Below are 144,179 nucleotides of genomic sequence, written 5' to 3'. Positions count from 1 at the left end.
TAGGGGGATGCTAACTGCTTAAGGATGCTTAAGTCATGACATAAAGACATCTGTTGTATCTATTTGTCTAGAAGAACTGTAATTAAGGGAATGCTTCTTATCTTAGTCTTGTTCTTTTCGTTCAATATGTCTGTTCCCTGTGTTTTTAGATGCACAGTGTCAAAATGGGGTTTTCTCCCATTTTCATGTCACCACTTTGCCAATGTTGGCTAATGACAGGTGCTTCTTCACAAGGAAAAATGATTTCTAGATGAACTGGTCAATGGGAAGTCAGAAAGGCTTAGAGGAATTCAAGTCTGGTGACTGCTCTTGCTACACAAAGTTCTTTAAATACTTAAAGCTTGAATATTGCAAAGCAAATAGAAGGAAGGTGGGGATGGGCTGTACAAGTTTACCTGCTTTCTTACCTATTCAAATGACCATTGCCCTTCTAGCAAGGGGAAGAATTCAGTATACCTCACATTTCTAGCTCAAGCCTTTTGTTTGTTGAGTCATTATATCTCAGTCAACAGCTTTCTCCCCACAGCTTTCCAAAAGTAAAGACTGTCCTTGAACTCCAAACCCTGCTAAGGAAACATGGAGCAAATGTCAACGTTTCTGAAGTTATTCACCCTCTGCCAAAGCACACACATGGCTTGGACAGCAGAGCTGTAGCAATGAAATCCACTGAGGTCAACAAATAGAGGCAACACAAAGTCAGTGTATTTTACTAAGTCCTCTGACACAGGTACAGGTGAAAGATCAATAAAAGTTGGCCAGGTTCAGCTCTCTCCTGTGGGAAACATTTGAACAAATCTCGTTAGTCTGGGTTACTAAAGAGCCTTCTAAGTGCATTGGTGAAATGGAACTGGAAAAGTGACAGAACATACATGGGCTTAAATTGCAGACAGACCAATGTTTTAAATAAAGTGTTCCTGGAAGAACTTTTCAGTCTTTTTCTCTGTACCAAGTTCTGAATCCTGCCCCATCCATCCTGTCCTACTTGAAATTTCCACGCAGTGCTTCCTCAGGCATCTCTGTAGCTGGCCTCCAAAGTGCAGTGTTTCTATGTCCAGCACAGCCTTGGGAGAGGAAAGATGGACAAACCTCTCTCTCAGGTGAGAACATCTCTGCCCAGAGTTATTTTTTTGGGCCAAAAGCACCTTAAGGAAAAAGCATGAAGAAAAGCAGCTGGAGAAAGCATGGCTGCTCTTAAAAGAAAGGAGCAAGGAGACATGAAGTGATGGCCATGGATTTGTCATCTGTTGACAGAATTTTCTCACCTGTCAGACAAGTTTCCTACAGGCAGCTTCCTTCCTGCTCTCAGCTCTTTTTAAACTCAGTATCTTTTCCTCAAGCTGTTAAGTCTCTTTCTCTCTCCTTCATGTAACATCCTTGGGATCCTCACAAGTAGTGGACCAACTTGGATATGTGTTACTCAGGCCCTCACACTCCCTCTCCTCTTAGAAGCCTGTTTCAGAGATTGATAAGAAGCAAACCAAGCAGGAATTTCCCCCTCTCCCTACCTTTCTGAAACCAATATATTGCTGAGGTCTGGGCACAAAGACAAGAAATAAATAAAGATATTTAACAGCTAGGCTTTCCTTGTGCTGAAGGATCTCCCTGGAGAGATGCTGGATGCAGGAATCCTTGTTCAGAGCGGAGCACTGCTGCTGGGTGGAATGTGTCAGCTGCTCACCAGGTCCTGGGCAGGCTGGTGAGCTCGGAGGCGGTGCTATGAGCACAGCCATATGCTCAGCGTTAAGCCAGTGAGAAATTCCTCTGAAGTCAAGGGGGTTTTTGCATGTGCTTAAGGGCTTTGCTGGACCGGGGCTTAGGAAGAATGGACTGTGGGTTCGTCGGATGGGATTGGACCAAGAATCTTGCACCCCTTCTCTTGCCAAATTCTGGAGGATGCCTCTGATTCACAAGTGATAGGAGTAAATTGGGTCATTGAAAAGAAGGGAATTCAGCTGACCAGCTGGCCATGGGATCCCTGGTTGGAGGCTGCTGTGAAAAAGAGACTTTCTCTTACAGCCACTTCGGTCCTTGCTGTAGGATTTGTGTGTGTATGTATGTGTAGCTTTTTTTCAATCCAGCTATTCAAACTAAGGTAAAGCATGTGATGGAACAGGATCCCTGCTCGTGTTTTTTTGGCTGTCATTATGGATGAAAACCTATCAAATAATGATTAAGAACAATATTTGCAGAGTCAGCTCTAAGTTCCTTGACTTGCTACAGTTGCAGAGCAACAACATTGCAGTGGGCAAAAGATTAACCACAAAGAGTGTTAAAAAGAAAAGAAAAAAAAAAAACAGGCTGGATTTTTCAGATAAAAAAAAAATACAAACTTGATGATACTTAGAGATTAAAGTGTCTCAGGATGATAAATGTAGCCATAAAAGCCTGTAGGAATAAACTGCAACTCAACTGCTGAGGAACTGTCAGCAGCCTAGAGGACATTGTTTGGCCTTGACTGAGACAGAAGGCTAATAGAAGAAGGGGCATTCATCGTCTTAGATCTGGAACTGAGTCACTCCATGGCTACAGACACATCACTTCTGCCTCTTATTCTCCTCTCCCAGACAAACCAGTAAAATGCAGAGATGGGAAAACTGATTCCAACAGAAAAAGAGCTTCATGCTTCCTGATCCTTTGAGTGCAAGTCATCACATGATACATCTCTATTTCAGTGACACTGCTGTGCTTAGAGAAAAGGCTTGTTGATTGTCTTCTGGGTGCTCTGCAAAACTTTTCTTAATTCCCTGTAAGTCAAACCTTGTTTTCCCTTCCAGAGTTCAGTTAGAGAGAGAGAGATATTAATCCCAACAGCAAGATTTCAGCCAATATCCTAAACCAGGAGGAAGGTCTGGGGTCAAAGCTAGCAAATGATGTTGGAAGAAGTAAGTTCAGAGGCAGTGTGTTCTTTCATGAGCAGATTATGGAGGTTTGGAAACTCTGTCATCGCAGAGGTAGTGAAATACTGCTAGTTTGCTATAGGCAATGTCTAAACTCCACCCCCTCCATTCTCTTGTGAAATGAAAAATACAATCACCAAGGTTTCAAATAACCGATGAAGAAACAGTCCTCCTTTTCCAGTGGTTTTGAACAAAAGGAAAAGGCGAAGTGTTGGCACTGTGAGCAGAAACATAGACCTATGTGAGCTCAGCTTTTGGAGCTGGAAGTCAGCCATGAGAACAGAACTAGCAGAAGTTCAGCAAGCCATTTAACCATGGCACTAGCATTTGTGTGGGACTGACTTTCATCCTTTGGGGACACTGTGGTGCTTAAAGCGACAGGGCTTTAAATGCTAAGTTTTGTTAATTTTCTAGAAACTTTGACAAACTTGCAAACTCAGGTGATGAGAGGGATGGATAGACTTAGAAAGGGGTGAAAATCAGAGATCCAGGTCAAGATTCAGCCTGGCACCTAATTTGAGCTCAGGAAAGTCACTTACCCATGGGACCCGCTGTCTACAGACCAAGTGCCTAACCCAAGCCAATAGTGTGGACTCCTCATAGAACTGTAGGATGGGTATGGTTCAAAGAGACCTCTGAGTTCAAGCTAATGGAGAGGAACAGCTACATCCAGAACCTCCTCTCAACCCTGCTCCTACAGTGGGGCATTTCCCTTGGGGAAATACCACCGTCTTTTAATTCAATTATCCTCTCTGTATTGTTATAATGCCTTCAGTGCAAAGATAGTCTCTTCCTTGGTCTGCTCAGTGCACAGCTCATTTACACCCTGTGTATTTGGTGGCTTTTTGCCATTACTTTTAAAATTTTTACTTCTCCTGCTGGAGATGAGTGCTAGATTTGCTGGACTGCACTATCCTGTAAGTCAGTGCATCACTGGCTCAGTGGTTTGGAAAAGAGAAGGTGCTGTCTCCTAGGAGTCTTGTAGCACACTGTATGGCAGAGTGAATGGCCTGAGTGTCCCAAGCTGCATAAATATTTTCAGGGTAGATTGCAAGGAAAGTAGTTGAGTCTTTATCTGGATAGTGAATAGCAGGTAATTCCATGAACTCTGGGCTTAATTGTTTTTCTGTGTCTAACTAATGTAAATGGGTGTTCAGCATCTCACTGCAGCTCCAAGGGCTCTACAGTTTGTGTTGATACAACCTCCTAGTGCAGACTCAGATCTTCATGCAGTGGATGAGAAAGAGAAACGGATGTTTGCCTCTAAGGCAAGCATCAATACATAGCAAAAGGACACAGTCTCCTTTTAGTCCTAAAAGTATTGTAGAAAAGTCTTGCAGGAAAGGCTTCTATTGCTTTTACCTAGCTCCTGCTTGGCTAGCTGCATGCTGCTCTTCCCAAAGACTTCCCGCATCTTTGGCTGTGGGAAGCACTTCTGACCCCTTTCATTAATCTGCTCTAAAAGGTCAGGACTGTGTTTAAACACCCACCAAGCTGCATGAGCATGAGATAGTTGGTATCCAGCAGGGAGGAGAAGGTTGCCATCAAACATGTTTTGTGGGATCTCTTGGGAAGGAAGGTGTTGTGGGAGCTCGGTTCACTCAGCAGCCTGGAAGGAGAAGGGAGAGGCAGAAGAACACAGATCCTGCCTCATTGTCACCTCTGCTGTGAATGCACAAGGCATAAAGCAATCTTGGACCCCACTGGACTTACCAATAAAGCTCTGTGCTGTGGTGTCCTGCAGTGATTGGGTCTCAGATACCTATTTCCTCCTGGAAATACCTCCATCCTGAATGTCCCATATCCTACTCAGATCTTTCCAGATTTAGCCTATGATACATGTGAGAGCATGGACAAATGGAAATTACTCAGATGCAGAGCTGTAGAAAGCCATTGCCTCTCTGTTTCACACAATAATCCCCTGAAGCCTCACATCAGAGAAAATCCATGTGATTTCTTGCAATGTGGTGTCACATGAAAAGACATCTCCCCCAGTGCTGTTTTGGAAATACAATAGTTGTTTTTGTTTTATCTGCTGTGCCATCGGCCCCCCCAGCTGGGGACTCAAATATGCATTAATTCTGCTTATGACTGCCAGGAGAGTTTATTATGGCCAACAGCAAGAAGCATGTAGGAATCTGCGAGGTGTGTGCATTTCTGCAGAAAATGAGCCTTGGTCCCTGTTTGCTGTCAGCTTTCATTACAGCAGGGGAAACTTCTTGCTGAGGAGGGGATCGTGTAGTAGGCAAACATTGCACAAGAGGGAGAGAGATGCCAGGACTGGCTCAAAGGCTGTTGTAATGGGACAGGGGGGAAAAGAGAAATGCAGAATCTGAAAGGCAAGAGGAAAGATGAGGTGCAAGGTAGTTCTCAGGAGCTTCAAGTGTTAGGCTGACAGGATGGTCAGCTCTTGACTGAGGGCTTAGTAGTTTGCTTTCTGTCTTTCTTTCCTTTTTTAATATCTTTTTTTTTTTAATCTTTTTCTTTTCTTTCCTGCTGAGGGGAGCTCTTTTGTGTTGATTGGCACAAGTTTTGGAAGGATTAAATAAATGCAGCAAATGGAGACTCCCTTTTCCACCTTCGCTGGAGGCAGCTGTCTTTCAGCAGTGAAACCCGTGCATTGCTGAGGAGGTTCATCCTATCACTGCCTGATTGCTTCCCAACAGGAGCAGTGTTGTGGCACATCTCCAGTGATGTTGTCCCCTTGGAGGGCTGTGATCTATGTTGGGACAGTTTAGGTAGAAGAGAACTACACGAGATCTCTAATCCCACTTTCTGCTCAAAGCAGGGCTCATTTCAAAGTTAGGTCAGGTTGCTCATGGCCTTGCTGTGTCCAGTCTTATGTTTTCTTCCTCAAGTGGGCAGGATAACACTAAAATTTTATAAGCTGCTGGGAGAGGCTGGAAATGCCTCAAGTCTGTAAATCCCTAAGGGCAGACCAGGAGTTTGTCTTGCAAGGGTTTGCAGAGTTGTCTCTGTCTTGGTTGCAGACCAGGAGTGGGTGACTTCTCAGAGGCAGTGATTCCATGGAGGGCTGTTACCTTGTTCACCCTGGTTCCTAAAGCAACAAGACTGCCTTGTGTGCGTTTGTCTTTCTTCCCTCATAATACAGAGTCATTAAGGTTGGAAAAGACCTCAAATGTCATTAAGTCCAACTGCTAAACATCCACTGCCATGCTCACCCCCAAGCCACATACCCAAGCACCACACATACATGTCTCTTAAATACCTTCAGGAATGATGATTACCACTTGTCTGGACAGCCTGTTCCAATGCTTGACCATCTCATGTGTACTTTTTCAATTATGAGATGAGAAATTGGCTGAAGAGAAAATGTCTTTTACTTCGTATTTCTGGGGAAAGCTCAGTCTTTTCTAAGACTGCCTACTTGGGTTGGGTGATGACTCACATGGTGCAAAGCCATAGGAACCCAGGATTCATCAGTCATCCTGTCTGCCACATCACCTGCTTAGCTACTCTTTACCTGCTAGCTAAGCTAGCCTGACTCCATCCAGCAGTGCCAAGGACAGGACACTTGCTGGGGCCTGAAAAGTTACAGAGCTGTGTTTCATTTTGCCTTATCAGAACTGGCACAAGGCAGAAAATCTCGATCAAATCCAACAGCACTGTGTCAGACCTAACCCTTTCTCATCCATCAGGTATGTAACCCCTCTCCTTCTGGAAATCTTGGTTGTTGCTCTGAGAAGACTTCAAGAATCTAATGCCCTATCGTAGATGCAAACAGTCAGACAGAGTTTGATGAATCTCATGGAGTGTTTTCCACATCATCCAGTGCAGAAGTTGCAGAAGTTCATGGAGTTGCAGAAGGTGCATTTTCTTTCTCTTTTCTAAACACTGTCTTCAGCAAACTCCTTTTCAGAGTGAGGAATTAATCAGTGGGAACTGCTGGGTTCAGGCACCTGCATTGCTCTGTGGACCAGGCCTTTATTGGAAGGTTGTATTCAGTCTCCCTGTAGTCAGCCCTGGAGGTACAGCTCACACCCCACAGTGCTGGCTCCTTTTCTTTCTTGGTAACTGTATTGCATCTTTGCAGTTTCTTCTCCTGCAGACATGGTTTCAGTCTCCTCTTTGTCCTGACTTGCTGCTGTGGAATGTAAGGCTTTTATTTATTTTTTTTTTCACTCTGTAAAAGAAAAATATGAACCTAAGCACATCATGTCAAGACTTTGAGCTTGCATTTTCTGCCTGGGTCCTTTATAGAAAATAAGAGCAGCACCTTGTTTTTCCACTTCTTTTTACCTTCCCTTTGTCCTCTTTCTCTCAGAGAAGATTTATGCCCTGTTGTGAAAGCACTGCACCTAACGCAGCCAGCTCTCACAGTTTCACTTGCTGTGCAATTCCAGTATGATCTTGCTTCAATGCATACTTGATTCAGGAACAGTGGGGTGTGTTCAGATGGATCAAACATGAGCCAAACTCTTTTTATTTTATTGCAGTTTATTTCTTCAGGAAGAGCCAGAGTTGAGCTAGGAGTTCATTGAGTTTTAAGGTAACACATTTTCTCTCTCAGCAGGAGCAGGCCATTGACATATACGGTTATTTACAGCAGCTCAGCTGAGGGAGAGTAACCCATAAATAGCAACTTCTTATGTTCGCTCACAGGCACATATTCTTAGAGAAGGCAGAAACCTCACGTTCCTGCCTGTTCTCTAACATTCAGCAATAGGGTTTTTGAAGGAAAATGTTTCCCTAGGCAGGATATCCTATAACTCCTGACCACAGGGGTTTCCTCCAGCTTCACCTCCAGCATCTGGTGTTGTCTGTTCTCAAAGACAGGCAGATGGGGTAGATGGACCCCTGATCTTATCTGGGAGGACAGCAATTCCCGTGAGCCAAATGCAACACCGGAGAAATATGTCAGATGCATTCCAGATGGATATCCCTGGAGAGCAGTGCCTTAATTCATAGACCAGGCAAAGAGACTCAAAAAGGAAATGTCTTTCTCCCATTGCAGTGGGGAGCCTCGAGAAAGGAAGGGTAGATCACCCTCTTAGGCTCAGCTCACAGGCTTGGTCTCACATCTTCAGTGATAGAGGTGTCTCTGATCTGGACTGAGTTATCTCTTTCATCTCTTCCTCAGCATATTCCATAGGGATGCCTTCAAACAGTCCTTAAGGGTGTCCTTTTCCCATTACTGTTTAATGCAAAGAAATAATGTAACATCTTCTGTTATGAATGAGCTGTCTTTCCAGTGAACTCTGCCTGTCTTGCATCTTCAAATCAACAATACCAATTTTTGAGGTACACTCTAGTAAGGCCAAATATATGGGCAAAGTTCTCTTATCTCAGGATGTCATATCTTTCCCTTCTTTACAGTGACAGTACTTCATCTTCTCTGGGAAAGAATTATTCTGCTGCCATGTCTCCATTCACCCAATATATTTGTTTCACAGATTTGTGAGATATCCTAGACATCACATCCCCTCTTTCTTTTCTCTAAGTGGTGTATTTGTATGCTTTATAAAAGGTGTAGACACCCAAGACTGGTCATCTGAACAGTTTTCTGGACATCTATTGACAGTGCTTCTTATATTTAAATTAATTACTTGAGAACTTAGTCTCATATCTTTCTTGTAGACACTTCTTAGGCTTCACAGCTGTAAGTAGCAACCCACCCTGAAAATACCCAGACCATCCCCAAGAGCAATCACTGACATGATAAAGTATTACAGTATTTACATAACACTTAAAAGCTCTAGTGATCAGTAAAGCCCCGCTGTGCTAGACCCTGAACCCAGATAGGGAAGAAACCAAACTCTTAATCTCAGCATTTGTTGCTCAAACTGCTGGAGCCAGAGAGAAAGAGGTTTGGAGCAGGACTGTCAAACTCTGCTGCTCTGACAGGAACAGTGCTTGCCCAGGGAACTGTAAGGTTGTAAAATATACAATCTATTTCAAAAGCCCACCTCTGTCCAGTGACAAATGCAGAAAAACTCCCATATGAATGAACTGCTCCCAGGAATCTCCTTGCTGTCTTCCAGAGAATTAAATTGCGATCCTGACAGCTGATGATTGCCATCCATCCCTACAGAAAGGCAAAGCAAAGCATAAGCTCACCTCAGCATTGTGCCGTGGATGAAGAACAGATTTTGCATTGGCAGCGTTGAAAGCTTACAGTGGGAAGGACTGAGGGCTCCTAGGAGTCACATGTTTTGGAGACCCTCTTACTGCTGACTAACCTTGAACATATTTCAGTCCTCTCTCCTGAAAGAAGCATGTTTTTGTGTGTAGTAACAATGCATTTTCCTTCCCACAGTGTATTTACAGATATGTGCTGCTTTCTGGCAGGTTGGTTATGGATGACAGATTGGGAAGGATTTCACGTCGCCTGTGTTTTCTCTGTGGGGTTAGACAGCGTGTGGGTGTGGTGTTAGATTCCCCATCTCTTCACTCAGACCTTGTGTTAGAGGATCAGGAGGATCTCTGACAGGTGCTACAAGACAGTCCTCTAAAGGGGATTCTGTTTGTGTAGTTGTCAGGTCAAATGGTGTTATTTAAGCATATGTACCATGGTGGGTGTTGAAAACAGTTCCTTTAGGTTGTTCACAGCCATGAAACCATTTCAACTGACTTAGTAGCGCTGCAGTCAGGCCATCTGCTCAGCCAAAACTCTTGACTAGGCTACAAACATTTTATGCCTTTTTTAATAGTTTTTCTCTCTGACTAGTCAAGTGCCACGTTGCCCTGTTAATGCCCATTCTCAATGCCTTTGTGGAGGCCTCATTTCTACCTTGACCAGGTGGCCAATCCATTCAGGAGACAACAGATTATCTGCAGCCTTTCCCAACCACACTCTTCACAGCTGGTGAGGATCTGTAAATGCCAGAGATAATATGGAGATAACTGGTGATTTAGTGAGCTGAATCGCTAAAGCTTTGTGCACATCATAATGATTTGTGATGTGTGCCCAGTCCCTGGAAGTTCCACATCCTAACTCCAGCTCCTGTTCTGTCAGATGCAGGTAAATTTTGATTAAGTTAAATTCACAGGCTAAAAAATGACATATCTTTCTAATACTCTGAAAATATAGCAGCTTACTGTTAAATAAGAAGAAAAACTGAGGAAGTTAAGGATGTCTGTCTAGTGCCATTGTACCAGGAATTGACTTTTTGCCCATATGAATTCCCAAAGGAACTGACAATTTGCCCATATAAAAGTACAGAGACGTTTCCTGTCTCTAAACAGACCTTGTCAAAATTAATCAAATAAATACAGAGAATGGGATCCTTGCAGCCACTGAGATTACTAGGACAAGGTGTGAGAGCTTAGAGAAAATGAAGGAAATAATTACTGGCTGGAGGAAATAGCAAAATCAACAGGAAAACCCCTTTTTTTCCCAGCCAGTCCTGATGACAGCCAGGAAAATTTCATTAGTCTTAAGAGCATTGCTTTACCCTTTTATTTCTACCAGAAAGCTGAATTCCCCCTGCTCATGTGTGGTTACATTTCTTTACTGAAACTACACAGTGCTTGTGGTATTTTGCTATTTCCAGTGCTGAGGAGCTCTGCATGGGGAACAGCTTTAGCTGCCAGGCACTGGAAGAGCACACAGCAAAAACCTCATCTTCTGCCTAAATATTGCACACACAACACAGCATTTGGGGCACAGGGCAGTTGTGGAACATGGGGGAAACAGGACAGTGACTGAAAAGGCCACCTGCAGACCAGTCTTTGTCATGGATCAGGAGCTCCTTTCACCACACCAGGGAAATACAAGAATTAGGGACTCCCTTGGCATTCAAGGGATTGATCCTTGTGGACCTCTGTTGGGACTCCAGAAAAAGAACTATCCTGTCAGTCCTCACAGGGAGCTGGAAAGAGAAATGTAATGTTTTTAGATACAAATGTCTTGCAGCCACCAGCAGCCATCCTGCTTCTGCAAGGCTTGGACATCCCAGTTTGGTGCTCCATCCACCCTGTTACACTGTTTTTGATGGTGAGCCAACACTGGATATTACAGAAGACCCAGCCCTTTCCCCCTGTACTACTCAGCATAATAATTCAGGTCCTTGGCACGGGCTCTGCGTGATGCAGGGAGGAAGCTCCTGCTGAATCCCAGCTGATGGGCTGCCCAGCCCTAGGAACGGGAGGATTGATGGTCTCCATAAATGCCTTTGCCATAGCACTGCTGCCTGTGCTGCTGAGTGATCCCTGCCTGTCCCCCCAGGGCCTGATTCTCCCTTTCCTTGCTTGGTGCTGATGCATTTTAGCAGCTGATAGATCACAATTTCTTTACCTCTTGCCCCAAGTGAGACGTATTTCATTCGTGGGGGGTTTCAGTGTGAGGAAGGCTCTGAGACCTAAGCCTCATTCCACAGGGCACTGCTCTGCACCTGGGGTTATTTTTTCCCCCCTTCTGTTCTTTAACTAGTGCCTTTAAGAGGGATAGGAGATGAGCCCAGAATGTATTTATTGAGCCCGGGGGAGGTGCAAGCATCTGTTAAATATTATGAAGATATCATTGATGAGTTGGTTTTACCTAAAGGCTGAAAGAGGTACAATATTTACATGTCTCCTGTGGGATGGTGCAGAGCAGGGGAGAAAATTCTGCTCAGTGATAACTTCCCTTATCCAAGGGTGGTTTGTCACACAGACTCTGTAAAACAGAGTCTTCTGTGTCTTCTGGTTGCATTGGATATGAGGAAAGGCTGTATGCTAGGCTTATCAACATCATTCATGGCAAGATTTCAGTGACTCTTCCTCTCAGATAAAAGATTTGTGTTTGCTTCATCCCTCTTGTGCTTTCTGCAAAGACCTGCCTGCTTGCTACAAGTGTGAGCTCTGAGCTGTTTTCCTAGGGAATTAAAGGCACATTTAGATTTTCTCTTTTTCAGCTGCTTCTTTCCCATCATTATCTTCTTGAGCATGACAGCAAGCCTCACTGACCCTGGCTCTCAGTTATCTGGGCGTAATCCATCATTCCTCTCTGTCCCTGCTCAACCCAAATGATCACCCAGGTTCAGTACAGCTGACCCACATCAGTTCCACAGACCAGCTCCTGGTCAAACCACTGCTCCACTTTTGGAAAGGAGCAGAGAGAGGTCCTGGATCCCAGGCTAAGATATAAGACAAGCTTTTCTTGGGTGAGACCACCATAAAACATTTATGCTTTCAATCCCTCCCCTGAAAGTTAAATAAACAGTAAGTGCAGTCCTGTTGCGACAGGAAAAAATTCCAGCCCTCTGCTCAGAAGGGAAAGTGTTGTCCCCCACTGGGCTTTGATTCCCTTTATGTTTATGTAATGACTGAAGATCCTGACAATAAAGTATGATATCAAAACCAGAGAGAGCTTGGAAAGCAGCAAGAAATTAATGTTTCAAAATGTCCTCTAATATTCCCTAGATGCTTTCAGTCCTTATGGGGGAGGGGGTCCCTGTATCCTATCACACACCTGACATTGCCCCTAGCAAAATTAGTCACAATGGCCCCATGCAGGTTTTGGATTTATTGTCTGCAAATTTGGCTGGTCTGATCACTGGTCTGAACACCTGTGGAGCCTCAGAGTCCAGACTATTAGATTAATCTGTCAGTCACTCTATATAACAGCCTGTCCTCCTCTCCATCCCAGTTCGACACTCCCTTCCCAATTTTGGTGTAGAGCTCCAAGATCCAGTTTCACCGGAATGTAAACAGTGTCTGAATCCCCCAACTTCCCTGCTCCGCTTCCGCTGTGAGTGCACATCGGCTGTATTGGCTGCTTGAAAAGTAATTATCCTCACTTCCCACCTGATAAATTAAAGACCCCCAGGTTCTTTGCTTAATGGTGCAGAGCAATTCAAGAGTGGTTCTTCTGCAGAAGCTGTTAGGAGAATGTCCTAGCAGCCTCACACCCTTCTGGTCCTCATCGTGCTGGGATGACAGCCCATTAATCAGCCTGACCCGGCTTGGAGATGGCAAAGGTCGTGCTGCTTGAAGCCTGATCGGAAAAACAAACCTCACCCCTCTGCAGTGCTTCCTGGCAGGCACCAAGGGGAAGGCTCGCTTGGTTTCACACTTAAGCACCTTAAGTATTTTTCCAAGGCTAGAAGGCAACTGATATGAAGGGCTTGTACTTCAAATAGAGGAGCATGAGTCCCTAGGGCTGTGTCCACATTGCTGTGAAGTGTGGTTTTGGGAGAATGATCCCAGATCAGCCCACTTCACATCTGTTCAGCCACTTCTGGGGGAAGCAGGGATCAGGTCTGATGGAACACATGATGCCCCAGCCTCAGATTTAGTACAACCTTGGAGTATGCTGGCAAATCCACTGCCTGTAGGCACAGATGAAAAGCTTGGTCTCAGGCTCATAACGGTCCTGAAAATTCAGTGTGTCTGTCAGTGGTTTCTGCACAAGAGAGACTGAGCCATATCCACCCAAAAGCCCAGCTGTCAAACCCTCTTTCTGACAGAAGCCAACAGTGGGTGCATGGGCAGGGAAGAGCCATCATAGGTAACTCTGCTGGCATCTGATGGCTTGGAGGTGCTCTGTCTGTGACTGGGCATCCTTGATGGATTGTTTTTCCATTAATCTATCCATTCAGTTATTAAGTCATTGCAAGCTTTTAGTTTTCTCAGTGCCTGGTGTCAGACTTGAACTATTCAATGATGAATTGCGTGAAGGGCTTAGTTTTCTTTGTTATGAGTCTGTCTCCTTTCAGCTTTACATTATGAGGGCCAAGCTACAATCATCTCCTATTAATCTTCCTTGTTTAGACCTCTGTAATGCCCTTTTGTATTTCTGGATGTGTGTGCTTGTCCTACTTTTGATGGTATTCTTGATTATAGGCTGTACTGCTAATGAAACTGGAATAGTTTATTGCAGGGAATTAAAACCCATGAATCTAGGAAATATAAATTAGATGATCTGCCTGTGAAAACATCTCCATCCTGGCAGGTGGTGAAGTTCACAATTGATAAGCCAATGTAAAGACAAGCCAGGAAAATAATGCATAAATGCAATATATCCTTGTGTTGGCTTAGTACAAGAAAAAGCCCCCCAACATTTCTGGTTGTCTAATATCATGCTTGAGCATTCTGGCCCAAGATAGCAGTCCTGTAGGTATAGGATTGGTTTCATTGCCAAGCAAAGAAGTTACTGCCATTTGGCTCCAGGACAAGAACAGCATTGTGCTATACTTTATTGTTTTCTTATGGACCCTGCAATGGCAGTACACAGTTAATCTCCTGATCCTTTGGTGTGAAGTGGCATGTTCTTTCATGGGTGAGAGAAAAACTGTTTAGCTCTGACACCACTACAGGTGCATCACTCTACAGCATCAACTCTACCTCTGGCAAGGCTTTGTGCATATTTAGCAGTCAGCAGCAGTGATGTTTTCATCTTTGCTACAGGGAACACAAATCAGCATCTTGTGCTTGTGCTGATAGTTTCAATTTACACCTTTCCTTCAGTAGTTTCAGCCTCTTGTTCTTGCTGTATGAATGCTGCTGTATATATAATGCAATACTAATCATGTTTGTATCACAAACCGCTCTGTTGCTGGTTTGTGATATGGAGTTGTTCCATCCACATACACTCCAGTAGTGTAAAGAGAATTTTAAGATAAGACACAGGTGCCACTACTCTGTTTTTTTGGCATATGCAAAATCATGTGCTCAGCCTTTTAGTCCACAAGAGTTTCTAATTTATTCTTCCAACTTATTTTATTTTTCCCCATCTCTTTTTGTAGCAGGGATGCTTCTGTTTGGCTTTGTAGCCATCTTGAAGTTATATGTTTCCTTGTGTACCTGAGTACACAAGTGTTCAGGGGTTGTTAATAATCTCCCAGCTCTAGAGTGTTTGATATAGCAAGGCAAGGTATGAGGATTTGAATGCAACTATCAGCCCTTCCAGCAATCCCAGACATGATTCAAGTTCCCCAAAACCCTGATGGCAGAAACTTCCAATTTTTCTCGAACTTCTTGAACTTTCACATCACACTAGGATTTAAAATTTCCTTCCTTCCTTCCTTCCTTCCTTCCTTCCTTCCTTCCTTCCTTCCTTCCTTCCTTCCTTCCTTCCTTCCTTCCTTCCTTCCTTCCTTCCTTCCTTCCTTCCTTCCTTCCTTCCTTCCTTCCTTCCTTCCTTCCTTCCTTCCTTCCTTCCTTCCTTCCTTCCTTCCTTCCTTCCTTCCTTCCTTCCTTCCTTCCTTCCTTCCTTCCTTCCTTCCTTCCTTCCTTCCTTCCTTCCTTCCTTCCTTCCTTCCTTCCTTCCTTCCTTCCTTCCTTCCTTCCTTCCTTCCTTCCTTCCTTCCTTCCTTCCTTCCTTCCTTCCTTCCTTCCTTCCTTCCTTCCTTCCTTCCTTCCTTCCTTCCTTCCTTCCTTCCTTCCTTCCTTCCTTCCTTCCTTCCTTCCTTCCTTCCTTCCTTCCTTCCTTCCTTCCTTCCTTCCTTCCTTCCTTCCTTCCTTCCTTCCTTCCTTCCTTCCTTCCTTCCTTCCTTCCTGCCTTCCTGCCTTCCTGCCTGCCTTCCATGAAAATGTTTCCTAAATTTCACTTCATTCCTTTAGCTGGAAAGGGGCAGCATGAGACAGGGTAGAACAGGCAGGCACAGAACCAGGAGTCACATATGGGCGCTCTGCACTTACATAATCCAGCACCTACTAGTACCACTAAAACCCAGTACACTTTTCCAGCAGGGAGAGGAAACTCGTGCCTAGCCAGAGCCACCCCTTGGAACATTTCTGCATGAGCCTCTCATCCATTGAACCAGCACAGCTTCTTCCTTCTCATTATTCTCCCATGTAATACATTTAAAAATTCTGTTCCTTGCTTGTTTCTTTCCCCTCTGTTCATTCCCCTGCATGATGGGTGGCAAAGTCCTAAGCTCCAGAGATAATGCTGTGCCAAGGCACTTAGACACGGCTGTATCTGGACACAGAACATTTCTCTCTGATTCTCAGCAGTATTGTCTGAGTATGTCACTGTTTGCATGGAGACAGGACTCCTCAATCCCTTTATGAAACAGGAAAGGGCTTTTTGTCACCCAGGGAAGCTGAGGCAGTATAGGACCTATCCAAATTGCCTTGCACAAAATTACTTTTGTGTAGGTCATTTGGAAAATACTATCAGGAAGGAAGGAAGGAAGGAAGGAAGGAAGGAAGGAAGGAAGGAAGGAAGGAAGGAAGGAAGGAAGGAAGGAAGGAAGGAAGGAAGGAAGGAAGGAAGGAAGGAAGGAAGGAAGGAAGGAAGGAAGGAAGGAAGGAAGGAAGGAAGGAAGGAAGGAAGGAAGGAAGGAAGGAAGGAAGGAAGGAAGGAAGGAAGGAAGGAAGGATTTTATACTTTGATTCTACATAACTGAATTATCACCCTGAATAATTTCTGTGGGTTGCAACCCTAGTGCTTGGGGATCACAATCCTTCTTGACTAGAAAAATGGTGCTTGTTGAACTTCCAGCAGCTTAGAACATGTTCCAGGTGCACAGAGCTTGGACCCTGCTTTGATCCTGCTGTAGAGGCTTGTTTTTCTGCTATGTATCCTGGCGTTGGGATTATCTCAGTAAAGTCTGTTCCCAGCCCTAGGGAATGGCAGTAGGATCTGTTCTGCAGGCCAAGCTCAAGACCCTCTTTCTTCTCTGCCCTCAGCTGAGTTGAGGCCAGGAACAACTTTCCTGAAAGTGTGCTACAAAAATGTGCCCTAGGCCTCCTGATTGTAGGCTGGTCTTTCAGTTGAGTGGGGACAGTAATCTACGGAAATGGCCATGCACCTCCCAGAGAGAGGCATATGAGGCTCTCTGAGGCTTTACTGATGAGCTTTGAGAGTGAGGCTGACCTGAAAGGATTGGAAAAAGAGTTAAGTAGAGGGTCCATGAAAGCAACTGTTGAAATAGATCTTTTGGAGGGAAGGCAAAGCAGAGGCAGTATGTTGGCTAAAGGAAAAGGACTGTGGCAGATGCTTCTCAGCTGGTGGAGCTCTACAAACTCATGTTCTCCTGCTGTAAGTATGGAGAAGAAAAGCCACTGCTAGATATAGTGGCTTCAGCTCTGCTGCCGTGTTCTCAGCCTCCTCACCACAGTGGGATGTTCCTCCGTGCCAGCAGGATCTCTGTCCATAGCTTGGGAACAGGGTGTGGAGTTTTGGAGTTCCTGATGCTGATACTCATCAGTACTGGCACAAAGGGAATTGGGTTGTGACCAACTGAGTCATAGATTATATTCTCTACTTCTGACTCTCCCAGCTGATGGCTCACAGACCACTGGTGATCCATGAGGACTCAGAAGATGGCCTGTGAAACAGCTGAGAAACGAAGGAATACAGCAGGCCCAGGGATGCCTTCTAGCACAGCCAACATCCTGATCCTGTCCTGGGAAAAAAGCAGAAGAAACTTCAGACGCACTGGAACCTGCTGAACACAAGGGCCAGCAGTGAAGGGGTCAAGGAACCTTTCTTTGTGGAGAGCATTGGCACCATCTGAGTGCAAGGGAGAAGCAAGAGGGATGTGGCGAAGTGCCTGCCAACAACTGAGGGAGCCAGAGGGAGATTCCTGAGAAGTACAGAAAATATTTTGAAAATGGGGACCCAACCAGCATGGCAAATGCAGCATGACCCTTCCTAACACAGCATGGGGAAAACAAAGAGCATCCCAGCTGCTTGGATACTTGACACCAGGATCACACTCAGCAGCTCTGTTCTCTGGTGCTGCTTGGAGTTGACAACTGAGGGTCATTTCCAGCATGGGATTTCATGTGTGAAGCCTATTCAGTGTACAGCAACTGCTGAGACTTTCAGAGGACGTGATTCAACTTAAAGGCCGGGAAATGAACACAAGAAACTGTTGCTAGAAACCGAGCTGAAGCACGTGAAGATAATAAAATGGATGTCCAAACTGAGACCTCTTCTGGGGCTGCAGAGCGCTGACAAGCTGACCTGGATGTGTCACATCTCTCAGCTTCGCAGCTCCTGACACACGGCACCAACTCTCCCATATGTCAGGAGTCACATTCCCCACTGCTGGAATGCAGCCACCTCTGGAGCAGAACCCAGCAGCTGTTTAAAGAATTGACAGAAACAAACCAGGGACGGGATGCAAAGGCACAGCCAAAGTGTAGAGGAAAACAAGGAGGGAAAAATGTCAACCAAGTCCATAGGGTGAGTGTGGTGATCATAATCAAATGATAAAGAGCATGGCAATTTACCAGGCATCAGCAGAGGTAAAGGAACCACCTGGGTGTTTTCTGTTTTCCCAAACCAACACAGCTTACAGTAACACAACTTATCTGGGATCCTTCTTTTACATATGGTGCCCTGCCATAGTCCCTTGTGTTACAGCTGAGACTGCTGATGTAGACTGATTCAGTAGTTTAGCTGATTCTTAGTAATCTGTGAAGCCACGATAAACTAGAAGGAAGCATCTTCCAAAAGCATCTCTTTGTCTTTGGTGGATAAAGAACATGAGATATGTTTTTTCTCCTTGAGCCACTTTCACCATTGGTTCAAGCTGTTAACCTGTTTCTGCTTTTCCAGCCCTGCTCCTCAGACCATTTTGTACACTCAAAGATAAATAATCTAGAAAATAATCTAGACACATCTTCAAACACTGTCAGAAAAGTCAGGAATGGTTAAAAGCATGAGCACCTGTGTGGTTTGGTGGTGTGAGATTTATCTGCTGAGACGTGAATCTTGCAAGGAAGGACCACTTCATGTGAGTCCTGTTCCCCAGCAAACTGCCTAGGCCTCTAGAATTTCACTGGATCATCAAATAATTCAATTGGAAGTGTCCTCAAGGAGTTCTGTGGATCTGCTTGTTGATTCAGGGGCATCAGTGGGGTGTTGGTTTGGCACAGCAGAGCTACTCTTACCTCCTTCTCTTCCAGCCCAGTACTGAGTATTCATCTGAGCTAGTCAAGAGTATCTGGACTGGCAGTTACCTCCAGGCTCCAGCTTAAAAGCAATTAATTAGAACAAGCCACCAGCTGAATCCACCAGGGAGACTGCTGTGCAGAGACATCCGGGCTTTGTGTGGTGGCACCAATCTGAGCAGGCTGGCGCTTGAAAGGAGGTGGCACAAGGGAAGAGAAGCGGAAGGTTTTGAGGTAGATAATGGAAGAATGAAGGGACAGGAAGCCCTGAGTTCCCACACTATCATTGCCCCTGCCATTTCCATCCAGAGAAAGCTCTCTGCTCCCCCCACACAGATTGCCCCTTGCCACCATTGTGTTTGGCTATTTGGAAAGCCATCTAAAAGCCTCCCTTCATTGCATTCAGTGTGCAGCCACAGGAACAGCAGCCATCTGGAATCTCTCCAGCTGTCCAGTGAGAGAAAGGGAAAATTATTTAGTAGTAGCAGAGAAGAGGGGGCAAAAAGAAAAAACAAAGAAAAAGAAAAAGCCAGAAATCATTTTTTTGTGGCACATTATGACACACAGATTTGGGAATGAGGGTTGTGAAAGCTTTTTGTTTAGCTTATTCTTTTCTGGTCTGACAGCTGATAAGTCCCACAGCTCAGAAACATCTGACAGGACTGGCTGAAGTAAATTCATCTTTCATCTGCCCATCATGCTCCTGAAGTGGAGAGTGACAGAACTGTTCCTCCTCTGTCTGAACGCAGCTCTCCTTCCTTTTCCCTCTTTCGTGTGCTGTTGTTTGGAGCTTGGGAAAACTGGTTTCCTTCCTGCCCGCAGCCTTCTCCCCAGGTTCAGGGCAGCATCCGTCTGCCCTTGCACCTGCTCCCTACAGCTGCGAGCTGCCTCTGCTGAAGCCATTTGCACCCGACCAAGCAGCAGGCTGCTGGGGCCCCTCTGGCTTTGCCTCGACTCCTTTCCCTGTCATATTTTCCTTGCTGCTCTTGCAATTAGCGCGCTTGTTCGCTGCTCTTCTCGCTAGCACCTTCTGCTTTCCCAGCACGCTCCCCTTCTAAGCCCCTCGAGTCCTTGTGTGCTTGCTGCAGCAGGGCTTCTCCGTGGCAGCTTTAGGAGACAGAGCTTCTCTGCTTTATTCCAAGTCCTGTCCCCAAAACTGCTGAGTATCCATGTCCCGAGGGCAGAGATGTATTCTTTGTGTCCCACTCATTTAAAATGCCTTTAGCATCATCCTTGCCTCTTTATTGGTAGTGGCCCTGCCTGACAAATGACATAGACACTTCTCAGCAGGGAGATACCCCTGATGTCCACCAGCCTGCCTCCACAGTGGCCCAGAGAAAGCAGATCCTCTTCATACTCACCAGTCAGTTATCACAGCTGAACTGGTGAGGAAAAACGTGTATGTTTTGCAAAGTGCCACCTCAGGTTATCACTTGTAGTGGGTGGCACACAATCTGTGGCACCTGTGGGGTTTGTGTGCCGCACCATTTGGGGGGCTACAAGCAGTGCCCTTTCAGGAAAGGTTACATCAAGACAATACACTCCTGGCATACCAGAAATTGCCACAGGCTGGGAAATCTGAGTGTTTGCACAGTGTGTGCTGAGATGACAGCAGTGAAGGACAGCAAGGAGCAGTGTCTGAATTTGGGGGACCTGTGCATCTTTCCATGTGGGATAATAATCCTGTGTCCTCTCTGCTTTGTTAGTGCTCATCCATAGTGCATTTTTTATTGGGGGAGTAAGCAGCAATCTTTCTGAGGCAGGAACTACCATTTTATTTGAGGTCATGTATCATCTAGAATGAGGTGTAGGCTTTTGATAAGGCACTTACTTTCTAGCCTGTTAGTAGGTGACAGAGAAGTGCTAAAGGTTGCAAAGGAAGAGCCCAAACTACTGAATGGAGATGTTTTATTCCAAATGGGGAGCTCTTTCCCATAGACAGGTGAGAAACAAAATAGCAGGAACAATTAAATTTAAAAAAAGAAGCTATGAATTACTTGTACTACAAATGGCATTGTACTCTGACATACATTTTAACAGCAAGGAAAAATATGAATTCTAATAAAAATAAACCACCAACCCAAACAAACCACCCTCCTGACTGCCGGGAAATCTTGCTGTGCTTCCTGCAGCAGAAAATCAATGATCTAATTTCACTTGAACTCGACAGGCTGCATCTCCCAAATAAGGCACACCATTGGACACACTTGAAAATGCAAAGCTGTTTCGGCAAACTCTTCCCTTTCCATCGCAAGGCTGCCATTTTGGTCTCCAGTGGCTTGTTTTCTCATGCATGTGTTTTGTTGAATTAAAACAAGCACCTGTTTCGCAAAATGGGACCTCTAACATTTTATTCACTCATCTCTTGTAATAGGTTGCACATAGTGATTTTTGTCTGCCATGGGTTCCTTTTCTCCCACAGCTCCCTGGCTCATCCCTTCCCAGATTCAAAACAATGTGTCCAAGTTACGTCTGGCCACCAGCTGGGCCCCGAAGTCTGTGCAAGGGGCTTAGCTGAATCCTCCCCATATATCAGGGCTGGTCTCACAATATCTGTTTATGTCCTGTAAATTAGTGCAATGTGGCCCCTAGCCAGGATCCTCACAGTTTTACAAGCAGTTACACAAGTCTTGCCAGGCCAGTTGAGAACCTGGAAGGGATGATAAAAGCTCTCAGCTTAGTGTGCCTGGTGGATCTTTGCAATGCAGCTTGAACAACAGAGGAAAAGAGGGAAAGAAGGAGGAGGAGGCGGGGAGAGAGAGAGTCTCAGCTATTTTGTTGAGTTCCTGGATCTGGTTCAGCACCATTAAGAAAGGGGATATTGAAGAGTGCTTTTCATTCCACCATTTTGCAGTGGGTAATTGCTTTCCACACGGTGCATTGGGTTTTGATGTGAGTCCAGCTGCAGTAATGCAAGCTACGGCAAGGGCTGTTCCAGTGCAAATGTGTTATTTGAGTGTCTCTTTGCTCACACTATGACTAAACAGAAGCAGCTGTGGCCAGAGGGCCATCAGTGCTTTGTATCACACAATCTGGCATTTAATGGAAAGTTTTCGTGTTTTCAGTTGGAAAAAACTTTCTTCCTTCCATTGCTGGAAGTTTTGAAGAAATTAATATTTTGCGTGATGCAGAAGAGTGCCCTGAGAAACAATTGTCCTTTCCAACACAAATACAAGCCTGGCACCATCTCTGCTTCTGGTATGACTTTCACATACTGTGAACTTCAGCATGCCTGGGAGCCACCAATGTATGTCAGCCAGGGACGCCACCTGTATATTTCTGGAGGCCATCAGTTTCAAGAAAATTATGTAAAGCAGGAGTAAGGACAGTTTGGAATAACAAGGCTACATTGCTTAGCCAGGGCATGAAGATGCCATCAGTCCGCAGCCTTATAATCTACAGGGATGAAAATTCCTTATTACTCAGCTATTCAAAATTAGCCTGCAGAAAGCACTGAAGAGGAACAAGATTGCCTTAGCACAAAAGTGCAATAAATGTCTCTTACCCTGCTTCTTTTGGAACCTGAACAATGTTTTAGCCATCAGCAACAACAGGAAGCTCAGGGCTTTGGGTGAGCAGCCCTGACTGACTCCAGGCAGTCAGGCAAGCAGGGCAAAGATACATGTCTGTGGGAGTTGTAAGATTTGGGGTTGGCTCACAAGAAGCAGCAGGCAAATCTTTGGGGAGAACTTTTCTACTGGGCATCTCTTAAAACCTTCCAAAAATTTGTTTTGAGGTTATTTTCAGGCCTTCAGGAACAAGCTCTTATTAATGGGGCCACTTGCAGCCTGGGCCAGTTGACAAAGCAAGCAAACTGGTGAATGAATGGAAACATAAAGATGGGCCATCTAAATAGGGCCATTTTGTATTTATTGCCCTCCTCAGAAAGAAGTGAGGAAACAAGAAAGATCTACTCAATAAAAAACATGGCTCCCCAAAGGTCTTATATTCCTTAATTGCAGCGAGAAGCAAGTGACTTTCTCAGGTTTGGTGCAGGGAGCCTTTGGGAACCACTGGGCTTAAAACTCAGCATCTTGAATCCGACTTTTATTTCCCCGTTGAAATCCTAGACCACACAACTTTCTGATTATAAGTGCATGGGCACATCTATGCATGTGGAGAGGAAGCTCAGCATCACATAGGTGGTCTGCTCTCTTTCTGAGAGGATACACATGCTAACAGAGGTGAAAACCATGAGTCACTCAAGAGAAGAAGGATGCTGGTTCTGACGAGCCCATCAGCTGCCTGTAACTCTCACCGTCTGAACTTTATACCTTTCATTTTCAAATTCAATCTGTTTTTTTTTGACTGGTCTTGATGCTTAAACCATAATTTACCAAAGACTTTCCTTGGTAATTAATTTCACACATTCATTACAGACCATTTGGCTATAAACACATGTGGATTTCCTTTTTAACTCTTCATTTCCTAAGTTTTCAATAGAGAGGTTCCAAAGCTAAACCACAGGAATGGTCTATGTAGCTCACGTTTATTAAATCTACCCCACCGTGTCAAGTGTCTACAGTGCATACAATTATTCATTACTCAACTACAGTTATGAGAGAATTCATTTCACCCAAGGGTAGATTAAGTCTCTAGGTGTTTTGTATCAGAATGGTGATACTTATGTTGCAAAATGAGATGGAAATGCTAAATTCCTAGACTCTACTCAGATCCCAGTACATGCTCTGGAGTTCATGACTTCCAAAGCCACGTTCAGTCAACTACTTCCTTTCCACACATACTGCATAATCCATGTGCATAAGACAACACTAAAAAAACCTGTGCAAGTGCCAAAGGTCAAGCTCCTTTGGATCCTCTGTGGGAAGTAAAGCCAAGGAACAATTAACCCTAAACAGACAGGATGTCTATGTTTAAGAAACAACAGATGGAAATACATACAGTCAGTTTTACCAGCAATGTTTTTATACCTGCAGGTAATGAATGTTTCAGGCTACTCAGGTAAAAATAGACAGGAAAGAGAAGGCAGGGAAGGTTGTTAGTATCTGTCTGTTCATATATAGTATAAAGAATCCAGCAGGCAATTGCTATTGAAGATTAGAGAAAGTCCCAGACTCCAGAAGAAATCCTGTGGTTTGTGCCTGAAGGTGATGGAGGCCTGAGGAGTAAAATACTGAAAGATTCATCATGACACCTCAGTTATCAGATGTGACGGTATGAAGAATTCATCATGTTTTTCAGTCTTTCCATTTTGGACACCTACTCTGTAAAATACAGTGATTGTAAAGCAGCTCCTTACAGTGAATAGAATATCTATCATGAGATGAAAACCACTGTTTTTCCTCATTTATCTTAGTTTTATTTTCTGAGGAAAATGTTGCAGTTGTTCATCAGTTTTATCCTAACTAAAGAAGTTTTCACAGGAGAGCTTTTGTGAGGAACTGCTGAAAGGAAGCCTGCTGTGGTTTGTGAGATCAGAGTGCATGGCAAGTCTAGAGAGATGGCTCCTACCTAAAGAGGAGATTGAGACACAGGAGGGTCTGCCATGGGAGACAACAAAACCAGAATTAGATCAGAAAAATCTCCTTATGGAAGTTCTCCACTGTTACCCAACCCAATCTATCCAGTGAGAACTTTGGGGTTTGGGAACATAGCCTTATCCTATTAAAAGATACTCACCAGCCTGTCTCATGCTCTGAAGCTGATGGAGGGCTCAGGGCCAGCCTCGTGTCTCTGCCCTTCCCTGTACATTGTGCTCAGCCCTCTGGCCATCTCAGGGGCTCTCTGCTGACTCTTCACCTGCTCTAAATTTCTCTCATACTGGGGGCCCATAACTGTCAAAGCATTTCAGGTGGAGGCTTTTGAATAAAGAAATAAGGGAAATGATAACTTTCTGCAATAATTTAAAAGTCCATTGCCTCACTGTCTCCTTGGCTGTTTCTCTTTTCCGTAGAAAGTCACTTAGAGCTGCTAAGGGCTGTGCAAATATTTTCTTATTATTTGCCCCTGAACTGGACTGCCAGAGAGTACTTGTCCATCATTGTTACAGGCTGACATCAGCCCTGCAAAGACCTGAGGATTTCCCAGTGGTTTGATGGTTTTATCTGGGCTGACTCTTGCTGTTTGTATGCTGCATCATAGCTCATTACATCAATAGCAGTGATTCACCAGGGAGGAGACATACCAGGCAGTTTTCTAAAACCTAACCTGTGAATATCATGGGCTGTATTTTGCTTTGCTTTTAGCTGACAGAGGAGACAAGAAAAGGGATATTTTTTCCTCTGTGTCATTGGAGGGAGAGAGATTCATATGGACAACTCGTACTGTGTAGAAGTTAACCTTTCCCCTTAGGCTGGACAAAGTTTTGTGATAGCCTGAAATCATCTTAACAGCTCCTTCTGCCCCCAGCAGCCACAGATCCCTCCCAGCCACATCTCTGAGTCTCTTGGGAGCCTGCCCTTCTCTCAGGAAGTGTCCTGCTGCCTGACAAGCAGATATAAGACAGCATTAAAGAGACAACATGTTCTCAGATAAAATTTTCCAAATATAACAAGTCTATTTTTATTAAATTTGACCAAAGGCCTCCCTGCTTCCTAATCAGAGAGCCTGATTTGCTGACTCCCCCAGACCTAGCTGCCCTGGCTCACTACAGCTGTATCGTGAGATAGAATTACATTTTCATAACAATTCAAATCTTTTCCCAGGTCTCTAAGTATTTTCACAAGAGGGATAAAAATAAGGAAAGTAGTTTAAAGAAAAAAAAAAAAAAGAAAAAGGAAGAAAACCCCTACACATTCTCCTGTAAAATCCAGGCTCCAACCCTGAATTGTGTGTGGTCTTTTTTGTCTTTCCTTTTGGCTTCCCTCAAGACATGGCTTATTGCATTGGTCTGGATGCTGTCCTACCAGCACAGCTTGCTGGCCAAGCCCAGATCCCAACAACAAAGTCACCTTGGCAGGTGCCAAAATAAACGTCAGCCTCCAGCTACCTGCACTGACTGCTGGTGCTTCCATGTGTGTTGTGGGCCACGAGGCTGGAAGGCGTCTTTTCCCTCTGCTCCTCTGATCTTTATCAGCTCTCAGCCCTAGACTTTTTGATTCAGGGGAGCCTTCAGGAGAACTATTTTAAAATAGTTTATTATGAAAAATGTGAAGTTGTCTAGAGAGAACTGGCTGTGAAATGGACAGAGGTTGAAAACTGTGTGTGTGATATGGAAGCTGCGTGTACGCAGCTGTGGTTCATACCTGCAGCTTCAGCTTTGGGTGCAGCTTCAGCTCGAGGGGGTGTGCAATGGAATGTGTCCTCATGTAGACAGTGTGCAGGGTGTGCACCTGTGGGTTAATTCCAGTGGGACTAATTTTTGGTGTCAGGCATATTGCTCACAACTGGAGTAGCTCCTCTGGGAGCCAGTCCAAGGTTTTACGATCACACAATCACTTCCATCGGATTTATAAGGTGCAACTAAAATTAGGAGGCATTCAAATTCATGAGTGATGTAAAAGGGGAAGTTACAGGTCATGCTTAAATTGGTCAGAAAATTACAGGAGTCAAGTAGGGAAGGGGTGCAGTCTGCCCAGTTGCAGGCACAGAAGGGGCAAGGGAAGCAGGGACTGGCAGGCACACAGGAACATTGCTTTGTTCCCCTTCTTTTTATTAGCTGCAGTGGTTGTTTTTCCACATTCCACCATATAAAACAGACTAGGTCTCAGAGACCTGCTTCAAAGTGAGTTGAAAGACTGCTAATGACTTGCTTGGGCTCCAGAGCTTGCTCTGCTCAATATGGCTTGTGCTTTTAGACTGTATGAGTGGACACACCTGACCTGTTCAGGAGCCTTTTCAGCCCTGGATGCATGCCACACACACCCAGCTGTGTCTCTCAATGTGCAATAGAATTATTTTCTATAAAAGATGAATTAAAACATAAAGATGAGTTAAAACAAAGAAATGCATGGGGTCTGGAGGAGCCCAGTACTTTCTCTGCCTGCAGCACAGTGGATCTACGTAAGGTTCCCAGATTTCAATGAGCAAGGACAAAACTAAACTTTGGAGATGACTTCCAAAACATGTACAGATGTTAAAGTACAGAGTATAAATAACTAAAGATAAAACAGAATAAATAACTGTCTAAAAAACCAAAATTCAAAAGGAGGTGGAGGAAGAAGGGAAGAAGTAGTAGTTCTTTCCCCCCAAAGACTTGTGGAACAGCTGACTGAAGTGTCAAAGGATACAGGTTTTGGAAGTTGTATTTCAGCCCTGCAAATGTGTTTCTGTGCCTTTTCCTGGTTCAACACCTGTGATCCATATTTCATCCCCACAGTGCTCATTGGAGGACTTCACTTCCCAAGAGTGGCGAAGGTGACACATTGTGCTCAGGGTCTGTGGGTTCAGGTGTTGATTAAGGCTCACAAGGGGAACAGCCTAATTGTTTCAGATGAGCAACAAAATCCTCAGCTAGTGCTGGGCCCAAGCATCATGCTCTAAAAGCAGGTTCTCAAATGCTGGCACGAGTGGGTGCTGTTGATTATTTGCACTGGGTTCATGGTTTTACTGGTTGTTTTAAGCCTTGCTTCCTAAAGAAGCAAAGTCTGCGCTGCCCAGCTTTTTCTGTTCATGCATGGCTGTGTGTCCTTGCCATTCCCAGGACTTTCTGAGTCCTGGTTTGCCTCCCATCTGGGAGAGAAGCATAGCTACCAACAACGTGACTGTCTTAAAAGCTCTGAGAGACTTGGCAGCTGGACGCCCGGACTCACTGCAGTGCAGGAGGGAGTGTGGGGATGCCTCTTCTCACACCCCACAAAGACACTTTGTTTCATCCACAGGGAAAACTGGGGTGGGAACTTGCACCTTAAGGCACCACAATGAAGAGAAAAAGGACACAAAGTCATCCCAAGTGTCAGTTCATGCAGGACTGCTGTGAGCAGCAAGTTGCAGGAGTTACAAGAATTGGAGGAAAATGGTCAAAAGGGCACTCTCAAAAGGGTGCTCAGCTCAGCGGGTGGATGGAGGGTTTATGTTCCCAGGCCACCAAGATGGTTTGGAAAGTTTTATTGCTGGCCCCTACAAGCCTAGAAGCAAAACTGACAGGATTTATTTTCTTCCTGGAGAGGTGCAAAAGAGCAAAGTCCAGAGGCAGTTAACCTGGAGACGCTTAACTTAAAAAAGATAAATTTGTTGAAAGTCAGTATTTCCCTAAATCAAAGGACTTGAGGGAGGGATTTTTCTTTAAAAAGTAAAAAAAAAACTCCAACATTTTGCCATAATAGTGCAACTATTTGTTTTTAAAAAGTGAAGCTCTTCTTAACCTGATTTTTACCACACATTTTTTCCTCCAGCAAAACAGAAAAAAAAATATTAGTGTTTAAATATGTGTTTTAATTTTCTAAAGTATGAAGGAAGAAATAATTCAATGTTTCATGGCAGGAAACCACAACAATTTTAGGGGCAATCAGCTTTCTCCCTGAAATGAAATATTGGATAGAAACATAATAAAATGATCTATCTTTTTCATATAAGAAAGCCCTGAATTACTTCCTGATCAGAATGAACCTACAGCTTTTCTGGCAGGGAGAAAAACCTACAGTAAGTTTTTGCTAAACACTGCTGGACTTCCCTCCCATCCCACCTTCAGCTCAGATGCTGCATCCTTGTTAAGGAAGTGGAGTCAGCCTGGCAGGTGGATGTGGTTAGCTGCACGTCATGAGCAAACGTGGTGTGTCTCTGGGGAGCAAAAGGAAGGAGAGTTCATTTCTGAGACAAGAGGCAGCTGGCAGGCAAAGTGCAGGAATAGCCACTCTGTCTTCTCCAGGAGCAAGTTCAGGCTCTCTCTTTGCTTGGCTCGTTGGGTTTGTTGTTGTTATTCTTGTCTGAGAGACCAGAAAAGTCCCAGAAGGACACAGAGGAGCTGTGATGAGATGCCAGAGCAAAAAAGCAATGGCATAAAGTCCTGCAGAACGGAGAGGCATTTACAGGGATGTCCAGGTTTTCAGAACTGCACACGAAAGTTCCTGTTTTGGGAGTTGGGTTTTGGGAACCCGGGCTGGCAGCTGTGCCTGCTGCGTGTGCTGGCGGTTTCATTTCTCTACCCAAACATGGGCTTGTCTGCATTTCTGTAGTGAAAGCTGATATTGCAAGAGAGGAAAAAACAAATCAAACGAGGGAAATGTGTTTCATTTGACAATGGGTCTTTAGAGCCTGCATTTTTTAGAGCTAGGCTTTTGGAGTATTTAAAAAAAAAAAAAACCAACAATCCAAGTCTGAGATATGTACAAAATATAGCTCAAATCTGAAGGCTATAACTGTGTGAGAAAAGTCAGATGTTAAACAATCACAGTTTTATTTCTCCCAGCAAGACAGCCTGTGCACCTGTAGCCATTATTGTCTCTACTGTATAAAGTGAAAATGAATATCACATTGTATTGAAAACCCTCATGGAATACAATTACTCAACAGGAACTGTCCTAAATCTATCAGCTGTAACTCTCTTGTAATTTTGTGGGGATAATGCAGAGAAATGTTTCTCCATGCATAGTTTGCCCCTAGCCTTTTCCCCCATTAATATATTTCATCCAGTTTTGCTTACGATGGCTAAATTGCTTGTAAAAGATTAATTACCTATGGGAAGTGTCTGTCTTGGTCTGTAGGAATGACATTATGCTGAACATTAAATGCTGACACTATTAAACTCTGCCGGACATGTTTTGATATAATAACTCGGCAGACCACAAGTGAAATGGGTCCCTCATCAATTCACTACCTCATTGTTTTTCTGTCATCAGGAAACTTTGGGATATAGTCTCAGCTGACAAAGCTCAGAGTTTCATTCATGTAAGCAGAGTAGCTTATTAGAGCTTTTTATTTTCCTGGAAGTTTTCTTGAGTTTCCAGATGCAGAAGGGAATCTTTTTTTTATCAATAGCCTTGACCTGAGATACAGAAGCTGCCATTTTCCAGACAAATATGTGGGCTAGTTGGGAAACTGAGGATCTTCAATTCAACTTTTTAAGACTAAACATATTCTTTTTGTTACGTTTCAAAATTATTATTTTGCCACTTTAGGAAGTAGAAAGTGGTTTTGCTTTGGTGGGTAGAAAGGACAAATGAATTTCTGCATCCTTTTCCCCCTGGAAAGAAAAGCAGAAGAGCTTTTAAAGAACTGAGATATAGCAGTGGTAGAGGAACCTCCTAACAGTGAGAATAATGTTTTTTAAAGCTTAGGAGATTTTGAAATCTGACTTCTTTCTCCAATCATCCAGGTTTTACTTACCTATTGTTTTATGTTTCACTTAGAGGAGTTGTTTTCAGCCTCCTGTTGCTTTGCTGACCTCTCAGCAGTTTCTATGAAGGCTTGAGCCCTGCAGACCAGCTTTAGCCCACTGGGTTTGACTTGTCTCTCTTGCTGCTGATGGTAGCATGCCCATGTGGATCACAGGTTGCCTGATTTACACCTGGGAGCACAGGTTCTACTCCTACACCTGGTCACATGGCTGTGCCTCCAGCAGCAGAATGAGGAAAAGATCATCCAGATGCCCCTGTCTCTGTTAGCAGTGTCACATGTGGTATTTAGCTTTGTCTCTGGGGACTCTCCCCACCATGAAAACAGCATAGTTGCAGCTGAATAACTAAACAAGAGATTTCTTGAAGCAAAGAGGATCTATATAGCCTCATTTGAAATTCTGAATGACCACTGTATAAGTTAGGAAAACCTGCTTTCAAAATCCAAAAAGTTAGTTTCTCCCCCTACAGCTGCATTTCTCATTACTGCTGCCTATTTCCCACTTGTCACCAAGGCACTGGTGACTGCTCTTGTTCCTCCCCTGCTTGCATAATCCCATGCCCCCAAAATTCCCGTCTGCAGCTTGTGTGCAGCATTCACTGCTGACCCCATCCTGGCCCCCTCCTGTGCCATTCTGTCCAGGTTTAGCCCTTGGACCTGGTTGGAGCTCTGGTCCCCAGTGGGAGCAGGTGTGTGTGGGTGTCTCACCACACCAGGGTGGTAGACACTCTCATGTACTGCTGGGCCCTCTATCACCATCTGCTGAGCTATCCTCTGTGTGTGTGAGGGTTTGCAGGCTCCATGGTACTTAAATCCAATCCCTCTGGCCCTCCCCCTGAGGAGATTATGCTTGGATCTCTTGGTTGCAGATGTACTTGTGTAGAGCAAGGAGTCGAGGAGCGGAGAACATGGTGCATCTTTCAAGGATCAGCATTTTCAACTGTAAAGCCTTTTGTTCTGTAATCTGGGATATTTCCTAGCAGTCCACATGGAGAAGAAAAGGGGCATTGTCTGGTGAGTGGCTTCATTACTAATCTCTCCTGGATGCATTTTAATTCATTTTAAAGACTTTGCCTCCTGTCAGACCTTTCGTTTGTTAAAGGGGTTTGTTAAAGAGATTAAGTGCAAGGGGAATATGAACCTCAAAACACTATGTCCCTTCCCCCAACCCCTCCTTCCTTCCCCCCAAGATTAATATTACACTAAAAGGAAGAGAAAAGGTACTTTCTGTGAAACACATTACAAGAGTTTTAGGAAGAGAGGGAAGGAGGAGGAGCAATGGAGCGTGGTGGACTCTTTAACCCATGGAGGAGATGGAAGGTGGCAGTACTGATATGACATTTTTCCAGCTATATTGTTCCCCATCCATGTATCTGTGGAAGCTTTGTGCAAACACAGCTGTTTTTTAGGAATGCCAGCTTAGGGAAACAAACCATCTGCCTCGCTTTGCTTTTATTCCTGTCTTCTATTCATGTGGGAGCTTGGAATAACTTGCCCCACCCCTTAAAAACATATGTACCATAAAAACCTTTAAACTGAAGTCCAGGCCTTTAGCCAGCTGAAGGAATGAGAACTTACTGGTTTCCCACATCGACTTCCTACCCAGGGATCTCAAAGCCCTTTGCACAGCGTGGGAAGTGGCAAAGTCAACAGAATCCCTATGTGGAATTCTGAGTTTAATTTCAAAATTCAAGATCTCAATAGATGTCCTTTGAGATGCACATTTCATGGGTTTACTAGAGAGATTCCTTCAAATAACTCAAGGAAATATTTCAGTCCCTCTTGTCATCCATAAGACCTGAAAGTAATTTATTTATGTCCCTATGAACTCTTAATCTCCCTATGGTTGAATCAGGCTTCAGAAGTTCTTGAAAAGGCTAACAAAATGAAGTACCATGCCACAGCAGGGTGGTGTATCCTGCTCAAGAACATGGCTTTTTTACCTGCATCTCTAAGTGCTCCTCTAACATCCAGTTAGCAAATGCTGCAATGTGAGTATGGAATATAAAATTAATCTTTTATAGAGAATGCTTACAGATGGATCACATCCTCATTGCAGTGTAAGGACAAAGTATTCTTTCTGTTGCCTTCAAAGGGGATTGAGTGAGAACTGGTTGTAGAGGGAAAATAAGATGATTTCAAGAAAGAAGCATGCAAGATGTTGCCCCTAAGCAGAATGATCGTCTGAGTTGCCAGAGGATGGAGGAGCATTGCCTAGAGCAGGTTGGATATTGGGCAAAATCCAACACAACCATGGAGTTGGGAAAGAGACAAGCACCATATTGTAATGGATAAGTGGGACAACTGCCTGTAAGTATGAAGTAATTCTTCCACTCTTATTGCCATTAGTAGGGACCCAATACTGTGTGCAGTTTTGGTTACCGCTTTTCAGGAAAGATGTAAACCAGCTGGAAAGTAACAGGAATGATTGAAGATCAGACTTAGAAAGAAAGATTGAAAGAAGTAGGGTTGTTTAGTCTAGAGAAGAGAAAATGAAGGGATCTATGATAGATGTCTGTGCACACACAAAGTTGCAAAAAAAAAAAAAAAAAAAAAGGAACAAAAGGAACAACCTGCTTTGCAGACAGGGTGAGAGGCAATGGGTTAAAACTGAAGCAAACAATGTTAGCGACTTGGGGCAATGTGTCCATCACATGGGCAGATGTGTCCATCAGAACTTCTGGAAACACAAGCCATAAAATCTGGAATGGCACAGGTATAACCATCCTACACTGGAATGACTTTTTCCAGTGAGTTTTGGAGACTTTGGCAGTCTTGTTTGCTGTGATCCTTTGTATTTTCCACATAGTGAGTCCAGGATGTCTGATTTCCCCAATGCTTTTCTAGCTCTAAAGCTGAACACGTTCCTGAAAAAGCACATGAAATGATTGTGGATTGATTTGGGGTGAAATGGTAACTATTCAAGAAACAAACCAAAACCATAAAAAGCCTGATGAAGAAGAAGTAAAAAGCTTCCCATATATTATATTTTCTTGCTGGATTTTAGGTTTCAGGGACAAATCCATCCTGTCATGGTGCAAGAAAACTCCACACCCTCATAAAACCAATATAATGAGCAGAACATGGTAGCAAATCCTCCTGGTTTTGTTTTAGTTTGGAAGGCATTAAAGAAAAGTGTTGTGCAGAGGGAATGGAAATGTTGCCCGGGTGCCAATTCCACAAGGGCGTGTTCTTCTAGAGCCAGGTATGTCACTCAATGAAAAGCAGTGTTCAGCTCCTGCCATGGTTTGGGGATTAGCCAAAGAGGTTGGAGAGGCTTGGATGGAAGGAGAAAGAAGCCTGGTACTTTTTGCTGCCAACTTTCTGCTTTTTGTCCAGCTTCCCCTACAGAAATGACATCTGAAATGCAAGCTGGCGCCTTTCCCTTATAGAAACCTCAAACCAAATTTAATAGTAGGGGCTTATATTCAAGTGTCCCATAAAGTGTTGTAGAGAATTGTATCATTACTGGAGCATTTTGTGGTGTGGTCCAATCTTTTAACCTGAAATCTTCTCCACCCTAGAATTTTGGACTATCCAAAGTGGACACATTTATTCACTCCTATAGATATTTATTAGTTTCTTTTACTTCACTGCTTTATGTCTTATGAACAGAGCAAGAACCCATTATTCTAGAGAGTGGATAAGCCATGACTACACCCTACAAGGCTCTAGGCTGACATTCAGAGCACTGGAAGGGGGAATGATGGTAAGACAATGGGGAACCCAGACAAAATGTGCCCATGTTACCACCTGCAAGAGAAAGATGGACTCATCACCTTCCTAATTTGGGCTCTGGCAAGCAGAATGTACATGGAACAGGGTGCCTGCTGCTGGACTGGGCTGCAGTTTGATGTAGGTGGCAGTGGTTTTGGCCTACAAAGGGCAATGGATGCACCTATGTGCTGCAGACAGCTTTGCAAATCACAAGACCTGAAGCACTTTCCCTCTCTCTTGACATCCATAGGATCTGAAAGCAATTTTCTTAAACACTGCTCAATCCCTATGGAATCTCACTGCTTTCACCCCTATTATGTGCCACAAGGCTTTCCCACAAGGGTTTAATCTTTTGCTGCCTCAACTGAGAAATCTGTGGAAGCAGAAAGAGCACAAAACAGAATAAAGAAGAAAGAAAACACAGTTGGGAATTTTTCAGCCTTGTTCCAAGATGCCCTGTATCCCTGCAGCTGAGATTCTTCTGAAATTCACTGGTACTAACTAGCATTCATCACTCCAGTCCACAGCAATTTACTGGTGGCGATTTTCCGCTTCCAGCTGGTGACCTCCTGACCTCAGAGGTTAAGATAATTTTCATTCATGCTACTGAACTTGGCATCTGAGTTTTAATGTCACGTTTTTTTGCCTCCCAGCCCCATCTGTTTTCCTGGTAGAGGCTTGGAGCCTGTGCAATTATTTCAGGGGAAAGGGAGAAGTAATTAGCCACCCCCAAAGCACGTCGGCAGTGCATGGCAAGAGGACTCCTGCATGGCCGTGCAAGCCTTGTGCTGTCAGGTGAGTGTTGTGTTGCTGGGAGACAACACTCGTTGGCTAGGCCAGTTGTCTGACATCAGTTATGGGTCACGTAGTGTGGAAGAGAGGGGACCATATACAGATGCTCAGCAGGCACTAAGAAAAAGTTGGAAACATCATCAAAGGGACAATCAGTGGGAAGAAAATGGGATATATTTTGAATTAACTCTTTCAGTATGCTCATTCAACCCAGTTGTTTGGGGAACAGCCAACACCAGAGGAGTTTGGTGGCCAATATTCCATCATTTGGGCTCTGGGATGCAAACGCCAGGGACATTCTGGCACTCAGTGAAATGGGAGTTAGATGACTAAGTATCTTTGCTGACCTACAACTAGGTGTATCCGCTTTCTATACCATGTCAATGTTGTCATAAAGTCCTTTGAAAGTGCTGGGAAAAAGGAACCAAAATTTTTCCATGAACTTTCTGTCACTCATCTTCTCTTCCACCTTACCTTTATTTGCAGTCCTTTTGTGTAAGTTCTTAATTACAGAAGATAAAGTCAGAAAGAAACTTAGGAACTCCCATTAAGAAGTTTATGGCTGAATATATTTCCTTTTATTTATCCAATACCTGATAATGAGGCTGGGGATGGATACTGACTGGAGTGTTACAGCATATATTGTCACCATCACACCAAGAGAATATGAAACTGCTCTTTTGTCACTATTGTCCTCTATTTAATACATTTGTATTTTTTATTAATTGCTGTCATACTCTTTAGAGCCCAGAGTTCCTACTTGGGAATGTCATGGTGTTTCTGGAACCCAGAGCAAAAGTGTTGGTGGTTTTTGGGTTTTTTTTGGGTGTAACAAAACATAAAGAATTTGGGATCTGACAACCTCTTCTCTCTCCTGAGGTGTCCACCACCAGTGAGATCTGTTCACTCCACTTGCCCAGCCACAAGTGGCATTTGAGACCAACACTTTCTGAATTCAGCAGTTACTCATGAAAACAAAAAACTGAGCAACAACAGCAACATTTACTAATTTGTTTTTCACACTAAACAGAAGTTTCCCTTTCTGCATTAAAGTGTGGAATCTCTGAAGCTGTGAATCTGAAATGAAAACCTCCATCTGTGTCTCCGTGTGTTCCCCTGGCCTCTCTACTCTGCTCCAGGGTAGCTGAATATCAGAACAGATCAACACTGGCAAGAGAAATTAGTGCCTCATTTGCCCACAGTGTTAGGATGGGGACCATCCAAACTTTGCCAACACTGATGTTGAATGAAGAATAGAACAAGCAAACAGGCAAACACAAGTCTCTGCTGGGAAAGCAGAGTAAACTGGCCCTGGAGACACCTTCAGAAATTTTCATACTCACCAAAAGTATCCCTGATTTATTAATTGCCCAAAACATTTCCCTCACTGTAGACATGTCTGCTGGCCAAAGCTGAGAACTGAACCAGGGATGATAGGGGCTGCCAGTGGGGATCTTCATATGGTGAAGGAAGAGCCAACCTAGAACTGAGTCTGAGCAGGGTAATGTAGTAAAAGACCCTCACAAACATTTCTGAAAGTGTGGTGGACCCTTCCCCATAAGTTTTTCCCTCTTGTCCTCCTTTTGTTTCCTGCAGGAATCATCTGAATTTCCATTATTTTGAAAATTGCTAGCTTTGGACATGCTTTGTTACTGACTTCCATCTGGTGCTGTCATTTAAGCTGGAGCTAAACGGGTTGTCACACGCTCAGAGATCAGCATAAATGCCCTGGCATCAAAGGTTCACAGCCACAAAGGACCAGGCTGCTTCTGAAAAGACGCGAGGATCAAGTCCATTGCAACGCAAATGTGGCCGATTCCCTCGCTGGTGTTTTGTTTCTGTCTGGGCTTAGAGAGGGGAGGCTGAGGACAAGAAAGGAAATGTTCTGTGGGAAGATGATCTGGCATTTTTTCTCATTCTCCCCACACACGCATTCCAGAGAGTTATACACCAGATAAGCAGCAAACACTGTTTGGCTGGCTAACTGCTACACAAGCATTATGGACCATCTGGGGACTTATAAAGGCTGCAGGATATAAGTAGAGGTTGTGCTGGAAGTAGAGTCTGAGCTGGTATCCTATGTCTAAATACCAACACAGCTGCTTAGAGCAGGAAAGGGGAACCCTCCAAAGGAACAGCGGCAGGGGCTCTTCTTTATGAAGGATATTACTCTTGAGTAATTGAATTGGTTGTGACTCCTCGTTTGAGCCCATGAAATAAGATTCCCTCTAACAGAAGGAGCTGCAGGGGGTACAGCATGGACTCAAAAGGCTATTATTATTATTATTACTATTATTATTACATTGCCATCACTGTCATCGTCATCATTGTGATTATGATCATCATCATCGTTATTATTTTGTTTCTTAAAAACCCTCTGGAAGTTTTTTTTTTCTATTTTAAGATGCATAAGTTCCAGCCCTGGCAAAGAGTCATGGTGCTTCAGAAGAGGGGAGGATTGAAAGACAGCATATTCACACACTCTGAGGGGGAACAGCTTGCTGGATTTCACCACACGCCTGTGTTACAGGAACAGGAATGCTGGGGATACAATTTCTCATGAGCTTTTAACAGGTGAACCAGGCTGAATGTGGGGGAGGAGTCTCCCCTGAAAACAAATACATATCTCAGCTTGTGATATTTTATGAACAAGAGATATATTTGGGGCTCTGGGGTGGAGTGAGCTTGATCTAAAACAAACAGGGTCTTTAGTCACGTCTGAAGACCTTGTTAAAATTCTTTCTGCTTGCAAATCCCTCTGATAGTAGGGAAGCACGCTTACCTCCAATGTGACCCCAGGCTGGGGTTTTGCCAAGGGTGAATTTGCCCCTCAGTGACTGTTTTCTGAATCCTAAGCACATGCTGGCTTTTAAAAGGCCTTTTCCCAAAACACCAGACTCTACTTTGCTCCAGCTGTTCAGCTTCATGCTGCAGCCCAGCCTCCCCCAGTGGCTGGTCTTCTCCCACGTCACTCACCCAAATGCTGCAGCCTAACACCATTTGTAAACTAAGTCAGTGCCTGCAAAGGCTGGCTGAGGGCTCCCCAGTGCCATGGGCTTTGTAAGAACAAGGCACAACAATTCCCTGACTTAAAGAATTTTCACACAATGAAAGAGAGGAAGGGGTCCGGGAATATGCAGGGATGGTCCCAAGATTACTTGAATCACCAAATATTACTCTTCTCCCAGTCTGCTGATTTTTAGCCCATATCTTTTTCCCCTCAGCTAAGAACTGTATTAGAGAGAAGTTATTCAACCTGTTCATGCAAATGACTGGCATCAGAAGAATTAGTGTAAGTTTTGCAAGCAGTCTGCTTTTAAGTTGAACAAGCTGGTTGGTGTCTCGTATACCCTGAAACCACTGGGGTTCAGGTGAAACTACTGAACAACTTTCTGCTTTCTTTTGTTCTTCATGAATGCTGAGTGATTTTTTTTCAACAGAGACATGTCTCAAGTTCCAGGGAAACCCTCAGCCAAGAGGGGATGAAAAAAATAAGTATCAGTCATCCATCATATCATTTCCAAGTAATATTTGAAAAGTAAACATTGCAGGGCATACATCTTTGAGGACAGGTTTCCAAACACCTAATGTGAGAGATCCAGCTATACTCAATGCCAGCTCACTTCAGACATGGTTTTTGCAGAATGGTTTCAGATGGAGTGCAGAATTTGGTCTCCCTGCCACACCAAAATGTTTACGGGTCAGGGCTATTGTAAGTTTTTGGAAAGTACTTCAAAAGGCACTTCAGTTGAAGAAATAATTATTATATAAGTTACAGCTGAGCATTTATAGGATAATTGCCTTTCCAGAAGTGTACCTCTAACACACCCTGGCATTGATGTTTTCAGTTCCAGGGTGAAGACCAAAACTAAATGAGATCAGCAGGAAATCCATATTCATTTCAAATTCATTTAGCTACCCCAGGATACAAAAATAAAGTCTTTTACAGTCAAAGACAGAAGATCATTATAATAAGAAAAATATGGGCTAGATGAAGGTAAGTGATTAGGTATGTTTGAGCAACCATGAGCTTTTCAAGAGGAAATCAGTCCAGATTGTGTCTTTATTTGCAACTTCCACATTCAAATAAAGATTATAATTCTATATATAAATGAATTAAAAAGAGCTTCTGCAACTTATTTGGGTCAAGGACCGTAAATAAAAGAGGAGTCACTCAAAAGGTAGAACAGCTGGGTGCATCATATGAATCAAAAGGAGAATACAAAACCATGTGGGTAAAGATTTTTTCTTCAGTAATTTTCTCAACTGGTCCTTGAATCCATCAAGAGTTGTTCCGTAGGAAGACCAAAAAGGTGGCTCTTCATGGCCTGTTGGAGAGTAGTCCAAAGTTGGCACTGGAGAGCTTCTGCCATTCTCACAAAAAAGCTCCCCTAGGCTCTGTATATTGGTGCTATCCTTGACTCTGGTTCCTTCACCTTAACTCTGAATCCTCTTGCTTACATTTTACTTTCTTCAGCGTTGTTGCAAGTGGAGACATTCAGCACAGAACCCACCAAACAGAGCCACATGGGTCACGATGCAAATAACTGCATCTCCTTAGTGCAGTGGAAGTCAAGAACATGTCCTAACACCTGTAAGAAATACATGATGGGGAGTATGTGTCAGTCCTCTGCACTGGTCTCAAGAAATGCACCGAAGAATTCAAGATTCCAGGGCGTGCAGAAAAGAAGTTCTAGGATGGTGCCAGTTAGTTGCAGCTGCCAGAGAATCGTCAAAATCTTCCGAATTCTTTTTGTTCATTCAGAGCCTTCTCAGAACAAGTCTCATTTATTCCTTTATGTGCTGGGAGGGAGCAAGAACTCTCCTTGGAGATTTTGTTTGGGTGGTGGTCCTTCAACCAAACATGGGGTGTTCCTGATAAGGTAAAGCTCTCCATTGGCAAGCTAATTCTGCTCCAGAGAAAATCACTGCCCTTGTCTGGATGGAAGGATGGAGGATTAAATAATTTATGAGGATGAGGGTGAGAAGGTGATGTAATTGTTGTCATGCAGATGGGGAACGGCTCTTGCCTCCAGATGGACATCCCAGAGAATCAGATAAGCCTTTTAGTGTACTTGCTGGCTCCTCATCCATTTAAATTGCTTTGCATCTGGGTGCTTCTCCCAAGAACTTTGGAGAAGCAAAGTATGGGGATAGGTTAATGCCATAAGTTCAACGAGGTGGAAGATCTACTCCCCACCCATAGCTGGCCCTTGCTCTCAGAAAGAAATGCAAGGACTTAAAATGTTTATTAGGCAGAGGGGAGTGTGGGGGTGGTTTTGCTCGGAGTTAGCAGCACAACAGCTTGGGAGTGTTTCTCAGGCTCTGCTATGCAAACAGGTGGTTGAAATACCCTCTTAGCTCAAGTTGCAGGGGAATCTGTTGTTTTGAGATGGAGGCAAGCTAAATAACAGCTACAAAGACTTCCTTCCTGGCAGCAGATTTCACACATCAGTAGCAGCAGTACCTGCTCTTTCTACTTTCAGACTCAGACAGACCCAGAGAAGTTATTCCTCTATTACCTCAGTTCTGTCTTCAGGCAGAAATCTGGTGAGAAAGAGCAGAGTTTGAAAACAATACAAAGGAAGCTGGCAGGTATGGTTGTGCTCTGGGCCTGGGAGCGTGCACACCATCACACACATCCACCTCAGTACTACACACATGTCCACTACAGGTCCTCCAGGTGTTTTCTCTTGGTCTTGAAATGTTGGAACACAAACAGTATCTCAAGCAATCATCTAGGGATGCTGCCTGATTCCTCTAATCAGCAAGCAAAGTATTATTTGATAGCAGGAGGTCTGAGAAAGCTTGTAGACTCCAAAGTTTAGGGTCAGCAAGTGGCTGCTTACACTGAGCAAGCAAGGCCAAGATGGATTGATAAACAGTCTGTTAAAGTGGAAGCTGACAGTTTTGTGTTCTGTTTTCTGTCCCTGAGAATCACATCAACCTGCTGACATGATGTTTCCTCTCATTTTGAAGTGGGGAGAAGGCTCCTGGGATCCTGGGGCTTCAAAGGTCAAAGCCGTTGTTCTACTGGATGTTGCACTTCCTAATATCTTGATAGGAGCTTAACAACATTATGTTGATTTCCCCCGGACTCACTTTTCTTTTCTTCTAACCTTTCTGCAGCCTTAAAAAGGAAACATAAAAAATTGCTGCTTCTTATGCATGAACAATCACTTTCAAATGCCAGATCTCAGTCCAGAGTCTGCTGGAAAGGAGTCAAGCTCTAAGGAGTCTGTTTTCATATATTTTCTCTAATCAGTCCCCATCACAGATTGGGGTTTGTGGTTTTACAGCTGATGGCAGGTTGCCTGCATATTTCAGGGCTGAAATGCAAAAGTAAGCCAAGCATGAAGACAGTATCAGCTTCACGCTACGTGCCTTTCTAGGGCTATTAGATAAGAGATAATGTTTGTACTGAGCAAACCTGTTACCTCAAGAAAACAAAGTTGCTTTTAAATGTGGCTTGCTTTAACTTTCTTCTTAAATAGCTCTGCAAAGTATGTGATGGATGGAAAGGAATGGATGGGCAGATTATCAGCTCTACACCACTGACCCCAGTGTAGCAGGAACAAGCTGAAAATCTGGTCTTGGGCTGAGCCACTCTGTACACGACCACAGCAAGTGTCATCTGAGGGACTCAGTACCAGCCTGTAGAAAACCAGCCTCCATTTGCTCTTCAGCCAGAAGACCATTTAACAGTGAAACATTTCCTGAGGGTGCTCTTGATGTCAGTCCCAGAGTGTGTGTCAGATACTCTGGGCACTCTGTGCGAGGAGTACACACAGGGTCCTTGTTCCTTGATGGTCCACACTGAGAACACTGTTGCTCCCTCCTGACCCACATGCCTGCTTTCCTTCCCGTGGAAATGGTGGCACTGGAGTTGCAGTGAGGACTGAGGCACACACAAATCTTTCTCCAAACCACATAGTCCAGATTTGTCTGGGCATGCTTTTGCATGCCCCAATTTAATGTAGTCTGAGTACACTTCTACTCTGAACCCCTTTCAGAGAGTCTCTCTCTCTATTCTTTAAGCCATTCACTCCAGACTGCACAGAGACATCAGAAATGCAATACAAGACTTCTTGTTAAGTGTTTGGTTAATTGCAGGTTTTTTTTTTTTACCGCAGTTAGCTTCTGTTTTAGGAGTTGTCCTATTTCACTAAACCACAGGACGTTTCTCTCATCCCAAATCAGCCCAGTTTTATGTGAAAGATTGGATTCTATGTTCTTTTGAGTGTCTCCACACCTGCCCAACAAAGATCACCTGCAAGACTGTAAATATGAAGCCTGTATATCCAGGGGAAAGGTAGTATATGATCAGTCATAAAACTTTCTGCTGAAAGGTGAATTTGATGGACTGGTGTTTGTTGAGGAATCAGAATTTCTGAACTACGTCACTCTTTAAACCTAATTGTATGTGTGCTGCTCCAGTCACAAAGGCCCACCAGAAACCTTTCCTTAAAATTCATTAGGGTAAGGACCCTTTTCTAGGATTTTTTCAGCTGGTTTTGATATGCTCTTATATTAGTATTTATCATTACAAAATTTCAACATAAGTTGAACTTAAAGAACCTTACCCAGTGTACTCTTGTACTGCAAAAAATCCCTCTGCAGAGGAAGATAAACTTTATAGATTAAGACTGACTCATACGAACAAAAGCTCTTGGAAGATAAGTCATTTGGCAAAGCAGGTGATGAGTTAAAACACTCAGCCCTGAGTCTCTCAACCTGGTGTGGGGTGAAGCTGTTGGATGCTAAACATCTGAACTGACACCAACCAAGAATGTGGGCACTGCTTGATCCTGAATTTGGCTTATAATATGAAAAGTGTCTTAAGAGTTTAAACTCTTAAGTTGGCACGTCTCTGTTGTACTAAGCTCTCAGCTCCTCCATCAGAGTTAAGGTGGTTTAAGAATTTAGGGTCTTAAAAGCAGCATGATCTGCTAAACTGCTTTCAAGATTTAGAAGGACTTAATTCTTTATACCAGTTTAATATCTTAAAGTGGCTGAGCCACCTTTGATGGCTTAAAAAGTGATCAGAGTTGAGGCTAGATGACATTAGAGGGACTCTGCTGTGCAGAGGATTGGATCAGACCAGTGTGGTGAGGCCTTCTGGCTTCCCAGTCTGAATCTGCTGTATGTTTTTCAAGGTCATTGCTCAAACAATTCCAAGCAGTTGGCAAATAGAGACTGGGACTGTTTGCCAGTCAAATGTAGTTCAAGTATTCTCTGAGTCAATATCCAACCATTGTGTTACTTATTTATTCTTCTAATCTTCCAAATCCCCCATAAAGCCTATATATTTTTGCTCTGCCCTCCTCTTCTTATTTTCAATGACAGCATGTCTGCCATTTCTGGTGCTCCTTGAAAATCCATGCCAAGTTTTCTTTTGATGCCTGGTTTGTGTCCTACCCCTTTGCTTTCCTGTGGGAGATACTGCCATTTTTTTACTCACCTTTGTACTCTGGGTCTGGTGGTAGTAAAAAAAGTGGTGAGAATGGGGTGGTTAAAGCAGGGTCATCTGAGAGCCTCTTTCAGAGCTTTTATCCCTGTGTCTGTCTGCCAGGTCGTTTGTATGTCCCTCCTGCTGAAATCAGTGTGACAAAAACTGAAATGGGGTGCTCCCGATTCATTTGAACGTGAGATTGTCTCCAGTCATGATTGGCACCAGAAGGGAGGTCGTGCAGTCCTAAACAGAGACTTGGTGGATGGTCTGTTCAGCCCTTTCCTCCTTCTCTACTTGACAGATTCCCAACCAGGCAATGGCTTAAATTTTCAGCTTTTGGCATTCCAGTCTTCCTGTGGCATTGAGTCCTGATGTCCCATGAAAACAAAACATTCTTTTCATTAAAATGGAATTTGTCACTCTTCTGTTCTTCTGTCTGAGCCTTCCCTTATCATAAGAAAAGGAGACACATTGTCTCAAATTTGTCCCCATGTTTAAGTATTATTTTAATTCACCTCTTTTTTTTTGATAGGCAACAGTATTCACTTTCTTTTTGTGTGACTGCTGTGAGATCCAGGTTTTCTCAGCATTTTGAAACTGATGTCTAGATATGGAAATAAGGGCTCCAGGTTAGGTGTCTTATTTTGGAAATTTAGGCCACAACTCTGCTCTGCAGAAAATCTCCTATATATACTGTAATTATATTTATCATGAAACTTAAATTTCAGACAACTTTAGCCCATCTGTCCTAATACTGAGAGAAGATTTATTCTTCAAATAATGCACAGATCTGTGTATGTATTTGCATGCATCAGAATAATGGGGGATTATTTACACCTCAGCCAGCTAAAATTAGATGCCACCTTTCTTTTAGCAAGTCAATGGAAAGCAGTGTTTGGTTTACTTTAGAGAACTCCAGATATGATAAGTTGCTTCCAGAGGTTGCTGAACCTAGGCTAGTAGCCTGATTTTTATTTGTTAGACTGGAGGAGAAGAAACCTATCCTAAAGGCACTCTGGCTCTGGGGAAAAGGTTAAAATGTGACCTTCTGTTGGTCAGTCTGGGATGTCCAGTTCAGCAGGTGTTTTCTGGGGATGGTCCTTAAGGCTGTGTGGAACACCTGAGCACCTCTGCATTGGGCTCTGACATAAAACTTTACCTGGATCAAGAATAAGGAAAAACAAATGGTAAAATACTTTAAACTGTGTCTTTGATACTTGCTTAATTATCACTGGGGATTGTTTATTGGCTCTGGAGAAAAGCAGAATAGGTTCTGGAGATCAGTCAGCTGTGTATCCCTCACTGTCCCCAGCTATGGTCATGGTCTCTGAATCCATTGTCACATGCTTTCCTCTGCCCTGAACACACTGACAAATTGTCGAAATTGCAGCTCTCTAAAGAATAGCCAACCACCGGATCTTCTTTCAGGGAAAACAAAACAAACTCTGCCTTTTTTGTTTTATTATAATCAGAGGCTCCCTTTTTAAACATTCCAGTTTCTAGTCACATGGAACATGAACTGCCTAAGAGAGCTTGAGGAGAGAGGGAGCATAAGAGAAAGGAGGGGAGCTTGGACAAAAGCTTCCTCACTGGGAACAGGAAAGCTCCAGAGCCAGGCAGTGGAACAGGAGTCTTTTGCCTCGAGGTCAGGGATTTGAAAGCTGCAGTGAGTGGCTTTGGGAAGTTGTGCCCTTTAGACTGAGGAGAATACAGGATGGATGACATCTGAACTTACGCTCCAGCTGGGTCCAGGCTCCATGTTGTGGTCCAGTTACCTGCCTTGAGATCCTGGATCACAGTTCTGGGTTTCAGTCATCATCTACATAAAACCTCCCACTTTGCCACTGCTGGGTGGCTTGCCTGCAGAAGTAACACAGATTTTAACAGTACCTGTGATAAGGGAATGGGGAAGAATATACAGGTTTCAGAATAAACTACAGATTTTTTTGAATCTGAAAATTTGCTTTCCTTTGTATTTCCCCAATATAAAGAATCCTTTCTCTTATCCTCAGGCATAGTCAAATTCTGGGGTCAAAACCTGGTTCCACATGAGTCAGATTTTCTGGAATGCCCCTGGAATTTCACACATTCTTAAAGGCTGAGTGAGTTTTGCTACCATGCTGAAGCTGAGGGCTTCCCAAGGATGGTAGGCCCTATCCAAAACTTGATGGACGTGTGTGAGAGGTAAGACTCTGCTAGCTACTGCTCTTTTGTAGCACAATCTTTATAAGAATGAGATCTAATGAAAATACTAGTAAAAAGTCTCTCAGGGAACTGAAAGAACAGGAAAATCTCATTTTGATACTTTTTCCTACTTGAAATCTCTGTCTAATATGTGTGTCTGTATGCTTAAAACCTCCTTTGTTCTATCCTTCACCTTGAGCCTGCTAACCACTTTGTGTACATCAATGCCCTGCAGCTGAAAAATGATTCTCATTTCCTTCAGCAGGGTCCCAAATCCATGCAAGTCACTGTGTGAAGCCAAAGACTTCTACCATGCCAGCACAGGACCTCACTTGAACAATGCCTCAGGTCCCTTCTTTGTGAGCCAAGGAGCTTGTGCTAGCCATATTTAGCAGCTACCAGGAAGGCTTTATGTGTAGTTTTTCTCCTCAGAGGCTCCCATTTGGCTTCTGTGCCTGACAAATGCTTGTGAATCTTCTTCAGGCCTGCAGGCAAGATCCAGCTGTGACCTGTCATGGACGGAGGCGTCACCTGGGGACTCAGTCCCTTCCTTCTGTTCACATATGTGAAAATGCCTTTCCTTCCATGCATGCAGGAAACAACTTTGCTCCAGAGCTGCAGAGGTCACATAGCCAGGACGCCAGGGCAATGATGGTTACTTCCCAGAAGAGTTTTCAGGCTGATGATCTGGAAGACATCTCTGTCACCAGTTTATCTGGCCCTGTGCTTAACATGGGATGTAATATTTTATGTTCACTTGGGCCAGGACCAGGGATGTCATCCCACGGCTCCAAATGATGGCAAATCCACCCTGTCCCTTGGGACGCAGCTCTCCCTGCTCTGCATTACTCTTCTGCACAAAAACGCACGGCTGATTTCCTCTGTGGGTTTTTCTGATTTCCAAGTTGCAGCTCGTGGATTCTCTCATGCCTCTGGCTGCTACATCAAAGATTAATTTTATATCAGAGTTTTTCACTCTGTGGGTCCCCTGATCACTTATTAACCTGTTAGTCCATATGCCATGTCACAAATGGCTCTCCTTTCCTCTCTTGCTGGTAAGCACGTTTGCCAGGCTATAAATCTTTCTGGCAGCTCTTCTTTGAGCTTCCTCCAAGTTTTCTTTTTAAAGTGCCAGCTCCAGAACTGGACACAGGATTTTATTCTCACATGCTTGCCAGAGTTGGGTTTCATAAAATCATTTGTGAATATATCTCCTTCTATTTATTTCTGCCAGTTCTTGATGACAAAAGGAAGAGGGAGAAGGAAAATGGTAATGTATGATATTTCTTTTAACTATGTGATCTTAACATGGAGGAATCTTTCATGGTTTTCTGGGGACCACCCAGATTTTTTTGTAACACCAACCAGCAGTTACTACTCATATTTAGAGACTTAACAGCAGATGTCTAGAAAAAAGCTGGTTTTGAACAGTATCAGCATTAGTGCCATCTGTTTTTCCCAACCTGGCTAAAAGAAAGGCTGACCATGCTGAGCACGGTGGGGTGGAAATCCTCAGGTTGAAAACTCTGCCATGGTTTTAATTTTGGAGCATCTCTTTCATTCCTCAAGGCTTCATCAACATTTCTGCTTGGATGCACCATTCCTTGGTCAGGAAAGCATTTGTCAAGCCTCTGTGCATCAAGTGCCCCTTCCTGCTCCAGGGGTTGCCATGGGGCCACCATGGTGGATTAGCCCAGTGTTCTCTCTAGTCTCTGGGGAGTGAGTCTCTTCACCTACCAGAGTCTTTTAGGAGAGGATGTTAAAAAAGCCCCAGCAAGCTCATAAGGCCAGGCTCGGCTGAGGACAGCAGTCAAGGCTCACACGTGGCAGGGAGGAGACTGTTTGCTTTAGAAGTTTTTTTTTTTTTAAACTTAAAAAGAAAAGAGAATTGGAAACGTTTCCAACAGTCTCCTTTTCTCCCTCTCATATATATACATATCTATATGTATATCTATGTATTTGAAAAACGCAACCCACAACTTTTGGTTTAAATTTGATCTGACAATATCCCTTTAACATGAAACTCCAAAACCGTAATTGATACCCCAGTTGGACATTATCATAGATTATTTCCTGTCTGTGTTTTGACTGTCCTGGTCGAATGGCTTCCAAGCCTAACACAGAGTCAATGAAGAGAAACAACCCTCAGCTACTATTATTCCTGTTACTCATTCTACCAAAATAATAAAAATAATGAAACCACAGCCTGCCTTGAACAGCAAAGATCTCTTAAAAGCCCTTCCTAAGCTGTGCCTTGACGTATCTTGCATATCTTAAGGAAAAAAAAAATAAAGTTGGTAGGTTGGAGGGGGGAATTACCAGAGATGTTCCTTGGCTGGGTTTGTGTCTGCAGTGTTCATGAGTGCAGATGTGGGTGCAGATGTGAGCACCTGGAGCTCCGTGTCCCACCCAGGCTGGCCCCCCAGCACCGTGTGCCTGGCTGTGCACGGGTGGCCGTCCCTGCAGCCCCCTGGTTCTGCTCCTGTGACAGCAGAAATGCTCCTCAGGGGGGCCAGCAGCGACGTGCCAAGCAGAGTTGTGGGCGTCTCCTCCCAGTTCTCAGTGTGGGCAAACATGGTGGGTAATGGCTGGGGTGCAAACCCCAGTGAATGCCAGACAGCCGCAGTGCCAAAACTGAACTAGGTGATATTTTTCATCTAAGGCTTTTTATACCAGGAGAAAAGGAAAAAAAAAAAAAAAAAGAAAGAAAAATCCCCTCCTGATTTAGCGGTACCAAAATGTTTTATGAATTCATGCCTTTTCTCCTGAGCAGTTAATTTAGACAGGGTAAAAGCACCCAATAATAATACCAAAGCCCCTTCCCATCCAATCATTTCATTCCATTAGGTTGGAAAATAAATGCTTTCCATTATTTGCCTTGGAAATAGGTCTTAATTTAAAAATAAATTAGTTAATTTACCTTTCTGTATTTTTACATGTGTTTAAAGATGGCTAACCCTGAATTTAAAATATCATATTAAAATGCCTATTTATTTTCACCCACATTTTGCAAAAATCTTCTTAAAAATTCATTTAAGTGGAAAAGAAAATCTCTACCCCTTCATTTTCTTTGTTTTATCAATCTTAAAAAAAAAAAAGCCACGAAAACAGAGAGGGAGAAGTCAAATACAATCTAAATCTCCTCACCTACGGTAAAGCCTGTCTAGGAGGCTTCCACTGGTATCTCTGAGCAATGTGACTTTCCCCAGCTCCCTTTGCCACCTTTGCTCTTCCAGCCTTGGACCAGTCCCTTCCAGTTTCCTCGGTATAGGTGTCTCAGCTGAACTGCTCAGGAGCTGTACCCAGCTGTTCCCGATCCTGTTTTGGTTCTGAAGACAAGCAGAAGAAATTAGAGAGTCAAGGAACCAAAGGAAGTTTGGAACATGGATAAAAATTGGATCAGTTTTGATTGTTTTACTCCAGTGACTTCATAGACCAGTTCCTGTTTTCAAGGGAGATGCAAACACTGGTGTTTTCCAGTGAGATACTCAGCTCTTTCCTCTCTTCCGTGTCAGACTTGGGTTTCTAAACTACTCTCAGACTATCTTGAGAGTATTGCTTAGATGTGATTCGCTCAGTAAAGAATATCTCTTCAAACTGGGAGAGGAAAACAATGCAAACTGAATGGATGTCTTTTTTTTGTTTCAGTGTGGTCGGACGGAAGCCACAGGAGCTGCCCCATTCTTATACCACTCAGATGCTTGGCTGTGATTTCAAGATCTGGAAAAGCTCAGCAACTAACTTAAACCAGAGCAGCTCTTAATTCAAGGGATCTCGAGGCACACCAAAATACACATTTTTGTACAATTTTGCACATGCCCTGTCAAGCCAAACCCAGAACATTCAGGTGATCAACTCCTAGCAACAGTTTCATAGAGTACTTTCAGCTGCTGTGTGTTAGTTTCTTTGGATTCATCTCCCTCTTTCACAGAGGGTCTTCTTAGGAACCAGGGAACAGTCAACAGGCCTAAAACCAAAAGGCCACATTGACATTTAGTGAAACATCAAGGTAATAATGTTGTAGCTGGTTGAATTGGTCCCCAAGAACTCAAAAGTGGGGAAAAACTCTCAGAGATTGTTGAGCTTGTAATCCCTCATGGGAATGATCAGCAGCAACCAAGCAGGAGGAACCTCAGGACAGTAGAATGAAAGGGAAAAATGCTTTTGAGTCCCATAATCTTAAGGCAGGGAGGAAAGGCAGTTGGGGAAAATTATGTAAAACAAACATCATCACATGAGGTACAATAAGCAGAGGGTTGAAAGAAGGTAAGATGGATAATTAAGCAATAAGACACGACAGGCTGTGTGTTTCTGGGTGATTATTGCATGCCTGCTATGATGTTCTTTAGGAGCAAATTTTTGTTGCACTAGTACTAGAGTCACCCCCCCAGGGGCAGGCTGGCAGGAGAGTCTAATTGCTGTTATTACAAAATTAAATTTGAAATAAAAATAAAAATAATAATGATGATGATGATGATGGGAAGGAAAAGGGGACAACCTCCCTTTGCACAGTGTTGTTTGTTAGAATGTGTGATGGGAAAAGAGATGACATCACCCAGAGCTGATCATCAGAGGAGGGCAGTCACATCTCCGGGAGCTGATCCCTGGCTGCATTCTGATGATGTGCTGGCTTTTGCATGGCTTTGCTTCTTTCTCTCTTTCTCATTCTTTGGCCTAGGCTTTCTGTCTTCAGGTATGCCAGTCTGCCAAAATTAACTTCTTTTTGTGTCAAGGACTTGTATCTTTTATCCCTTTCTGAAAAATCGCAATTTTGCTCCTAGTCTTATTCTATTTCTCAAATCTGGTAAAAAACCCAAACAATCCAAAAACCTCTAACCCCCCCCATTTGAGATGTGGAAAATAATGCATACCCTGCCTGTGGTCCAGGAAGCATGGTATTTCTTTGCTGTTTCCTCTACAAAGTTTCTTTTTTTCCCTTCTACTTTGCCACCTCAATCTCCTCCATATCCACCTCCTTCAGCAAACCTGGATTGAGGCTCAATACTATATCTGCATTGAATGGGAAGGAAGATAATATACATAATATATAAGAAAAGAAGGGCTTATCTTCTTTAATTGTGTAACAGTGGATAATAATAAAACAATTATTCAGACAAATGCTCTTAGTTTACCTGGTGTTTCATTGGCACTGAGCACTGTTTTTATTCTCTGCTTAAATTAATTTGTTTGGGAAACTTCCATGTGAAATATTTTCTGTTTTCATAACAAAATCTCTTATTTCTATGTCTCTAAACAGAATGCTGTCAGAAATCCACATTTATGTCACCTAAAATAAAAAAAAATTAGTAGATTTTTGCAAAGTAAAAGAGATTCTGAGATTTCCATGGGAATGAATTTCCTGTCCTTTGTAGTTCTGATTTATTTAGTTTATTCCCAAGTGAACTGCTGGCCTAACATAGATTTCTGATCAGCTAATACTCAAGAACATCTCATTGCCTTGGATATTTCTATCTGAGCAACTCCATATTTGGAGTTTTGACACACCTTGAATTTTCCCTTAAAGGCAAACATGGTTTGAGCAAAGAAAACAGACTTCTTCAAACAGCCCCTGCTGTCATTCATCCCTGCTGAGACTCCAACATCTGTTGGGAACCTCTATATCTTTATCTGCTGAGTGGTGATATTGGGACTCTGCTCTTGATAGCTGCTGTAAAAACAGGAGACAGCTAAGACTGGATGAGACCGAGGTCAGCAGGAGAAGAAGATGCACAGGGAAATGAAAGGGCATATCCATGTTCACATCAGAAATAGTAGCAAGATCAGGATTGGATTTCAGTCCATCTGAAACTCAACCCAGAACTGTGCCATTAAGGGATATTTTGATTTGTTGTCAGGGAGCATTGGGGAGGACAAATCCAGCTCACAACTCCCCCCAAATCAATCATGTTCATGTCAGTTATATTTATCAAGATGAAAAAATGGTCAATAAAACTATGTTATTGAAAACAAAACTTTTCTCAGTTTAAAATCAAACCAAAACAACAAAACACAAAAAACAATCCCCAACAGCATAACAAACTTTAAAAGTAATTTAAGTTTTATAACTTCATTGCACTTCTTACATTAGGAAATGAGTATTTTTTTCACAAGCCACTCCATATTATCATCATCTTTTCAAAGGGATGAACCTGTGACCTTTAACATCAAAGCCTGGACTCCATCCTTAGCATTAAGAAATGACCTGCAATGCTTGTTATCCTTAGGTGACTCAACCAATGCAATGTATAATTTTATATATATATATATAATTTTATCTATATAAAGACATGCAGACATGCATATATACTGCTATAGAAAGAGAAGAAAATGTATCCCAGGAGGAAAAGAATTAAATTACCCACCAGTAACTGAATGCAAAGCTGCTGATGCAGACATTTTCTTCTAAAGATGTGATCTCTGTCTATGCAGTAAGTACATGCAGAGACTTGCTGTATCTGGATTGACAGCTCTGGCATTATACATTTGTGGGGAAAGGTTTAACAGCATCATGAAATTACTTGGAAAAACTTAATAGATGGAATTGTACCTTCTTAGCCTCCCACATTTTCTAAGATACACTGAAGTGGGAAATTCCACAAGGCTGATAAACAAATTTCTCCCTCATGGACACTGTTAAGCCATCATGTTGAAAGGCTGGGAGTGGAGACTGATACTCCCAATTTGAAGGGAGAAAAGAAAAATATTGAGGTGATTCTTTCCTGTGGCTGTAAAGAAGTTCCCTTGACTCTCTCCACACAGCACAGTCACAAGGAATCAGAAGCAGCAGCCCCAAAAGAAGTAAAAATCAAGAAAGGGGTGGGGTTGTAGAAAGGTTCGCAGCAAGGTAGGACAGATGATTTTGCTTTGAAATGTTTCAGACCTTCTGGATCTGCATAGGTTGCAGCTCACCAGCTGCCTCATCAAGACAGTCCAGCTGGGTGCTGTGCAGGAAGAAGCTTAAAAGCGAGCTGCATGTGAAGATAATGAAATGGATGAGTGGGGAGGCTGTTTCTCACAGATAACCAGAGTGGTAGACACTGGGAATTCGCATATTTATTTCCAAATTCTGTTCTTATTTCCATTGTCTTCTGTTGTAAAATGATGGTCTCACTACATCTCAAAGCAAAGAAACCAAGCTCAAGTATCCCAATCAAGGGATAGGTGAGGCAGAGAGAAAACAGGACTGAGACCAAGCTCAGTTCAGTGAAAAGGTGCTAGGGATGAGCTGCAGTGATTCAGCTGTGTGTGGGATCTGCACAGAGGCAACATTGCTGGAATGGCTGGTGCTATCCCTTGGGCATGGAACCATGGTACCAGCAGGCTCTGGCTGGAAGGCAGGGTAAGACATGGGAAGGCATTCCAAGAGAAGACTTTAGGCTCATCTTTCCCAGAAACCTGGCAAAATAGACCTAAAGTTAGGGAAATCCCTTCTTGGCTTATTAGCCAATAGAGCAGTCTTTCCCTCCAGAATTTTCTTGGGAGAAAATTAATCCAACATCTGTAAATCAACATAATAGTTGATGGCCTGTTTCAATTTCCACCAAAGAAATTGTTCTTGAAATAAATTTTTGCTTTTTTTTTTCTCCTTCACCTCTTCTGGCTTGTCCTGCTGTCACTTGCACCTTGACTGAGATGTTCCCCCTAGCCATTTTTTCCTACTTTAATAAAATTGTTTCATCTGCTTTTCTTTCTTTCTTCACTTCTTGAGGCTGGAAATATACTCATAAAGTTCTTACTGGAGAGAAAAATTATAAAGAGATTCCACCCCAATGTGGTGGAGTTCTAATTGCTAAAAAAGATAACCCAGAGCAGGAAGCATTCAACTCTTGCTGACACCCCACTGCACCTACCCCCAGCCAAATTTTTCTCATGATTTTCAGGTCAACCATGTATTTGAGAGCCTCCATGCAACAAATTATCGTTTTACTCATTCAAGTAAATTTTCTTTGCAAGCTTTCGTGTAGCCTGAAGCCTACAGCTATTTTTGAATCTTTCTATCTTTCTAAGGGCGAGGCAGAGTCAAGTTACCTTGTCATCAAATTCTCATTTTGGCAAGAAGGGTGGTGGGGGTGAAGAAACAGGGACTTTATAGCAATAATCACTAACCAAAACACTTCAGAGTGCCTGAACTTGTTACTTTGTCTGTTCAGTTCTTCGACAATATGTCAAGCAGAAAGAAAACAGCTCAATTTTTCACAAGCCTGGTTGCTTTCTGAAGTTAACAACAGCACAGCAACTTGTTTGAACTAGTAAGTGGAGGGAACATGCTATTAATACCAGAGTCACAGTACCCCGTTCCCCACAACCCACCAGATGTCTGAATTTAAAGTGTCACCTCACGAATCACATAAGTTTCTATTGGCAAAATCTTGGTCTGTGTTCCAAATGCCCTAGAGGCACTGAGCTGTTCTTGCAAGGTCTTTGATATGGTCTGTTAGTAATATGGTTCTAAAAGGCCATGTGTATTTATGAAACATTATTATTAATATAGCTCCCGTTCCCATCATTGTTTTATTATTTTTGCCTTCTTTCTTTCAAGGGCGACTAGATAGTTCTGGAAACTGAAGTACTGTACAAATTCTTTCACCTTTCTATCAGCCCAGTTTGGTATCCTGCCTGCTCCCTTGCTGGTAGGTGGTATGGCATAGCTATGTGCTCACATCAACACTGCAGTTTCTAAAGAAGAGTGATTCTAGGAAGAGTGAGATTCTGAGAAAACTGTGAAGGAAACCAGAATAAACCCATTCCCTCTGGAATCTGGTTGTGTCAAATTTTAAATTTAAAAAAGACTCAAAACCCCTAAATGTTTATGCCAAAACTTTCTTGGTCTTCGTCAAAAAGTCAAAATTCCTGTGGAACGAAGACTCTTTTCAAGAAAATGTACATTTAATTGAAGTGTCAAAGCTTCAGTTTCCCAGTAAAGCCAGTGTTGACTACAGCTGTTGCAAAGCTGAGACTGTTGGGCATCTCCAACTCCTCCTGCCTTGGGATTGTCCTGGGCCACTGGACTTGATACAAGGATCTTGCATGGTGGGGAGAAGAAAGTCAAAAGCTTTGTTCATCTGAGCCATCAGGTAATAAGAAAGAGCTGAGCCTTGGTAGGGAAAGAAGCTGAGAAGGAATTGGAGACTCAGGAGCTTACGGGCAGAGGAGAAATTGGAGGGAGGCAAGATGCCAAAGGGATGAAAAAGGGTTTATGTGGAGGGAGGCAGACCTGAACCCTGCTCTGGGTCTGCGCAAGTTCAGCCCAACATTTTGGGTCACAGTAACCTCCCAAACAGGTCCTTTGTTCCCATGATGAAAAGCTTGCTCTATGACCTGTGCTCTGGTGAAGACGTCCATTGCAGTCCCAGGAGCCTTTCCTTCAAGTCAGCCAAGAGCCCGAGGAAAGGAAAATCCACTGGCTCTGGTTGCAGAGACCTCATGCATACACATACCTCTACATGAGGGTCAGTGCCACTCCCAGGCATGCTGTGCATTTCTTCATTCTTCATGGTTTCTTTTTTCTTTATTTTTTTTTCTTTCTCTCTTTTTTTCTGAGATCTAAAATTAAGGAGTCATGCAGATGGAAAACATCTGCCTGTTCTTTGTGCACAGAAAAAACATAACACATGGCAGGGATGATAAATAATAATAAATAATGATGATGATGAAAGCATTTGGAGAGGCACAACTGTTTGATTTGTCCAGAGCAAGCATCACACGCTCTCTGTCCAGGCTAAGAAAGATAAATAGACCACTGTGGTTTGTAATTTTGCAAATGGCAACACAATTTTGAGGCATTTAGGAAGAGCAGATGCTGAGCATGGCTTGACTTTCCATGGGTTTGCTCATTAGTGCCTAGTCAGAGGCTCCTCAGGTGTGCAAAAGAAGCCTGACCTCTCCTGAATGCAGGTCTATTTATGCATGAGTCACAAATCACTGTCTCTCCTAAAACTAACACAGCTAGGCCAAAGAATGACATAGCCTCCCAATGATGTAATAGTCTATTTTCCACCTTGTTACTTAATACAGGGTTATGAAATCTAATCCAAGGGACAAGTCATATATTTACTTCCCTAAGGTTATCACAAAAAAAGGGTAGCTTTTCACCCAGAAGACATAATTCTTGGTGTCTCTCAAAAATCCATGCAGAAATCAGCTCTAATTGTATGCCTATGGATCTCACCTGAAAATCATAGATTTTCATCAGGGTCCGCCTAAAAACTTCTTCCAGGGTTTGGTTTGTGCCTGGTCATCTCAGACTGGAGGTAATGATGTTGTAAAACCCAGTGAGTGCTATCTGATGGAGAGGGACAAAGAGGATTATGTAATGAGTCGTTGGGTCTCAGGTGAGTTTCCAGACTGCAGGTGTTCTCCTTAATGTCTGCCATCAGGCTGGTGCTCTCCTGCCTTTGTAAGCAGCTAGGCCCAAATGAATCCTGAGTTTGGAAGGATCTGAAGCCGTGACATGTTTGCAGGCAGAAATACAGGCATGGTGGGAAGGAGTACTGTGAACTCCTGGACAAAGGAAGGTCCACATCCATGTGAAGGGAGAAGGTGATTCCTGTACATGTGTGCATGCAGGGCTGAACACTGATAAAGAGAATGTGTCAGGACCATGTGTATTTGGGACTGACTGAACAATGTGACAGGAAAAACTTCACAGGACAGTGACAGTCTGGTGTACCTTCAGACTCCAGCTGTTTATTTGAGGTACCTCTAAGAGCCTAAAATCTCAGCTCCCACCCAGGGGAACCATCCTGTAATATCTATTAGGATGATCCACAAATGGAAATAGCGTTGACAAAGCCCCAGCACTAACACTCACAACAAGCCATGCTGTCTGTGTGTGCCTTTGTGTGCAATTTGCCAGTATGTTTGTGTGAGTGTAAACACAGCATAGCATTTACTTTGTGTGCGTGTGTCTGCTGGAATGATTGAAGCTTAAGATTAAAAAAAAAAAGAAGAAATAATTGCAAAGGAATTAGAGCTGAGCAACCCAAGAATGATGATGCAATGATATTGCAGCAGCAAAAGCAAAATGATCTGCTAAAAATACACCAGAGGGATCTAAATATTTCCATAAACAGATGGAGGTCGGAGCCCAAATGTAAGAGAAAAATGCAAGTAAAGGAAATTGTATTTGACAACCATAAGGGTCTTATAGTTCTTCTGTGTCTTTTATCCCAAAAGGTTTTTTTACAGATGCTCACACTTGGGCAAAAGCGGAGTCTGACCCCACAATGCTTTACTCGTGTGAGTAACCCTAATTTATGTTCGTAGACTCAAAGGGGCCAATGAGGAATACCTTGTATGAATTCTTTTAGAGGAGGCATCTGGTAGTGCTTTATAAGGAAGGCTGCAGAGGAGTTTTTGCTTTAAACCTCTCTTTTATTTATTCTCATAATTTTTTTTCTGTTTCAGAACTTTTACATAGTCAGTTCAAGTTTTCCAAACATAATCCATGCCTGAATGTGAATTTTATTTGGATGCATGAGGAAGAATAGCTTCAGACTGACTGGAAAAATATGCTTTCCTGTGACCAAAAAAGTTCAAGCTTCTTCCTCCCTATTTGTTACCCCTTTATCTAAACAAACGAGGAAAGGCTAAATTTTTTTTTTTTGCTGAGTTGTCCTAAGGGGAGACGGATATGATGATGTTTGGTGAAGTTTCAAAATCAAAAACATCCTAGAAATACTTTCAGTTTGTATGTTGCTGAAATCCTGAATGTGTTCTGCAGGGGTGAAATTCAGCTGCTAGAGTAAGGGTACCAGAGACCTGTATGACAGGGACTCCTTAGAAATCAGAGCCCGTGCTCCAGCCGTACTTTGATCTTGTCCAAGCTCACCCAGTTATGAGAGAGAACCTGGCTTTCTGACCTGGAAAACCAAAACCAGGTGTGATACCAGCTGTAGCATTTTCCTGTGGGTCACCTTGGCTCATGACAGAATTTAGGGAGGATTAAAGAGCATCATCATAACCCCTCTTGTGTCTGGAAATTGCAGTCCCACTACTTGAATGAGGGCTGAGAGGTACACAGACTAGGGAACCTTGACTCTTGAGCTTCTGCATCTCAAGTTCCAAGCAAGGATTAAACCTTGTGAACCCACACCAAGATGCATTCTGAGTGGGGGACAAACAACAACCCATTTGAAAGCTTCTATACAAATTCTTTCTTCTGGACAAAGGAAACTAGTTCTCTTTCAGGAAGTAAGAAATTTATTTGAGTTATTTTTGTTTGTTTTATTTTTAGATCTTCGTCATGTCTAATAATCAGCCTAGACAGAGAAGGGTAAAATGTTGTTTCAAGATGTAATCCACCCCCCCCCCCACCCAAATATGCTGAAATTACTTTGAGAATACTTGGCTTTAAAGTTTCACGTTTCACACTCTTCTTTCTAAACAAGCATCTGTCCAAACCAACATATTTCTAGGAAAATGCATTTCTTTTAAATGAAGCTTTTCAGTAGGAAAATATCTTATTGGAAAAAATGTGTTCTGATCTCTTTTTCAGACAAACAAGAGTGACCATTGCATACTGTGTTAGGAAGGTCAGGCTGTCTCATCCAGCCTTTCCTATGGATGCCTCCAGGCAGCTTAGTGAATATGATTTATTCTTTGGTTTAGTTTAATCCTTGCTTTGTGCACTGCACTATTCTGCCTTGGTACATTGTATGAGTGCCCCAATCTGTAGCAGCTGGAGCAGAAGCAGTGTCAGGTCCCAATCCAAATGACTCTGTCATTCTAACCATGTCATGCCATACACAACACAAAGTAAACCTATCAAATTCCATTTAACCTAATTTAACTGTATTCATCATGATGATGGTGAGAACTAAGCACCTATAATTATACACCCAAAAAGGGAGGTGGAGATTCTTAAATGTGAGGCTTGAGGTCCTGATCACAAGACATTAATGTAAAAAGGACCTCAAGTTCTGTTTTGAAATGATGAAAGATCTGTATAGTGCTCTGTGAAGATAACAGAGAAAACAGGTTTTTTTGTGCCTTCAGACGTTGTCTGATGACAGATAGTAAATTTCTTTTTGGGTAATAGTAGAGCCAAAATCATAGCTTCTTGCCTATTTAACATCTTAAAAAATAACCCCAAAACCAAAAAACCCCAATTAAATAAACAAAAACCAACAAAACCCTGCAACTTACACACTGTACACTTGCCTCATGTTCTGTGCAAAGGCAGGAGAGATTTTTCTTCCAGCACTCTTGACAGTGACAGGAGAGGTCAGACCTCCTGCGTTACCCAAACCAAAACATTCCAAGCCTCTGCTTGATATTTTTACTGTTGTATAGCTTAAAGTAATTTTTGTTTCACCTGTTCTACACTCTGAGTGCCTTGTTTCCATATGGTGATACGCGCCGTGTCTTTGCTTCAGGCGGCACAAACAGCATTAGGAAAGGAGCTTTATGAAAACACGGCAGAAATGAGTTGGTGACGCCCTAAAGATTTGCATTGGGGAAGCCTTGGTTTGCTGCAGACAGCTCCTCTCCCTTTGCTATGTACTGAGGTAAACTCCCAGCCTGGGCTTGGCTCACTCTCCCTTGTGAAGAGTCACTGCTGATGTTGATTTATTTAGCGGTTGAGTGGTAGGTTTTGGAAGAGGCAGGAGGAAGCTCTCCCTTCCTGTTCACACACAGCTGTTCTCCTCTGAGACCCATCTGGATTCACTGGAGGACAACTGGCCTTTGCCAGAACTCTATTGTAGGCAGTGTTTACAGCTGTCCTGCATGGAAGACCGGTGTGTGGTCTGAAGCTATCGATGGAGAAGAGAGACAAGTGCATTCCACAGAATTTATTCCCTCCACAGCTTCCGGAGCTCCGCAGACTCCTTGGTATCAGCTGTCGTGACCCCCTCGGACCCGGGTGAAGCAGAAGATGGGCTGTGCAGGGCTACTGGTGCTCCTTGCAGGAGCTATCGTATTGTGCACAAACTTTATCCCTTGGAAAGGACTTCAAGCCAGCTTTGGCCTTCAGAAGCAGCCAGCTCCTGTGGTATTCAGAACCATAGAAAAAAATTCTCTGGCAGAGGCAAAGCTGCATGTGTACAAGAGCTCACTGTGCCTGGAGAGATAAGGGAAGGGTTACAGGAGCTTCAGGAATTTGCCTTTTTTAAGAAACCTGCCAATAAAAAATAGGCCCTGCAAAGTTTACATCTTTAAAACATAAGGACAAAATAAAAGTATCTTCAAAGCTCCTGGTCTGTGCAGATGAGAAGAGGCCGGGAGAAAGGAATTCACCTGTTGCAATGCTGTGGAGGAGTTCTTCTCTCACACATCCCAGCAGAGAGGGCAGCCCATTCCCTCAGCCCATTCCAGTGGTTATAGATGGGCCTGTTTTCAAAGTTGTTTGCACACAGAATTACCCAGTCTACTAAGAGTGCTTACGAAACATGGAGCCAGCTGCAAAGTGTGGGTGCTATCCTCATACTATTAGTGGTGGCATTGCCACACAGGTGGATTCCAAGAGCATTAAAACCTTTGAGCTGTCCAGGTCAGTGAAGCCAGGCTGCCATTACAGACAGCAGATTGTCCCCAGTAACTTCTGCAGCAAACCAGATCATGCTTGCCCTCACATAGGCTCATGTAGGCAGGTGTGTGTTGCAAGCCAAGTGACCAAATGGCTTATGTTTCCTTGGGATCTTCTGCATAATACTGGGAACATGACACATTGCAATGACCCTGTTGTCTTTCTGATTCAGTCTTTGTCTTCTCTCCATGCATTTATGCTTTTTAAACCAAAGAGAGACTTTTATGATAAAGCCTGAAGATCTGGGGAAAAGATTCTGGTTTCCTGGATTATTGCAGTACCAGGACCTGGGATGACTGTGAAAGTTCATCCCTGCTTTCCCTGAACTTCACCCTACTTTATGTTATTTTCATTAGAGGACTGCAGCGTCCATTACTGGTCCCCTCAGAGAAAGGCATGGGCAAATTCCAGGATAAACTGGTAGATTTATGGAGGCAAGCTCAGGCCTCTGTAGCATGGAATTGCAGTGGAGAACCTTGATCAGCTCTAAGTTTATTTTTAGTTTAAGTCAGTAAATTCCATAATTTGAAGACATCTGAAGCACAATGACAGCATGAACCTAAGTGAGTCTGTATGATGGAACTCAATGGATAGTTCACCAACCAAGACAGAATCCAAAAGAACTTCATTTCTATCTTTCAGGACACCATATGCATGGCTCCTCTGGAGGTTTATCTATCTCCAGTTTAAACCACTCAGTTTCATTCAAGTGTGTCCAGTTCTGCTCTGAGTTACACCCACTGACCTGAGCAGAACCACATGAATGTTAGCAACAAAAAGTGAACAAAGCAGGATTTAACCCTCTTTCTTTTTCTTATACACTTTTCAATACATGTCACAAAAAGTAAAATCTCAGAAATCTGAGATTAAATCTGACATTAAATCTGGAAATATCTGTCCATATTAGACCACATAATTCACCAAATGGAAAGATGGAGATTCTCCAGGATTAATAACATGGAAAAGTACATTATTTGATGTGATAAATATTTGGAAGGCAACTTTATTGTCAGGAGTATAAGGACCCACCCGTTACTTGGAAAATCAGGACAAAGCAACAGAATATCTCACTTTAAGGAAAAACATCAAGGAGAAGAAAGGAAGTTATCCAAGAACTGGGGAAACTTTACCAGGGCCTGCAGGGATTTTAAGTTGCAAGACTGTTTGTTGTTTGAACTGAGTCACACCGATGTAACAGAGAATTTGTCCTTGGCAGCAGAACTGTTAGAATGGAGAGTTAATTCTCCCTTGTGTCAACCCACTGAATCCAGGTCATCATGTCTTAATTAAAGTGTACATGGTATGAAATATCATTGAACGTCAATCCAGTTCCTTAGTGTGCAGAATGCTATGTTTATTTATGGGGTTTGGCAATCACTTTTGGAAAAAAAAATAAAGATACTCCAATATAAAGTTCGTTCATTAATGGGAGGAAAACACCGTCATGCCCTGGATTCTATTCTCAGCTGGTTTGGTGAGATTTCTGCCTAGGGGTCATTTTTTTTCACGCATTAAGGAGGTTCTTTGCTACCTCAGCTGGAGACAATTTGGTCTTACTGGGATGATGATGTGTGCATTGATAACGTCTAAGAAAGAAAAGACACTGCCCTTCTTTCTCATGCAACATCTAGAAGAACCACTTCTCTGGGTATCCACCCAGCCCTGGGGCAGAATTCCAGCTAAACCTGGAATTTCATCACATTCAAAAACACTCCCTGAAGTCTGATGCACAAAGGATGGACAAAGCAGCAAATGCACTAGCTGTATATGTTGAAATATTACATATATCTAAGGAATAACTGCTATAGTGGTCCAGCCAAGGAAAACAGCAGAGCAAGTCAGATTGGTAGAGATGGGATAGATAGAGAAAGTGCCAAAATAAATAAGGTTTGATTATGGCTACATGCTGTCCTCTGCCTCTAATTTTCTCTTGCAGGGAATTTCCTAGAAGAAGGCCAGCATAAATGGTCATGCCTAGCTCAATCGTTCTCTAAAGTTAACCCATTCCTGGTTTGTGGGATTGTGCCCTCAATTGGCTTTCAAACACAATTATATACATCAGCTAAGTTCTGCTGAGGTTTTCAGACAAAAAAACAGTGAAGCTATTTTTCCTTTAGAAAAAATGCAGTGAGTGGAAAGGCCCTTTTACTTGTCCTGTTGATGCTCTGCAATTGGGTTGTTTAAACCCAAGAGGAGTTAACCCTACAGAACACAGAAGTTACTGGAATGACTACAGAGCTCTCTTCCTTATCTGGGTCCCCATCACAACAGTCCAAGAGGGAGATAGCAGCAGAGATCTAGGAAAAATCCAGGTACTTTACCCCACTACCAAAGTGCCTAAAGTGCCTAATTTATTTTTCAGATGCCTTAGCTTGGAATGTTGGTGGGTCTTATGTTTGACTTTTTTTTTTTTGGGGGGGTGTGTGTGTGTTTGTTCTTATTAGTTTGGGTTTTGCTTTTTTTTTTAACTGACAGTAAGAAGATAGAAATTTTACCATGAGAGTTTATTTGAATCAGGTTCATTGCACCTGAGGGTCATAGCTGAAGAAGACAGTTTCCAGGAAAGGGTAAACAGAAGGCCCTTGTGCACTGTACCCTGTTGCAAGAGCCATACTTGCAACTCCTTGTAGGGTGCATTCAAAGGTGCCATGCTTGAGTCACACCAAAAAAAAAATTTCTGGGACCCCTGTAACATTATAACTTCACAGTAGCCTATGAATTTAAAGATAAACTGCAAGGAGAGCAAGCTTAAACTTGTACAGGACAAGAATGTAGTCAGTTAATATACAGTCCATCTTCCCTCTGTCTCTGTCCAACCAAATTAAATACACAAAAAGAGACTGCTCTGTCTCCTAAAGAGCTTTTTCCCCAACAGTCTAAACTGAAATGAGAATAGTAGAAGGGCAGGCTCAGGAATGATTCATTAAGTGCAAAACAAGGGAAAATTCATACCAAATGTTCCTTGTAACTGCCCTGCTGCTTCCAACAGCCTTTCTCGTGTGCTGTAACTGTGGGGTCAAAGCTGGTGTTAAACTTTCACATGAGGTCTATGCACATAAGTGTGGAGACCGTGTGCCTCTAAGATTCTCCCTGCAAACACCTAAATCCTGCTGTGCATTGCTTGGGTAGCCAGCTCCTGTAGTTGCCAGGTCTCCATGCATATTCAGACAAATATCCATGTAGGCAGGTAATAACTAACTAGCTACAACATGCTGAGGGAAGAGCACAAGGCGATCCCCAATGCACCCTGCAAATTCCAGAAATCCCCAGCATAGGGAAAGTACCACAGATTCACACCTGGGAATTTCCATGGTAAATGCTGGATTTAGCTCACAAAGTAAGCTGCACAGCCATTAAAGGTTTTGAGACTCTTGAGGCCTTTAAAATTATGGCCAAGAGAACTGTATCTCAACACCTAAACTGGAAATTGCAGCAGCTGCAAAGCCTGAGCTGAAGAGAACTATGGAAGAATCAGTCTCTAACACCAATGCCTGCTTTTCTATAGAGAAATGCAACTCACATAACAGAAGAGCAAATCCACTAAGCTCATCTTTGAACCCATCTTCCACCAGGAGTGGTGATGGAGGATATCCATGGTGTATGAATTGCCTGCAGCCCCAACCCCTTTGAGTGCAGTCCTACCAGAACTGCTGACACGTCTTCAGAGGGGGAGCTGCTAATAGAGACCTCATGTGACACTGTAGCTGTTTTATGCAAAAATCCATAAAATTATTAAAAGCTTCTGCAGAATCAAAGAAAACTCAAAATGAGAAAGGCCAACAGTTTTTTGGATGAAGCAATGTTGTAGCTTGAATCTTGTTGCCAGGCTTGCCTGCTTCTCTTTTCTCTTTTAATTTGTTCAGACTAGTTTGAAATGAGTCAGCGATGGTGCTTCCTCAGGAGAGCTTTGTGGCTTCCTAGCTCTTGCTGTGAGAAACATCATCCTCATGTTTGGCCAGGTTTTGTTTAACTCAAACCTGTACTCCTCCATTTCCCTGTCTCTCAATAAACACATCGAAAGCCCCACACTTTTTTCTAATGTCTCCAGGTAGCTTCTGGGCTTTTACTACCTTTTCCCATCACTGGGGGTATTTCTACATAGAGACATTTGAACAGGCCTTACTCTTTGGCCAAGCAGTTTGGGCATATGAGATTCTATTTCAAAAATTGTGTACCTGCCTTACTGAACCAGAATATGGGGTAAGAAGCCAAGCTAGGAGGCAGGATATGGTTCTGTTTGAAAGCAATATTGTGTTAATGCATATACACAGCTTTAGAAACGTAGCAGGGCTGTTACAGTGACATCTAAGGTTTCCCTAGACATTCCTGCTCTTTCCACCCTGTAATTTTATATAGCGAGCCAGTAAAATAAATGAACAGCAGACATAGGAATCTGCCTGGAAATACATTGATCCCAGTACAGAGGATCTGGACCCAGCTATAGGTCTTGCTTAGAGGCTGGCCTTCAACTTTTGTTGACTCATCAGCCCTCCTGATTTCATGTTGGCTGAAAATATAGGGTTTTAAAAAAATACATTATTATTTGTAGACCTTTTACAAGTAGTCCATAAGCTGGAAGTGGAGCCTATGGAGGTAGTTTATAGTTTCGCCACTCAGCCTATTTTCTTCTTCTCCTTTTGCATTGAAGAGTTCACAGGGTTTTAAGCTGGCAATTAAAACCACTGCAGCACTTTTATTAGCCCTGCATGCCATCTTGTTCTACCCATGTTATTTACTTATGCTAATTAGTCAGGTATTAAAGAACAAACACAGCAATTAATTAGTGGTCTAACCAGAATTATAAAGAAATAAAGGCTTTTCATGGGTGTCAGATTTGAGTCACTCACAGAAGCTTACAGAGTGAAAAAATGAAGAGAGATGAGTCATGGTCAAAAGAAGCATTTTCAGTCACGCAGTATGGCATCCAGATGTGTGGGAATTGACTACACTTTTAGTTTTCAGGGCACCTTGAGTCTTCTGACAGCATTTATTCTCTCAAAGGGCTGGGTTTGACAGGGAGCAGCAAGCCATGGAGAGACTGTGCTGTTCAGGGAAGCTGGCTTGATGTGGTGACCTCAGGTGTTCAGGTAGCTCATCTTGGACAGAGGAAAAACACCTTGCCCTTGAGGCTGGACTTGCACATGACTTCCTGTGTCAGATTCCCTGGATGAATTTAGATGTGTCTTCTTTACTGGAAATCTGAACTTACAACTTTGGAATTGACTTTGTGCTAGCAAGGCAGTTTATGAAAAGGCAGCTATCCTGTGGTGCCTCATGGCCTGTGGATGTCACATCTGGGGGCCCTGGCAAAAGTAGCCCTGTCCTTCACTTGTTTGTACCATGCAAACACCAGCTTAACCTGTCCCTCTCAAGAATCAGAGCCATTCAAAGTACCTGGCAGTTTTAACGTTTATTGTCCACTGTCTTTGATGGCCATTTGGGAAGAGGATTTCTACTCCATAATTGTTGTGCCACAGAAGGATGGTTAGAATCCATCTTATTATGAAAACATGGAAAGTGTTAGTGAGGGAAGGCAGACAAGTGCAAACTTGCACTGAAAGTGCAAGTATCCATTTCTGTATGCAAAACCCTTACAGTCACCAGCTAACACTTGCAGCTCAATACATGAACAGCTCAGAGGTTATTTGAGGTTCATCAAAATGCTCCTTCTTGGCTTTGTAGTCCATGACTCCACTACAGAAAGATTTCACACCCTCTGGTAACCAATCTAGGCAGATAATGAGTCAACCCTGAGATAACAACCAGTGATGCCCAGGAGTAAAGAGGATTTCAAGGAGAGACTCCTGGTGGCTGCAGACAGCATGAAGATGAATGATGAGAAATCACGCAGCACAGATGCATACAGCTCTGTGAAATGAACATGGTTCAGACTTTGGGGTGTTACGTTTTTTGGCTGCTCCAGCTCAGAGTCTGCAGAACCTCTGGTGAGCATTTGAGCACACTGCTGTCACTCTAAAGCAAAACCATGAGAAGAACCAGAGGAATCTGTCATGTACAAACATCACCAGATATGTAACTGAGTAATGACCTCCCAAACAGCTGAGAGGAGCAGCAGATCTCATATTCACCCAGAGAAAGGTTGCTAGCCCCATCTATTGCTACCATTGCTACTATTGTTATTTTTAATTGTCCCTTCTTGCCAGGGTGCTCTCCAGCCAAATGATGCATCCTAAAGGACAGCATGGCATCCACAGAGCTGCCAGTGAGACAGCAGGAAATGTTTGAGGGGTTCCCTCCTCTTGCTTTTGCTGCACAAGCTGTTTGAGGAGACAGATCAGTCAAGGAACTGAGAAACATCAGAAAAATTAGACTAATTTCAGAACTGAAGCACTCAGCAGAAAAGAGACCAGAAGGAGGAGGCCTCAGACACTTGAGGCTATACCTGAGGATGGCATGAGTCAAGCAAGGGTTGCAATGTGAAGGGCAGATGTGGAGCTGAACTTGCCCATTTTGGGAGCAAACTTCCTCCTAACACAGTCATTGTTACCTACTGACAGCTCCTACAGGGATCACCTCTGGGGCAGTGTGGAGTTCCCATTGCTAATGCAGGGAGCTGAGGGCACTCAGTGTGATGCAGTAAAGAACAAAAATAAAAAGTCGCAGCTCTGTAAGTGATTTCAGATAGTGTGGGCCAAAATAGTACTAGAGAAATAGTACCTCTTAGAATAGTGCAGATGTTCTGAACAATGCTTACATAGAGAGAGAGCTGCTATGACTTCAGCACTAAGAAAGTTTGCAAATTTTCCTGTTTTGACATTGACATGGTTATTAACAGCAAAACAGACATGAATTTAGGGCAGACATGAAACAAGGCCTGAACTGAACATGTAATATTTTTTTTTTAATTTTACTGAGATAGGATTCCAAAGTATCTGATCCCTCTTCCTGAGGCATATTCCTCCCCTTTTACTTCTATTTAGCTTGTTAGCAGAAGAATGGGACTGAATTTGGTCCTTCAGTGGAGACATACCCTGTTCATCTGAGAAGCATGTAGCCCCATTCTGGGAGTGGGACCCAGGCATTCCACATGATCTGTTTGAGATGGGTGAAATAAACTTTATAGAACAGGGAGAACCACAAAAGTTACCATTACTGAAATTTAGTTGAGACACCAAAAATTAATTTTCTTACCATTGGGAAAAGCATCAAAGAAGGCATGGAAAAAGGGAGAAATTAGGATTTTGAGGATTTCCTCCAAAAAGGCAAAATAGCTCTCTTCTCTATGTTGGGCAAAAAAAGTCCCAAATCTGCCTAAGGAAGACAATCTATAGAATTGCAGGTGATTTCTTGATGGCCCTTGATCCAGCCATTAAATAGGTCTGACATTGTTAGTGTATAAGAGCTGGTGTTTTTGCAGCTTGTAGTGGCATGGCTGGAAGCCATATATAGAATTATATAGACAGGATGAAATGTTTCCAAGGGAAAACATGCACAATGAGAATATGCTCTGTTCTTCCCTAAAGCAACAGGCACTGTTGCCAAGCTATGCTCAGTCAAGCTGCTGTATGTACCAGGAAATGGGCTGTCTTCCAATGTAAAGCTATAAAACAAGACAGATAAAAGGGGTTGAAATAAAAATAAAGGGAAAGTGGAAACTTTTTTCCTTGCTTATATTTCTCCCTAGACATGGCTAGCCCTTGGAAGATGCTGCCATTATTATCTTCACCATGGCATCCATGAGCTTTCACCATGCCAGGCTCTGGTGGCCTTGCCCATCTCCTGCAGCTCAGCAGGTTCCACATGCCTGAGCAGCAATTTGCAGGTGGCTCAGAGCAGCATTGCTGAGCCAGTACCCAGTGCCTAGCTAAAAGGGAATGAGAAATTACTCCCCTGGAACAACCCTCTTTTATTCCATGGCCTTTCATCAAGTTCTGAAGGGAAAAAGTGAAGATATTGAAAAGTAGAAGGATCACGTCCCCTCCCCGTGCTTCAGTTTCCCCATTATGTGTCAGGTGCAAATATTTCACCCCAGAGCACTGCATGGATGGAACAGTCACTGTGTGCACAGCTCTGTCATCACCACGGGTTACTAACACATCATTGCACCTATTGCTGTGTCTTCCCTCAGCCTTGACTGAAATCCAGGATGAAGTGAAGGGACACATACACTGCACACAGACATTCACTCCCTTCCTTCAGAGCTTAGGTGTGACAAAAAGCAATTCTTTGCTATTAACTGCAACAGGTCCAGACAGTGAAGCTGTTTTTGCATGGATGATGATGCCATTAACAGGGAGGGAGAATTGATGAGGAAGGACAACATTTCTCTATTACCCCCCCAGTTAAAATTTCCATTTGACAACACCAAAAATAACACATTTTGTCAATGCCAAAACATTATTCTCAAATATTAAATGTAATAATGTAAATATGGAATAGAAAGTATCAATACACATGGTACCTTATGCCCAAATATAAATGTAAGCTGGACAAAAACAAGCTGTGAGTGAGCAAATTGGAAAACTTGGAACAAAGTAAGATTTTCTTGCTGCTGTAGCAGCCTGACATTTTTCAGTCACAAATTTGCTCAGCGTCACATGTTCCCAAGAAACATTTTGCCTTGAAATGTCCCTTTCCAATGGAAAACAGCTTCTGTCACAATTTTTTTTTTCAGCCAGCTTTGACTGTGGCCAGCAAGGGCCCATGGGGATCCTCTGGGGAGAGCTCAGTGCGTTTTCTTGGGAATACAGCATGCCCTCAAAAGATGGTGCTGCAGATTAAGAATAGACAGCATGGGACCCAACATCTCTGCTGAAAAAAATGAGGAGGAGGATGATTTTTTTCCTTTAGCGTTGCTTCAGCACAATGCCAGGATATTCTGAGAACGTGTCAGCACTGCTCTCTAAAACCTGAAGCACAGGCACACATGGGCTCACACTGAGGTCTGACATCTCAAGAACCAGCACAATCCTAGTGGAATTGAGAAGTGTTAACTAGAACAGAAGAGGTTTTGAGCCATGGAATTGGCAAACTGAACGACATGAAGCTCTGGTAAGGGAGATTACTTGAGTTCTGTTTTGTTTAAAGGAAGTGCATACCTGTGTTGCTCTTATCTGTGTTTGGGACTTTCTTGAAGTCCTGTCTCAAGCAGATTTTCTGACATAAGTTAAGGTTGTGCTCCTTAACAGCCTGTCTTAGGGGATGACTAAGAACATATTCTGGATTTTGTCTGTAAAAACTGTAAATTTGACATTTCTGCTCCTTGTCCCTCCCCACTATAGCACTAAGGAGTTTTCTGGAGATGGAGGATAGACAGATTCATGTCACACTTAACCTTTGCCTCTCTGCAGAAGGGTGAGCAGCCAGGATGTGCAGAGCCATGACTCAGAGCGAGGGTAGCCAGTGGAGGGAGATAAAATTGGGGCCATTTCAACAGTAGAAGCAGGAGGCTGTACAAATTCAGTGAAGTCTTTTTTCAGGGGTAAATTATAGGAGGAAATAAGGCCTGCCCCTTTTCAGCAGGACTTCTCTGGTCTGGTCAGTGTCAGGCATGAAGTAGATGAGAAGAAGTGGGGTTGCCTCTCCAAATTGAAGGTGTTTTTAAGAGTCTCTGAGACTTCCAACTTCTTCACCTTTGAAGCAGAGGAAAGAAGGTGATTTGATCAAAGTCTTCCGGTGAAGGTTTCCCTTGGAAATCCAGCTCCAGCTGGCAACAGCCAAGGTGGCCCTGGTTGCCTGATCTGCAGGTGAGGGAAAACTGGGCAAGAATCCATTCCAAATCTGGAACAAATGGCCCTACTATAGTGAGCACAGTGGTGTGTCCTCTCTGAGGCTGGTTGGAAAGTGATAAAAAGCACACAGGAGAAGGTGTAAAGCTGAGGATTCCTGTATGCTGACGGTGCAGGCAGAGAGGCAAGCACAGCAAAATACGTTCATTTGGTGGAGCTGCTGTAGGTTTGGGCATGGGGTTATTGCAAAGATATGATTTACACTTAGAAAATGAGAAATGCACGTGTCTGTGGCTTTCTCACTTGCACCTGTGCTGTGCTACTGTGGAAGGTAGTGTGGTACTCCTTTAACAGGCTTGGAACCCTCCCCCAGCACTTAACATCTCTCATTTTTGAAGCTGCTGGGAGTAGGACAGCAAAGGGCAATCCGAGAAGTGTTTTCTGGGCCAGATGCACACCTGATATTTCTTGCTTGTTCATTTGGCTGTCTAAAGCCCCAGCATGCACTTGTAAATGCAGGCGAGATGCAAGATTGGGCGTGAGGAGCTGAGCTTTGCTCCCTGTGAGTTTGACTTTTAGCCTGATGTCATTATGAAGGTTTATTCAGTTTGTTCAGTTTAATCTGCCAAGCCCCCCCTCCCAAAAATGCCCTCAGACCCTCAAATCTGCCTACTGTTGCAAAATCAGAGCTTGTTATGATACTGAAAGACTACAGAAACAGATGTGAACCCGTTATGAGGGAAGGGTGACGGATGGAATTTCACTTAGGAGTGACTGAATATATGTTAAAAAAAAAAAGAAAAAAGAAAAGAAAATAAGAAGGGCTCTAAGAAAATGCAACCAATAATTAATACAGGGATTGAGCTTGCCTGAGGCTACCTGGAGGCCCAGTGCTTAGGAGAGAGAAAAGAGGATTAGGTACTTGGCTTGTAAGAACAGCACCCATCAGCTCCAGCAGATAAGATAATCGCTACGAGAGCCCTGTGCCTCCTGCCTGGTGGAGTTGGCTGGCGGAGGGACTCGAGTTACCTCCACACACCCACACGGGAGCACAATTAGCGAGGTGCTGCAGGCAGGGCTGCTTTCCTTGGAAAACAGAGCTGAGCCCTGCAGCTGGAGGCCAGAAACTGGGAGGTGAGTGTGTTCCAGCAGGGAAGCTGCTGCCATGGAAGGGTATGGCACTGATATTGCCTCCATGCCTGCTCAGATCAAAGGGGATAAGAGTCTGGGAACAGACTCCTTCCAGTGACATGAAGTAGCGACACGAACTCAGACCAGGGACAGAGTAAATACATGTGTGTGTATATGAGTGTGTGTGTGTTTAACACAGCATATAGGCAAACAAAGACTTTGCCATGGGATGTAGCTACAAGAATATCTAGCCAGGTTAAAGGGAAAACAGAAAGGCTCTGAATTTTCTGTTGAATACAACTTTTTTTTCACAGTAACTGGAATGAATTGTCATGGTTTTGATAGAGATGCTAGATTAATTGATACCTAGTGCAGGCCAATATTGGTTATTAAAGAGCAGAAAAAGACCTAACTTAGGGTCTGGGTTTGTTTCATCCCATGTGGGTAAATTCTAATATTTTACTCCTTTCTGGGGCCCTCCTGGTGCTGCTGAGTGTTTGAACTGGGACATGCCAATAGACCTTAGTTCTGCCATTATCTGTGATCCTATGAAATAATCTACCCTATCTCTAGAGAAGTCTGAACTGCATCATCTAGGGTATGTTATATGTTTCAATAGTCTCTCCCCAGGGAGATACTTCTTGTATTTGTCTGGCTCTGCATCCCCAAGACACATCACTGGTGGGAATTCTTAATCCCACTGACAAAACCTTTCCTTGATGTCATGGTGCTTACTCATTGCTTGGAAACCTGCATATGCTTTGCCCTCCTAATCAATTTTTAGAAGTGGCTTGGTGCCATTTGCCCTCCCTTGATCCTTCCAAAAAAAGCAATTCCTTCCAAGCTGGGCAGTGCTGTCCCCCTTTGTCCAGCAAATTATTTATTTATAATTTTTTTGAGGACACAAAAGTTCTCCATCCAGATCCCCAGAGCTATATATACTTTGTGCGCCTTGTTCTCATATTAGGGCTTGCAAATAAGGAAAACATCTTGCTGTGCTGGATCAAGCATTTCACAGCATCGTGCCCTGGCTCCCAAGACAGTTTGTGTTACTGGCCAGCTGCCTCTGCACATGGGTCCAGTTGCATCAGCCCCTACTGCTCAGAAGTCAATGGGCCAAACTCTGCCCTTACTTGGATCCAGGGACAATCTTAGTGCAGTTGCAAAGGTAAAAACAAAATTAGAATTGTGCCTCCTCTTCTGTCCTCGTTCTCCAGGGAGGAGAGGCAGAAGATTAATGGCAGCTTGCTTTGCCCAGTGTTTTCCATCTGCGCAAAGTTATTCACTTTCTGGGATGGTCAGCCCAGGACTGTTCAGATCATTTTGGCCATGCTGATGCTTCCCAGAAAAGTTTATTTTGCATATGTGTATGCTGAAACACCAGTCTTTTTAAAATGCATGCCCCAAAATGCTGGTGCTACTTGGTCACATGAAATACTGGTGAAGATGGTGAGATTTGAAAGTTTATTTCAGTAAGTTGCTCCTGGAATCAGGAATTTCATAATGAATTTCCATTTTTTATTGGTAGCCCACATAGCTCCAGAGGAAACCTTAAAGGAAAAAATAAATCCCTTGCAGCTCCAACACTAGAAGGCAAGTAAATCTCTTTCTGTCAAATGTATTTCTTCTTGAGGTCCTATAGGCATTCTCAAAGTGAAATAATTTTGGTGTCCAATCTATCTCCTTAGTTAAGAATTTACTAGCATTGCATAAGCTTCCCGTAACAAGGTAACCAGATACCAGTTGACTGGTAAAAATAGCTTTCCTGTGTTAGCCAATCCCTAGTTAACTTTCTTCAGCTGTCTTCAAAGATGATATTTAAATCCATCCATCTTCTGGAGGCATGGAGGATACTGATACAGAGACAGAGGTACATGTCAGCTCATGATAGTTTGTATTAATTACTAGGCTATATGAGTGTTTGAACATAACCCTGGGAGTGATGGAAATCAGCCTCAAGGGAAGCATTTGACATCAGGCTTGTCCTGGGATTCTTGAGAAGAAAAGGAAGATAAGCTGAGATACTGAAGGGAGGCTGTTGGAGGGGCCTCCAAGATCTTGTCTTTGCAATGCCAGTAAGTTGAGAGAAAAAGAAATGCTGTGTGTCATACAGGAACTACATTGCTTTGCAAGGAAAAGGTTGTTCACATAAACCACGTTCTGATCCAGGCCAGGGTAATGTCCCTCGACACAAAAAGTCATGAAAACTGCTTCCTTGTGGATATATGCCCAGCATTTCCCTTGTCATTCCTTACCATGCAACAACCCTCTCTGCTGTATGACTGCTTGCCATCTTTGTGTCCTATAGCCCCTTCATCAACTCCCCTCTTCTTGCTACATCTTAGTAAGTGATCGCACATGTATTTTCAAACTCAGGACCTTTTGGCCAAGCACAATAGAGAATTGCTGGGAACACACTGCACACTGTAGCTTTTCACTTGTCAAGAGAGCATTAGTTGGCCTCTAGCTTCTATAATCTGCCATTGTTAATTGGGGAACATAATCTCTTGGAGGTTATACTGCACTGGTTGAAGGTTGTTGATGGAGTCAGATGATCCACATGGAAGCATAAGCCAAAAGACATCAATTTTGAGACCATTAAGATATCCTTTTAGAAGGCAAGGATACAAGTATTAGGCAAACTTGGGAACTGAAAGACTGAAATAAGGAAAACAATGACTCTGGAAAGTGGTTTGGAACAGTTATTTGAATAAAGGTACCATTTTTCAATGGTCAGAGGAGTAAACCCAGGAGATGTTAGGAAAAAATATCATTGAGGCAGCCTAGGGGAAGGGTATGATCTGCTTAAACTCTAATCTACCACTGCTTACAAGTGTGGCTTTGGCTTTAATTGTCCAGGGCTTAAACAGAGCCGTGGAGAACAGAAAGTATTCCAAGTGACTGAATTGGATGGGCAAAGAATAATACAAACTCTTGAAAAAACTCCTCCATGAGACAAAGTCAGTGTTTTTATCTCAGCATTTTCGGGGTCCTCTGATGTTGTCTCAGATGTTGTTGCAGGCTCAGATCTTTTCATGGTCACCCCTGGCATATCCAGCCAGCACCTTGTTTTCCCAGCACAGTTCCTGACTGTCCTGACCCCTGTTTTCAGATGGGTTTGACTGAGGCAGCAGGAGGTGGGCAAAGCGACTTTTGGAAAGCTCTGCAGGGTGACTCAGCAGCTTGGCTCGGGTTACATGACCCAGAATCCACTTGGCACAAAATCTGCCTCTTCTCACTGCTGCTCTGCTGCTCTGCCTGCTGCAGCACAGCTTGTCCTCACCCTCACTCACCCCGACCCTCACTCTGGGGCTCTGCTTCATCTTCCTTTCTGTAGCCACCTGGACAGTTCTTAACTTGGCCAGGACTTTTCCCTTTCAGCTCCTCCAGGTATCAACGATCCACATAAGTCTGAGCTTTGGTCCTGTCTGAAGACAGTAGATGGAAGGTACTTCTGCCCCACACTGCCATGTTGCCCCTGGCTAGTCACACACTTCCCACCCCCATGCTCCTGTTCTGCATCAGCCCTTTGGAATTCTTTTCATCTCCAACCCTTGCAACTGACTGCTTCTTCCTGTCTGGATCGAAGTTGAAAGCTCCATTTGTTTAATTTGGCTTTTAATTGACCTCATCCAATGCTTGTTGATGTCTCAGCTAATCTGCGTTTCTCCTCTGCTTATCTAGTGCAGTCCTTTGAAGTCCCCAACACGATAAACTGTCCTGTAAGAGAGAATGAAAGATGAATGAGACAAAATTTCCCATATAGCTCTCACTTTGCAGTTAATATTTTAGTAGTCTTTCAACTCTGAGGCAAGAAGGAGAAGGAGGTTTCCAAAGGAATATAAAACAATTTATGTTCGTCGTCACTTAGCTGGAAATTTTTGTGACAACTTCTGCTAGATAGTCACATCATTCACCTCTCCATCTGTCAATAATAGCAGGTAGCACAAGGCTGCTCTGCACAGAGGTATTGCAAAGCCTGCATCTCTCAGCATTTGTGAACTGTTCAGGCATTGTTGGGGAGGATGGAGAAAATATGTTGCTGCCAGTGCTTTTTGCTGTTACCTGTTTTTGTCTGGGGGAGTTAGATATAAAAATGCCACTGAAATGAGAGTTGGGGAGAAAAGATGGGTGAACATTGTGGAAAGCACCTCAGGCTGCCTCTTCACATGATCAAGCAGAATCACAGAATGGGTGAGGTTGGAAAGGACCTCTGGAGATTATCTACTCCAACCTCCTTGGTAAAGCAGGCTCACCTACAGCAGATTACATAAGACCATGTCCAGGTGGGTTTTGAACATTTCCAGAGGAGACTCTGCAGCCTCTGTGGGCAGCTTCTTCTAGTGCTCTTACCTGATGTTAGCTAAGGCATACCCCTTCTCCCTGCCTGTGTCTACAGAGAACAAAATGGGTTTGTCAGACTCCCTTGCTTGCCAGAAGCATGAACTAAAAAGCTAAGCCAGGTCTGACTTCTGATCTGAATTCAATATTTTCAGGTAAATGAATTTCTGAGGTCATGAAGCTGGCTGGGACTTGGGGTCCCACCTTAAGTGCAAGTGTCACCATCTCAAGGCATTTGGTTTGCTCTGAACTCCAGGACTTCTGTTGGAGGCAGCACAAACATAGGTGGAGAGGTTGGATTTAAAAAAGAGGCTCAGCCACCTCAGACTGATGCTAAAAGCAGTGTTTAGGAATCTGAATTAGTACCTGAACTCCACTGAAATCTAACTTGGGCTCCTAAGTAGTAGAATGTGTTCTTGCCTTCCGTGGTAAATGCTTTAAAGCTTCCAATTTTCAAAGTTGGAAAATAGCAAGACAAATACATCCTTAGGGTAATGGATCCAGTCCTCATTGATTTCAGCTTTTGGGGCGTTATAGTTATGAAAGTGTTCTGTGCAAAGTTTGCAAAGAAATAAAAGACTTTGCAGAGGCACAGCAGGGAGCATTACAAATCAAAGGATAAGTTCTGCAAAGCTATTTGCTCATGAGTCACTGCATGAACAGAGTCCAGGACTCAGAGGAAATAAAAGGGTCTTACTAAAAGCAGCATACCATTGAGTGTGTTTGTATATATGTGCAAAGCCCAGTCTTAGCTCCAGAGGCATCACAAAGACTGAAAAAGTCCATGGCAGGAATTTAACTTGGTTCTGTCAGATACAAGCCTGTTGTTTTCATCCTGAGACAGTGAGCTCGACTCTTCACTGCCCAACCCAATTCTGAGTTCAAGAGCTTAACATTTTGAGCTATTCATTGTTAATGTTATTTACTCATAAAAATCACTGTCTGAGAATGCAGAGCAATGCGTTAAAATGTGTAATGCAATGGAAGCTTTGGATCAAACTCAGATCTGTGCCAGGAAAGGAAAAGATCCCATCCTCAGGTACTCTCCAGATGTGCAGAACTAGGCAGTTATAGGTGGAGACATAAACTTTTTAACCTGTTTTTTCTAAATCTTGAAGTTTCTCATGCAAACTTTTAAATAAAATTGCAGCATAAAAATCCATTGCCAAAGGGCACAGTGAAATGTTTCAGCTGAAAAAAAAATATTCTAAGAGCTGGTGAGTCACTTAATGTCCAGTTGAGGACTTAGAAAAATTTAAATGACCATATGGATATCGAAATGTGCTAATCACCTTTGCAGAATTAATATTGGTACCTCTTGTAACAGGTCTTCTCTAAGTGGTCCCCTTTCCAAATTTATTTGCAATGTGGTTCTTGGAAGAAAAAAGATAAAAAAAATCGTGTCTGTCTCCATTCCCTCCTCATAGATACCATCTGGATTGCAGACGAGTCACCCAAATTAAGGTTGGTAGGGAAAAAAAAAAGCCTCTCATTTGTCTTTCTAAACTGATATTTTCACTATTTGCATTTTGCACCAGCTGAAACAAGACCAAATTTTCTGGTAGCGAGTGTTTGTTAACATGACTTCTATTTTATTAAGAGGAAAAAAAATAATCATGGCAGTCATTTAGCTGTAATGGCCAAGATATAAAATGTCAGTTTTATTTATGGCAAGTAGCTGGGTAGAAAATATGTTCTGGCATCACTTGAGATTTCAAGAACTTTGTTTGTCTTTTTCTCTTACTGCATGAAATAATGCCGTATTCTTAACAAACAAACAAATCAAAACAAAGAAAGAAACAGCCCTCCCCAGCAAGAGGGATCATGTTCTTCTCCCCAGACAATGACCTTCAGAGTGAGGGGACTTGCTAGAGATGCAAGGACACAAAAATCAAATCATATGCAACAGGGACTTAAACCCATGCTTTCCACCTCTGAGTTTACATGGCAATCACTGGATAAATGGGCACTCTGGAACTGCTGTTTTCGGCTCTGTTTTTGAATAAAAATTCCATGCTTGGATGTGAAAACTGTTCGTGTCCTAAAAAAAAAGCATCACTGAAGTCAGTCCACCCTTGCCACGTGTGCAGCTGTCAATGAACCCACATTTTCCGACAACAAACACTTCCATCGGAAAATTCCTCCCCAGTTCTCAGTGATGAGCTCCAATTTATTCCTTCTCCAAGTCCCCAGAGCTGCTCCCAGAGTCAGCAATACCCAGACTGTGGCTGGGAGGACGGCAGCCACTCTGGGACTGGTGCAGGGCAGCAATCTGGGTTTGTGTTACTGGCACATGAGTGTTACACTGATGTTGCTCCTGACTTGCATCTCTGGTGAGCCTACACACAGTCTTTAAATCATTCAAACACCACCTGAATTTGCTTCGTAAGCAGGTCTGACCAAACTGAAGAACCTCGGATTTCTGAGGGCATGTTTTTGGATATAGTTTGATTCTCTCTCTGCTATAATTGATTTCCCTGTGGTTTACCTTTATTTATCTCTTTTCTCAAGGAAGCTTCCTTACAAGGCCACCATGCCACTCACCACAGACAGGTAAAAAGCTGCCCTGGTATAGTCCTCTTATCTAGAAAAATGACATAAGGCAGAGCCCTGCCTCTTCTTACACTGGTAAATTGGACAAGCCAGGTTCTGTAAGCACTTTTCTTTTTAGTGCTTCAAAGAGACACTATCTGTCCAAAAAGAGCCAAGTATGGATTTCCAAAAACAGGCTTAGATCTCTCAGCCAAGCACATACTGGAGCTCTGGTTCTTCTATCCCATGACAGCAGAATTATAAAAAGCAGGGCAGTCCCTGCTACTTTTTAGCTTCTGCTTCTACTGGCATCCCAGGGTTTCCTTTTCCAATCCAACAGAATTTTGGGACATAGGCCAGAAAATGGATTCTCAAAATCTGGATCTGCACAGTGTGTATACCAGTTTAAATCATCTTTTCCCATTTCTGGACTGGTTGTTCCAGGAGGCTAATGAGGCTTTGTTAGCAGAAGGGTACAATGGGTCTTCTGAATGCTTTTGAGTGGGCAGGCCCTACTTCCAAAAATAGCTTGCATTTTCTTCTGTTAATTAATGTAGTGTTAATTGCTGCATTTTCCTTAGACTGAGAATCCTCATCTGCAGCATTTGCCAGACATCGTGTGCAAGGGCTGCATGAGCCAGGCAGTTTTAGCTCCTCTAGAAATGAAGGTCTTTGAATAAGAGGTGCAACATCCAGAGCAAAACCTTTGGACTCCCCAGAGGAGCCAGGAGCCCACCTGCTGTCAGAGGGGATTATGAGCTGAGGCTTTTTGAGCATTTTGTATGTAGGTGTCTGTCAGTGCCATTTAGGAGAATGGCTCTGGAGGATGTGTGTCTGTGAGAAGGTGGACTAGCAAGCCCCAAAGACTGACAAGCAGGAATCTTTCAACACCCAGGACAGAAGCCCATCACAGCACAACTGCACCGTCTGAGGTAGGAGTTCCTCCCTGTAGAGCCACCACAGCATCAAAGCAGTTGAAACACATAAAACTCCCTGAAGCATAATGAGATTTCTAGCTTGCAAAACCATGGGGGAGATTGCAGGAGGTCTTAGAAAGGGCACAGGCAGAGCGGGACTTACTTTAGGGTAGGGAGATGGCCTAGGAGTTTCTTCCAGCTCCATTTGTCTAAAGTGCTTTATTGTTAGAAGACTTTGATCTACTGAATGAAGACCTTACTTAATCTACTGTAAGATGAATGACAAATTGAAGAAAAATAGAAACTAAACATTTTTTTAACAGCAGAACAGTTTATCTATTTATTTATGGACTTGGTTGTCAGTAGCCTGATGCACAAGTCAGGAAAACATGCTGACAGATACGTTATACAGACATGGTTATAAGCTTGACACAGGGTACATCAGGTCTGCTCCTCTAATGTGCTATTGGAGTTTAGTTTTGATCTTTGAGTAGATTATTGACCTGAATTAATTCAATGCTAATAATGGGACCAAAAAGAGATTGTAGCAGTGAGATATTAAAATAGATGCACTGTGGAAGCCAACTTACCACTATTGCAGAGCACAAAAATCACAGGAAAGTGGGCTGAGAAAAAATGGTCCTTTTGCCACTTCCTCTCTCAAAGCAGGACTAATTATGTCACCCTTAAACTTGGAGGCCTTAACTGGCAAGATTGTTCTCCCATAAGCATAATAAAGGCATTTCTTTCAAGGCCATGCTTCAGTGATTATCCCAAACAGAGTAATCATCTAGCAAAACGAAAACCCCCCAAATCCCCATATTTCAACCACAGCTGATGCCCAACATGAATGCCTGGAATATTTACAAGAACTGAATTTGTACTGTAGCCTTTACAGTTTCTTTCCTTGGTATTGCAGGCACATTTACCATGGCAAATGACTGGCATTTACCATGGCAGATGAGTGAGAGAAGAATTTCTAAGGTCATAAAAATCATGAATGTGCATGTTAAACACGGTGAATGCTTGGGGAGGGGCAAGTACATTCTCTGATGTAACGCCACAACAATATCATGTCCCAGTTTCAAGGACTCATTCAAACTAATTGAAGGCCTATTCAACATATCTGTCCATTAAGTACAGAATATGAGCAAATTCAGTGGCAATATATGGGAACGCATCTTGGTACAGAGCGTGTATTAAGAGCCATCTTGGTGAAGAGTGTGTACATAATGTGCCAAAAACTACTCTAAAGTATACTGTGTTGGTCTTGAGCAAGTGCTGAAGTTACTCAGATTATGCTGCTGTCAGAATGGATCCTAATACTTGAAGTACAAAAATTAGCATTCCTTGTTGGGCATACACCTGCATGTTAAACCAAACTGAAAAATGTCTGGGCTAAGGGGTTTCTGTCAGTGTTACAGAGTCATGCACCATCTCTTCACTGCTAAGGGAAGACATTTTCCTTGAGATGTTATTTTGCAACTTGAAAAAGATTAAACTCATCTCTGTCCAAAGGCTGCAACACGAGCCATGTTTAAAGAGTCTTTATTTTAGAAAAAAAAGTGTAAGTAATATAATTGTGGTACCCAGAGTAAGGGTCTTCTGTGTTCTTTCACCTGAAGAACTGTCATAGTTTTAAGGCATTATTCTCCTCCTCAGGTTTCTGGTTTAGCAAAATGCTTCACCACGTGGTTAATTCTAATCACTTAAGTCATCCCATTCAAGTCAGAGCTTAAACACTTTGCTGAATTGTGTTTGAAGTGGGGAATGAGAGCTTGAATTTTCAAAAGTCTCTAATTGCAATTAGCTATGCCAAGGGTAGTTTTTCATCTTATTTCTGTATTTGGTGGACAGTTTGGATTAGAAAAGAAATGGCTGCAACTCCTGTTGTATATACAAAATTCTTCTGACTACATGATGGGAGATTGTAATACAGAGCTTTGTCTTAGAATAGTTTTGTCCAGGAATTTATTCCAACTTTTCAAAATAGAAGCAGAAGTTATCTCAAAATCCCAATCTGTTTTGTGAGAGCCTTAGGTCTTGTAATTAAGATACTGTGGTTTAACAAGTTACCAAGCATCAGCTAAGCTGAGGTAATTGTCTGGATGCAAACCTTACAGTAAATACTTAGCCTAAATGCTGAGTCAATTTATCCCTGGGCAAATGAAGAATAATGTAATTTAACACTTCAGACTAAGCTGAAATGAATCACTGTGTGTTTGCCACAGGCGAAGAGAAGAGATATAGGGAGTTGCCCGAGCTGAGGAGAGGATGGTAACTCTCAACTCTGGCCACTTGAGAAGTTCAGGCATTTTCACACTGATGGGAATGGAAAACAACTGGTACTTAGCAGTTCTGCCACATTATTTTACAGGTGTTTACCAATTACTGGTCTAAGGAGGGAGTTCAAATGTAGCACATTCAGTAGTGACTGAAATGCCCATTTAATGAAGTACAATACAGCTGATGGTTTTCAGCCCATTTCTGAAGAATGTGTCCATCATAGAAATTGTTCACCTGAAAAGTAGATCTTTGAAAAAGTTAAAAGGAACAATCTGTCCATCTGTATGAAGCTAATGAGAAGGCCAGGAAGAGAAGACAATCAGGGAAAGGTAGAAATCTGTATGAATATCTTTGAAAGGATGAATAGGGAATGATTTCCCACTGTCTCTTCTCATTCAAGAACTGGGGTATACCAAAAGAAGCTAAGTGGAAGGACAAAGGAAGGAAGAGAGGATGTTTTTCCACACATTTTGCAATGCAGCTGTGGAACTTCATGCTGCAGTTTTATGTGGTTGGGGAAAGTTTATTTGGGTTCAAAAATATTTAGACAAATTCACAAGAGTAAAATACACGAAAGGTTTTAACAAAAAAAATAACATTTTGGCTCAGGAGGTTAGTGAGCCACAAATTTTTTGGTCTTGAAGTACCTGAAAGAGTCAGACAGAACCTGGATCCATGGGCAAGTGACCATACATGTCTGTTAATGGGGGCACAGTGCACATGAATATGGGTATACAATGAAGGACAAATGGAGAAACTCTTGGTACCCTTAAAGCTTTTGGAAGACATCAGCTTGTGTATAAAATGTCAGCCTCAGCAGAGAACAAGGGCCAAAACTCGGCCATGGGGGTGAACTCATCTGTTGCTTTAAACCAGAGGCATTTTAAGGAAGTGATTTCTTCAAAGCAAGGGTAAAGCATTCTGATGTGGTACCTGGAGGAGGGTTAATCTACTGGGAATTTGGCATGTTCAAGTGTGTACAATAATCTTTCAGGCCTCTAGGGTTTGGATTTGAAGGGGTAAGAGGCAGCTGTATGCAGATTCATGAGGAATGAGGTCAGGAACTGAGGCAATTCTTGCCAGCTACCTTTGCCTGGTGATTTTATTACAGCCATGTAAGGAACCAGGGGAACTTAAGACATTTATCAGGAATCATTAGGTTTGATCTATAGACCATAATGACTGCACATAAGATAGTGAAAGTAGCAGGACACTTATTAAATATTCATTTAGTATTCAGAAGAGAAGTTGTCCAGTGTGGTTCAGTAACAGACACAGACAATCCTTTAAATTATTATTTTCTTAAAGAGAAGAGACTGATTTGAAGCCCATGGAAGTAAAGGACATATTGAGTTGTGGGAGAGTGCCACGTTTTTTAAGTCTATGGGAAGACAGATGGAGAACAGAGCATGACATTCAAGCATCTTTTACAATGGTCAAAAGGTTAAAAATGAGTTTAGCTTGAGCCTTGAGGACTTTAAAACTATCTCAACTGTTGATGATGAGATGGAGACTCAGCAATTTGCAGAGGTCTTTCCCAGTTGCAGGAGCAGACTGAAATAAATGTGATTTCCTTCCACAAAGACAGGAATAACATTTTCTGCTTATGAAGGGATATTCAATAGCCCAGGAGGGTAATACTCAAGATGGAGGAATAAATGGCAAAGCAGCAGTTCTGTATTGTTCAATATGAGATTGAGGGGGTAGAAAATGGACCAGACAAAATGGGAAACAGGGTTTCATGTTGCACTGAAAAATGGGTGTATAAAGGAGGACATTGCCTTGCAAAGTGTCCAAAACAGTAAGCTCCAATTCAGCATCAGTGTAGCTGGAGCTGAAGTACAGGGCCCTCACACTTCAAAAAAGGAACAAAGCAACTGGTGAGATCCAGAGGACAAAGAGGAGGCAGACTGAGCATCTAGAGAACTCTGAAGGAAAGACTGAAAACTTGAGCATCCAACCCACTCTTGACCTTTGTGTTTTAAAGAGGAATGGTTGTAGAGGAAGATGCTGAAGAGCTCTTGTGTTCTCTGGTGCAAAAGAAGAGAGACTGAAGGCTTGAAAAAGTATGGGAAGTGTGAGTTTCACACTGGGAGGATAGCAAGGGGACTGAAGCTCTGAACTCTCTGCCTGTTAATTAGAGGTATCTCGACATCTGAAGGATTAAAATGACAGACAGCTATCTGTGATGCAGGCTGACCACAGATACAGGCAAGGCATGAGCACTTCAACAACCTTCACATGCTCACAGTGACCTTCCTTCCCAAAGGCCTCCCTGTCATGGACACTTCTCTCTGGTACCTCTTGTAGTGGAGCAAGGGGCACTTCTCTTGTCCAAGATGCACTTACACCATTTCTAGTCCGGAAACCATGCACGTACTGTGAGATGCCTCCAAAGATTTATGCAGCTTTTGGTCTGATGCCAGGACAAAGAAAAATAGCTGCACAGTGGGAGAAAAGTGCAATTTTTTTTCTGCCAAGTTGACATTTTTAAACTTTGTAATCAACTTGCTGCCACATCAGAGGCCTTTTCAGAGTATCTGATTATTAAAACACTTTTTGATTTACCTTTGTTTGTGTCACTTCCTTATTTATGTGATTTGCTGAAGGTTTCAGAAGTGATATGTCTAAACCATCCCCAGTGAAAAGTGCCTGGATAATTATAAGTTCCTGTAAATCACCTTCTGTCCTTGGGCACTGTGTATTCAGCTCCACAACCTCTGTCCTGCTTCTGTGTTCTGCATCTGTAAATCTCTTCCTGTCCATGGATCATGTTTTTTACTGTTTCTTACACAGGACAGTGTTATCAACAAGACTGCTAACATGAATTGTAGATTCTCTGATGGAAACTCCTTGAGACTGGGGATGTGAAAACAGATCTAAATGTCCTTCTCAAACTCTGGGTGCTTATGCTAGGATCAGAATCACTGTAGACATTCTGTGCATGTGTTTAGATACAAAAGAGAGGTGCTTCCTAAGGAATACAGATCTAAGACCAAATTTTAAATGTTAATATCACTCCAGGTAGAGATCCCCACATTCGTGACATGGCTACCTCTGTTTTGAAGCATCTCAGAGATGACATACTAAATGCAGGTTCATGAAATGGTTTATGGAAGTTAGACTTCTGTTTATTTCTTGTTCCCATCACCTCACCTGGAAAGATCAACTGTGTCAGAACTTTCTCTCACATGAAGATCGTTCTCTTTAGAGCTTTTATTTCTCTGGCTCCCTTGGGGACAGTACAAAAAGACTTCCCAGACGCCCAACAGTATTTTCCACTGGGTTCCTGCCACCTACCATTCCCATGAAAAAAAACTCAGTGTTTTCTACGTGTTTGGTGAAAAACCTACCAGTCCCTCCAGAGCCTGTGATTTTGGAGGAATCATTGCAAAGTCTAATTTTAATCTCTAGTGAATGAATGCAGGCAGGGAGTAACACAAGCAGCATAGAGTGGTGAGCAATTTTTGGTGGAAGAAGAATTGCAGAGGAAAGTAGAGCAAAGTCACATCTGCTCGTATCAAATGTCATCAAGCAAAGACCTTCAGTTTTTTTGTTCCTTTACCAGAGAAAATGAGAATGATCACTCAAATTTTTCTTAAAGTCACAGCTTACCTGCAGGATATGCCAAAACTTACCTTTGGGGGTCTAGAGATGCCAAAACATTGTTTTGGGGTGTCCTGGTGTTATTAGAGTAACATTCAGTTTGACCACCCCACAAACTTTCTTGCTTTCAGAAAGCAAAGTAATTGTCAAGTCTCCAATCTGTAGGGTTCCAACAGATAAAAATAAATGGTTATATCTTTCAAGAGGCTTAATAAAAATATGTTTTATTTTCCGTCCTTTGAGATGCCATAGGAATAGCATCATAAAAGTTCCTGGATCATTCAGTTTATGGCTATGATGGAAAACATATTAAAAATTCCCCCCATGATGAATGATAATATTCACTGGGTTCTCCAGCCCCTCTCTTCCCTGCTTTAGTGATGAGTTCAGGTGCAGCAGAAACTCAGGAAAAGTAGTGTGACAGCAGGTTTATTTTCAGCTGGGAACTAAGATGAGGTCAAGATCATTGGAGGTGATTTAAGGAAGGTGGGGTTGAACCTGTCACTGGAGTTTCAAAATGCTCTGTTTCTCTTAATGTATGATTACGCTGGTCCCTATGGATCAACACTGGATTTATGTTTGCATAAATGCTTGGCGGTAAATTAGAAGATGTTTTTGAGCCATGCTTCACTAGCTGTAAGACATAGATTTGCAGTCCCTGCTGAGCCATCAACCATCCTAGGGGACCTAAGCCAAGAAGAACTTGATTCTTGGGCTCAGAAATAGTGGTGAAACATGGAGGACTGTCAACATTTCTGGAAGACGTGATGTCTCTTTTACAGACTAGCTATTTTCCTCTGCTAGGGTTGGGACAAAGAGACTAGGAGGCATTTGGTTTCCCCAGGTATCTGCTCTTGTGCTTAAGAGAATAGCATGACTAAGAGTGGATGGTATTTGAATTTGTATGATTAGCATTGAACCTTGCTCTTGCCTGTTGAGTGAGGATCTTTTCCAGAGGGCACAGTTTCAGGCTTGTTGTAGGTCCTGCAGGCTAGTGTGGCAGCTGCTGCTGGATGGGGTGCTCCTTGCATCTGTCTCTCAGGCTACAGAAACTAATGCCTAACCATGCTACCCCCATCATCTATTGAGCCTCAGGCAGACCTTTGGGCTATTTGTTCAGCTGGGGCAAGTTTTCCTTCTTAATCTTTTCAGCTTGGCAGGAGCCCTGCTGAGCACACAGGGAAGCTCATCAGCTGCTGGCTCAATGTTTGGACAAGGGGATAACTCCTGCTGGGGCTGGTGAACTCCAATCCTGTCTAATTTACATTGTTATTTATTCTGCAGGCATTCCTGTGCTTCCTGAGTACAAGCTGGCTTTTCAGCACGTTTACAGCCACACTCCCACAGTGATCTCAGCAGTGACAGGCAACTACACACAGAAGCAACAGCCCCTTGCATGGTGGAGAGCAGTGCTTGTAAAGCAGCAATGAGGCCATCCCCTGCTGTGGAGCACTAAGGAGTCTGATTCACCAGGTTTCATCTTCTTCAGGTTCTGGGGACTTACATTTTGTTCAAATTGCTGTAGTTGTCAAGTCAGCTTCCCAGGTATGCATCACTCCCAAGCAACCCTGGAAACTACAAAGTTATTTGCTCTCCATTCTCCACATGATGCAAAGTGACTTGGTCAATGGTATGTGATCAAAGGCGCACATACCATTGGCAAAGGCACAATGCATTGGCCAATGTGACACAAATTCAGACCTGCTTGTCCATCTAGAAAGGGCTGTACAGGGTAGGTCTGCATGACAAAGCCCCGTGCAGCATCTGAGTGCGGAGCTGGGTGAGTTTACACCAGCTGGTGCAAGGCAGGAGGTCACCTGTAGGGACTGCCTCCACACCAGGATGCAGCCAAAGTCTCTAATTTTCTTTCCCTGAGAAGAAATGCCTCCTCTTTAGGGCTGATGCCACATCTGAGGTTTGATTAAGCTGTAAGGAGTAAAAGTCACCTCTTCATGCCAGAGTTAACTCTCCATAAGCAGCAAAATAGATTCTTCATGGCTTGAGCTCAGGGACCCTGCCATGATCTCTGCTGCCTGGGGCTCAAGGAAGAAGGAAGAGAAAGGAGCAACTGGGCCATCGCTCCCACTGGAGTGCTTGTTTCAGTCAGAGCTGTGAGGTGATGGGATTAGGAATTTGCACCCCACCAGAACTGTGCATATACTATCTGAGGTTGGACCCCCGCTGACCAGGGGAAGGAGACTTGTGACTAGTGGATCTTGGGGTGATGGAAGACTAGCACTTTGAGAGATCTTTATCTCATAATCCGTGCCCAGACTATCAACGAGCTAGTCTTGGTTTCTCTTCTGTTTGGTGAAATTAATGTCTCCTGCCACCTCATGAGGAGAAGTGTTCTGGACACACAATGCATTTGCTGTCTCAAAGTAGTCAGAACCATTTGGTGCTCTGCAGTTATTTAAACATCTGTTCTGAACAAGACATCTTCCTGAAGGAGCAAAGAGGAAGAAAACATCATGTAGACTTCCTCAACCTGTGAACTATACCCTGGAGAGTCTGATACCTCTGACACAAACTCACACTTTATCTTTTCACTGTCACTGCCTTCTCTTGGGGCACCCTGCCCTGCTCCTGCAAGACAGAAATTAACTTGGGGTGGCCACAGCCTCTGGTTGGTGTGAAAGCAATCAAAATGTGCCACTGGCTTTGAGGAAAAATCAAGTCTGCATGGACTTGACATTACTGCATAGACATAGCCTGCTGTAAGAAAAAACCTGACCAAAAATGATGTCTCTTGCAACAGCAGCTGCGCTGTGGCCTTTCCACTCCATGCTGATTGCCTCCTGGTCTAGATCTGCCTGCCACTTAGTGCTCCTGATGGGCACAGATCTCACACTAGGAACTGCTGCTCTCAATAGAGCACCACCTGGGAGGTGATGAAGACAAACAAAGGCAATTCTAATTTTTATAGCACTGCTAAGCCCTTTCTTTCTAAGGGTTGGATTTAGCTGGGAGCCCATAGCTGCCTGATGACGTGTGAATGGGATGTCAGTGAGGAACTGACCTTGGAGCTGATGACAGGTTGTACTGGCAAGAACTGGTGAGGCTGAGTGAAGGCTGAAACCACGCAGCAGAAAAACCAAGGTAGGTTTGGCGCAGAGTGCAGGAAGCAGGCACAAATATGTGGGATGGCAACTACAGATTAACATAGGAGCATTATGTCACAGAGATGATTAGGGCATGGGTGGCTCAGGAGAGAACAGCTTCTTAGGAAAAAGCCCCACCAAAATCAAACAAACAAGGTATGGGACTCCGAAAACCAAGCTGAGCTGCCACATGTGCTGTGTCTGTATCACAGCCCTAATTAAATGAAATTTACAGCAAGAATTATGCTTTTCTCCTTCCTCCCCCTTTTCTTATGGAAGTACTTGTTTTCCTTTACCTGGGAACAGAGGACATCCTGTCTGTAAATCTTTATGGCTTTCCAGAATTTTGATATTACTTGTGTACCTCTGGAATACTCCAACTTGGCCCTGCCTTCCCTCAGGAAATATTCTCATGTTCAGATTTATATTCAAAGTGGCCCCAGAACTTCAGGAAGGCAAAGACTATGCAGCTTCTTAAGTCCTTCCTGTACTATGGGCAAGGAATTTCATGTCACCCAGAGAATTCATTTATGTGATTAGATAGACATGCACATGGATCCATACAGTCATTTGCAAGCAGGCAGGCAGGACGTGTTTTGCCCACACTCCAAACTGGTCCAAAAGCTATGGAAATGCAATCACAAGGTGCTGAGTGGCAACTAATATAATCTACTTCTCAAAACTCTTATTAGCTGGGCTCAGCAATGCACTTAAATGACTGCTTTAGATCCCACATGGAGCTGGCTTGTGTTGGGTCAATTCAGAGCACAATATTTCATGAAGACAAGTCTGACATTTCATCCTATAATGTTCTGACTCATTTTAATGAGGTTTATCAGATTCAGATAGAAAAAACAGAATCACAGGAACAGAAAGGTCTCCATGGACCACCAGCCTGGACATCACAGCTGAAGAACCTTTCTGTAGGGACTAGCAAGACCCAAATGAAGTGAACAAGACTGATGTTGACAGTTTATTACAGTTCTTGGCTGGATTAGTGAATATATGTTTTTTTCTCAAGGCATTGTATTTTAAGCCAAAAAATGCTGTGATGTATATATCATCTTAGTTTTGAACCAAGAGCTCATTGATGTGTTTTCAAAGAACTTTATTGTTCTGGAGCTAGAGCATGTCACAGAGAGGTGTCTGTCTCTGACGACTACCCTGAGTCAGGGCAAGTAAAACAAGCATAAATCTTCAGGGGTAAATGTACCTACCCCACATTTCTCCCATTCCCTTCTCTGCTCTTGTAGCAGCAGAGGCATCCCTGTTGTCTCATGATGAATGTGGTCAGGGAACTGATCTGGTTGAAAACTAGTGCAAGTATAATAGCAGTTCAGTGTCAGTTGGATGAGCTTCCCAGTCTTAAATATCATGTGGCTGGAGCATGACTGTCTCTCTCAGTTTGTGCTGGGTGATTCTGACTAGGAACAAGGCTGAAGTTTTCCCTATGGCTGCTGATGGCCCATCAGCACTAGATCACAGGGAGATGTATCCAACACCCCCTCTAACCTGGTGCTCCAGGCAAAAGGAACAAGCCAGAAACTGCAATTCATGTAAGACCATCGTCTGCACGGTTTCTTCGGGGAATCTCTTGTTCTCTACAAAACCTTCTCACTTTGTGCAGTGATGTACAGACTCAGGTATCCTTGTGGATGGACCTTGAGTCCTCAAGGCTTCCTGACCACAATAATGAAGACATGATCCAAGGAAAAAGGTTGATTTAATGTGACCAAATAACTGAGCTGGCTTCCTGCCTCTACCCTTTATCTATGTATAAATTACAATCACTTTTGAGAGCAGGAAGAAGAAAGGCACTACAGCCTCAAGAAGAGTGTAGTTTGGTGGGAAGTGTGTTAGAACAGACCTAGTTAATCTATATTGAGCATTAATGTCCAAGCATACAGGTAGTCATGTACAGACATCTGGTTGCCTTTGTCTTCAGATGCAGTGGGGAGATTGGTGATGTAGAGCACAAGAAATCAGGGTTCTGCTCTGAATCAACCTCTGAAGAAACTTCTGCTTTGGTTTCAAAGGGTGATGGGTCATTACAGATTTCTAACCTAAGCCAAATCACATCTTATGTATTTAGGAAATAAAGCAGACATCAGCTTTATTCAGCATTCCCATCTGAAACACTTTCAATTGGCAACATTTTCTTCACACGTGGGAGAGTTCTCTTCTGAAACAGGCCAAATTTTGGCACCTCATTCCAGCAGTTGTTTAGCTGTTCTCAAAGCCCTCCATCTAGATGTGCAGGTGGCTGAGGCCTCAGTTTTACCACAAAAGGGATTCTGTAGGTCCCACGAAGTTCCCTGAGACCTTCCACCAGGGAAGAGTTCTGGATGTGTTTTTTCTACCCCATTCCCAGGAAGTCACAGTAAGAGCTGTGAGGCCAGGTCCCAGATGGCCATCCCAGAGCACAGAAGAATAGAAAGCAGGGCAACCAAGGATCATATGTTGTCAGTTTTTCTGGGACACGTTAAATACTTGAGGCAGTGCTGATAGACACCTTGGAGCTCTGCATGGAGAGGTCAGGCACTGTCTTGGGCTGTGCCCTGTTATCCTCATGTCACCCTCCTTTTTCTGTCCTTGTCCCCTATCTACTAATCACATCACTCTTCCCTGTGAAAGTTGGTTTTCTTGGCTTTTTATTTTTTTTGGCCAGGCTCTGGGCTCATGTCTGAGAAATTCAGCAGGGAGAGGAGATACCACAGATGACTGTGGGGCAGCACATGAGAACAGGATTAGTGCACAGAAATATCACATTACAAGACATTTCCAACACAAGTCCTGCAGGAGAAGCTCTCTGTAGACCAAAGATCCCCTAACCCAATTGACCCAGAGTTTTGACTCCTCTGACACCCATGTCATCCTAACCTTTAAATCACAAGTCCTACAGGAAGGGACAAGGAGAACAAAAAGCTTGAGATTTAGGACACACTTGATAGGCTAGGGAAACCTGATTGTTCTTCTTGGCTTCTCCAAGAGCTTCCTGATATTTTCCAAGTAGTTTAGTTCCTTCTGTGTAGCAATGTTTATTGACATTCAGTATTGCTCAGACCCAGGCCTGAGAAATGGGGACTCTGTGGCTTTTCTTCTTTTAGATGTTTGTCAGGTCAACTTAGATGAGAAAATTGGATGGTGGAAGAGGAACAACAAAAAGCAATTCAGCTTGAAGGGATACATCCAGCATGGAAAACCTGAACTCAAACATTCAGCTTTGGCAAAGTCATAAAGAACCGAAAACAACATGTGTTGTAATAGAAGCCTTGTGCAAGTGGCCAGTGCTGTCAATCTCTAAAAATTAAATCTCTAAAAAAGTCACTGAGTTTCCTACGCATCATCAACATGATTTTTGCTGTGGCTTTCCAGTGATGATATGATGCCACTACTACAAACTACGGACAGAAAAAAGCAGATTGGATGGAAAAGACTCCCCATCTTGATAGTTTCAAGCCACCATGCAGAAACCTGTAGTCAAAAAGTGTCTTCAGAATTGGTGCTTTTCTCCCAGCACAGTCCACATGTGTACTTTTGAAGTTTAAAATCTTCTTGTAAAATTCTGAGGGAATGTGAGGACCATCACACACTTGAGGTGAGAGCATAAAGTGTACTGTCCCTTCCCTTTCAGGGAGAACTTTATTATGATGAGAATCCTGAAGAACAGATCATATCCCTATGTCATAGGGAAAAGCAAAATATCTCTTAAATAATGAGATTCCATGCCAGACCTGAGCAATGGGAAAAAAATATCCTTCAAAAAGCCAAATCTGGCAATGGGATTTATCTGGATGGCATGAGAACCTCACACCTGCTGGGCTCCAGGGGAAATTCTCACTACTTCTGGCACCACCAGTATGCTTGTCCCACACCCTGTCTCTAGTTACAACTCAGCTGCAAAGCACTGAGAGAAAAAGGAATAAAATGGGTCAGAAGTGGCCCTATCAATCACAGGAAATAAAATCCTCCTTTTCCCTCTATCTAGAAGATTGAATCCTCCACAAACTCTGTAAGCAGCAATGCAAATAGGATCAGCAGAGTCAATAAACCACTCTCACCATCCCTTGCAGAAAGACCCATGCATCTCCTCATGCAACTCTTTCTCTAAACCCCAGGTTTGCCCTGATACTACCATGTACCTTCCCTTCCAGAAGGCTGGTTTGGATAGGCATGCAGGCTTACAGCTGTAAGTGTTTCACTGCTTGTTTAGACTGTCACTGACCAGGAAGCATCTGCAATGACTTTGTATGGATGAGGCTTGGCAGCAGCATATTACCATCTGACCTGATGTTGTGGTTGTTTAGCTTTTTTTCCTTACTGTTTTTTTTTTCTAAACTTTATTCTCCAAGGAGATCTGGGATCCGGGACACGTTAAACGTTATTTTGCTGACTTTAAATTGCTTTGCAATACTGCAGTCAGCTTGGATGCCAAACTTAAGCCTGTAAACTCTATTTTTAGCCTTGAGTTTGTCAGTGCAATGGACACTATCATATCAAAGTATTTAAGGGTTTGTGGTAAAACTTCCTCAAAACAGTTTTTGCTCAGATGAGAATAGTCTTACTGGAAGCCTGTACAGATATGAGCTATAAAAATTGGGTTTAAAATTGAATCAGGCTGCAGGAAGAAAACAATCCTTTTTTACCATGGCAGCATAAAAGCAGGCTGGTTTTGGAACACGGATGGGTTTCGTTTGTAGCAGACACATAACATTAGCCTAGCTCCAACGTGGTCCTGAAAGGATCCATGTGTGGAAGCTCCTGTTCTGCAGAATGGTGCTGTATTCATGTAACAGAGCTGCTCCTTGCCAGCTAAACCAGTGTGGTTATTTACCTTCCTGTCCCTTGAGAGATGAGCACACATTGAGTTATATTTTGAGCGCCTTTGTGGCAAGGGTCCATCGCCTTGAGAATTGTGAGAAGAGAGACTTACCCTTAGGCAGGTGGCTGGCTGGGCTCACTGTGGGTGAAGCCAGTGTTGGACACCCCACATGGCTCATGTTGGATGTCTGGGAAGCAGACATCCAATACGGGCCTCTGTGTGTGAGCCATGAAGAAGGGTCAGTAACACCTGTCTGTAAAATGAGGCAGTAGTTGATTTGCTTGTAGGTATACAGAGTGTTCTTCATGGAGACATTGATCTTTCAACTCCTGAAGCTGGGGAGACAACTGCCTGTGGTGCAGGGAGCCTGAGTGCAGATGGACACCTGGATCACCCCCAGGCAGACACCCTCTGCAGCACAGCAAGCACACAGTGCAATCATTTCTCTCAGGAACCCAGGTCTACTCTCCAGGAAACTGCTACCAGAAATATGAAACCCATGAAATCCTTGAGCTGTCACCACAGCAGAGTAAAGCTGACAACTGTGTTTGAGCCTATGGACGCTTTAGACAGACACTAGAGGACCAGAGGGTTGGATGTTCTTCGTGTCCAGGAATATCACTGGGAAGATTGTTGGGGAGTACATTTATTTTTGTTTGTTGGCTTGGTTCTTTATTTTGTTGTCCCCTCTGCACTGAAACAAACAATCTATGGAATTAGAAAGCTGTGGAAGAACAGATTTTACCTGACAAGCCAAAAGCACCTTTGTGAAATCTGATGGACATTCCTGGACTTGTCTGAAAATCAGGAAATTTTTCATGGTAAATGTGCCGTATCTACCTGAGAATGAAGAATATAAATGAGTCTCATATGATTACAGCTGGGTGAAAAAATGAGACATACAGATGAGGTAAAAAGACATTACTGATGAAAAATTACCTTTGAATATTGCAGCAATTTACTACTTACTTCAACTGCAGAAGACTTTCCAGATATCTTAACTGGACAAAAGGATCTGCCATTACTAGGTTCTTATAGACTATCTTTTAAGCAAAATTATGAACTCAAGAAAAAGATGTTGAGATCATGAGTAGCAGCCTGAAATGACATGCTAAATGTTCATTCCCTCAGGCTTTCATTAAGGTAGACAGATGATGGATTGAGCTCTGGTTCAGCTTCTCTTGGTGCTGTTGGGACTGCAGATACTCATCTTGGTACCTTAGAGAGCTTTTCATTGCCCATTGGCTGGTGAGCAGCTTTCAGCTTTTCCCCTATACTGTTTTGGCTATATCTGCACTGTTTTCATACCAGAATCCAGAGAACAACCAGGACAATATAATTCCTTTCACCCACATGGCTGCCTTATGAGCACACTGCAGATTGTACCTATTTCTGCCTTCCAGCTCACTAAATCACCTTGTGGGCTGTGATGGCAGTAGTAACTTTTTCGGTATACAATGGTGCTTGGTCCAAAACCCACTCAGGACTTGTTGGCTTCTTGTCTGAGGTGGCACTCTGGCCCTGCAGCAGGCAAAATGTTTCAGGAGAGGACTCTAGCTCAGAGTTTGTAGCATAGATGCAAATGCTCCTTGGGAAGCAGGAGACCCACTAGAAGGAATGCAGCAATTAGAAGACTTTACCCTGAAAAGACCCATATGCAGAGCACGCTGTGCCCAAACCCACATATTTGTGCTTGCAAACCGTGCTTACGCAAGAATGTGCTTAAAACCTGGCCCAGGTCAAGTCTCAACTGGAAGAAATTTACTGAAATGATACATCTGGAGGTGTTCAACCACCAGACTTTGCTTCTGGAATATAAGTTCCTGGCTTTGGGCACTCATTCCCAGGCAAGGCTAATGGTGCACAGCTGCATCACTCCCCCATGGGAACAGGGCTCACATCTCACATCTGGCCACCAGTTTTTCAGACCCACCACCTTGCAGCCTGGTGCTGCTAGATACACCTTTTCCCAGTTTTCACTATTCAATGACTTCTCGACTCACTCTCCAGCTACAGATGACACAAAAGGATGCATTTTCACATATTTGTGCAATGGCATGTCCTTTTTCTGCCCAATGAAACCCCCAACTTTAGTTCTTTCTCAAAAGAAACTGAAAAATGACCATAGGAGTCATGCCTGGCTCCTACTCTGACAACATCATGCTTTTCTTCATTGGATTTAGGGTCACCAAGTGGTGCTTAATCAGCTTCCAGGATGTGTCTGGTTTATAGCATCTGGATTCACAGCAGTAAAAGTGGGTCCCATTATGTGTGGTGCATGATATCCATATTTAATTTTCATACCAACACCAGATGCCTTAGAAACTGGACAGTTTGTATGAGTGCTGAACCTCTTCTTTTCTTTAACTTCACCACAATTTCATCAGCATCAAACAGGCTGAAGCATTTCTGAGAAGTGACCAATCAAACCACATTAATTATTAAAAAATAAAAATAGACAAAGTGTGCATTTTTTTTGTTGTGTCTACTAAACCAAGTGCTAGAAGGAATTTCCACCCCCGCAAATGAAGATTTATTCTTTGAAAAAACTTAAATAAAAAAAAAGCAAAAGGCAAGAATAAACACTTTTCATCTTTCCAACTAACATTGCCTTTGAGTAAATTGAAAATAATTCAATTGTTATAATTTTAGCTGGAGGTGATGATAGCTGAGAACTCTTATTTGTTTATATGGTGTCTGACTGCAGGGTTCAAAAGTCTGTATTGCAACTTTCCTATAGAAATGTGACTTTTACTTGTGAAGGGAGAGGGCACAAGTAGGCTATATGGACATTTCCTTAATTGCTCTTTTGTAAATAAGGGATTTTAATAAGGAGCTCTCATTCCTTCTCCTATTAAACAAGCTGCAGTAATTTTCTTTGTAAAGAAAATGACCTACAAACAATGCTGGGAAAACACTGTTGGGAACACATTCAGCAGGAATGGATAGTCTCCTTTGTGGGACTGAATTATTAGAGGGGTCCCCTAGCAGGGGTTATTGCATTTAGGCTGTTCACGTTAATACACACTCACAGGAGAGCAAAAAACAAAGAGAGAAGCAGATTTCGGTGAACAGTTACAAAAACTGTGATCACAATATTAGAAAATTTGTTATGTGGGGCAGGATCTGAGAATCTTTTCCCAGATTCATAGCAGAATTTCCACAGAATCTGGGAATAATCTTTATTCTTCAAACTCAATAGTATATGGGGAAGTGAATGTTCACCAACAGGCACTGCTGCCTCTGAGATCTTTAAGTACATGCTCCTTATGAGGTACAGTCAATCTTCCACAGTCTTGAATCCAGACAAGTTTGGATGTGATGCCCTAAAACTGTGTCCTGTATGGGCTTCCAAGAAGCTTCAGCTGATCTGAAAGTATCAGATTTTCAGATGATGGGTTTCAATTTCCACGAGTTGAAGTTGCAGAGAGTTAAGATTCATGAGTGCACACCACAGATCAGTTGGATATGGAACAGGCAGACACCTGAGGTGAGATGTAAGCAAACCTGGGCAAATATTTTACACTCAGGAGAGTTTTCATCTGGATCACTTCCAGAATGGGATACCTAATATGCTACTTTTGCCTTAAAGCTCAAAATATTATTTTTTTTTCCCCACCACAATAACTGAATTTAAGAAGATATATTTGATTTCTTCCCTAAGCATAAGCCATTGGAAAACAAAAGAGGTCATTCAGTGAGCATCCCTAGCAGGAAGTATCAAGAGAAAGGGGAATATTACAGACATCAGCAGAGCAGAACAGAACTGCTCCTGACAAGCAAACATTGCAAGATTTACAGGAAGGCATCAACTACTTTTATACACTCCTATTCTTCCCTTATGTTTTCTCTTCATTTAGCCACAGAAATCTCAATCCATTCTCTCCTTTACTTTTCCCCTCTCTCTGAGCTGGGTGCTGGGAATTTGCTTGATGAGGCACTTTCTATTATTCTCTTTCTATTTTTCCGAAGTTTCCCTCATTTTAGTGTGGAATGTGCTCTAAGTTATGGTGCTTACAGCCAGTTGCTGGTCTTTTGTACAGGTCCCAGGGCTGTCTGCAGTTACTTTCAGTATGAATGCTCAAGTTTTATGGGGAGGAGAAGAAAAATCCTTCTTCATTTTTCTTTCTGTCCTTGCTGCAAGACAAATGTATAGCTGCCTTTCTGTTGGCAGCATTCAGATAACCTCCAGAATATGTGGAAGGGTCACCAGACTCCTATTACCAGGAATTGCAAGGCTAATTCACTCTTGTTCTTCTGAGAAATTTGGCTCCAAATGTTCTTTAAAAAGAAAAAAAAAAAGAAAAAAAGGCCAAAAAAAAGATACAAATCCATCCAAACTTTATGTTGTTAATACTTTTAATTTGGTTGTGAATTTCCAAGTCAGTGTCATGAATATTGTCCTGTCCCTTCATGTGTTTTCCAATAAAGTAGGCAGATTGAAATTTTACCCTCCCTGACCTACTTGGGAATTTCAGTCTTGTTTCTATTCCTGCTTCCTCATCAAGTTTACTAAGGGTCTTATAGCACACTGCAAACTGACCATGGACAGAGGGAAATATATTGAATAAGCAACTGTGCCAGCTATCCAAACAAGCTGTCCCTTTCCCAGCCCATGCTGGGAGCCTTTGGGTTTGCCCTCTGAGTACAGGCACTCTTGTGTTCTATTCTGATTGAATTTTCAGTGACCCAAAGTCTCTTCCAGTGAAAAATCAGAGAAAAACAGACAGCTGGATGTAGTCATAGGCTAATTTAGAGGATGACTGAATGAGGACATGGTGCAATGTGACATAAATGCATCCCTGAAGAGTTCTTGGCCAAGTGAGCTTATCACCAGGGATGTCAGTGTTTTTGCTTAAGCCACCCTGGCAAAACAGTCTTGGTCTTTTTTGACCCATATTCTTGAAGTTCAGGACAGAGAAGGGACTTTAATCTGGACTACCAAGGGATAATATGTAAAGATACACCACACTCCGTCAGAAATCTGGAGCTGGACCTGATCAGGACTACAGCACTAAGGTGCCTTGTTAAAATGACATTGTTCCACAAACTCCTCCTCTCCATAAAAAATCAGAGCTCTGATCAACACTGTTTAGATGTTGGCTGGATATAAGGCTTTGTTATCTTCTTCAAAACCAGCGAAGCATTAAATGATCAAATTTCTGACTGATTTCCTTTACTGGGACCATTTGTAACTCTGTCACCAAAGTAGTTTCAGAGGAATGATTATTTATTTCTCAATCCTGTTGACGAAGATCCACCAGTTCAAAGTAGTGAGGCTGAAGTAATACTAATTCCTCTAGATAAAAAATCCAAACAACCCAAAATCAAAACCCCAAGGAGCTGATCCTGCTGACTGCTCTCATCTGACTTCAAGCTATTGGCTTTGGCAAGTGAAGTGGCTTTGGCAGGCAGCTCTCCTTGGTCGTCCTTATTAAGAAGCCACTTCTTAGATGTGTGCTTGCATCTTTGCTTCCTTACACACATTCAGGAGAGAAATGGAGTTTCTACAACCTCATTCACCAGCCTATATCAGCAACTTGTCATAAATTGCCATGAATTATATTGGATATATTTTTTGCAACTGTTACTTGCAGATTCCAGTTTTGAATGGAAACGCTCTCAAGTTCTTTTCCTTCATCATTGTAGTTAAAAAGAAAGCTTTGATTCCTAGACTCCATATTACTTCTTTTCATTCATGGTATAAAACTCATGTAAATCCTAGGCATTTATTCTTTTGGCTACATACACATTGACAGGAACTTTGCTATCAGAAATACATTGCCCAAATGCTTTTGTGGGCACCAGTCCTGGAGAAATTAGTGGCAATGTAGGAATAAGATTCAAATTCTTAAGCCCAACAATCTTAAGCAAGCTTAAGGATTTAGATGACCTTTGTCTAGACTCATTCATCATTATTTAGTTCCTTATATTGAGTTTCCTCACAATTTGCTACATTCTTTGTTTAGGTCTGGGTCAGTTGATGAGTGTGACAGTAGTACCCTTGGATATGGTACTTTCTAAAGCCCTCAGAAAGTAGCATTGTGTAGGCTGTCCAACAAGAAAGGACTCAAAAATCAAACATGAAAGCACAGCCCATGAGATAGACAGTAGCAGCACACAAAGATTACAGACCAGGGAAAAATAGCTTGCAGACAGACAGTACTGTTGACTGCAAGGGTTTTCAATAGAAAATGTTTCTGTTCCAACTTTCTCACCACATTTCATTTTGCAAGAAATCATCATTATAAAATAAACTAAATCCAAACATTCAATAAAGGTGAGTTTCCCAGCTTGATGGTGAAATTTTTAATCAAATATAGATTGTTTCAGCTCAGAATAACTGCTAATATAGGGGATACATGTCTTGCAATAAGTATGACCTGGTCTCAGCAACGAGGATGTTGTTTTGGGGTCTCATTCAAAAGATTGTCTTAGGCTTGTGTTGATTTCATGAGAGCAATGGCTCCTTCCCCAGCCAATCTCTGTTATTTTAGTCAGCTGATTCTTTTCCAGAGAGAGATAGTTTTTGTTTGTTTGTTCGGGGAGAGGAAGGGAAGAGAGAGCAAAAGCCCCAAAAATCCCAACTAAATGAACCAAAACCACTACAAAAGAGATTGGGTTTATCCTGTGGTGGGACATGAAAAAATTCTGAAGTCTCAGAGAGCTTCACAGGATGAGAAGACCATTATCTGCACAGATTTATTTGCAAAGAAATATTTAAGAAAAAAAAAAAAAAGGAATCTGAATTAGCTTTTTTTCCAAGCAGATTATTTAACTCAAAGTAACTTGGACAAATTCATGTGTCCCTAAGACAGCTGAAATTCTATCTTGAATGCACTTCTTTTCCTAAGATTTAGGTAATCAACTTCACTCCCAGAGTGACTTAAGGTAAATCAGACTGAAACCACATTAATACCAGATGAGATAATCTAACCAGGGATCCAGTTTAGTTTAAACATCAGCTTTATATTCAGCCCCACAGTTAATTGCATTGAACAATGCTGCACACCCCTGTGTAGGCAAAGCTGTGACAGGAGCTTCTGACAGTCTATTGAAGTCCAAAAGCATCCTTTGATGCTAACACCCTGTGAGGAATGTGCTCTGGAGCCAACACTAGTAAATTTTCAAGTAGTCATCAAGATTACTTCAGATTCTTTTTGAAGCCACAGTTCTTTTGTAAAGGGAAGACGGTGACAACAGTTTTCTCTTTATTCACCCTTTCTGATGATTCCTTGCTCACTCTTTGGCATGCCATCAGACCTGCTTTACCTTTCATCACTTTTTCTTTAGAATATATATGCCTTGACAGATTTATTTAGGGTATCTATTTAGGATGTATATTCTAGAGAACATGATTCATGAACATGAACACTGATATAGTCAGTCCAAGATTTGACATGTTCAGTCAGAGCTTGAGCATCTGGGATTGCAACAGTTAGTTCTAAACAAAAAATAAAAGACATCCCACAACTGTAGGATACAAGCTATTCTGACTATCCAAAGTCTTCACATAACCTATAAATTTTGTCATGGGGTTTCTTGCACTTATCCTAGAGCAGCTGCCACTGGTTAGCATCATCAGACAGAGCAGTCCTCAGTATCAGCAGCTTTTTGTTGTGGGTGAGTGGCCTGTCTTATTTCATGTTCAATGCTAACATTTTAATTATGTACACTAGCACTTTATGTGGCACATCTTGGAGGAATGGCCTGTTTGCAAAGGCACATGAATGAACTTGAGCAGTCCCTCATGGGTCTGATCACAGGCTCAGACATGCCTTCTGTACATTGCCAAGTCCAAAGGCAGTCAGCTCAGTGCCTTGGTTGCTACCACAGGGGAACACACTTCCCACTTTTTATTCATAGACTCTTTTTTTATATTGCCCCAGAAGCATGCTCTGCTCCCCTCATCTACCCTCCTCTTATTTAAAAGCACAAAGTTTGGTCAAGATAAAAGCTCCTTTGGGCCTCCAGTATCACATCCAAACCTTGTTTAACAGGGATTTGACACCTAACTGTATTAGCAGAATATTTGGGAAAAGATGTGTGTTTCTCATGTCTTGGTTACTGTACAATAGTCAGCATATTTTCACTGCTTTTCAGTTTTTCCCAGGTGTAATGCACTTCCTGCTGACAGGGCAGATAGTAAGGGTCAACTCCTGGTCTTTTACTGGGGTTGGATGTGGGATATCCAGACAAGATGTTGGCAATCTGAAGAATTCAGGCCTTTGTTGGCTGTCCAGGGAATGGCCATGGGGTGTACAGAACCTCGGCCTGAACCGTAGAAAGAGAAATATCATCACAAGTCCCAACTGCAGCACTTTTCTCTTTCCTAGGAAATTTACACACATGATCTAGGCAGGGTTAAATAAAAAGGGGATTGCTCTATAGTAAAGAAGAAAGTCATTAGATGGAATTGTCTACTTTGCTAAACTATATCAGATAAAGGAGGCATAAAATTAAGAAAGACTACCATTTCAAAATATAGAACAAAGGGAGGAAATTCTCCTCTGCCTAAGCTTGCAGACTGTTTCACTGTTTGGACTGTAGGTCCCTTGGCTCTCAGAGGTAATTCCAAGCATCACAACTAGAGCTGAGAAGAAATTATAAATCTCCATCCCAAGGGGATATTTGACATTTGAAAATTTGTTTTAGGTTCCAAACATGAGGTTAAAGAAAAAAAAAGAAAAAAATTCCAGAATTTCTAATCTGCAGAAAATGTCAAAAGTGTTTTTTATTAGTAGCAAATGTCAAAACATCTTGTTTTGACATTTAAAATGTAAATAATAGAAGCACTTCATATCTGAGACAGCCTGCAGAGGATCCCTTCCTCTGAGGTAATTTTAGCACTTATTTTCAGCTTCACCAACTATTATGTTGCCTCCTGGGAGCTGTTGTCCAAGCCTGTGTTGTCTTCTATAAGCTAGTAATCAGATTGACTACATCTCCCATTAAACTACCCAAACCAGGAGCGGCATCAAGTGCCAAAGAAGTTCCAGCTTTTGTTTGCCTTGGGGGATATGTAGTTTTCTAGGAAATCTGCAGTCCTACGAGTGAGAATGAGCGCCTGATCTTTGCTGAGTACCATAAAGATACACACCATGATACAGATTTAGAAATGAAGCACTTTGAAATCTTGTAAGGAAAACACATTTGGGTTGGAGTTTAGGCAACTGAAATCCAATAAGGTTTTCCCCCTATTTCTAAAATTACATTTTTCTGCAGAAAGTTTTGATATTCCTGTATACCAGTGGAAAATCATATTACCAAGTACAGGTGAGCTTCTGCTGCAGCATGTCATACTTTGTGCTAGTAAAGCAGGGCTATTGTTCAGCTGCTTCTGGTCATCCACTATGTAAATTGGGGGCAGGAGAGGGGAAATGAAGAAGATCTCTTGAGTTCATTCCTTGAGTGAACACTATAATTTCAGTAATAATGAAACAGTGACATGAAGCAGCTTGCAGTGACATACTAAACCTTGCCCCTCCATTGCCCTTCAGCAGAGCTTGCTGCTTTTCTAGCAATTGCTCTAAATACCTCCATAGTCCTGGGAGTCCAGGATTGATACAGCTCAACATTTCAGAGATTGCATGTCCTCCTCTAACTTCTCCAGTGCCCATTTGAGGACAGGGTCTCTGTGTCTCAAACGTCCTCAGTTCCTAACCCCTCCTGGGGGCTCATTGCCTCTCATGTCTGGCTGACATGCAGTTTTGCTGTGTGGCCTAAAGCCCTGGGACAGTGATGTCTGGGCTTCAGGTCTTGCCCCCATGCAGGAGCACATCTGCAGCTGCACCAGAACCACTGGCTATATTTTCACAGATATGTGTGGTGACTCCCTCTGCTCTCCAGGACTGGATTGCATGCTCAAGGCATGCAGAAGGCAGTTTTCTACCCCAGCACATGTGGATATCCCAACACTGCTCAAGGGTCAAAAGAAACTTTTGTTTGTGGAAACCACAAACCACAAAGACAAAGTTAACCAAGGCAAAGTTAAGAATCTCCTGAATTTTAGTGTACACCTGATCTTTGTGCTGCTATTAGTATTGTGTTCTCCAAGGCTTCTACTCACCCAGGAACACAAATGCAGTTTATAAAACACAAAAACCAGGGCTATAGAGGGAGAAGGCGACTTAGCAGAGGGAGTGACCCAGTTCAGCAGCCTCGTGACAGGGCATGGAGTCTATAAAGCTGGAAGAGGGAGTCCCAAAATATCATGCCACTTCTACACATCTGTTTTCATGGTGTGAAAGATTAGAGGAGAGATTGCAAATTCTTTGTCTGCAGTAAAAAACAGAGACTAGGCCATTTCCTCCTTTGAGTAATGTTAACTGTGAAAGAATCATGTCAATGGATATAAAAATTAATTCAGAAAAATAAATTATTCCTTGATGGATTTGGATAACATAAAAAGCGTGGGAGAAAGGCTTTTTTAGAGCTTGCCTGTTTTAGCTGGCATGAGCTACTCACTAGTGAGCTGTAGGATTGATTTGTGCAGGAGTAATGACTGTACAAACACCACTGCATGGAGGTTGAGGCTTCATCCTGTCTGGATAAAAGTGGGATGAATTTAATGAAAAGGCTGAAGATTTCAACCCAGCTCCCCAAGTGTCCATCTGTGTTCTGGAGAGAGAAACTTCATTCCCAGAAGGTGCCAAAACCAAAGTAACATAGAACACTTGAGTTAGGTAGAAAATGTGGGAAATGCCTTGAGCAGAGATGGATTCATCAATGGTCTCAACTGCACTGCAGATGACTGTGCCACTAGCACTTGACACACGGTTGCTGTTGAAAACAAGTGAATAAATTTGGCTTGTAACTTGGAGCTCATTCCTTTTGGGGCTGGGGGAATGGGAGCATTGCAATTGTTCACATCACCTCTCTGGAAAAGGAAGAAACCTTCCCCTGTTCCTCAGGCAGTGCCTGAGAACCTCTCCTGGCCTGCTCCAGCTGACCTCCAGCAGGATGACAGGCCCCAGAGGCCTGGTGCACGCTGAGGCCCCGGCAGAGCGCGCACGGCCCCGGCCTGGCTGGAGGGAGAGCAGAGTAATAAACATCCCAGAGATGCTGCCGAGCAGGTCCGCTGCCTGCACGCAAGCTGCACATTGTAAAATCCGGGGCTCGGGTTCTCTTTCCTGTTTGCACTGGAGAAGACCGCAGAAATTGCACAATCCTCCAGGCCAGACCCAAGGTGGATCGTGGGGTGATAGGTTCCAAGGCAATATTTCACACTTGTTGAAAAAGTGATACAGCCCAGGGGAGGGGGCTGTAATTAGGGGGAGCAATGACAATGCACAGACAAAGTGATTCCATAAGTAAAGGAAGAAACAAAAGCTCATTCCAAAGACTCTCGCTTATGTGGATTCTCTAGTGTTCAATAAAAGGTGTGATCCCTGAGTAAGGAAGTCTTTCTCCTTTCTCCACTTGTTTATTTTGATGAAATATGATAGTCACAATATTTTTAGGCATTCTTTCCTGCCTGTCAGGTTACAAAGCTGTTAGCTGGAAGTCGTACGGGCTGACACATAAACAGCATGATCACATTAAACTCTGTTTCCCAGGAAAAGCACTCTAGAGTAAAAGTTTTGATTTGGTGAAGACATCTGCAGAGATGGTGGGGAGGAAGGTAGCAACTTTCAGATGAATAACAGTAGGGGCTTGAGGAGAAAATAAAGTTTCTTTTCTCTGTCTGTAAATGTCTTCTGAAGGGAGTTTTCCTTACTTTAAAAATGTTTTATTGGAAAAGAAGAAGGCAAAGCAGATAAAATCAGCAAAACACTCATCAAAATGACTGGTTATGCATTTCTCAGCAAATACATAAGAAAGAAAGAAAGAAAGAAAGAAAGAAAGAAAGAAAGAAAGAAAGAAAGAAAGAAAGAAAGAAAGAAAGAAAGAAAGAAAGAAAGAAAGAAAGAAAGAAAGAAAGAAAGAAAGAAAGAAAGAAAGAAAGAAAGAAAGAAAGAAAGAAAGAAAGAAAGAAAGAAAGAAAGAAAGAAAGAAAGAAAGAAAGAAAGAAAGAAAGAAAGAAAGAAAGAAAGAAAGAAAGAAAGAAAGAAAGAAAGAAGAAAGAAAGAAAGAAAGAAAGAAAGAAAGAAAGAAAGAAAGAAAGAAAGAAAGAAAGAAAGAAAGAAAGAAAGAAAGAAAGAAAGAAAGAAAGAAAGAAAGATGTAAGTATTTGATTCCAGCAAACAGACAACTGTTCTGTGGGACCAAAGGTATCATTTAGCATGAAACTTGAGAACTATAAACCCAGCAGCTTATTCCTGGACACAGGAGAGATAAAATTTTAACATAAAGACCGGAAGAATGAAAGTTATGCCAATAACTGGAACCTGCTTAGGTGATCAGCAGATTGACTCTTGTGGAGGTGGAGACAGTGGACAGTTCTTGGTCAGATGACATTTGTCCATCTAATCAAAAGTGGCCCCATGCCCTATGAGAAGATGACTCTGCTGGTGTTCTGACCTTTTGGTGTGGATCAGGAACAGACTACTAGTAAAACAACAAGACCCCTACCCTAGTGTCTTAGCTAAGATGTCAGAGCCATCACTGAATACTGTGGCAAAATGGTTGAAGCTACCTTGATCTTGAAATGTTACTGTTTTTATTCCATTCCCTCACTCTGGAAAGGGCAGGCATCCACAAATTTTCTTGGAGATGAAGCAGCAGAATGACTTTAAAAGTTCTGTTTTATTACCATATTTGCCTCTTTGACTTGGTGGCCTGCAATACTGCTGTGTATCCATACACGTCCATCCAGAGATGGCAGATGCAGAGAGCCAAAAAGAAGATCAAGATCTCTTCAAGGCAAAGAACATGTATTTCTCCCAGCCTTGGCGACTTATTTCTGTTTCTTCCCCTTGTGCAAGTCTCACCTATCTGTTTTTGCAGGGACTGTGTGCCATTCCATGCATGAGACTGCAGGGACTGGTTTCCAAGCCCAGAAGAGAAGTCATCCTGGACAAAGGTTTTTTGCATGCCTTCCTTTAAACATTAAACATTCAGCAATGTCAAGCCAGAAATGGACACATGAAGGTGGCAACAGGACTGGTCTAGCACCATACTAAAGATTAGTTTCAAAAGTTTTTTGTACCATGAATGAATGGACCTCAGAAGATGTAGAGAGTTATTGACCAAGGCTTGAGTGTAACTTCAGTTCTAGGCTAAAGTTTTCCTCTTGTCACCTTTGCATGCAAAAAGAACAACTACTGCAATTAACTTTTATTTTGAAAAATCTGTATTTGGCAATGTAACAGCAAGAAGTGACTCTATCTCTCCATTCCAAAAAAAACCTAAGAGCAAGCAAAAGCAGTTTCCACAAAAAAACATGATGAAAAAGAATCTTATGGACCAGACTGCAGGAGCCTGAGAATAAAATTACTGCCATAGAGATGAATAAGTCTAGCCTCAAAAAAAAAAAAAGGGATCATGGATGACCTACACAAGAACCAGTGTTTCTAGTATCAGACTGAAAACTGGAAAGCTTTTTGACAGGGTCAGTGAAAGCCGTCTCTGGAGAGGCGGATGTAGAAAAGAAAAGCTGACACCTCATGCAGCTTCTCTTCTTGAAGGGGAGAGCTTCTTGATGACTAAGGCAACACCTATCAAAAACACATTTATGTGGTATCTCTCAAAAAATGTCATATTTATTTCCTTTTCCCTATCCATAAAGCCCAGCTATTTTGCGCTGAATATTTTTTTGCAAGGGTGCATTGCTAGAAATAAGTAACAAATTTGTAATAGACAAGCCAATACCCTGGCTCCACATCTCCTTTCCAAGATTCAGTGTGAACATAAAACAGATGTGATCCTGACAAAGAGGCATCTTCTGTTGTACCAGATGGGACTCCTGCATCCCTTTCCCATTGGCTAAATATAATTGACGGGAAACAATAGTACACAGAACACTGAGTTTGGGTGATATGGGCAGGATTGTTTCCTTTTTCCTAGAACCTAGCCATTAATAAAAGTGTAAATTTCACCCTTTCCCCCCTGTCTGATTCTTCTGCCTGGTTGGGTATTATGCATTGCAAAATATATCCTAACTTTATTTTTGTTTTTAATTGCAATTTTCATCCCCCTTTGAACCTTAACTGCTGTTGTGGGCCTTTGCTACTGTTGTAGTATAGACAACAGCAGCAGCAGTAAGAATTTTAAAAATAGATCAGGAAATTTAACAATTGTACAAAATTCCTTACTCTGGAGAGTCATTGTTTATACTCCTTCATATATGCTAGCAATAATTATACTAAAGTCTGTCAGGAAAAAGGATCCATTTTACATCAGAGGAGAAAATATAAATTTTTTTTTTCTTCTAAACTGAATACAAAGACTGTTTCATTACATGTGGCTTTTTGGTAAAAAATGGAACAAAAAGTCTACCCATAAAAATTCCCATTTAAATAAAGTCTTTTCCATCTAAAAATTCAAACAGCTGAATAGAAAATGTGGATCTCTTCCTTAAAATGGGGGAAAAAATCCAAGTTGATCTTAGTTTTCTCTCTGTTATACAGAGCTGCTGATTGGGAGACACTCCACAGACACACCACATACTTCAACCTCCGGCATGTGTCATCTAAAGCAGGAGTGCCAGGCTCATCATCAGTCTGGTCTTACTGATGAAATTACAGGTTTACTGTGAATATATACCACTCCTGGTGAGCATGTGCACAGAAATAACAGTGAAGCAGTGGGAGGTCTCTGGCTTGAGTGATACAATATTCAAATACAACAGGCTCACAGACCCAAACTGATCTTTAATATTCCTTCTCAGTCTAAGGAAGCTCTTCCCTATCAGGTTGGCTGATCATTTTCCAGCATTTCAAGTGGAACTTCAAGGGATTGGTTCTTCTCCTGTCATTCCACAGACAAGTTTCACCCTTCTGCAAGTCACAAGACAGAATTTTTCATTGCCTGAATTGAGCGGAAGTCTTCACCCAACATAGCAACCTCTCCTCTAAACCCTAAATGGCTGCCACAGCAATCGTGCAATTAGGTTCTACTTTGGGTGGAATGATTCATGCTTCAATAAATTCAATTTCAACAAGACATAATTATGGTGAGTCACATAATCACAGATTAATCACAGCACCTCCCATTTAGCAGTCAAAACAGTGGAGGATTCCAAATGCAATGCAGATGATGCTTCTCCTTAGCTTTTGTTTCACTTCATTTCATTTCTGTTTTATTGGTCAATCCTATACAAGCTCTAGGAGAAGGCTTCTGGGGCTGCACAGAGATTGGTAAGGCAGGATGATAGCCAACTTATTTTATTTATTTTTCCTTTTTTTTGCCTTTTTCCATGTGCTGAATGAATCTGAAAGATAATAAATGTTGACAGCACCAACTATTTCAGTAAGAAAATGATTGTCTCTTATTTGCTACTGAGCTGCCCTTGACACAGTGAATTTTTAGTGGGAATGAAGATATCCAGTATCTTCTGCACCTGAGACCACACAAAAGGGGCCACATATTGTGAATTCTTCTGCTGAGTTAGTTCTTCAGAGATGCAGGGGGTGAGAAAATTCTTCATGTTAATGTCTGGTCTTTCTGTTTCTATCAGCCATACACTGAAAACATCTTTTAAGGATTCCCTTCTGCTCAGTGCTGATCTTAAGCATCTTGCGTCTCTGCTGGCTCCCCCCACAGCTGCTGTACGGAGCCGTGTCTCCTCCTCTCTCCTTACTCCATTTTTATTGTTAATGTGGAGACTGAGAAGGGGTCAGTCACTCAGCAGAAGTTGTGCTCAGCCTGTCTTCTTTGACAAGCTTCTCAGCCTCATGTACGCTTGCCACAAACCAGTGAGGGGGAAATTCCTTCTTTGTGATCAGAAAATTTGTGGCTGCCCTTTACCAGACCTCGGGGAGGAACGTATGCAATGGTTTTCCAAATATTATAACCAAACTCATTCTGTGAGACCAGTTTATTTTGAATTGCAGTTGGATCATTTTATGGAATTGTTTTGCTTTCAAAGCTTTCATTCTCCAAAGTGGTTAGAAAGGGGGCTATTTTATTTTCCTTTTTTTTTGCTTTTATTTTTAAGGTGAAGGTGGTGGTGAGACAGAAAAACAGGAGGATGTGGGTTTTGACAAGAAGTGAGAGGGAAGGTTGTTCTTTGAGATTTTGTTTTACTCTACCACTAATCAGTGTAACACTTGACAAGCTGAAATTTACTTCTCTGTGCATCTTGTGAGTTTTCCCTAGAATTCAGTTTGGCTTTAAAAGTTGGCTAAAGTTGTTTCTATGGAGTAGGTAGGGTGTTGAAGGAGATGCCAGTAAATTAACATTGTCAGCAAACTCATAAAACCTTTAAAAGAAAAGCCTTTGAGGGCAAAGAAAAAAATTTTTCATCTTTTCTTCTCTCTCTCTCCCCATCTCCCCTCTTTCAATTTTTCTGTTTTTCTTTCTTTATTTCTTTTTCAGAAAAGGTTACATTTTTTTTTTCCCTGTGCACAACAGGATGACAAACACTAGGGGATACCGTTTCTGGAAAATTAATAATGTTCTGGCAAACAGCTGGTGAAGGGGAATTGACAGGAATTGTGGGTGATGCAGAGACAAGCAAGGGGAACACCAAGCAATACACATTATCTTGTGCACTCCAAGAAGTACATGAGTGAATATGCACATGAGGCAGGGTGGTGAACAGAAGAGAACAACTTTGTAAAAGAACTGATCAGAATGTGGGCTCTGAGGGAGGCTGGGCAGTCCTTCAGCCACCTGGCCGAGATCCATCTCTGCCGACATGATGTATGGTCTGTGTCCTTCCTGGGTTTGCCCAGCCCCACAGCCCTGGAAGGCCTGGCTCCCTGGCACAGCTTCAGGGATGCCAACAGTCAGCAGGCTTCTCTGGAGCCATGACTGTGATGACTTTCAGAAATGGTCAGCATGGTGGTCACTGCTGGAGGTGCCATTGGGTACCTCCATACCAGGGATTTCTAAGTCAAGTGGGAAGAAACCAGAGGAGGTTTCCAACTGACTGTTTATACTCTCCCGCCAGCAAGCGCAGGGTGCGGTTTGGAGTGGAGAATGTTGCTCAGGACGAGTGCAAGCCCAAAAAGCCACATTTATTCCATGGCTTAAGCCTGTGTCCACAGCCCCAGGAGATTATATTACTCACAGAAAAAACTTATTAAAATCTCCCATGCATCATAAGATATGCCACCCAACAGGAGATGGTGATTCTGTTTCAGTCTTAGCAGCATCTGAGTGGTAGAGAAGAGACATCCCAACAGGACCGGATTGTTATGCTCCCAGCAGGACATTCTCATTTTCTAGTGTTTACAGGATACAACAAGAGACCTCCAGGGAGAGGTCTGCAGCCTCAGTAATTCCATGGACACATCCTTCTCAGGAAGTACAGTCTAAACCAAAATTAATGCCGAGGTGCTTTTGGTGGTACTGTGTAACTAAGCGGTCTGATGGTCCTTGAAAGACAAGACACATTTTTCAAACTAGAGCTGCAACATCATTCCAGCTGAGCTGTGTGCATTCCATTCCAAACAACACCATGTGCCCTTTGAGCCCTCTGCTGTACTCATTTGATGGATTATACCCCTTTATTTCTGCCTAAATTATTTCCTGGGTTTGCTGCACATTGCAAACACATTGCATTTGACCTCCAACACAGCCAGCTCCCAGTTGCATAGGGATAGTGATGCAGAGGCCCCTGCTCATCAGTGTATCTACTCCCACTGACGTCAGATAAATTTGGCTCAATTTTGCCTGACGGGACTTTTGGCCTGTAAACATTTCGGGTCTACTCCCAAGTCACAGGTTCATAAGAACCATTCCCAATACCCCTGGAAATGTGCTGAGGGTGGTATAGAGTCACAGAACCAGCTCCACAGCCTAGTATCAAAAACAAGAACAGACCTGGAAAAATATTACAAAACTCTTCCACTGGCACCAGCAGGTCAGTGTCATTATAGGCAGCGGTGTTGTTCTCAGATACTATTTCATTGGCTTCCTTGTCCTTTTTCCTCTCCCTCTTCTGAAGCACATTTTCTTCCCCTTGTATTGCACGGTAGGGTTGTATCCCTGGAGATTCACAGTGATGAGGAGGAGTAGGCAGAGATCAAAAGCACTTCTAGCTTTGAAAAGATTATTCCTGGCTGCAAACCAAGTACGGCAAGCTCCAATCCATCCATCTTATTCAAACAGTGTTTCAAAACTGGTCACCCAGCCCTCTTGGATTCTGCTTTCCTTTCAACTTTATATGGCACACAGAATTCTTTGATTTTACCTTTTAAAGCATGGCACTGAATTATTTTCTAGCACAACTGACTGCTCATATTTTTCAAACCTGAGGCTACAGACTTTTGTGGTGTTTTCAGTCCTGTTCAATGTCTTTCAGGGCCAAAATCTCATAGTTTCTTCACAAAACAACTGCGCGGATTTTACCTTGCCTTATTGACCTTTCCAGAGAAATAAAGCAAAAAAATTTCACTATGTTACTTTGGAACATTCTCCTCCGGCAATCTAAAGTACCAAACCAACAACAAAAGAGCCAATGATAATTGCAAGAAGTTGGCCAAAAAATGGATATGTTTTTTTTAGGAGAATGTCAAGATCTAACACATTTGGCTGAAAGAAAATGTAATTTTAACAGCTGGGTGAAGATACCAGTGTTAATAGCAGAAGACGTATGCATTGAATATCCTTCTAGTATGTATAGAATGTACTGTATTTTCAAACAATTTTGACATTGGCAGGATGCATATGGTACAGGAAGAGATCAGGAGACTTAATCTGGGTGGACAAATCTTGTCCATCTCCAAATCACAAGCTCTGACATTCATGGAAAGGACCCAATGTTTTGAAGTATGTTCACTGGCTGTAAGCTATGAGAGTTTCTGAAATCACAACTCGGGATTTTTGTGTATTAGAAGTATTCTTTTCTCCAGACATCCCGAAGTCTACTTGTCCATATTTGATTGCTGTGGATGATAAAAATAAGGAGATTTGACTGGTTAGTTTTATCTGTGTATCACAGTGCATAAACAAGTGCTAATGGAAGATGTGTCTTAATGTCACATCTGCAGGATAAAATAGCAAAATGCATCCTGCAAACTATTCCAGACAGACAGGTCACAGTCTGACCATGTACTGGTGTACTTGGAAAATTAATGATTATCCAACATTGCCTAGTTTTTGGAAAACAACCAGAAAAAACTAAATTGCTCAAGAAAACAAGTTCTCTCTCAAATTCAAAATGTTCTGAATGGATTAGGAAGGAACAACATCAGTGAAATCCGTCTTTTTATTTCTCTCATATGCCTTGGAAATTAGTAGGTCATGAATAACACTTTGAGGATATTAGGGATGGGGCGTAACACGTATCTTGGTATGAAAGTTAAAGAAACTCTAGAGAATAAAACAAAAATTCTCGGTGGTAAAGATAAGTCCATCTAATGTGGCTTCTCCAAAAATATTAGTGTATTGGAAAAGAGGGGTGTCTGTGGACATGGGCCAAGCAAAATCGGTGATTTTAATGCAAGAGTATCAAAAAGGCCATTCACTGTCTACATCTTTTCCTACATGAGATAAATACAAAATGTCATATTCCCCCATTGCAGGAGATTACTGTGGGGATATACATACAAACATTTAAATAAGAAAAGAAGACAGACAAATGAATATTGTCTAGATAGTTGCCACTGAAATTGCTGATTATTTGGTATTGGCTTTCATCAACCCAAAAGAAGTAAAAACAGAGAAAAAAATAATAATTTCTATGAGGAATTTGCATTACTAGCACGATAAAAGCTAATGTCGTTAAAGGTTCAGTTTGGCTTGATTTATGACTGCAGTCCAGTGTTCCAGTGGCCACATGAATTCTGTTACAGGAGAACCTGACTTTATGTCATTTCAGACGTCTTTTTTACCTAGAAAGAAGTAAAAAGGACTTATAAATAAGTATTAGTTGTACTAGATAACTTTGCAAGATTTGTCTCAGCCTGTTACCAGTAATCCAACCAATAGAGTGGCCACCAAACTTTCAACAAATGGCTCTTACATCATATTTCCCCAAGAGGATTATCTGCAATAGACAGAAGATGAATACAATTTGTTTGAAATGTTACTGTACTATGAAACATCTCACACAGCCGTGGTCAGCACCAGGCAGTTCGTACTTCTAAAGCATCTGAATCTAGGCCAGAGCATTGGAGTTATCTGATCTGACTGGCTCATGAATCCTAGGGGCAGTTTTTCTCCTGATCACCACCTAATAAAATCCATTAACAAAGCTCAGTGAAATTGTGCTTTCTAGAGAGATGCTCAGATCTTACTTGGAGAAGACAAGGCATGGGAACACGAGAACAAGAGAACAAGGCATGTTCTTTGTTTCTACAAGCAGATTACTCTAATTAGCTGATTCTTATCCCTTCACAGTTAAATAATGTGCCAAGTTTTAAGTTGACTCCAAGCTACTGGTTCTTGTTCTCCATTTCTCAGCTGAATTAAGGATGTCTTTAACAACTGCTATTTTTTCCTTGGGAAGGTAATTATAGAGTGATCAAGTCACCTCTTGTCTCCCTGGCTGCTTTTATGATTTGTTAAACAGATTGACTTTAACTCTCCCATGGTGAGGGGATTTCTACAGACCCAAACAACCATGTGGTTCTGTTATGCTAAGTATTGTGGTTTTGTATCCTTTTTTAGGCATGGATTCAGAACAGGATGCAACCAGCTGGCATCAATAAATGTCATCTGCAGAGGTAATAATGTCATCTGTTAGGTTATTATTTCTCTTTCAACATATCCTATGAATTCAATCAGCCCTGTTTAGCATGTATTCATAACCAGAATGAACAGTCTTTTTGCTAAACTCTATCTTAAGACATCTATGGTGAGGACCTGTCTTTCTGTAGGTATGATGAACTGCTATTCTCTTAGAAAATTTTAATGAAATATTTTATTTGAATTTATCAGTTGAATGTTTCGATTATAGATCATTGCTCCAGCAATGATTATTTCACAGAGTAACTTTTATCAGCAGGGATTTTGTACCCATTACTAAATTTGTGAGGAAATTTTGCAGATCCAAAATGAGCCTCATCCTAGAGCAGCAGCACTAAAAATACAGTCATTCAGGCTTTTCCTCTTAAAGAAATTTTGAGATGTCTGTCAGTTTTTAATTAACTCCTGCTTTATATAATGTTCAGGGATCATTTGCTTTAAATCACAATATAGAGCCCTAGCAATGCAGTGAAACTAATGACAGTGATCCAAACATACAACATTTCTAATGAGCTCTCTAATGAGCAATGTTTAATCAATGTTGCTAAGCAGTGACTGGAGAGTGATTGCTGAATTTGGAAGCCATACTAACTTAGAAGTCCAGATAAATTTTTGAAGGATTTCTGTGCCCTCAATGGAAACATGGCTCCTTTCTCAGGATGGGGAAGTGTGTTGCATCAATACCTATGTTTTGGAGGTCCCACAGCCTAGCCTCCATGATCATGCCTGGCTCTTAGTTGTGTTAAGTACCAAATCATAAATCTTTGCCACCATGCTCTAAAAAAGGGTGTAGGATGGCAATGAGAGTTTAGGTGGGTGGGAATACTAATATTTTTTCTGTTAATTTATGCCTTAGAGACTTGAACAATAGCTTACCTTGCAGAATGGCATAAAATTTGTTTGACAAGACCTATTGTCCGAAGTGTGTCCAAGGTTTGCTTTAATGATATTTCTTCCACATTTCTTTAATCACACTACTTTATATATAAACTTCTCTTTTTTGATCAATATTTATTTAGTGTGTTAATAGCCATCTGAGGGCAAACAGAAGGGTTGAAACAGGTTCAGGCAGTTCGTCACTAGTAGGATCCAAAGAAGAAAGCTATCAGGACAGTGCCTGTACATGAAAAAATGCTAGTGTATTCAAGTTACTTTATGAAAGGTCACCTTATCTCCATTGGGGATGAAGAATCTACCTAAAAAAAAAGCATAGTAAAAAATTATAGTAATATATTAGCGCTAGAAAGCTCTCAAGCAAATGTTATTCAGAATTTAAAAAATCCTTGTATTAGAAGACTTTGTAGTAGTAGAATCAGAAAATGACAAGAATATTTGTGGGAAATAATTCAGAGGAAATTGAACAAAGTCACTTCTGGATGCATGACTTCATAAAGTGATTGTAAAGTCTGAGAAATGAGGATAACTTAGCCTCCACAGTAAAAAACAGTAGTGGGAAAAGGGGTGTTTCAGGTTTCTCATAATAGTTTAGTCCCTTCCAGTTTTTAGCAAACCCTACTAGCTTTTAACCCCGGATGTGTTGCAAGCTGTACCAGCTGCTGGAACGAGAGGCTGCTCAAGGCAATCCATGTCATAGATGAGAACAACAAAATCTAAAACTCCCTCAGGTAGCAGCAGGGAAGACAAAGTCCCCTCCAGATTTGTCTGCATGGTAAGAGGTCTCTGCAGAAATAATTAGTTCATGTTGTGGGAGTTAAGTTGATGTTGATCAGCACTCATTACTCAAGCTGTTGAAAGACCCCAAAAGTGAAAATAGACATTGGGGAGGATTGAAACTGGTAATGATTTCTAGGAAATTATGAGAAAGAGTAGTCTGATTGCCAAGACAGCCAGACCCAAGGATACTGTCAGGTGAGAATGTAAGGCTTACTGCGTAGAAAATGGAAAATGAGCATACTTCCCTGCAAAGAAGGATGGAGAAGGCAGCTGTAAGTGATCCAAGGGTGAAAGCTGACGCTGTGGCAAGCTTCCTTCCTACATCTACTGGAGCTCTGCTCCCTGCCTGCTGCTGTCCCACACTCTGCCCATCCTCTGCTCCCTGTGCCATTCTCTACTGATAGACCACCAGCTTCAGATAATAGGGTGGCTTCCCATTAGAATCCATCATGGGAATGCAGAGTTACTGTTGGATGAAGGGTGCAGTGACCGAATTCCACTCCATTTCACTCTGGAATTGAAGGACAGACTTCTTTCAGTTACTACCCATGGTGGTTTAAGTGCTTGCTGAAGGCCAGTGACTTCTTAAAGGTAGCAAACTTTCCTAAGTGCCTTACCATCTGTTCAGTGCTTTTGACAACGTGTTTATGTTGTCAGTCACGTGGGGGAAAAATCAAAGCACTTCATATTTTTGTTAATGGAACATGTTGAGATGACATTAATCATACAGACAGGCACCTCTCTATATGTAAGTGAATGTACGAGTTAAATACTAGGGCTGTTAATGGTCCCTGTTTCTGATCATTGCTGTCATAAGTGATAGCAGGCCTGAGGCCAATTAAACCACTTTTCACATTTTTCTCAAAGCAGGAGAGTGCTGGGAAGGGATCCTGGCACTGGCAAGAGTGCTGAGGTGAGTGGCTCAGCACCATGGTAAGGTGATCTCTCTGCTCAGACATGCCTGTGCTCCTTCCACTGCATCCTTCCCAAGCTCCTGTCTGGGGTCTGGACACAGGCTTGGCTTCTCCATAGCAGGGCGAGGACAGAGCAGGCAGGGATTATCAGCTATCAGTAACCTCAGCTCTGATGGGATTCTCCAGTTCGTTGAGGGATTCTCCAGTTTCAATGTCTCACCTGAGCTTTTCCATTTGCAGTGGGAAACCTGAAGCAGAAACAAGGTTCCTTCTGCTTTGGGGTGCACTTGCAGTTGGTCCAGTTATCAGGGAAGCATTTCCTCACGAGATGCTTGTCATGTTCTGAGTCTCTGACTCCAAGTACCCCAGGGCATGTGCTACAAATCCAGACTTGTTGTTCTGCACAAGAACTTTTACTTACAGGCCAAATTCTCTCTCTTTCCTCATGAACAATATTGGCAGTGAGAAACTCGACAAGATGCATCCAAAGAATCTTAAAACAATGGTCAGCCTGAATTTGTAAGGTCTTTGCATGTAACTGGCAGTAGAAGACAAGCTATTTTTGAATCAGCAGGAATTTAATATAAGTGTATCTGTCCTCTAGTGTAGACTGTGTTTGGATGTAGAAAGCATAAAGCTTCACCCAACACACAATGCTGCTCTTCAAAATCCCTGCATATTGTTTTTCTGTTCCATCTTACCTCAAAATTATCTTGAGATGTTATGTCAGATAGACAGCTCTATGGATCCAGGCACCATTTTACTGTCTTCTGTCCTTGCCCTTTACTTGAGGTAAAGATTTATCTGCCAGGCAAATGCTGAGCTGGGGTGGTAGTGTTTCAGTGGTATGAGGAATGCTGAATTTTTCAGTGAGTTGTGAAAGCTGAAGTCCTCGCCAACTTTCCTTCAAGTTTTTAAACCCAGGGTTTGTGTTTGTTTTCTGTTTCAAGTGAGGAAGAGATGAGGCAGGCTAGCTAGAGCCTTGACCACTTTGTAATCCCTGTGGCCAAGCAGGATACCAGGCAAGCACAGGAAAATGGTGGGAGTCACTTTCTCATGTCCAGCTCCCCAGTCTGCATGAGTATTTCCAACTGTAAAATATAAGTGTAATATAAATCAAATCAAATCAAACAAGAACAGTAAAAAAGCCCTAAACAACAAGACAGTTAAATAGATTAAAACCATTCCAAGTATTTCATTATATTATGATATTGGGCAAAAACAAATCCTGTGATTTTTTAATGTGAGATGTGCATGGGGTTTGTTTTACTTGCCTTTCAGGTTCAGAACTAGAGTTTGTTGTTTGAACTAATATAAACTGTTTCTCTTGTGAAGGTTTTACCCCCAGAGGTCTTCCAAATCTATTGCAGATTTGAAGAGCCTATTTAACCTTTTCTGACATTTAAAAGAAAACAGAAAGCAAGCCCTGCCAGCTGAAAATTGAGTTAAAGGAAGCAGTCCAGTTTGTGTCCAACTGGATGAAGAAAGGATAGTCAAATTCCTTCCATTTTACACATAGTTAGTCATGAAATTGTACAAGAGAAAAAAAAAAATACAACAAAATAGCCATATTGTAACAGCTGAAACAAACCTTGGGTAACTGTCAGCAGTGAAATGTCCAGAGAGCATTTGTACCATTCCATTTCATTAAGCTGAAGGGTGGGATTGCAGACTGTAAAAGATTATAGCAGAGCTCTTTAGAAATTTACAGCTTGCAGCAGAGTGAAGCACAAGGGAAGTCTCCCTTTCTTGTGTACTCAACGGGGAGCCTGGGTTTTGTCTCTTCGATGATGATGTGTAGGGGAAGAAGGTTGCCAGAAGCACCAATGAAAACTGAAATGTGCTCTATGTGCTCTTTTTTTTTTTCTTTCCTGTGACTTACAAAATGCATTTGCACAGTGGGCTTTTATTCAATTCCCAAGCTCTTGACTTTGTGGGCTGGATTAGGACAGGGAGCCTTGCGGGTGGTGTTTAGGGCAATGCTGAATGCACGGCGGGTACAATATATAACAGGAACAAGTGCAGTGAATACCAAAGAAGGGGAGACTCTTTCTCATTTCAAACTGTTTAAACAGCAGGATCTACTTTGTTTAGTACCCCCTTGGGACCTGGCCCCAAGATGATCATTGAACTACAACAGGAAGCTCAAATTCTGGCTGAAATAGGAACATGTGTCTACTGCAACGGCAATCTCTTGCTCTGTAACAGAGCAAGTACACTGGGAAGAGCAGTTCTTTCTCAGAAATGTCTTTGGTTTCAGTCTCCTCTCTCTTTGTATGAGACAATCATCCCCTTACATCAGTGGAACTCCTGCTAATGTGCTGTGGAGTAACACAACATTTAGCAGTTTTCCGTCAGCAGAAAAGACATAGGGCTTGCAGGGAGAGGGTGAGAAAGAGAAGCCATTCCAGATGACTAACAGCCCTAGGTACTTTTACTCGTGGCATTTGGCTATATCACCTAACTTCCTCTGGCTTCTTTTTTCCTACCTATGTTGATTCACCAGACTCTGGATCGTTCTTGTTGGAGAGGAGGAGGCATCTACCAACAGCAGAGATGGTGCAAGGCTCCAACAGGAATGGCAATTTTCACCAGACTGATTTTCCAAAGTGAAGAATTTTAAAAATCACAGTGGGAATGATGTAAAATGAACTGTTGCAATCCAAATGAAACACAACCCAGGTTCATAAAAGAATATTTTTTCCTTTTATTTATACAAAACAATTAGTAGAGTTTTGTGTCTTGGTTCACCATGGTATTCAGCTTAGTTTCATTATTTGAGCATTGTTTTGTGGAAGTTTTAATTGGCAACTTTATTCTCTCTGCTATGGACCCATAGTCCTTTGAAGGACTCACCTCGCAAGAAATAACATGGACTTGGCTTGGCCAGAATTGTGTGCTGTGTTTGGTACTCATGTGACTCTAGTGCTGCATGAGAAAAATGTAATTTGGACAGAAAAGTTTTGTCTATAGGGAAGCCTGGGGGTTCTGGCTTTTTAACTACAAAGTCAAAATAGAGACCCTCACAAAATGTGAAGTCCAAAATTAAGTGAATTTCAGATTTCAGGCAAATGGAGCATGTGTGTCAAATCTAACAAATAAAAGGAAACATTTCAATATAGGTAGTTCATATAGTTTCTGTTCAAGAATAATTGAAGTATTGGCAATTCTTTACAGAAATGATAAAATATTCCTTTCTTTTTTTTTGGTGCAAATTTATTATGTTGAAAGTACTTGCTTCAGCTTAGAATAATAAGTTTTGACACGCTGGAAGTTCCCAAGGAACAGGAATTCCAAATTTCTCACTGCTGCAAGTGCATGTTCATTAATTTTCATGGGTTTTTATGTGCAGGCTCTCCTCTGTGGGTTATAAAGGCTTTAACAGTAAAGCCAAAACCTTTACTGAGGATTTGTACATGGGTACTTGAAGGATTAATTCTTAAAAGTAGAATTGTGCTCAGTTTGGTTTTATAACCAAAAAAATGTTGATATAAATTGCATAGGTCAATGGAAGTGTTCTTAATTGTGCTGAAGTGATCCCACAAAAAGCAATGTAAGTGGACAAAAGAACCACCAAACTCTGTAACGGAACAGAGTTTGGACTCCTCTGCAAATTTTTTTAGTTTTATGCTGCAAGTGATTAGTGGCACTGGCTTCTCATGCAAAATTGTCAGTTCAAACTAGTTTCATGACTAAATATTTTATATATAAAGAAGAACATTTTGTGTGTGCAGTTGTCAGACTTTTTCTCTCTTTTGCAAGCATTGTTTTAGTTTCCCCTCAACAGATCTGTTTCCATATGGCAAAAGTGACTCCCTTGATCACCAAAAAGGCTCCAGAGAGTTCAAACAGCCTTGGAAATGGATTCCCATTTTGCTTAATAGGAGCTCAACTGCAGATTTCATTTCATGTGAAATAACCTTGATTTCAGATCAGCCCTCTGGAGAGGGAGGAGACCTTCAGAAATGCAGCAATGGACACAAATTTCAGGACAGTAGATGATCTACCTATGGGTTCCTCCTTTTCTACAAGGGGAATTAAAGGACTTTTGGAGGTGTAGGAGCTGATCAGCCTTCCAGCTCCAATCGACAATTTAAATCATGCAAATAGAATTAAATGATTGAGAAATTAGTAAGATAATAAAGTTCTCTGATAACAATCACAATTTAGAAGACACTGAGGACTAAGTGGTGAAACAGCTGAACAGGGGCACTGACCCACAATCAATTATTTTACACACCTTCATCTGGACTTAAAGGACTGTGCAAGGGCTCCCCTTCACAGCTGCTGTTGGGATACTGTGAGCAGTCACTGTACTAAGAATAGGAAAAGAAAAAACCTCCAAAAAACTATCCAGATTAAAAGACATGAGGATTCTTTTGGATGAAAAGGCAGTAACCAAGACTATAATGTGTTTAAGATGTCATGCAGTTCTCTGCACAGAGGTGAAACTTCTAGACCCAGAAAGTGGAGGCCAAAGTTTATTCTCAGTTCATGATGTAAAGAGAGAACACAATTCAGTGATTCTCATGAGGTCCCTAAAAAGAACCTGGCTCAAGTTGGTGCTTCATGTTTTAGTGGGGACAAAGGCAATGATCAGCCTACAGCAAACACAGGAGATCATCCACCCGAAAAAAGTGGAGAGAATATAAACTTTCTTCTCCTTTCTGAAAAAACAGATGGATTTTTGTATACGAAAAACCATTACTTCTTCTCAAACCAGGAAGCATCCTTGTTGGTGCTTTCATCATAAATTGGACAGATTCAAGACAGATGTCCATGTTTTACTAAAGAAGTACATGTCGGTGAAAGTCTCAAATAAATATATTCTCCTTTTCTTTTTCAACAGGTTGTTTTAAAATCAGCCTCATAGTGTTGCAGAGGACAATGTCAGGTCCTTCAGCCTCACATATGGGAAAAGCACTGTCATTTGATCTCCCTTCAATCTTTGCTCAGTCTTGATGGCTACAGGCCTCCCTGCACCCTGCACCTGAGATTTATCACAACTCTTCCCACCGTAAGCCTTGCTCTGCTACAAATTGATTGCCTAGGGTAGGGTCTTTTTTTCTTCAGTGTGAACAGATTAGAGATCAGCATTCATTTCCCATGTTGTGGGACAGATTTGATGTACAAACATCCAGAGACCAGGCAAATAATTCTTGTAAAAGAAGCTCTGTTCCTGCTGGCACCTAGACTTTTTAAAAGACTCAGTGGGACAGTCAGAGCTGGTGGGTGAAGAGCTCTTTGTTGAGCTCAATTTCTTTCCCTGCAAGAGAAGAAGAGAAAATAGGGGTATTGAGTTTTTGGTGGAAAACAAAACAAAAACATAACCCTGACTCTGCTAGGCCTGGATCCAGCCCTGAGATGGTCTGTTTTTTCCACTGGCTCTCAACATTCATGTAAAGAATAAGGCAAAGAATGTAACTGTTCTCTTGCAGTTTCTGATCTGAATATGCTTCTAATGAATTCCCCTTTTAAACCCATCTAATTGTCCATCCTTTCCTGGCATTCCCTAGGCCTTTGAGACACCGGAGTTCCCAAGCCTCTGAAGACATAAAGCCAGTGTTAAATAGCATTTCACATTCCAGGAAGCTCCCAAAGAGCCACCAATTTCCCCTCACCCCAGGAGGCTTTGCAGAATCCAAGGAACAGCTCCCACTTTTCTGGGGAAACAGATCAAACCACAGCACCAGCAAGCATGGAATTGCCAAATATTTTCTTTTTATCTTGGAAAATAATAGTATTAAATAATAAAAACACTTTTAGTTTTTTCATTAATGTCACATATCTGTAATGCCAAGGGGAAGGGACTCTTTTCTCCCATTAATAGAATAGTACCGAGACATCAAACCTTGTGGAGCATTTCCAATCCCAGCAGGGAGTATGGGATGAAATCCCTCTGTGGGGAGAAACCAGTTGCCACATTCAGAATGGGGACAAGGTAAAGCAGTCAGACAAGTAGCTAGTTCAGATTCAATTTATGATTTGGCTCACCTCAACAATTTCCCCCCATTTGTGTGTGCCAACTATATGCTAATACTTCTTTTAATTCCTCTACCACTCCATCCTGGCCTATCTCTTCCTTTTAGTCCCTCAGTGGAAAAGGATTTAAAGTTGAATTGAAGTCCATTAAAAGGGTGATAAAGAAGACTAAAAAGGGGGACTTGGACCAGATTCTGGATCCCAGGTATTTATCATTGACTGGGTCCATCATTGGCTAATAAATTAAGCCAAGACCCTGGACTCTGAGAAGTTGATGTGGTCCTCAGAACAAGCTGGAGACACCTGCCCCTTCTTCAGTTGCTGCTGATCCTGCTCTGATCACTGCCACTCACACCATTCCAGCCCTGGTGCACAGCTCCCCTGTAGATGTCACCCCAGCCTTCACTGCAAGGTCAGCCCAGAGACCCTGGGGAGAGGGTGGGCAGCTGGAAAGGAAGGAGGCTGCTGACAGAGCCTGCAAATGCTGAAGTCAGTTACTAATCCCCAAGACCAAAACAATGTTATTGAGACTTCAGTGGAGTCAGATTTCACCTCCCAAATTACTCCATCTTCCTACCAATGAAAACATTGAGTTTTTAAGTCCTTGTCTAGGTGGCGTGCACAAGACGAGCAAGAAACCCTCTCAGTAAAAGAAAAAGACAAATGTGTTAGTTCAGGCAATTGACTTCATTTAGCAAAACTCTGTGTGTCAGATGGCTCCTGGATGGGGGTGAGCAGTGCCTGTCACAAGCAGAGACGTTGTGGCGTGGAGCAGAGCGCAAGCCCATGCCCCTGTTTAGAAAAGTGCTCCAAGTTCTTGCAATGAGCATTGCCAATCATTGTTTTCTCTGGTGAGATGCATCAGTCCCTTACTAGGAAAGTCACCCAGTCCCTCTTTTTCTCACGGACTGCAGCACCGGTTTTCAGCAGTAGAGGGGCAAGCAATGTAGTTTCAATTAAGGCCCACTAAAAACAGCTCTTACTATGTTATAAATTCTATATTTATCCTGAAACACCAGACCCATCCTGAGCCTTCTCCCCCTCCTTTAATTGTTTGCAGAAAATTTTCCATTGTGTTTTCTTTTCCATTTTTTAGGACCAGTATTGCAATATAAATAGTCTTTTTTTCTTTTCTTCTCTCTCTCTCTATTTTTGCTAATAGTTGGTTTCTCTACTTGGCTGAATGTACATGACTCTGAGGTTTTGCGATATAATTGCATGATTGCTTCCAAATTTTCCAACCAATGGGGCATCTAATCAGTTGAAAAATTTCATTATCCACTGATACACGCTGGAGAAAAGGCAAAAATATAGTTTCTTCATGTATCATTTCTTTTTCTCTTCTCTCCTCTCCTCTCCACTATTTGACCTTCTGTCCCCACACCCAAAGTGCAGACAACGTCAACCCAGGTGCAAAAGAAGTTCCTGTGGACCTGTCAGTTCAGGGGGTTTGGAGTTGTGGCATGCTCCTTCACATAGTGGTAACCCACTCAAACTGGACTTAGGGACAGTCCAATTGAAAAACAGCCAAGTGTGATTTGATGTGTGGTATGGAGACAGGTATTGCCCCTATTCCCTATAGAGTTTGGAATAACCAGTCTCTGGCTTGAAATCCCTGATTTCAACAGATTTGTTTATTTTATCAGCCTTGCACTTTCACACAAGAGAAAGAAAGAGACATTTTTAACTCTTCTTCACCCATTTTTTCCTCTTGGACTTGGTTACTAATCTCTTTAGCCCTGACTTAGTTTTAATTACCACACGAGGACACCACAGGGGTGCCTGCAATCCTTTCACATACCATCATTTCTCTTCCGAGATCTCTGAGTTCAAGGCTCTGCTATTGAGCAAATCCGCTGAGGCTACAGGTTAGGAATAATAGAGGGGGAACAAGGAAGAATGTCATCCTCATCCTATGGTGAAACGGAAAAGCAAAATCTCATCTCTGCCTCTTTTTGTCATTTAGATAGTGAGCTCGGGCTTTGTTGCTCTTAGGGTCACTATATTCTCCTTTTCCCAGGTTGCACCAAGAGTTTTACATTTTTGAAGGGGCAGGAACCCACCATCCTTTTTTCCTAGGCCCTCATCCTCTGGCTGTTGTAATGCACAATGCACAATGCACAAAATCTCTATCCTCATCAAATGACTATTGAAGGATCAAAACCTGAGCTCACATTTTCACCTGGTTTGTGCAGAATGCCTAAATGAAATCCTCGCTACCACTTCTAAGAGCTCATTTATAAGTACCAACATTTGTACTATGTTTTGAACAGCCTGAATTATTTCAAGGTGCAGAAATCTGAACTTAAAAAAGGAAAAAGAAATCCAAACAGAAAAGCATCCCCTCAATTAGTCTCTTAATTGAAAGCATCTAATGAAAACTCAGTTTTTTCATGTACAATTAATTTGGCCCTTGCTCTCCACTTTCATATAAAAAAATCCCTTCTGAATATTTAAGAAAAGAAAAGCTTAGCTTCTCTGAGCAGTTTGAAAAATAATAATCAACTTTTCTTGGTTAAACTTAAAACAACTCTCAAAATCTTACTTTAAGTCATCAGCGTGTTTTTTATAAGTAGTTTCTCATTTGTGAGGAATGAGCTCAAGCGCATTTATCTACCTACAGTATCAAGGAAACATTTACAAAAGGTCTTTCTAAACAGAAATTTTTTATTTAAATATTTCTTTCAGGCTGCTCTTTGGAGCGCCCTGGATCTCATTAGAAGAGTGGTATTTTCCTCTTTCTCCAAAATGAAATTTAGTTTCCAATTAAAATCTGGCCCCTCTGACAGACACTGTGTTTCACTTTCAGGTCCAGATTTCTTACCATATTGACCCTACCAAATACCTCCAGTGACTTGTAAAAATAATAAGTGTTATGCACAGCTGCACAGATCACCACCCCCCTCTCCCTCAGCATTCAATTGCTATCATGAGTCTTTTATCAATCTGCTCTAGAGTAAAGAGAGAAGCTATTTTTCACTCCATGAAACTGAGATTTCATAAATGTTCCCTTTCCTCATTAAGGTGGGAAAAAAAAGACCGTTCAAATTTTTTGATTTTTTTGTACAGACTCCCTCACCACAGGGGAGCACTTGCCAGGCAGTTAAGAGATTCCCTGGGGTGTGGAATAGCAGCAGGGGCAGGATTTCCACCTTCACTAAGGGCAATGTGAAATGAGAGTATGACTTCAGGAGATCCCTGTTCACACCTTGATCTGCCTCAGACTGATCCTTCTGCTGTGTTATCTTGGGCCAGTCTCTTCAGCCTCCTGTCCCAGCCTCTACTCCCTACCTCCCCTCATTTTCCTTTTTCAGGTGATCTGTACAAGTCACGAAGGAGAAGGTAAAAATTGCCCAAAATTGTGGGCAGCTGTCACCTAGGAAAAACATAATTTCCAGAGCATGAGTTTGTTCTGGTTACCAACAACAAATCCATGCTGGCAACTCCTGGCTTCTTAGTAAACTAGAAAACTTTAATTCATATGTAATTGAGTGGTTCCAGCTACGTATTAGAAGCATAATAGACTGTTACATAATTGCAACAGCCTCAATAAATGTGGTTTGAGTTATTATGCAGTACTTTATTAATGGACAATAAATGCGATCTAAAATATAAATAAAATCCTCAGCGTGTAGGAGCTATCAGAATGTGTCACTGATTAACTGAAGTCAAATGTCAGCATGTTTAAGTCATGTGACAAAAATCCTAGTCCAGATGTTGTTTCAGATCTTGTTCAAGAGACAAGTGGAGGAATGTCCTTGGAGAACAGCTCCTTACAATGCAGCTTCATCTGTTGCTCACACGTTTTGTCTGAACATTTAATCCCCACTAGCACATAAGTAGTCTGGAGGTCACTTTTGGGCAATATGCTTGGGAGGATCTCAGAAAACAGTCAGATGGTGTGACAGCATGGTGTTATTTCTAGCTGGATGACCACCCACTTCCTCCTATAAGATTCTCTGAACATAGGAAAGAAAACCAGATGGACTCAAAGCCAAGAAACAGGGAAGTTATTTAAAAATAAATGTCTTAATTGGGAGAAATAAGATGGTAATTGCTATTTTCCTAACACCAGATGATCATGAGCCCTCCTGAGGATGCCCTACCTCAGTGCCTTATTCTAGGAAATCAAACAGCATTGTGCAGAGAAAGGGTTTTCCTATCACAGTGATGGCAAGGCAGCTCCAGCCATTGTTTTCTGCTGATTGCTCCTTCTACAAAAATGTAAGAATTTTCACAACCCAGGGTTCAAATTCTTGCCATCTGGTACACCTGGGTCAAAACCAAGAAAGACAGGGAAATTCTACAGTCTGCACAAAGAAATTAGTGAATAAACCAAAGGCTTATGTGGAAATGTAACTGATCTTTCCACATAGACCCAATTTCTAGATTTCCACATGCTTTAGAAATTTCCTCCAGGCTTCCAGTTATGCTGGCAGGTAAGGAAGAAGGGATGGAATATTCTTCAAACATTTACTCCCACTGAATTGACTCACTTTGAAGTGCATAATGATTTTCTTTTCTTTGTACATTGGAAGCCTGGCAATAGAGAACAGTAGCAAAACCTGCAGGTATTCCTACTGGCTATTTGTTCTAGTGCAGCTTTCAGGAATGTGTCTGTTATAGGAGTAAATCTTTACAGGTTATAAAGGATTGTTCTGGTTCTTTAAACCCCTAGAGAAGTCATGTAAGCTACACCCCTGAATAAGGCTAGCACAGGTAGGAAATGGTTCCTTAACTCCATAGAGAGGAACAAGAAAGGATGCTTCATGTTCAGATGAGTGGAGAGCCTGCATGGATTTATAACATCAGACAAGTATCCACTGGCTCAGCAGGAGGGTGTGGAATACAGGAATAAAGGCTAAAAGCTGGAGCTGGAGGACTGGGGTTCAAGGCTTCAGAGCTACTCTTTGTAGGTAGAAAGAGACCATGAGAGAACCAGCACAGAGAGCAAAGCCTCCTGGAACAGAATTTTAACAACTGATTTAGAAACCAAGTCTGATTTTGATTGTTAGTTCTACTAATTTAGACCAAATTGTCTTTAGCTTGAAGGTAGGATAATTGAAGGTAGGGAGAAACCAGAAACCACATTGTCCCTCCACTTTGGTGTTCAAGAGGAGGAGACAAGGAGGATATGAGCAATGGTAAAGATTAGAGAAATGAAAGTGTGCACAGATGAAGCAAAATAAGTGTATAAGTGCAGGGTTATAACCTAAGCTCAGTTCTGAGACAGTGAAAGAACTAGTGTAAACAAAGTCAAGTAGCAAGATTTTTTAAAAATAGCATTGATAGCTTTGCAGGTTCATAAATGAAGCAGAAAGGGCAGGTGGGCAGAGGTGAAAGGCCCTGCAGCTGAACCATTCTCAAAGCTGCCCCAGTATGTGAGTTGTTGGAGCGTGTGTACACATGGCTGATGGGAAACTTGGGCAAGATGCAAAGTGGGCCCAGCAGCACTGAGTTTCAAATATATCCAGTGAAATATCTGTATTTCAAGGCTTTCTGGCTCTCCTTCCTCCCCCAGAGAAAGGAATCCTTGTATGGTCAGAGCAATACATGCCTGAGTGTGTCCATCCACCTTACTATTGACTGAATGCCAAGTAAAATTTAAATAAAATTTGGCTAGAGGTTAGTGTTCAAGTAGAATCAGTGTCTTCCAGTAGAAATACTGGATGTAGAAAGCCATTCTGAATACCAGACATGCAATATTTATATTTTTGATAATATGTAGAGGATGCCATTGTTTGAAGCAAAAGAAAAATTTCTTCAGCCCTAGGTTTGTAGGGAGATTACATGTCGGAGACTGTCAGCCAGTAGAACTGGTATTAAACATTAAATTTCTGTCCAAAGCCTGCTGTTTAGGAGGGAAGAAGTTCAGTCTGTAATGCTGCTGTCCTGGTCACTTGGGCCATGAGCACATCCTTGGGGAACTTGTTCAAGCAGTAGATCACATGCAGGTTTGGAAGACATAATTTCTTGCATATTTTGAGCTCTTAATGATCTGGTAGAGACTTTAATAGAATGCAGGCTCCTTTTTATTTCTGTATACAACTGACATGTCCCTGGCAGTGCTGCAAGGCATTAAAATCAATGTCAGAGCCCTTTTCCCTCAGTCCAACACAATCTTTGTCTCCTGGAGAAATGACCCATACAAACTCCCAAAAATGTTGGTGTATTATCTAGGATGCTGCTTTCATGAATGGAAGACTCATGAAGGAAGCACATGTTCACATGCAGTAGGAAGGGCTATAACAAACATTTCAGGAAATGCATTTTCACCAGGGATCACTAAAGAACAGTTACAAAGGAAAGAAATCTCTATTGGTATCTAGAGCCTGGTCCAAGGTCTTGTTGAAGCAGATAGAAAAATCCAAGTGGCTTCAAATAAGGCCTTTACTCTAAAAAGGGGCAATAGTTTAGGAAATTAAAGCAAAAAAATTCAAAAACCGATGGGAAAGGAGAGATAACTTTTACCCAAAGCAGGCCAGATGTTTCACCCCAAATCCAATTTCTGCTTCCATAAGAATGAAGACAAAGAAAATATGGCTATTAGCCTGTTCTTTGGGCCAAACAGCAGAGACCCCACAGGCAATGGGCCCTGAGGCACATGTGCCTCACACGCTTCCCGTGTCATAAATGGGCCGTGGCAGGAACACACTCATAAATATATTGGAAAGAGTAATATTAGTCTAAATGGTTTGATTCAAGCAGAGGCAATAAAACTCAAAAAATATTTTCAGCTTGCCTCCAATGCTTGTTTCCTTATTTTTGCTTTTAAAAAGTATATTCATATATTAAAGGAAGCTCTTAATTCCATTTTCTTTCTCAAAATGAGCAATGTGTTTGGGGATGGATGAACAGCGTGGGTTTGCTGACTTGAGCCATTGGAGTTACAGTCTCTGTGGAGCTTATAAAAGTTTCTGAGGAAGCAAAGCCAAGGGAATTTTCCAAGCAGAGATGGCAGACTGTGTAGAGCTCTGAGTTGCTGACAGGGATTGCTCAGGCTCAGTGCTTTCACAGGGCTTGATGAAGGTCACCAAGCCACAGCTGAGGTCAGTGGAGAGCACCTGAGCGATCTCATCCTTTGGTGTCACCTGGGAACTGAGGGATGAATACAGACCTTAGTCTTTCCTGCACTTGGCATCAGGCAAGGTTGTCTGTATTTAAGTATACTCAATACCCCTGAAGAAGTTGAGGGCTCTGGAGATCTTCACCTTCCATACCAATCAGTGGCAGGATTGGTGTTATTCCCACAGGGAGAATGTTTGCATGGGGTTGCCTAAAATGCCCTGTCACCCCATGTTCTGTAAACATAGGCAATAAAGATAGAATTTAACTTTTTTCTTCTTGAAGAAAGGTCTGTTTTATCATTGCTTTTAAAACTATCATACTGAAATGGCTTAACCTGAAGTTTTCCATGATACTGCTTCAGAATTATTTTATTTGAAGTTTCAGCTAAAACAGTTCCACTCCCAAGGAAAATTGAAGACATCTTTTTGTCCAAGGGAAAAAAGAAATAAACAACAATTCCATTGAAAAACTGTAACGCCTTTGCTTAGAATAGGAATGTAAAGTTTGACAGAAGGACTGCTGTGGTCTCACAGATGGCACTTATACCATCAGTGTGAAAAACAAAAATATATATAAATATGGTCAAGTTGTAAAGTTAAAAAAATCACACAGGCTTAATAGAAAATTTACCAGTGTTTGGCAACTAAATTCTCAAGCAGCTTCAACACGCAAGGAGCCTGCTCCAATCCCCTCCCTGCTCTCAGTGTGCACTGTGGTGCTGCTTTGTGTGCCAGAGCTGAGCGGGGCTTGCTGGCATCAGCTCCTGGAGAACATTGTGGCACTGCATTGGTGCAGGTAGACAGCACCTTCTCTTCTCCCATTTCTTCCCTTATTAATATCTAGCCAGACTGGAACAGGAGCAGACTCCACAAGTTAAAGAAATACAAATGAGATAGTGTGCCTTATTTCATTAAGTGAAGACTGTGATCATGTATAACAGTAGCACAAAAAAAAAAAAAAAAAAAAAAAAAAAAGCCACCGAAAAGTCCCCAAACAAACCAAAAAACCAGAAAACATAACTTGACCATAACTCCTTTAACTCCTTTACATCTGGCTTTCTTTAACATAAGAATGTTTCAGATTTGTAGCTTTACTGTTAGATTTGTGGTTATTTAATTTATTTATTTATTTTTCCTCTGTTTTGGCTGTTACATAGCCCTGAAATGCTGGCAGCTGAAGTTTAGATTGAAACTACAAGCAGTAAAATTTTTGTGTTCATAACAGGTCCCTCCACCCCTATAACAAAAATAAATTATTTATATTTGTTTCAAAAGGGAGACAGGAGTATTCAGGATGTCCCTTGGCCAGCAGTTTAATGGAGAATTTGTCTCTTTCCCCACCCTTTTCTGGGTAAGATGGGTGAAATTTCTTTTGCAAGAACAGCCTCTGGCTGGCCTCCTGGTAGCCTAGTTTGTTTGACTTTGCTCTTGGGTGACTGCCTGCAAGCAAGCAAAGGCATGGAAGCTGAAAGCAAGCAGCAAGCTGATGCAATGACCCTTCGGGATCAACTTTATGAGAGCTAAGCAAAATCAAACAGAATTGAAACAAGCACTGCCAAACACAGGATTCCCTCATCCCTGCAACTGATTAGAAATGAACCAAAGGCTGGGTGTCTAAAGCAGGATCAGTGATTAGGTGGGAGATGCTGTGCTGGACACTGGAGGAGAGGGTGGGCATGGAGTTGTTTGGGCAAAGGGCAAACCCACACTTAATTTACAGAGCTCAAAACGCTACAGTGGGGAATAACTTGCATTTGATTCTCAAGAAAACATTTTTCCCAGGAAACCCTCTTCTTCTCCAAAGCATCTTTGATAAAATAGCAGCCTCTAATGTATTTGCACTAATCACCCACTATCTTGCTATTTTGGGGCTTATTAAGTTAAGAGTGTTTCCAGGCTGCAAGCACATGAGAATGTTTAAAGACTTGAGACTGATGATGTTGGATCCCAGACTGTGCCATCCCCTTCCTTCCTTGTAGGATACACAGACAGGTGAAAGCCAATTCTATCAGGACAATCTGCACGGTGTTCAGAGGCAAACCACCACGTACATACAAGTGCAAGCTTTCCTCAGGACCAGGCTCACTTCTTCTCCAGTGGAAACCTTGGATGAGACCACAAACCTAATATCTAAAGTTCTTAGAGACGGCATTTAGCCTCAAGGTTTCTAGCTCGTACAGTGGAGACGCTAAAGTCACACAGGTTCCCTTCTGTCTGTGGGTCCTTTGTGCCCAAGAAACATCCATTATTCCTATGTGGGAAGCACATGGCATAGCAGACTGTGCCTCTGCCTGGTCTCATGCACTCTGAGGCCTGCAAATGTTCTCTCAAACATAAGTAGTCCTATTTGATGCAGGGAATAGAGACATTTCCTTGGGTTTGAAACTAGTTGAGCCACAAACTCCACACCACAAGGCAAAATAACAGGAGAATCCCTTAACAGCTGTGATGGACAGCCATTCCTCTCTCACAGCTTCTCTCCCTGTAGACCATTAACAAAGCCCATTCCAAACTCCAACATTTTCACCTTCACCTTATTTAAATTTATTTCTTCAGATGAGAGTTGTTTTTCACTTTCCAGAGGAAATTCCTGGTTGCCTGAAGACCCTCTGTATAATACTCACTGTGAGCTGCATTCCACAGGTCTCACTAGAATTTGAACTTCTTTGTTTTGCCCTTGAAAGCCTGTTCTGAGTTCCAGAAAGGAAGGGGAAATGATTGGGGCATTTGTGTCTTGCAGAAGCTGAAGCAAGACATGCTTATTTTTAATACAGGAAAGGGATTCTTTTGACAATATCCATTCATTCTACCAATGACTGGATTAAAAAAAAAAATCTTTATTACCCCTCCAGTGGCTGCTGCACAAATTATTTTTGCAGGTGTACATGGGTCTGGTTCAAATTGCTACAGCACTACAATTGTTGACAGAGTTGCTCTCATTTTGGGATGTCCCTTTCCACCAAAAGGGGATGAATTCATCATTTTCTCCTGAGTTGTCCACAATCCTCTTTTCTTAGATTGTATACTTGTCACACCTGAGTGTACAGTGTTCTGGCTCGTGCTCTTCAAGAAAGAGGAAGCAGGTGCAGGAGATAGCCTGCTAAAAGTGGAATTAAGCTTTTATTTAGTAATAGATTTAAGTCATCCATAGGAGGGAAAAAGAGGTATTTCAGCCAGCACTGAGTCAGAGAAAGGTATAGGGATAAAATGTGTTACAAGAGAATGTCAGGTGGAGGAATAAAGTTCTTTTAAAACTTTCAAATTGTAAAGATGCAAGAAATTGTTACCTTTGAAAGAAGCATTAGACTTCCCAGACTGGATTGTATGATGCTTTCTGTAGGTAACTACATGTTACGACCTAATATCTTGGTTCTGAAATTTGACATTCAGCTGTCCTTTATTGACATTCACTACAAGTCCAAATCAGGAAGCTGCTCTCCTTCTGGACAATGCTGTTGGAATTCTCCTCAAAGAGTCACAGTGACCCTTCCATTCCACATCTCCTGAAAGCTGTGAATATGTATTTCCAGCATCTTGTCACTCCATCAGCCAGCCAGACTGCACCTACATGTATTTATAAGAGCTTTTCTATAGCCATCCAAACCATTAAGCCCTTAAGACAGACCAGTATTGAGTAGCAACCTCAGCACCTCAAAAAACATTTCTCCAAAAAAACCAAAAAAATTGACTGGCAGAAAAGAGAAACAGATTATTTCTAAAAATATCTCAATTTCAGAAAAAAAATAATTGAGCAACAAAAGTATTAGCTCTAGAAACACAACTAAAATAGTTGTTTTTATTGCCATTATAAGCACCAAACTCAGCTTTGTGGCCCATCTCCATATAAAATTAACATTCAAGCTATACTGGTTAAGTACACAGAGACTCTTCTTCAAATAATCTTGATATAAATGTCTATTGCTATCATTTAGTGTACTGAATAAAGTGAAGAGTTTTCAAGTGCTTTTTGTAGCAGACTCACCCCAGAGTACTAAAGGAAAACCATTTCAGCCAGTCAAATCTATTTACATGTCTGTTTATAAATTGGCATGATTTTTGAGCTACTAAAATTAGATTTAGATCTTTGCCTTCAACTTCCAAGCGAAATTGGTTCACTTTTTTCTAGGATGGTACAACATGATCTAAAATACACAAAGACAAACATTTTAGTCTTAGTCCTGGTGTCCAAAGGAAGTGGCAATTCAGAAATCACACTGGGCAGCTGTCCCTCTTACACCACCAACTTCAGCTAAATTCAACTTCACCTGGCAGAAGTATCAGGAAGGCTCCTTTTTACTCATGTCTGTGAGTAAATGCATGTGATCACAAAATGACATCTGGCTTGCTGTCATGAAGGGAAGTAAAACACTCAGGAACATCATGATACATGGAAGAGTGGATTTTTTTTTTAGTTTTACAATTTGGAGTGTCTTGTTTACTTAATGAGCACTGAAAACCAGAAGTACAGCACAAGTCTTTCAAAGAGGAGCAGAGGTGGAGGAGCTACTGCATGAGCATAGCAACACAGGATCATCTTGCTTCAAAAACATTTTACTGTTTTGAAACAGTACACAAAGTCATAAAAAATAGCAATAGGCTTTGCCAAAAAAGCATCCAGAGGAGAAGAGGCAAGGAAAGAACAGAGAAGGAACAGTGGAAATAAATCTTTCCAAACAAAGTGACAAGTCCAAAAATAATGAGAACTAAAGTTCAAAGAAGAATTCCAAAGCAAAGTAGAAGGAGAGAACAGCAATACGCAGGCCGTGGGGGCATGGGGGTGCCTGTGTGCTGGGGGGGCACACAGCAAACACTCTGTGCTGCCTCTCAGCCACCAGCAAGGGTTCAAATCAGGACATCAGCACTTGACAGACGTTATTTAGAAATTCATGTTTATGTGCCCTGCTATGATGTCTGACCCTCAGAGTTTTCCAATCCCATCACTCACTTTAACCATTCAGATTGTTTTCCCCCTACACACTGAATTGAATTTCCAATTTTTTTAAAGTCTGCCATGATGGCAACCTCAGCTTACATTTTGACACCTTCCAAATTAGTGACACCTGGGTGGTCTGGCTGATATGTTGTACTTTCCTTTCCTTAGCCACACTTCCCAATGGCTTCCTTCTCACCTTTTATTCTCCTAACAATCAGGAGAGAAGGAAACACAAACCAGCACAAACTCAACACACAACAGGCAGAGGATGTGGTTAAAAGCAGAGCTTTAACTATTGCTTCTGAGGCAGACCACAGGGTCACAGGCAGGGGATTAACTCCTTAGGAAGGCACAGCATTCCTTTGTTTTTCAACAGAATAAATACAACACAGCTGAACTTAATAGAAGTGTGTTCACTACCGGATATAATACACATACAGCAAACTCATTTAGCAGCATGATCCGTGCTCAGAGCTTACAGTTCTCTTCAGAGACAGAAAAATAAAAGGGTGCTGAATCATGGTGCATGGCTTTGGGTGCCTCTCAGTTCAAACACCAGATATTTCCTTTGTGGAGCTGAAAGACAAGCAAGTAGCTTTCACACATACCAGGCTTGGCTACGTTAGTTGTCAAGGACAACCCATCCTTCCCCATCCACTGCAGCCAAAATCTCTTCGGCTCACTCCGAAAATTGTGGATTTTTCATCTTTGCTGCTCCTTCACATTGAGTACTCTGCCCTTCCCTTCAACTGCAGGTACAGATATGAAACAGGCATACAATGAACAGATACAGTACAGAGTTTATAATGAAACATATTAGTGAAGAAATAAGAACCAGCCTAAGAGAGCATTCTGACTAATAAATGCCCAAGTCCCTCTTAGGAGTCATACAGCAGAGACTAAGTTAGCAATAAAACAGCAGCAGACAAAATTTGCCTACAAGGCTTTCAGGCATCTAGGACAGACCAGATTTTCTTCTGCTTCCTTACAGAAACAGTTCCTTTTGCTACAACAGACCTTTGACACAGCTCTGTAGAAAGAAAAGACATTATTTTCTTTATTTTCTTCCCAAAGGAAGCACTGCCTCTTCCTCAAAAGTACTACCAACCCTTCTCTAACAAACTCCCACAGGCTACAAGCTGGCCTAAGCTGAAGGTGTATATGAGAGCAATGAACCACAGGCACTGGAGATAACATTGAGCTGTAGACATTGCCAGGCCCAGCTTTGATTTAGAAGGGAGGAAGGAGGAAGTAGGGAGCTTTAGGGGCTTGAAGAGAAAATGGAGGCTCTAGAATATGGGGCTGTGTTAAAAGACTTTTTTTTTGTTTGTTTCTCTAGGCTCTCCACTTTTGCTGTCAAGTCTGGTTTCGCATTGAATAAATGTGTTGTGTGTGCACATTCTTGTCTGTGCAATTGCTCAGGCACAGAACAGCTCATCTGATACACCACAGCATAAGTTTAAAGGAGTGCAGAGGGTAAACTGGGTTTCTAAATCTGATCTTAGGTTCTTCACCGTGGCTTGAAAAGGTTAAATCTCCAAGAGCCTCGGGCTAGATCCTGGCACAGCTGATGGAACAGCTATCTTAGTTGCAGGGGTGAGATAGCTCAAATGCTTGAAAATCCAGGCATGAAATGCAATTTATTCAGGCCAGAACTTTTTCTTTTCTGTAAAATTATCCCATACCAAAGTGTACTTTTAAAGCAATCCTCTATATATATATGCTTGTTCTCACAATGAAACAAGAGACTAAGTGATCTGAGTTTCTAAATCAGCTGTAGAGGGGCAACAGAAGTGTCTTTATTTCTGCTTTGTAGTGGCAGAAGAAAGAGCCATATCTTAGTTGACTTTTTTGTATTGATTGCTCACAGTCCTTGTTATAAAGGCTGGCAGATTTATTATTGCATCTCCTCAAAATAACAATGCTCTATATGAGAGGGAAGAAAGAGAGACTTCTGACTTGAGAATTATTTGTATTAAAGCAGTGCCCAGAGGCACTGACAAAATCCAGGACTCTTATGCTGGATGAGGTAGGAATGCAGGTTAAGAGACAGCTCTGTTGTAATGTTAATATTTGCTTATGCTATAATGAGTCAAGAGTCACCAGGGGGATTTTGTGTGAGGGGCTGAAGTGTAGGTAGACTTTGTGATGTTCCTGAGGTAACATGAGAGTTTTGAGGCAGGATCAGGAGATTAACATGCCCCTCTTCAGGACAACTTTGTGCTGCACCAAAAGACCATTCTTTTTTTCCCTTTAAAGGGCTCTAGTTGTGCCCAACCACTGTCTCAGCTCTCTAAAGCTGGTAGCTGCAAGTAATTCAATAACACAAATGTTCTGACAAAGTAATTTTTAGCCTGTTAATTATTCCCAAACACATTCTTTCCCCTTCAAGTGGAACTAGATGACATCAAAGCTGTTTGAGGGATGGAGGAACACTTGAAGCATTAGCAAGAACAATGGAGCAGAGTACCCATTTTATTCTAATTAATTTAAAGGGGAGAAGGCTGGAGATTGTCCAAGTTTCACCTTGAGCACTGATAACAGAAAAAGACAATACAGTGTTGTGGGAGTCCCAAATTACCCCACTCTGCTAGGTTATACTAATGTCTTAGAAAGGGGAATGCAGGGATAAAAGCATTGCTTGGAGATTACAGGGAGCTCTCAGACTCTATGGGATCCAAAATAAATTATCTACCACACCTATACAGTCTGGTGTAAAATCAGAAATATTGAAATTAGAGAGAAAAATGTGCAAAGAAGAGTCCTGCTTGGAAATGAAGGCTATATTACCTGAATATATTGTTACTAGACAGGGGGTAATAGGGGAATGGTGGTATACAGAAATGGTTTCTACAGCATCCAGGCGGGATAAATATTCAGTTCCAGTGATGGATTTGCTTCTTTGTTTTTGACCTTCCTGAGAAAGACCTAAGAAAACTTGTGGATTGATAAAATCCTTGTGGACTGACTTTGCTAGAATAAATGCTGAGTGAGGGTTGAAAAGGTTCCTGTCTTAATTTCAGCCACATTAGCTTTCTAATGCTGGACTGAGCCATTGTTTAATTACAGGGCAAAATCCTGTAATGGGAGTTTAGACATGTGTTCACTTAGCAGAGAGCAGTATGGACAAATGTGTCACTCCCTTCCCCTTCTCCTTTCTGTCAGTGCTAATTTGGTGGAAGGGGCATGAAAACACTCTCTGGAGAAGCAGGGATTTCTCTCCTTTCCTGTGTAGCTCTGATGCAGGTAACACCTGGCTGAATCATATAAGGTGTGAATGTGAATCTAATGAAGTCATCATTGGAGCCAGGGCAGGGAAAATATAGAACTAGGGAAAAGTGGTAGAAGGAACTTTGAAGGAAGTGAGATATGATAGATTGTGCTTTTATCTGTGGTAATGCATTTTGCAATGTCACGTGGAGAAAGAGGCAATCACTGTTATAAAAAAATTATGGTTTTTTGACACCCCCACAAGATGCAAAAGAAACTTTTTTTTGTATGATTTGGTGGATGATCCGCTCTCAGTTCCAACAAATCAGAGACGCAGAGCACCAGGTCTTGTGCTAAATCTTTTTGAGAAGCTTCTGCACGTCTGCTTACAAATAACAAACACACTCTGGCCCAGTGGTCAAAGACTGTATATATAAAGATATAAAGTCCTGGTGTACAGCTCATTTACCTACCAAGGAATAGCACAATAGTGTGGAGACCCCTGTGTTAAAGAGACAGAATGTTAATCTGTCATGCAAGGCATACAAGTCCTCCCCAAATGCAGTCACTGCTGTGTTACTTGGGCTCCCAAGGGTAGCAAAGTCCCATATCAGAACCTTTAATCTGGTCTGAGCCTTGGGGGCACGAGTGACTCGAGGCTGTTCCTGTGCTCTGCCTAAATAAGGCTATGTCAGGCATTGCCAGTGCTGGCTGCATGCTCAGAAGCATGGAGCAGAATATTATTGCTAGGAAACTGAACTTTGCAGAGTTAGGCTTCTGAATTTAAAGGGCTAGAACTGAGCTGGAGAGTGGAGCCATTTGTATTATCATTGTAAACAAACTACTTGGGTTTTATGGAGCATTTTTTAACAGGGAAGATCTATAAATAGGTTTTTTCTTAATGCTATTGACAAGAAACATGTGTGGACAATATTACAACTTCATACATCAACAACATTGAAACGAAAATAAGGCTGTGTCTGAAGTAAAGTCTAAATGACTAAAGACATTTTGATTCTATTTGAGCTCACAATGGCAAGAAAATGTCAACAGCACAATAGTTGAATTTCATAGTCTAGTGGCATCATTTTATGCTAATTTCTGAATTTTTGGTTATTGGCTCGGCTGTCGTAGTAATGTGACCAAAATCACAGCTCTTCTGCTTTTTGAGCTTCAAGAGATGCTTTTCAGACTGCAAGCTCTTCAGCTGCTCCCTCAGTAAGGATGGTATTTTAGAATGAATTTGTTTTCTTTAATGAACATTTTAAAATTTCTTGCCAATAAATAAAGCAGTCTCAGAGTGATCAAGACATGTATTAAATGTACTCTGATACCATATAAGAAGGCCAGATGAGATCTTCTAAACATAAGTACCTGGGAACAGGCGACAAGTGCCTATGGATGCTGAGACTGCTGCAGAATCTCACTGCAATCTGTTAAACAGAACCTTGCTTGAATTGTTCAGCAAAGATAAAAAAATCAGGGTGTTTCGTAATTGTTATTTCATTCCATTCTTCTTGTAGGTTGTCATTGCAATGGAGGTCAAATTCAAGCCAGCTGTAGGACCTAAACCATGAGTCTAATCACTTCAGCTGGAAAACTAGGTATAAGGCCTGTATCTATTCTAAAAATCTATCATTAAAAAAAGAATTTTTTGAGCTTTCTATAACCCTGAATGAATTTCACTATTTGAGACCTACTTCCAAAATAAACTGGAGCTAAGAGAATGGCAACAGACCAAGTCAGACCTTTACAGGACTGTCCCATCTAGCATGGAGTAAATAATACAGCTCTACAGAAAACAGAACTTTAAGGTCTGGAGTTTTAGTAGGGTACAGACTGGGAACATGAATTGGAAGCAGTACTAAATTCAGGAAATAAAATAAAAGAGTCACTCTATTTGCTCTCGCCAAACCTGGTGTAAACCTGGAGTTTTTCCATGAAAGCTGTGGAGTCAAAGAGCCTTTATGACTTTCACTTGGATCTTCAGGATGCAGCATCTCAGTGCTACCTCCTTGCATACCAGAGCAGGTCTCTGACACTCACACAAATTGGGAGGGTTCAGGTTAGGAATACCCTGGCAAACAAAGTGGAAGGAGTGGTCTTGACAGCTTTTCATCTTGAAGTTGTAAGACTTGTTTACTGAGCTGTAGAGCTGCATGCCCATCTCAGCCAAAAAGGAGAAAGGAGAGGACCATGCCTCTAGGGGACAAGTACCTGATTTTGGATGATGCACAAAGGAGCTTTTAGGTATGAACTCAGGATGGCTGGAAGTAGATCTGAGCAAACAGAGGACAGAGGTGGAGCCACTGCAGTGCCCTGAATTGGTGACATGATTTCTGGCAGTCGGGATAAAAGCAAAAAGGAGTTTCTGGGAAATGGTTTTCACTCACTGGTTCTGGGTCCTGATGGGATTTGTCTCACCTGAAAAAATTTCTGAAATTAGTTTTTATCTCTGCACATCTGTCCAAATCTGAGAGGATGCTTTGCAATAGACCTGAGAGAGGGTTAATCTCTTCTTGTTCCTAATAGGGTTTTCTCATCCAAAAGTGCCTCTTTTCTTAGAGTTAGAAAAGAATAATATTATCTTGCACTTTTTTTCTTCCCAGGTGATAGGATTATGTTCCACTAGGCACTCTCCTGCAGAGGGCCACCAGAATATAGTTTCTTCAAGAACAAATTATTTAAAAAGATCAAAATATCCAGGAGGAATTATCTTGGCTGCCCTTTAAAAAAATCTTTCTTCCTCATATTCTCCCTTTCTTATTTTTTCTCATTCCTCTCCTGTAAAATGAAGCTCTCTTTTTTTTTTTTTTTTTTTTTTTGGCAGAAACAGTGGCAGATCCAAAATGTGTGAGCTGAGAACAGGATATTGGATCCTTGGCAGGAGAGAGATGGAACCTGGTGCCCATGTCCGTGTCTCTCTACCATGTTGAGCCGGGAAGTGACCACAGTGGAGCCTGAAATGAGGCACACTGCTGTTGCTGTTAGATTTTGTTGTTGTTGTTACAATTGTTGTCTCAGAGAAGCAGAGCTGTATAGAGGAGGTGGAACAGAAAATGCTGCAGATGGAAAGAAATTTAAAAAAATATTTTGTGGATTAATTTGAGGACTAGGAATGGTCCACTAGGCAGGGTATCAAACCACAGTGAGCTGGAGAGCTTAAGGCAATTTGCTGAAGTATAGTTTATAGTTCCTGTGGCTTTTCCAAGTTGAGGTTTTGTCCAAAAGATAAGAACTTTCTTAATATATCTGCAGGTAAATTGAGGACATCTCAGAATTGCGAAAAGAGGGAAGCAGGAAGCAGCACAAAATTGTAATATGCTGGATTTCAGGCATGACCCTGGAACTTGTTGTGAATTCAGCATCCAGTTCACCCAGACTAGCTGGTGTTCCGTGCCTAAGAAGATTTGAGTCTGAGAACCTACTAGAAAACAAGTTTCCTCCAGCACAGCTGGTCTCTGGCATGTTGCTCAGGATGAGATAGAAACTTCAGATATACTCAGGGTGGCTCACTGTAGGAATAGGTGGATATAATGACTTCCAGATCCGGATATGGAAATGCTGGAAATAGATTGTCCCCACCAAGGAATCTGACCCAAGGGGGGCTGGAACAGCAAGTTGTTTGTTTAACCATGTTGCTGTAACACACCAGAAGGTCACTGCCTGTTGGTTGTAAGTGGATAGCATGGGATCGTAGCTGCCCTCTCTGTTTTATATTGCTAAATAGATTGGAAAGGGAGTCTGTCTGCTGAGGTGGTTTTTCTCTGAAAGATGACAAACTTTTTGACTCCTATCTTTTTGTCCTGGGACAAAGTCTACTTTGTCAGACTATTATTCTGATGGATGCAGTGTATCAGAATGCAACAGGTAAAGAATGAGCAGCTTTGTAGTTCCATCATTGTCTGGCAAGGCAACCATTCATCACCTGTTTGATCTCTCTTGACCTCAACTTCACTGTCTGTACAATGACAATAATGATATCAGCTGTTTTTATAAAAAGCTGGAAGATAAGGACTGATAAGAACTATCTGATGATAATCCTTCAATTATTGTTATGAATTGCTCCCCTGCTTAATTCCCTTTTATGCTATCTTAAACCTTGTCACTGATTTCTCTCTTGGTTTGTTGGGGCTGTGTATGAAGGAAATGTGTTGGAATTAAGTCAAACCACACATCTTCATCCTGTCTTATCAAAGTGAAATCACTTTGTAAGACATTTTAAGTTCAGCAAAGCTTATTTGGTTTTGAGCTCCTGGAATAGGGTAGAATGTGGAGGAGTGGGAGGAGGTCTCCTTTCTCTGTGCTATGACTCAGCACTGTGGTGGGTTGAGGAATCCCACCCTCAATTCATCCTGTCAGGCACTAGTGCAGAATTTCCAGTGGTTATCTGTGACAGGAATCTTGTCCTTCCCAGCTTTGTGTCAGTGCCATTACTGGAAATTTCCAGAAAATATTATTAGAATTAATTTAATTTAAATTAGATTGCACTACCTGGATTTGGCTTTTCAAGGCAAAAACTATTCCTCAACAGTACAATTTTTTGAAGGCCCAGCTTTGTTCCCCACTGCTTACTTAATGGACCTATCCTGAATTAAATCCAGCTGAAATTCTGCCTTTGAATGACTTGAGGCACATCAGCATTCAGAGAGTCTCAAGGTACAGAGATTTGGCAGCATCTGTGCATGCCTTCACACTCCAGTGTTGTCCCTTGAAGGGGAAGGCCAGCCAGTTATTGAGTGTTATTCTACAATTAACCCTGTTGGGAGAAATGTCCGTGCCATCATGGATTGTAACTGTAAAGGTTGTAGCAAATCATCACAATGCAATCAACCCTAACAGTGCTGAAAACCTTTCCTTTTCTCTCTGGGGTATTTAAAATGTCATTTGTTATGCACATTTTTTCCTTTATATGTTTTATTATTAATAATAATGCAATAACGATGAAAAGATCTTCGAAGAAGCCTCAGGGAAGGAATTTTATAAACATTACCGTGGAATAAAATAAGCGCATTCCATTTTATCAGGACATTTTCCATTATAAATGGCCAGCTTTCTCATCACTCTGCCAACAGCTATGCCTGCCATCTGTTCACTGATGTCATACTATAAAGTTCACTCACAAAACTGCTTGTTGGGAAGTTGAGGGTTGTGCTGGAGAAGTTTTGTTTATGAATAAATATGCTGGCATCTCTTGAGTTTTTGGGGCTGTTTTAACGAATAAATTTCGTTTTTTTTAGAGTTCAGATTACCGTCTTCACTATACAAAGATAATGCTTTCTGAAATTATTGGAGATTTTGACTCTTTGTGTTTTGGAGGAATAGCATTGATGGAATAACTGTTGGACATCTTGAAGGAGAGAGAATCCAGGAACTAGGTTTTAATAAAATGCGGTACATTTGTCTTCTGGAAAATAGACTCAGTCCATCGTGCTAAATTGGGCATCTTAAATTATTAATTTATGCCTAAGAAAATACAGGTCAAATCTGGTTAGGAAGTGAAAGGGGAGGAGAGAGAGTTGTGTCAGTGAAAGAAGATAATTTTATTTGAAAGAATGAGAGAGAGAAAAGAAAGAAGAGATAGTAAGTCAAGGAAGCAAGCAAAGAGATATCTCTCCCCTCTGCTCCACACACCATCCCCCACCTTCAGCTTTTAGAAAAACCCACAGAAATTCCAGGTGGGAAATGAAAATGTTATGGTTTCAACACTTCCTCTCTCCCAGGAAAAAGACAATTGTACTTGGAAATGGCAACAAAAACATAATGGAAACTTGACGTCAGGGTAATGTTCTGGCCAAGCTCAGCCCTGGCCAGAGCACACTTTCCACCATGTATCATCACCAGTGTCTGGTCTTTCTGAACTCAGAGGAGCCCACACCTTTCCCTCATGGCTGTGGTCACTGCACCCTCCCCGCTGCCCTTGCCCTGCCCCTCTGCTGCTCCCCAGGGCCTTCCCCTACCCTGCTCCGTCTGCCCGGGCTCTGGACACTGCATGGTCTGAAACCAGGCGGGCTGCACTGGTAGGAATTCGATTGCAGCCTGGGTCAGGAGTGCTGAGGGCACAAATGCAGCCAGAGGAACAAACCCCTGGGCTTTGAGACGGTGTCAGGGCTTGGGTGGCAGTGTAGGAGCAGGTGTCCAGAGTGGGGGTCGGGGTAGGAAGATGCAGATGTCAAAATCATACTGGCTGGTGTGGGGAGCTTTGGTCATCCCCACACGAGGTGAAAGCAGTCTGACTCCTGGCCCACACTCTGTGTGTCTGAAGAGAGGGTCTCCGAAGGGATTTCCTTGCTGGGGAAGACATGCTGACATGGCTCGGTGAGGTGTGGACTCCTGGTATACACCATGGAGCTTTGGAAGAAATGTTATCCCAGGAAGGCAAGTGTTGGCAGCCATTCTTTGGTACAGACCATAAAACACTGGGCACAGACAGAAACCCCTTCTGAGCTTCTCCCCCAGGACTTTCACAATATCATCCATGGTACCTCAGCCTCAGTGCTGTGGTCTTGAGTAGGATCCTGTGGCCAGTTTCTGTTTCATGACCAAACTTACAGCCTGTTTCTTTATATATACACTGAACACTGAAACACTGATGCTAGCGTTGGAGACCCTGTTTCTTAAGAGAAGAGAGGGAACTTTGCTTACTTTTTTTTTTTTTTTTTTTTTTTTTAGGAAAACAAGGGTCAAGAAAGTTTCTGTGCCTCTGCTGAGGTTGGAGAAAGTAAGATGCCAGAAGGGGAAGAGCTATAGAGCTATTTAAGCTGGAGTAAAAATGTTTCATACCAGAAGGCAAAAAGATAAATGTGGCCAGGAATAAACTAAAACTGGAAAGGAGAGAATTTCTGACCATTTGAGGACTAAACTTCTGGCCTCCCCAGAAGAGGAGTAGGGATGAAGAATCCAACTTGCCCTCTGGTGGAGCTTTCCCCTGTATGAGAAGAGGACAACATGCTTATTAGAAGAAGACATGTGGTCCCAGGAGGATAGACAGGGATGTGACGTGCCCATGTTTTCTGTTCTTCTCCCCACAAAGCCAAAGTATTTGGCCCTGGTTTCTGAAGCATCTCCCTGCTGAATCCAACATCATTGCCTATCTAATTTGGAACACCACATTTGTAATTAAGTCTCGGGTGAGATCTTTATTCAGTAAGTGGCCCTAAAAAGCTTTTTTTTTTTGTCCTTGGCCAAATCCCAGATCACTGAAGAAAGCAGTGCAGAAGCTAAAAATTAGTCAATTTAATAGAAAATGGGAAATGTTCCTGTGTCAAGTGTCCATCTGTGCCTCTTTATATATCCTAGTCTAAATATAGGTGCTCTGAGGGCTTGCTACAGATAACTGGAAAAAGGAAGGTGCAAAGAAAGAAGCCACTTAATTTCCTCTTGCCCTTCCTCCAGCCTTCACAGTGTTTGCAACCCCCACCCCATCTGTGCCAGTTTAACCCCTTGAAGCCTCTGCAGAGTGAAGCCACAAACCTGGGAGGATTGGAGGAAATCCCACCTGCAAAGTCAAGTGGCAAGGAAATGCTTTTCTTTTTTAATCGCTGTGCTTAATCCTGCCTTTTCTAAACACTGATGGAGGCTGAAGTTCATAATTTATTTTCTTAAATTACCATAAATTGGAATTTGTGGGCCAGGTGATTCT

The 144,179-nt window shown here is 42.3% G+C and overlaps 2 long non-coding RNA genes across 2 annotated transcripts; both read right to left on the bottom strand.

Annotated features, from left to right (window-relative positions):
* Nucleotides 1-28,001: 28,001 nt before the first annotated feature.
* LOC134420967 (uncharacterized) lies at nucleotides 28,002-30,071 on the bottom strand. Its single transcript, XR_010028473.1, has 2 exons — nucleotides 29,913-30,071; nucleotides 28,002-28,768 (listed from the first exon to the last, which is right to left on the bottom strand). It is a non-coding gene; the product is annotated as an uncharacterized LOC134420967 (long non-coding RNA).
* A 14,576-nt stretch (nucleotides 30,072-44,647) lies between these two features.
* On the bottom strand, nucleotides 44,648-84,194 carry LOC134420966 (uncharacterized). Its single transcript, XR_010028472.1, has 3 exons — nucleotides 84,128-84,194; nucleotides 48,214-48,395; nucleotides 44,648-44,742 (listed from the first exon to the last, which is right to left on the bottom strand). It is a non-coding gene; the product is annotated as an uncharacterized LOC134420966 (long non-coding RNA).
* Nucleotides 84,195-144,179: the final 59,985 nt, after the last annotated feature.

Source organism: Melospiza melodia, chromosome 8 (genome assembly GCF_035770615.1).
Source record: "Melospiza melodia melodia isolate bMelMel2 chromosome 8, bMelMel2.pri, whole genome shotgun sequence".
Taxonomy (NCBI): Eukaryota; Metazoa; Chordata; class Aves; order Passeriformes; family Passerellidae; genus Melospiza; species Melospiza melodia.
This window is presented reverse-complemented; position numbering and strand designations above follow the sequence as displayed.